Below are 144,179 nucleotides of genomic sequence, written 5' to 3' on the forward strand. Positions count from 1 at the left end.
CATACATCCACCCTAACTAGACAAGTATTAATTGCCGTCAGTAATATATGAAGAAATAGTGTGACATGGGAAATGAAGAAGGAAGATATTTCCGAAATAACTTTCTTAACTAGTTTGCTATATGTAAAACCAGTTTAGAATAGATTTCCGAAGGGCCCAACTCCGTAACTTTGGAGTTGTACAGCAAGCAGTATACCAGTGTTACAGCTTGACATTTTACCTGTTTGAAAATTTGGTGGTCAGTGTATACAGTGCACTATATCTTCTGGTATGGGCTAGAACATATATTTTTTTTTATTTTTTACTTTCGTTGATCTGTCTCAGTCTCACTCTTGGCTTTGACAACATGAAAGTGACTGAGGTATGAACGGTGCTAATAATGGCACTCCTTCTGCAGCCAGTCCCAGCTATGAATGATGTGAAAAAATGTCGTTCATAGGGCCGGATGGTGCATGCATTTCAGTGAGCTTGACAGATTGATATGTAATAGCAACTTCTGGCTCGGTGAGGAAAGCAATGGGAAACTACCTCATTCCCTTAGTACGCCACTTCAGAGATGCCTAGGCCATCTATGGCAGCATGGTGGAGCTGTTGAGGATCCAGCCAGCCTTCGGGCTAAGGATTGAACATACATTCATTATCTGAAAAACAACGGTTCCTGTAAGAAATAAGTGAGCTATCGGTTTAATTGTCTATTGTAAGACTGACACTGCTGTATGGAAATCAAAGGTGAGTGGACTCTGCGTATCTCGTTCGTAAGTTGGAAGTAGTGGGTATAAAAGTAGCGAGAATGATTAAGGGTACAAATAAGTGGAAAAATGATGGTGCGATAAGAAGACTTAGTTATAAATGAACTCATTATGAATGTCTGAGCATGAACCGGCTTACATGGTAAAGTCAGGTGAGGCAAATGAAGGAGAATAGGTTACTTAAGCATGAAAGGTAAGAGCAGCAGAAGGAGATACAGGCAATGGTAGTTACACTCAGTTCTTAACGATAAGTGGTACTAAACGAGACGTCAAACCTACTTGTAAATAGAGGATTGTGGAGGCGTATAGTTACTATAAAGAGCACTTGCAGACTGAACGCCGAAAGTTATATTAGTCTTTAATGGAAATATTTATTTAAATAAATCTAAAACAACTGACACATGACAATATAAAGGTAACATCTAGTAATATATTGGTTAAGAAACATTAAATATCTATAAGGCAAGTTCTTTATCAATTTGACTCCTGAATGAATAGAATGTAGACACTTTTTAGTCTTTAGGCTTGTAAGAAAATGAGATAGTCATTGAATATTATAATATAAAATCAATTTGTTCAAGGAACAGACACTCCTTTAGATCTTGAAGAGAGTGAATCCCTTTTTCAAGCAAAGAGGCGTTTCAGACCAATCCTGATAGGACATCAGTTTACACCGAGTAACTTCTATTTTCAAGAAGTTTGGTGTAGCATTTACATGGTTATATTGGAAGATATTACTGACATTTCCCTGCCCAGCTCGTTGGCTGAATGGTCACGGTGCTAGTCTCACGTCACCTGGAAATGTAGCATTCTCCCAGGCATGCGTAATCATGCTATTAAATATGGGGATACAGAACTGATTATGGGTAAGCGCTCGAATGAGATATTCCGGACGCTCATTTCACTCTGACAATCGTGTCCCTTTGACCGATACTGGACAATGTCCGTTTTGTGTGAATTTCATAATTAAATTCAGATTCATCATTATTCACAATTTCAGCTGATGAATAATCAAGAATGATCTTATCAGTGAATACCAAATGTTTGTAAGTTACAAAGTGCATAACTCTGCGATTAACAACCTTGTGAAACACTTTTAAATTCCAAACCAAGTTCGATTCAGCATTGAAATCAGCAGTCCAATCGCTCTAGCTTTCGTGCACGCCTACCGCCTTATATTAATATCCTCACAGCCGTTAAATTAACCTTTGCCTTCTGAAAATTATATTACATGCACTCCGCTATGTCCTTGAATTTCTCCCGTTTTGTTCTTTATTGTTCATAATAATATCTGATAACAAGATAACTGCTGTCCATGACCCTCCTGTAGTGATGTATGGTTGTTTTCAACGATGATCCTTTGCTTCTAACTTCAGTTACCTTCTACGTGCATATCCCGGCTCCTTTGATGAACTCCACTCCAGGATCTCCAGAAGGAATTACATGGATTGCAGACCTTTCTATCCATATTTGAAAAGTGGTCGCAATGTTGTAAATTGCATGTATGTAACAGTATAATTTAATGTAATTCTTATTGTCTTGTAAGCATCATTCGCTAAATAAATAAATAAATAAATAAATCGATCAATTAATAATAATAATAACAAGAAGAAGAAGAAGAAGAAGAAGTTACCTCCTTGATATAATCGACAGGAGCATAGTCTTAGCTACATCATTATTCAAGGGCGCATTAAGTGGCTGGATATCAGTAGTTTCCTCGGAAGGCATTTGTACCAGTTCTTCATCCTTCACTATTTCAGTGATAGCAGAGTCTTCATGTTCCTTAATCAAATGGAAAATAGTGTTGGTAACTTCTCATTCCTCCTCGTGTAGCTAACGTGATGGAAATGATAATTCCACCTGTGTAAAACCTCTAATACCTTATTTGCGTCAGTTCTCATTGTGCAAGATACAACCACAAATACACAGTCTCAAGAAGTAATTTACTAATTACAGATCACAGTTTACTCACAAACGTAAACAACTACTTTAGGTCAGAATAGCGTTCTAATACACTGCAAAAACAGTAGTCTGCTGCTCGCACGGATTACCTGTAACTACTGATCACTGATCTGTAGCAGCTAAAATTTGTATTACTGCCATCTAGTAGACCATCTATGCCTATTTAGGTCAGGCACTGCCCGAATTATCCTTGTTAGTCAACTTACATATATTCTCCATGCTTCTCTATACCCAAGTTTTACCCACTAAGTGGCAAATTTCTCCTGCCGTCTTTAATCATATTATCTACTTCATTTTTTCAATAGTTACTTTTAGTGTTAATTGTTTTATGTTCTTTTTAACTTACGTGTCCAGTCTCTTACATTACCAGTTAAATACTCCTCTGAATCCCCAAAAGATGGGAATGAAATTACCATGTCATTGGCAGATCTTAAAATGGCACATCTCAACTAAACATATTATCAGATGATGAAGAGGAAATGGAAGTCTTGTTATTTCGTTAATGTGAAATACTTTAAATTCCTACTGATCAGGTAATGAAGTTGGTAAAATTTCAGATGATCCTGTTCAACAAAAATTCCTCGTTATGGACGGTAAAATTTATTTTTAAAGTTTACATCAAGATATTTATTCATTGATGTAAAGGATGTACAATATATATATCACATTGCGAGGCTTACAGAGAGAATCAAGCATCTTAACTAAAACATTCACATCAAGAAGAACTTAATTTCTTCTTTACACCACAGTTTAGCTATAGTTAGTATCCCTGTTCATTAAACTATTCTCAATGTGAAATTATTCTTTAAATTTCAAAATTATTTATATACGTTTGCATACAATACTTAGTTATGAATAAAAAATTAAATTGAAATTTGATAGATTTTTTCTGATACGATTTTCATTTAACTCTTGATGCAGATGTATCTCATTAACAACGAGAATAGTAGAAAACATTTGTAGCATAATAATTGTTGTTTTAACGGTAAGACAGCTCATACAAAACTATTATGAATAATATAACTCATACTAAAATGACATTACATATTTCATTTTAAGCTACACAACCATCATTTGTGAGGTTTAAAGAAATAATAACTTATTGTAACAATCGTTCACAAATAAATAGTTACGTGTCAGTTTGTGTTAGTGACAAACAATGATAGGAAGCATTAAGTGCAAAAGAACCTGAATCTCTCTTTCAGCATACAGAAATTTTTACTCAGCATCCTGAGTATTAATACAATAATTCCGTTCACAAAAGTTAAATAACTATCTTTAAACTTACTGGAAAAATAGATTAATACGTGGTTACAGATGATCAATTATATGATTCAAACAGACACTGAAACGACACAGTTGAACTGACTAAGACTAGGCTTATGTGGATATATTGACATGATTCAGAGATATTACTTGCTCACGGTTATCAATAATAATAATAATAATAATAATAATAATAATAATAATAATAATAATAATAATAATAATGCTATTGATTTCACATTCTACTATCTACTATAACTGTTATATGACATGCCGAGGTGCCGGAGGAGTTATTTTAAGTACAATTTAATCTATCGACACTATTTGTGCACCTTCAAATAACGCCGTACTGAGCCGGGATCGATCCCGCTACCTCGGGCTCAGAAGGCCAGCACTCCTGCCATCTGAGATACTCAGCCTGGCTGTTATTATTATTTATTATTATTATTCATACTAGATTTTAAAGAATCTCTAACTAGTGAAATACTATAAAGTTTGTAAAAAGAGGGCCACTTCCCATGCGACTTCTCAAATAACTAAATCCTGTGCATAGAATATTAGTCGCTTATTATAACTATGAACAAATGTAGAGACTGCATTCATAATAGTTTCTTCCGCATCTGATGGGTTTGTAAGATGTCTAAGCAACAGGTATCAACAGGTTTAAGTTTCTGAGCCTTTATTGCAGCCTAAAACCCCTGTCATTTCTGTGTCGGTTACTTTCCTCATAGATTTCATAAAATGTGAATTCATTAGCAGTATAACGCATTTTTTACCATACTTGACTCTAATTCATGCTCTTTGAAGAATGTAAACTATTTCTTCTAGGAAAGGAATAGCTTAGGCGTTAGAAGTGACTTTTTGCATATATTACATCTTGTCTTGACTACATGAAGTTTATATAGACAATACTATACACTAGAATGGTTGGCTTTAAGGCCTTCTAAAGATACATGAATCATCTAAACAGTCCGCAATACCAGGTGCACCTAGGTTCCTATTATCTGCAGTACATTTGTAAGAGATCACAATTCCCAATTGAGGTTAGTTTTTTAAATAATATAGCAAGCCGTTGACGAGCCCTGAGTGTTCAGTGCCAGGTGATGGCCTGAGTGGATATCCTAGTAGTAGTACTGTGGGTAGAGCAGCACAGTGTTGGCTGGGAGCACGGAGTACTTGCTTCCTGTCTGTCGGCTCGGTCCCACTGCTACAGCCATAGGACTGGAGTGCTGCTGCTGCTGTTGTCCGCCACCTGGCCCTATGGACAGTTCACCAACAGGCACGCCCGCTATTGCTGTTGCCACAGGTCGTGCGATGGCGAGTCCTGCTGGTCCAACTACAGCTGTCGCTTGAGGCTTCGACGCAGCCACTCCGCCGACCCCAGCAATGGATAGTCCCACAGGTCGTGCCTCAGCCACACTTGCTCCTGAAAATAAAGAACAATTATCACCAATATTGTCGGCGAATACAGACATACATACAGGTATACATGTACATATATTCACTATAGACTTACGGGACATTCCATGAGAAATATGACAGCAAAAGAGATTAATACGAAAATAAAATAAAGTAAGTTTTTAGTAAAGTAAGTTTTTAGTAACGGATATTGATCAAATAGAAAATGTAAAGAAATTCAAATATTTGGGTGAGACAACTCAAGAAAATGGTTTAGAAAAATCTGCTATAGAGGAGAGGATACAAAAGATGTAAAGAGCGTACGGTATAACTAAGAATACTTACAACAAAAAGTGCTTATCAAGAAAACTTAAAATAAAGCACTGCAACACAGCAGTGAAACCAGAATGCCTTTATGCCAGCGAATGTCTAGCACTGAACTACAAGCTTGATAAATTAGAAATATTAGAAAGAAGAATTATAAGGAAAATATTAGGTCCTCTAAGAATTGCAGAGTTTTGGAAATCAAGAAGTAACAATGAAATTTACCAGAATGTAGTAAACATATCAGAAACAATAAGAAAAAGGAGATTGCTATTTCTTGGACACATTTACAGAATGGATGACAATAGACTAACTAAACGAATCTTCAAGTACCTTTGGGAAAAGAAATCAACTACCACCTGGACTCAAGAAGTCAAGAAAGACCTGGAAAGGAACAACATGCGAGAAGAAGAATTATTGGAAAGAAAGATTTTTAGGAAGAAAGTCTTACAAATGGAAGGATTCCAAGGGAGGAAGGAAAAGAAAACAGGCACAAAATGGACTGAAGACAGGAAAAAGAAACACAGTGAAACAATGAAAGAATACTGGAAGAAAAGGAAAGAACAACAGACTAAGGAGGAACAATTGAAATTGTAACGTGGTCCTTAGAAGGCCGGAACGCAAGAATAAGAAAGTAAGTTTTTTTGACAAATACCCATATAAGTTTAGAAACAAGAAAGGCTTTTGTAAAATTCGTGGTCCTTATCTGAGTTACCCTCAGAGATAGAAAACAGAATGAGGTTTTATTTTCATACACTTATAATAGGCTGTTTAATATGCAAGTCAAGTGAAATGTTTACGATGTTCTTGAGATAATCATTAATATGCTAATTTTATCTTTATTCCAACATGTTTAAAACGTATCTGAATACATCAGTGCATTTAGTTTCCTCAGTTGAATAACTGTCCGACTCGTTGGCTGAATGGTCAGCGTACTGGCCTTCTGTTCACAGAGTCCCGGGTTCGATTCCCGGCCGGGTCGGGGATTATAACCTTCATTGGTTAATTCCAATGGCCCGGGGGCTGGGTGTTTGTGCTGTCCCCAACATCCCTGCAACTCACACACAACACATAACACTATCCTCCATCACAATAACACGCAGTTACCTACACATGGCAGACGCCGCCCACCCTCATCGGAGGGTCTGCCTTACAAGGGCTGCACTCGGCTAAAATAGCCACACGAAATTAAAAAATTAAGTTGAATAACTCGGCGTTTTCAAATGACTCGAAGGACCGTTTATAACAGTTGTTTTTATTTACTTGTTTCGATTTCTCTCGGAAGCCACAGTGTTTATTATATTACAATATTTCTATGGTGAGACTGAACTCCCACAAGAAGCACGTAGCTACTAAACAAACGAGTAGTAGCGTGCACGTGTTCTATTAAAGTACGCGGAGATTCCAGTCTCCTGTCGTTTGTAGTAGGGGTAGGGTTGCATAAAGTTAAGACGTGAGTTTCAGAAATAGAAGAAATACACTATCTTCCATACAGTACTATTACAGCAGGACTCACGAAGTTTTCTATACGCAATCCGTCTCCTCTTTGAAGAGGAAACCGTAAGGACCTTCAAAATAGATTTTAATATGGCGAAGCAGGTCAAATTAATATGTTTATGGTTGCGAGAGCTGGACTATCGTAAGAAAGGAAAGGGATTCATTTGAAGCAACTGAAATGTGGGTACGGAGGAAAGTGACAAGGCCATACTGGACAAAAAAAGAAAAAAAAGAAAAAAAGGGACGAATCAATATGTTCTAAAGGAGGTCAATGAGCAACGAGACTGATTAAGCATATGGAAAGAAGGAAGTTAAAACTTATTTTTGCTAGTTTGCTTTTACGTCGCCTGATGTGAAAATGGGAAACCACGGAAAACCATCTTCAGAGCTGCCGACAGTGGAATTCGAACCCACTATGTCCCCGATGCAAGCTCACAACTGCGCATTCCTAATCGCACGGCCAACTCGCCCGGTATTAAAACTTGTAGGTCATATCCTGAGACATAATAAATTCCTAGTAAGCGTCTTTGAAGGAAAAGTACTAGGAAAGAAAGGAAGAGGAAGGCAAAGGAGACATACTTGATGGGATGTAAAGACTAGAAGGAAGTGCAGAGAACAGCAGGGCTGAGAGGAGAAAGGTTGCAGCGACAAGGCTTATTACTCACTTCTTCTCAATATAAGTTTTCTCTGTTCAACGGTCTTCATTATATACTATTTTTCAAATTTTTATAGAAATTTTATTAAATGAAAAGACTCAGCTTGTTTCCAGTAACTCCACCAGGTCAGGAATGTAATGAATGAAACCTCCATCCAGCGGCGAGGAGAAATGTTATGAGCAAACTATTAAAGAGCGAACCTTCATTTCTTTACAGTGATAAAAAGGAATAACATATAGAAAACAATAAGAAGTGTCATAAGAATTCCGTTATTTATTAAAATATTCTGGAAACATATTAATTTGACCTGTTTCCCCATATTCATCATCATCATCATCTGTTTACCCTCCAGGTTCGGCTTTTCCCTCGGACTCAGCGAGGGATCCCACCTCTACCGCCACAAGGGCAGTGTCCTGGAGCTTCAGACACTTGGTCGGGGGATACAACTGGGGAGTATGACCAGTACCTCGCCCAGGCGGCCTCACCTGCTATGGTGAATAGGGGCCTTGTAGGGGGATGGGAAGATTGGAAGGGATAGGCAAGGATGAGGGAAGGAAGCGGCCGTGGCCTTAAGTTAGGTACCATCCCGGCATTCGCCTGGAGGTGAAGTGGGAAACCACGGAAAACCACTTCGAGGATGGCTGAGGTGGGAATCGAACCCATCTCTACTCAGTTGACCTCCCGAGGCTGAGTGGACCCCGTTCCAGCCCTCGTACCACTTTTCAAATTTCGTGGCAGAGCCGGGAATCGAACCCGGACCTCCGGGGGTGGCAGCTAATCACGCTAACCACTACACCACAGAGGCGGCTTCCCCATATTAAAATCTAGTTTGAAGGTCACTACGGTTTCCTTTTCAAAGACGGACTGCGTACAAAACTTCGTGAGTCCTGCTGTAATAGTATGGAAGATAGTGTATTTGTTCTATTTCTGAAACTTACGTCTTAACTTTATGCAACCCTACGACAGGAGACTGGAATATCCGCGTACTTTAATAGAACACGCGCAGAGTTACTACTCGCTTGTTCAGTAGCTACATGCTCAGTCTCACCATAGAAATCTTGTAATATAATAAACACTGTTGCTTCCGAAAGGAGGCGAATCAAGTAAATAAAAGCAACCGATAAAAAAGTTTCCTCAATCAATTCCAGTTTTAAAAAATCATTCCTGGCTCCAGTCATTTGAAAACGCCGAGTTATTCAACTGACGAAACTAAATTGACTGATATATTCAGATACTTTTTAAACATGTTGGAATAAAAGTAAAATTAGCACGTTCAGCATAGCAGGTGAGGCCGCCTGGGCGAGGTACTGGTCATCCTCGCCAGTTGTATCCGCCGACCCAGAGTCTCAAGCTCCAGGGCACTGCCCTTGAGACTGTAGAGGTGGGATCCCTCGCTGAGTCCGAGAGAAAAACCGACCCTGGAGGGTAAACAGATATAAAAGAAGATATTACTAGAAGAAGCATGTCCTTAGCTGACAACCATTTTAAGACACCACATTTCTAAGGCTTGTCACGAGACAACTGCGACCTGATAATACTGCTAAAACCTGCTATAGCTATACAAGTGTGTTAATAGTAATGAATGTCATTAGCATTCTGCAAGTTACGAATATACTTATCGATACTCCTTTCCCCTCTTAAAATACGATATGTGTTTTTAACTTCCGGATATTTATAAATATTTTTTGAAGTTTCGAGTCAGTTTCATATTAAAAAATGTTAATTTTTGTCTTCTAATCTAATAAGTTAATTTATAGTAGCACAATTCAGTCACATAAAAAGACAAAGAAACCTCCGTACAGGCCATGAAGGCCCTTGGAGGAGTAGAAGGTAAACCCTTCCGGCACGTGATGGGGTAGAGTGGTTAGCTTTACGCCCGGCCGCCTTTGCCCCCAGGAATTAACCTGGTACTCATTTTTGGTGTAGGCTGAGTGAACCTCAGGGCCATATGTACCTCCGGAAGTGGAAATCTCGTTTCTTAAATTTTACGACTTCCTGGTGGGGATTCGAACCCACGTCCTTCCGGGCGAACCGAGCGCGCCTTTACCGCCTCGGCCAGGCAGCTCCTAATTCAATCACATAGGCCTATCCAAAGTTTTTTCATCATGTCCTGACCAACTGAAAACAAAGTAATATTTTAATTAGACAACTCTGAAATGTAGGGCTTCTAAGTATACATTGAATACTATCTATCTGTAAATTGAATAGGCTTACCAGCAGGTGGCAGCTGGATGGATACTCCATCATTCTGTCCACCACCGCCACCATCTCCTCCTTCCTGTCCTCCTTCTTCCTCTTCGTCTGGTTTCTCGTCTTTGCGCACGGTTCCCCACTTGGGCACATAACCGACTCCTGGCTCATAGTTTAGTACACTACCCTTAGCTCCACCGTAGTACTTCAGGGACTCGGGATCTGAGCGGTGTTCTGCTCTGCAACACAAAGAAGCAACTGTAAAATGCTGTGGAACAATTAAAACTGTAGCTGTTAGATCAAGGGACCTGTTTATTCAATCACTTTAGCTCAGATTAATTGGTATTAAAACACTCAAAACCCAAAGGCAAAGAAGATGCACAAACATAGTCAAGTACTACAATGTATACCAATCTCGTCTGTGTTCTTATCAAGAAGGAAGGGGTGAGCTATAAAGGCTCATGCCCTCAACTGTGTACATTAGCCTGTTAGTTCAGAACACCCTATTTTTGTGATGATAACGAAGAAAGACGGAATGTTTTACAATGATCAGGGCACGTTTAAAAATATCATAAGGTAAAAGTAACATAGAATGAACCTCACATTACTTCATTTTACTTAATCGACCCTCTCGTACCGGTTTGTGTCGAGGTTTGAAAGACAGATGATGTTTTCTTGCCTTCTATCCTTGATCGGGGCATTGTCAAACTCACTCCTCCAGATTTCAAAAAAGACGCTATGTTGTTTACTCATTTCATCCGTTGTCTGCCTCTCGTTAACTTCGTAGCAAATAGGAATGCATATTTTGCTGCACCGACTTTCAACAGTGTAGTGATGCGTGCGCGCATGTGCGAGTGAATGAATCGGAAGTCGCAACACAGTTGTAAGGAGACAAGATTGAAGCCATGACCAGGCTGTGACCAATAAAAGGTGAGTAAAGTTTGACGTAATTTTTAACTGTTACTTTTCACAGTTACTTTATTGTAGCAGTTACACAAAAATAACCGTTTGTCACACCTCTATACTACACCACACAGGCGGGCTTTATTACTATTATTATTATTATTATTATTATTATTATTATTATTATTATTATTATTATTATTATTATTATTATTATTATCTATATATACAAAGTAACTTGTCCTGACTGACTGACTGGTTCATCATTGCCGAGCCAAAACTACTGGACATAAAGAAATTAAAGTTTGAGGATACATTTATATTACAATATAGGTGCTCGATAAGGGAAGATTTTTTGATATTCCGTCACCAAGGGGGTGAAAATGGGGGGTGAATTTTTGAAATGAGTGTATCTATATCTCAAAACTTTAAAACTTTACAGATCTAAAAGTTGGTATTTTGAATCTCTTCTAAAAATTAAGGAACACGTACTTTATTGTTTTCGGAAAACCAATAGGAGGGGTGGAAATGGTGAAAAAGGGGTTGAATGCCTTTAATGAGGATACTTATATCTCAGAAACTGAAGATATTACACACCTGAAAATGGGTATTTGGGATCTCATTTAAAAACAAAGAAACAAGTATTTTTTTGTTTTTGGAAAATCCAATTAATGGGGGTTAAACGGGAGTGACAAATTGGGGTGAATTTTTAGAAAGATAATAACTTCAGTGTATCTCAGAAACGTAAAATGTTACAGACGTAAAAATGGGTATTTGGAATCTCTTGTAAAAGTAAAGAAACATAGGTAGTTTTTTGGAAACTCCACTTAAGGAGAACTAAAAAGGGGTGAAAATTTAAAATGAGCATTTCTACATTATATATCTCAAAAACTTACATGTTATGGAGGTGAAAAATAGTATCTTTGTTCTCTACTACAAATAAAGAAATACCTTATGTATTTTTGTTTTCGGAAATCCAATTAAATGGGGGGGGGGGGGAGGGAATTGAAAAATTAGTTGAAATATTTGAATGAAGATATTATTATCTAAAAACGAAAGATTTTGCAGACGTGAACATTGGTATTTGGAATCTTTTTTAAAAAGTAAAGAAACACGTATTCTCGGAAAATCCAATGAAGGCGGGCGGAGGTGAAAGGATTGAAAAATGAATTGTATGTGGATACGTACATCTAATAAAAACTAAAGTTGTTACATACGTGAAAATTGGTATTTGTATCTCCTTTAAAAAGAAGAAAAAAGCGTTTTTGGGGGAAATCATGTTGGGTGGCGGGGGTGAAAAGGAGTTGAATTCCTTTATGAGGACACATATCTCAAATCCGAAGATGTTGGAGTCGTGATAATTGGTATTAAGAATATCCTTCATTATTAAAGAAACAAGTATTTTTGCCGGAAAATTCACTTCGGGGGGTAGTGTGAAAGGAAGTGAGAAAAGTGAATTATTTTGATGGGGATACTCATATCTCAAAAATGAAGGTAACAGGCGTGATTATTGGTATTTGGAATCTTCTTTAAACATAAAGAAACACGTCTTCTTTATTCTTGGGGTGGGGGGTGGGGTGTAAATCAACTTAACGTCGGTGTCGGTGGGGTGAAAATGTAGTTGAGACCAATTGATTTTACTGTTCATAATGTACTCATTCTGATCATAAACCGATCATTTTTAATCTTTCCTGGGTTCGTTTCCAAGAGCCAACCTTTCCTTTGGAGAACTTAAAGTTAGATTACAGTAGATTCTCCTAGCATATAAATAAAAATTTAAACACATTTGAAGTAAAGGATGGGAATTACATTGACCGTGCAATTGTTCACATCTATAATAAGGTCAATAATGCACGGAAGTATATCATTCGCATCGCTAGAAATCCCGCGTGCTTGCCTACGCGCGACAATGGTGCTGGCCACATTGTCAGTAATGACAATGGCAGCAGATGTAATTTACTGCCAAGTAGCGGTCTTGCATCTTGCTGTGGGGTCCAGAACATCAATAATAATAATAATAATAATAATAATAATAATAATAATAATAATAATAATAATAATAATAATAATAATAATAATAATAATAATAATAATAATAATAATAATAATAATAATAATAATTGTACCGGGCGGTACACCTCCACTCCGCTAATTTAAAATGTGCGCCAGTTGAAACTCCTCTGCTGGAGGAAGTCTGAACTTTATCTACGCTATTAATTCTCTACTTTCTCAGAAGATGTCACCATGTGGAAAAATTTGAGTTTTTGAACTGTGTCATTTTTGATGTGTTTTTGTTTCGCCTGAAGTAAGAAGTGTGAACTTTCTCTCCTAGAGGACACTACGGAAGATCAACAATAGTGCACCCTAGCGCGGAGTCAAAGAACTATTTTGTTGGAGAAATTTTTATTTCAAATGTTTGTTTCTTGTTAAATTTCTTTCTGTTATTGTTTAAGTTGGCTGTATACCCCTCCTTTTCCCCTTGTTTTAGATTTATCCAATCCCGAATTTCTTTTAGTAATTTCTGACCAATCTGGTGTATCTTCCCCCAACTTGTATCGGTTGCGGGGTCCTAGCCAATAAAATAATTGTGGGCGGGTGTTTTCATTCCCCTAACGCCTAGAACCTTCCACGAGAGGTTATAAACTGCTGATTTTTGGGTCTCCGGGCCACTTCTGTTCCATCTTTCAGTGTGTTAAGTACATAGCAGGGGGCGGGAAGCGCCTCTTCCTTCGGCAGCGGTCAACAACAAGGTAATGGCCGATTAATAACTTCTTTCCTTGCTAGCTCAGCAGTTTAACTTTCGGGGCGGGTTCTAAGCGTTCAACCATGTAACCTTTTCCTAAAATGTAAAAACAACTGGTATCTATTCTATTTTCAAACGACATATCGGGATAGAGAGTGCTTAACCCTCTCGAGCTCCCACTCACATCGTCTTGAGGTGAACTTATTTTTCTCAACCAATTCTTCCGTAATGTAATGTAAATTGCTATTAAGTCACCTCTGTAGTATGGGATTAGCCCTTGTATTAACGGCCTAGTGCCAAGTAGGTCTTAAGCAAAGTGTATTGGGAGTGCAAGTTCGCCTCCTCTCAAATTGTATTTTAGAGGTCACGCATTAACCTTCTTGTCATTTAACAGACCTCAGTAGGTTGGGTATTTTGCCCCTGTGTATATGTCCTTTGAGGACAGCTTAAAGGTGGAGTTCGGAGTGGCCTATGATAGGCTTGTATTTTAGGGGGAAGTTACCCTTTCTTGAAAATTGTGTTTCTGCCTCAAGGAGGCTTTTGGGTGTAATTGGAAGCAAATATTTCTGGCATGTTTGGGGGTTTTCGGCCCCTTTGTTGTATGGTGTTCATTGTAAGGTTGGGCTCATTGCTCAAGAATTATGTTTCTGACTTTTGAAGCCCCAAATGGGGTACCTATGTAAATGTATTTTTCAATCGTGTTTCGGCTACTAAGTACCTGTTCTACTTGTTGTTACCTAATTTTGAAAAGAAAATATAACCTTGTTAAATTTTAAAATTAATTTCACTTTAGTAGCTTGAGACCTATTCACCACCCAGCACCTTCTTTCATGCATAACTACCACAAAAACACGGTAACAATAATAATAACCTAAATTCAACTAATATCACCCACCCTAATAATAATCATAATGTTCTGGACCATCGTGAAACTGTGCGGACCGCGCTGGAAAACTGTCCTGGCCGGGTAATGACTATGAATGCAGTCCGGCCGCGGGTTCATTACCACCAAGGCACCCAAGACGACACCACTCCGGATCTCCTCAAGGATTTGATCTATATTAAAAACGCTTGCAGGAAAATATGGCAAAGATTTAGGGACCCATCTGACCGGTTGGAATACATGGACCTAGCGCGGGAAGTACGAAATCGATTCCTGGAAAGAAAGATTGAAAAATGGGAGGAACTTTGCCGTACTCTCTAAGAAAACGAGTCAGATCGCGAATTTCGGCGGATTATATATAAAACGTTAAGCATTTAATTATAAATTTCAGTATAATACCGTAGTGAAGCACGGGTATCTTGCTAGTTATATTATATAATCATAAGAAGGTTCTACCATACAGTAGGCCTATATTCAAAATTATAACACGACTCAAGCTCAAATCTCTAGCATGTTGAACATTTTCTTCTCTGAACTCTTAGGAACTTAGTTGGGGTGAGAAGTATGATAAGGAAATTTGCGAAGCTGCTGGCTTTCCACCCAGGCTGAAATCCTGGTGGCTCGTAGGGTGTAATTTTAACTTGAAATATCACGTGGGACCAAGTTGTATATCCAGGATTAAATTTTCGATTAAAATACAAAAGGTGCCAAGGTAGCTTCAGCGACCCCAGAGATACCTAGGAGAAGATGAAGAAAGTTTTACTTAACAGGAACATAATTGTTATTCCTACTACGATGCCGATGTGAAGTTCATGCAATTACATATGAGCAACCCTCTTCGTGGAAGAAAGTGATGGGAAGATGATAGTGACATTGAAGGGATGATTGTAGGGAAGACAAGTGATGAAATGACAGACACTACAGAAGACTCTGTAGGTAAATTATTTGTTTTGGTACTTGAACACCCTAAAAACGGCTCGAAAGACACGTGAAGAGTAAGTGTGGCGCAAGGTGACACGCACACATAGAGACATGAATTTTGTTACCAGAAAACAAGATTAACCAAAACCATGTTACTGTATATCCTGCTTACAATGGTCACGTCTCTGTATAAATGGTATTACTATGCTGTACTATACCACAATGGCTCTCTCAATGTTTAGTAAGTAACTCAAAGGAACTGTAGAAGTCTGGCCAATTATTTTTAATATAACCAAAACCATACCAAACCCCACGGCACTTAACGCTCTTGAAAGGGCTTTGGCCTGCCCAGCGACCGCTGCTCAGCCCTAAGGCTTGCAGATTACGAGGTGTCGTGTGGTCAGCACGACGAATCCTCTCGGCCGTTATTCTGGGCTTTCGAGACCGGAGCCGCCATTTCACCGTCAAATAGTTCCTCAATTCTAATCGCGTAGGCTGAGTGGACCTCGAACCAGCCTTCAGGTCGAGAGAAAAATCCCTGACCGAGCCGGGAATCGAACCCGGGGCCTCCGGGCGAGAGACACGCACGCTACCCCTACATCACGGGGCCGGCTTTAGTTAATGTGCCGTATCAATATTTAATTGGACTGATATATAGTCTTACTTCCATACCTTTATTGTTTATAGTACTCCGCAATATAATAAGCACAGAGACCTGGAGACATCAGTAATAAATAAATACGAGAGAATGGAAGAAAATTGAATAATGTGGAATGTAGGCTACAGCTCATTCGCCATCTGTAATCGTATAATATTTCCCGCTTGCGATCTACGATAACCTTAACAGTTAATGAATATGGTTTTGAAGACAGTGTGAAGAATGTTCACCAAACAAGTCTAAGCTAATTACAGCTCTAGTCTTATCCGCTGATCGTTCATTGTCACAAATCAAATTACATAAACATTCTGACAAATGGCACATGAGGTGAATATCTAGATTCATTTTTAGATAGTTGAAACGTTTAAGCACACCGGTTGCGTAGCACACCGCCTTCTATGACGAAGGTTTGTGGGATCGAAACCCGTAACAGTCGGTGATATTATAGAAAGCTTAAATGTGAGAGGACCGGGCGAGTTGGCCGTGCGGTTCGGAGCGCGCAGCTGTCAGCTTGCGTCCGGGAGATAGTGGGTTGGGTTCGAACCCCCTGTCGGTAGCCCTGAAGATGGTTTTCCGTGGTTTCCCATTTTCACACCAGGCAAATGCTGGGGCTGTGCCTTAATTAAAGCCACGCGCGCATCCTTCCCACTCTTAGCCCTTTCCTATCCCATCGTCGCCATAAGATCTACTTGTGTCGGTGCGACGTAAAGCAACTAACAAAAAAATGTGAGAGGCTACTTTAATGAACTCCTTTTAGCAGAACAAGTCCTAACAGCCAGTGTTCGTAAAATCTATAGTAACTGAAGAAATAGCTGAGTCATTTCGTTAACGACCTCTCAACAAAATGACGGTGGTTTGAATCCCGACCAATACAGTTTCACGTGCAGGTGATTTGGATTCTTCACAGAGCCGGAAATCAAAACCAGAAAGTTAAGGACTGGAGACTCAATAGTCGCAGTTTCTGACACAAAAATGAGTGCCCTCTTGTACAAAAGAACCAGCATCATACATTGTATACATCGTCCCGTGTTAATGCCCTACGCAATAAAAAAGGACTGTCTTATTATTTAGCATATATTTTTTTAATGTTGTGGTTTTACGTCCCACTAACAACCTTCACGGTTTTCGAAGACGCTGAGGTGCCGAAATTTAGTCCTGCGGGAGTTCTTTTACGTGCCAGCAAATCTACCAACACGGGGCTGACGTATTTGAGCACCTTCAAATACCACCGGACTGCGCCAGGATCGAACCTGCCAAGTTGGGATCAGAAGGCCAGCGCCTCAACCATCTGAGCCACTCAGCCCGGCTAGTATAACTTACAATTCTCTAATTCAAACTCGGCCAATAGAGGTGCTTGTTGGAATGGAAGGTAAAGGCGCGCACTATCCATAACATTGGCACTGAGTAGGATAGAGTGGTTACATCTATGCCCAGCCACCTTTGCCGCAGGAATCGAACCGATGGTCTTCCGAGTCAACCGAGAAGATGATTTCCACCTCGGCTGAGCACCTCCCAGAATAAATTTGCGTATTTCCATTGTGTTAGGAAAGTGACAATCAGCGTTTAGGGTAAATTTTAGTGAACGTTATAATTTAAACTCGTCCTAAAGTATATAAGTACACCGTTTAATTAGCAATGTGTTGATAAACCTCTGCAGTATTAAATAGCCAGGAAATTCCTGTTACTGTTCTTCTTCTTTTTCTGTTTACCCTCCAGGGTCGGTTTTCCCCTCGGACTCAGCGAGGGATCCCACCTCTACCCCCTTAAGGGCAGTGTCCTGGAGCTTTAGACTCTGGGTCGGGGGATACAACTGGGGAGGATGACCAGTATCTCGTTCAGGCAGTCTCACCTGCTATGCTGAACAGGGGCCTTGCGGGGGGATGGGAAGACAAGGAAGAGGGAAGGAAGCGGCCATGGCCTTAAGTTAGGTACCATCCCGGGATTTGCCTGGAGGAGAAGTGGGAAACCACGGATAATCACTTCCAGGATGGCTGAGGTGGGAATCGAACCCACCTCTACTCAGTTGACCTCCCGAGGCTGAGTGGACCCCGTTCCAGCCCTCGTGCCACTTTTCAAATTTCATGGCAGAGCCGGGAATCGAACCCGGGCTTCCGGGAGTGGCAACTAATCACACTAACCACTACACCACAGAGGCGGACTCTGTTACTGTTCAACTCATGAAATTTCAATCAATCGCATCTGCCTATTACCGCAGTATTATATTCGTTTATCACATTCATTTTATCGCATCTATGTGCCCTTGTAGAGCTTCCGTGGGTCAGGTGGCAGCGCGTCGGGCTCTCACCACTAGGTTCCGTGGTTCAAATCCCCACCAATCCATGTGAGATTTGTGCTGGACAAAGCGCAGGCGGACCGGGTTTTTCTCCAAGTACTACGGTTTTACCTGTCAAATTCCAGCAACACTCTCGAGTACCATTTCATTGCCCCAGAGGAGTGCGACAGGCTTCAGCAGCCGGCGCAATTCCTCTCCTCGCCGCTAAATGGGGGCTTCATTCATTCCATTCTTGACCCGGTCGAATGACTGAAAACAGACTGTGGATTGATTTTCTTTGTGCCCTTGTGATTACGTACATTAATCAGAACAGCCAATTAAAACATATACATAGCCTCGTTAGATGTCTAACATAATAGCGTTGACTGCAATCAACTGGACCTAACACTGTTACTCTGATAAATCCGACAGCCGGCATAGCCACGCTGGGACTCAAAGAGTTTAAACAGGACATTTCCCTATTGATAGCGTTGTTCTCTGATTAGGTTACAATCAGACCATGATATCTACCTCCTGCTCTTCTCCGATTTTATTGGCATCGGCACGTGTAGATTTGGCCCAATTTTACAGCTGTTGGCCCTTCTTGACGCCAGCCCTTTGTGGAGAAAGGTATTGAATATTGCGTGATTCTGTGGTGGTTGGCAGTGAGGTGCATTGTATGCAGATGAAGAGATTCGTATTAAGACGAACAAGAATACACAGTCCCCGAGCCAGAGGTATTATAAGCAGTTAAAATTCCAGCCCAGCTGGGATTAAACCCGGGGTCCTCTGAAACGAAGGCTGGTAGACTGGCCATTCAGGTAAGAAGACGGACAGTCAGACCACGATATAACCAAATCAAATAATTATTTATTATTTATTATTTATTATTTATTATTTATTATTTATTATTTATTCCACTAAATATTCAAAGCTAACAAAACTTATGCACTAGATCATTTTCGGAGTTCTAGACATATTACTGCTGATAATGTACTCATTCTTGTCGATGGTGCTCGTTCTCGGGAACTTAAACATGTTTAGCCAATCACTTTTTGTACCGGGGGGAGTACATACCTACTCCGAGACAACGCTTTGATGATGATGATGCTTGTTCTTTTAAGGAGCCTAACATCGAAGGTCATCGGCCCCCGAGACAACGAAGGCGGTGATTGTGCTTAAATAACATTTTACATAAGAAACCTCGGTTACTGAAAAAACAATGATTTCTATTAGCATTATAAACTGATTTTATGGCAATAGGGCCATCTCTCACGTGGGCACTGAAATAGATAAATACTAATGTAATCATAGCAGGGAGGACATTCCCACAATATGATCGAAGGGATCGTGACTGGTATGTGGAAATGTAAGATAAGTCTCTATGTCGTGACGTGCTTTAATACAATTGAGAGTGCAATTAAGCACAGCACACGGTGGCGACTGTGCGGGCTGTCAATGCCACGGTCAGGGCCGAAGTTCAGTCGTGAAGGCCATCACAGGACAACGGCACCGCTCTGCGTGTAAACACTGAACGGGACACGCCCATTAAAGGCGACCTTCAAAGAACTGCAATGTAACTGCAATATTATTCTTTCCTCTCATAAAAAATAATAGTACAAGTTTCCTTCCTCCTCCGTTTATCCAAGAGGTAATCCCTAAATAACTCTCGACGTGTTAGGTCCGGATTTGTATATGCTATATATTTGATGCATGTCCGCCTCTGTGGTGTAGTGGTTAGTGTGATTAGCTGCCACCCCCAGAGGCCCGGGTTCAATTCCCGGCTCTGACACAAAATTTTAAAGTGGTACGAAGGCTGGAACGGAGTACACTCTGCCTCAGTAGGTCAACTGAGTAGAGGGCGTTCATTTCCCACCTCAGCCATCCTTGAACTGGTTTTCCGTAGTTTCTCACTTCTCCCCCCAAGCAAACGCCGGGATGGTACCTTACTTAAGGCCACGGCCGCTTCCTTCAATCTTCCTTGTCTGTCTCCTCCAATCTTCCAATCCCCTCACAAGGCCCCTGTTCAGCATAGCAGGTGAGGCCGCCTGGGCGAGGTACTGGTCCACCTCCTCAGTTGTATCCGCCGACCCAAAGTCTCACGCTCCAGTCACTGCCCTTGAGGCGGTAGAGGTGGGATCCCTCGCTGAGTCCGAAGGAAAAACAACCCCTGAGTGTAAACAGATTAAGAAAGTAATATATTTGCTATGTGTCTTTAACGTCGCACTTATATAATCTCCTGAGAAACGCGACAGTCATTTTGGGTCAAATCCTGTAAAAGTGAACATTTTGGACCAATACGGCGCTGTTCTTTACTACAAATGAATAGAAAGAAAATTAAATTGGTCTTTACCACACAGAAAACCGATGTCATTTTAAAATACACTCAATGCTTATTTACTACCAACGCATTGTCCGACTCGTTGGCTGAACGGTCAGCGTACTGGCCTTCGGTTCAGAGGGTCCCAGGTTCGATTCCCGGCCAGGTCGGGGATTTTAACCTTAATTGGTTAATTCGTATGTGTTGTCTTCATCATCATTTCATCCTCATCATGACGCGCAGGTCGCCTCCGGGGGTCAAATAGAAAGACCTGCACCTGGCGAGCCGAACACGTCCTGGGATATCCCGGCACTAAAAGCCATACGACATTTCATTTCATCAATGCATTTATGTTTCCAGAACTGGCATTGCACACACAAAATATAGTCATTAACTCAACAATAATTTAATGGCGTGTGGCCTCCAGATCAATCAATCAATCACCGAGGTCGATAGCTGCAGTCGCTGAAGTGCGGGCAGGATCGAGTAATCGGGAGATAGTGGGTTCGATCCCCACTGTCGGCAGCCCTGAAGATGGTTTTCCATTTTCACACCAGGCAAATGCTGGGGCTGTACCTTAATTAAGGCCACGGTCGCTTCCTTCCATTCCTAGGCCTTTCCTATCCCATCGTCGCCGTAAGACCTATCTGTATCGGTGCAACGTAAAGCAAATCGCAAAAAAATCAATCAATCAATCAACACATATTTGCATTCAGTTGCTGTCGTCCAGGTGGCAGATTCCCTGTCATTTGTTTACCTAGTCATTTGTTAAATGATTTCAATGAACTTGAAAATGATCAAACATCTCTCCTGATAAATTATTCAATTCCTAAATTCCTCTTGCTACAAATTAATATTTGCCCTAATTTATCCTCTTGAATTCCAACTTTATGATCTGTCCTACTTTCAAAAGCGTCAATCAAGCCTATACTTTTATGAATGTCCTTCCACACCATTTCTCCTCTGAGAGCTCGGAACATACCGTTTAGTCGAGCAGCTCGTCTCTTTACTCCCACTCGATTCCCGACCAGGGCAGCGAATTTTACCTGGATCTGAGGGCTGGTTGGAGGTCCACTCAGCCTCCGTGATTACAATTGAGGATCCATCTGACGGTGAGATGGCGGCCCCGGTTTAAGAAGCCAAGAATAACGGCCGAGATGATTCGTCGTGCTGACCACACGACACCTCATAATCTGAGCAGTGGTCGCTTGGCAGGCTGTGGCCCTTCGGGACTGGTGCGCCATGGGGTTTGATTAGGTTTTAGACAGTGGTATATAATGATGTGTGGCTTCTAGGCTGAATGGTTACCATAGTTGCGTTCGGTTCGTAGGGCCTCAGGTTCAGTTCCTCACCGTATCGGGAATTTGAACTTCGTATGGTTAATTCCTTCGGGAACTGAGTGTTTGTGTTCATCTTAATAATCACATTTATTTACACACAACATATAACGCTCTCAACCACCACAGAACACACAATAGTGAATACATCTCCCCACGTAGGTTTAGTGTCAGGAGGTGAATCCCGTCCGCCTCTGTGGTATAGTGGTTAGTGTGATTAACAGCCACCCCCGGAGGCCTGGGTTCGACTCCCGGCTCTGCCACGAAATTTGAAAAGTTGTACGAGGGCTGGAACTGGGTCCACCCAGCCTCAGGAGGTCAACTGAGTAGGGGTAGGTTTGATTTCCACCTCAGCCTTCCTGGAAGTGGTTTTCCGTGGTTTCCCACTTCTCCTCCAGGCAAATGCCGGCATGGTACCTAACTTAAGGCCACGGCCGCTTCCTTCCCTTTTCCTTGTCTATCCCTTCCAATCTTCCCATCCCCCATCAGCGTAGCAGGTGGGGCCGCCTGGGCGAGGTACTGGTCATCCTCCACAGTTGTATCCCCCGACCAAAGTCTGAAGCTCCGGGACACTGCCCTTGAGGCGGTAGAGGTGGGATCCCTCGCTGAGTCCGAGGGAAAATCCAACCCTGGAGGGTAAGAAAGAAAATGAATCCCGCCGTAGAAATGGGCCAAGTCCACATCAAATGCCGACCCCAATAAATGAGGGAAAATGTCAATATTTAGAATATTCGTTATAATAACAACAATAATAAACTAAAGCAAAGTCACCTCTGTAGGTATCATGAAGTCTTTAAGAGGGGTAGAAGGTAAAGGCTTCCACTAAGCGTCACCTCGGCTGTTGTTGGTGTAGAGTGCTTAGTTCTAAGCACCTACGGTAGATAAAATCTCGTTTTTTCTTCTTCCTGGTGGGGAATCGAACCCACATCCTTCGGGGTGAACTGAGCATGTCTTTACTGCCCTGACCAGGTAGTCCCTAATAATAATAATAATAATAATAATAATAATAATAATAATAATAATAATAATAATAATAATTGTTAGGGAGTATAGTGGATGTGCAGAGGTGAAAGAAGGTGCGGGGGTGAACAGGTCTCAAAATACGAAATTAAAGTTAAGATAAAATTTAACAAGGTTATATTTTCTTTTCAAGATTAAGAAGTAACAAATAGAACAGGTACTCAGTAGCCGAAACACAATTCGAAAATGTACAATTACAGTGATTACAGGATTCGGGCTCCGAGAGCCAGACACACAATTCTTGAGCTATAAGCCCAACCTTACGATATACAGAATTCAACAAAGGGGCAGAAGACCCCAATCATGCCTAGGAGCACTTGCTCCTCTTTACACGGTAAAGCCTCCTCGAGGCATACAACAACTCAATTTTCAAGAAAGAGCAACTCGCTCTCAAAATTTAAGCCTATCAAAGGCCACACCAAACTCCACATTCAAGTTGTCCTCCAAGGACATGAAAACAGGGGTAAAAATACCCAACCTACTGAGGCCTATTAAGTAAAGAAACAGGTAAATTACATGGCCTCTAAAATACCAACTTGAGAGGAGGCGTCTTGCACTCCTAATACACTTTATATAAAACCTACTTGGCACTAGGCCGTTACTGCAAGGGCTAATCCCATACTAAAGAGGTGACTTTTAGAAGGAAACAATTTACATTACGTTAAGGAAGAAACGGTTGTGAAAATAAGTTCACCTCAATGCAATATGTGTGGGAGCTCGAGAGGGTTAAGCACTCTCTATCCCAATATGTAGTTTAAAAGATAGAATTGATACTAAGTGTCTTTACATTTTAGGGGAAAAGTTACATGGTGGAAAGGCTTCGGACCTACCCCGAGAGTTAAACTGCTGAGCTGACAAGAAAAGAATTTATTAAACGGCCATTACCTGGTGGCTGAACTGCTGCCCGAAGAAAGAGGCGCTTCCCGCCCCCTGCTACGTACTTTACGCACTGATAGATGTTACTGAAGCGGCGCGGAGACCCGAAAATCAGCAGTTTATATACCCTCGTGGAAAGTTCGAGGCGTTTCAGGAATGAGAACACCCTCCCACAAAAATTTTATTGCTTAACGACGAAAACCCCTACACTAGATGAGGAAGAAACGCCTTATTGGTGGAAAATTAATTACTGAAAATTATGATTGGTCAGTTTCAAAACTGGCAGAAAGAAAGGGTTAATATTGCCAACTTAAACAATAACTGAAAGAAATTTAACAAAGAACAAACTTATGAATTCAAAATTTCTCCAAAAACATAGTTCTTTCACTTCGCACTAGGGTGCACAATTGTAGTTCTTCAGTAGTGCCATCTGGAAGAGAATGTCCACACTTCTTACTACAGGCAAAACAAAAATACATCGAAAACGACCCAGTTCAGAAACTTCAAAATTTCCAAGTAGTGACATCTTCTGAGAAACTTGAAAATTAACACAGTAGATAAAGTTCAGACTTCCTCCAGTAGAGGAGTTTCAACTGGCGCAAAGTTTGAATTAGCGGCGTGGGGGTGTACCACCCGGTAAAATAATAATAATAATAATAATAATAATAATAATAATAATAATAATAATAATAATAATAATAATAATAATAAAAATGTATCTTTCTTTCTTTCTTGCCGAGCTGAGTGGCTCAGACGGTTAAGGCGCTGCCCTTCTGACCCCAACTTGGCAGGTTCGATCCTGGCTCAGTCCGGTGGTATTTGAAGGTGCTCAAATACGTCAGCCTCGTGTCGGTAGATTTATTGGCACGTAAAAGAACTCCTGCGGGACTAATTTCCGGCATCTCGGCGTCTCCGAAAACCGTTTCGGTTGGTTGGTTTTTCCCTCGGACTCAGTGAGAGATCCCACCTCTACCACCTCAAGGGCAGTATCGTTGAGAGCGTGACTTTGGGTCGGTGTTAGAACTGGGGAGGAGGACCAGTACCAGTACCTCGCCCAGGCGGTCTCACTTGTGCTGAATCGGGGATGGGAAGGTGGGAAGGGATAGAGAAAAAAAGAGGGAAGGAAGTGGCCGTGCCTCTAAGTTAGGTATCATCCCGGTGTTTGTCTGGAGGTGAAGTGGGACGCTATGGAAAACCAGCTCGAGGATGGCTGAGGTGGTAATCGAATCCCCTTCTACTCAGTTGACCTCCCGAGGCTGAGTGAATCCCCTTCCAGTCCTCGTACCACGTTTCACATTTCGTGGCAGATCCGGGAATCAAACCCGCGCCTCCGGGGATGGCAGGTAATCATACTAACCATACACCATAGAGGTGGACAATAATATACTATATTTATATATATAAATTACACTATATGTGTAGAATTTGGTCCGGAGTGCTGTACCTGGATATTTTCCTGTGACACATAGTCTATTGCCCATTTCTGCGATAAGCTAGTTTGTCTGCTGGTATTAGAGTGCAAGCTGATCACCGAAGTGACACCAAGTGTATCGCTTGGCTATTTTAAAACACATTCACCGCTTCTCATTTTATACAGCAGTCCAGCTATGTTACAGCCCTCAGTCCAGGGTTAAAATGCTTGAGCCAGTGGGCTGAGTGGCGCACACGGCAGATTGCTAGCCTTCGGAGCCCAAGTTTGCGGGATTGATCCCGACTCAGTCCGATGGTATTTGGAGTTAATCAGTTACGTTGGTCTTGTGTCGGTTTATTTACCGGCACGTGAAAGAACTCCTACGGGACAAAATTCCGACATTTTGGTGTCTCTGAAAATGGTTTAAGTAGTCAGTAGGACGTAAAACCAATATAATAATAATAATAATAATAATAATAATAATAATAATAATAATAATAATCGTTTTACGGCCCAGTGCCTACCATTACAGTTTTCGGAGAGTCTGGAGTGCTGGAATTTTTTTTTCGCGTAGGAGTTATTTGTGTACCGGTAAGTCTTCCGACACGATCATCTTCAAGTACCACATGACTGATCTGGGATCGAACCCATTAACGTGGACTCTATCGTCAGTAAAAAACTGTGGAGATGTGTACATTTAGTGTCTGTTTTAAACAATTTAATATCCCAGCCATGAGTCACCGGACAGATTTTCGGCGTCTCTGCCATCTGGTAGAGAAAAACGGAACGTCGAATTTGACACACAGGCAGCAAATTATAATTTCCGCACACGGTAACTGAGGTCATACGATTATTATCATTATACACTGACTGACAGAGCAAATGCAACACCAAGAAAGAGTGGTCAGAACTTTATGCCAATTGCAGGGTAGACTGACGTCACTGAGGTATGCTCATGATGTGAAATGCGCCGCTGTGCTGCGCACGTAGAGAACGATAAATGCGACACGGCGTTGGCGAATGGCCCACTTCGTACCGTGATTTCTCAGCCGACAGTCATTGTAGAACGTGTTGTCGTGTGCCACAGGACACGTGTATAGCTAAGAATGCCAGGCCGCCGTCAACGGAGGCATTTCCAGCAGACAGACGACTTTACGAGGGGTATGGTGATCGGACTGAGAAGGGCAGGTTGGTCGCTTCGTCAAATCGCAGCCGATACCCATAGGGATGTGTCCACGGTGCAGCGCCTGTGGCGAAGATGGTTGGCGCAGGGACATGTGGCACGTGCGAGGGGTCCAGGCGCAGCCCGAGTGCCGTCAGCACGCGAGGATCGGCGCATCCGCCGCCAAGCGGTGGCAGCCCCGCACGCCACGTCAACCGCCATTCTTCAGCATGTGCAAGACACCCTGGCTGTTCCAATATCATATCGACCAGAACAATTTCCCGTCGATTGGTTGAAGGAGGCCTGCACTCCCGGCGTCCGCTCATCCGCTCAGAAGACTACCATTGACTCCACAGCATAGACGTGCACGCCTGGCATGGTGCCGGGCTAGAGCGACTTGGATGAGGGAATAGCGGAACGTCGTGTTCTCCGATGAGTCACGCTTCTGTTCTGTCAGTGATAGTCACCGCAGACGAGTGTGGCGTCGGCGTGGAGAAAGGTCAAATCCGGCAGTAACTGTGGAGCGCCCTACCGCTGGACAACGCGGCATCATGGTTTGGGGCGCTATTGCGTATGATTCCACGTCACCTCTAGCGCGTATTCAAGGCACGTTAAATGCCCACCGCTACGTGCAGCATGTGCTGCGGCCGGTGGCACTCCCGTACCTTCAGGGGCTGCCCAATGCTCTGTTTCAGCAGGATAATGCCCGCCCACACACTGCTCGCATCTCCCAACAGGCTCTACGAGGTGTACAGATGCTTCCGTGGCCAGCGTACTCTCCGGATCTCTCACCAATCGAACACGTGTGGGATCTCATTGGACGCCGTTTGCAAACTCTGCCCCAGCCTCGTACGGACGACCAACTGTGGCAAATGGTTGACAGAGAATGGAGAACCATCCTTCAGGACACCATCCGCACTCTTATTGACTCTGTACCTCGACGTATTTCTGCGTGCATCGCCGCTCGCGGTGGTCCTACATCCTACTGAGTCGATGCCGTGCGCATTGTGTAACCTGCATATCGGTTTGAAATAAACATCAATTATTCGTCCGTGCTGTCTCTGTTTCTTCCCCAACTTTCATCCCTTTCGAACCACTCCTTCTTGGTGTTGCATTTGCTCTGTCAGTCAGTGTATTTAAAACTTTCGTCAGCTTATCACAGGTATTTCTGGAGTCGCTGGAGCCACCCTGGCTCATTTTGGTTTTGTCCAGGGGTTTCCTGACGCCGCGTGATCTTTCAGATGAAAATTCCGATCCGAAACTGACCGGATTCGAACCTCAGCCGTCCGGGTAGAAATCCAGGAGCAAACCCACTACGCTAACCACAACCCCGTTTTTCTTCTTCAAGTGCCATATCCGGTCCCCCAGACGTTGCCGATCTCCCTCAAGAAAGTACGCCTTTCTGTGGCTAATCTGAAGAGATTCTCAGTGTTGTTGACGACAGTCCAGTGTTTGATGTTTTGGAGTCATTGTATTGGTGGTCTACCAGCTCTTCAATATTATTATTATTATTATTATTATTATTATTATTATTATTATTATTATTATTATGTGCGTATGGACCCAATGGATCACGCAAAGCTCTAACGATTCTGTTTTCTGAGTTGCCAAACAGCTCTCATCCTTTCTCCGTGGATCCTTTTTCGTTCTTCTGTCCACTTTGCTCCAGTCTTCTTTTTCACTTCGTTCTCTGGTTGCACTTTCCATCCATTAATTTTTTTCCTATAAAGGTTTCTGTCCGCGGTGTCATTTGGGTTTATCTGGGCTTTTTCCAGATCCTTCTTCACTTCTAGTACCCATGGAATATTTTTTAGATGTTCTATGTAGGTGAGAATCTTGTGTGTCAGTCTACTTGCCGGCAATCTGTGGACGTGCCCATAGAATTTCAGACGTCTTTTGCGGATGTCTGCTGCAATGTTGGAATGCTCTTCTGTCTCTCTGCGTAACCCCAGTCTATATCCATCTTCTGTTTTTCGGGGACCGAGAATTTTCCTCAGGATTCTCCTTTCTTCTTTTAAAATATTTTCTAGGTCACCTTTCCCGTTTAGTGTAAGGGTCTCACTGGCATATAATACTTCGGGCTTTATTACTGTATTATAGTGTCTGATCTTTGCAAGGCGGGACAAGCACTTTTTATTGTATATGTTGTGAACCCTACCGTAGGCTTTCCGAAATTTTTGTAGGCGAATTTTCTGGGCAACCTTCTCGCCTCCCGTTGGTTCAAGTATTTCTCCCAAGTACTTGAAGTGTGGTACTCGGTTGATTTGCCCATGTGTCGTGTTCAAAGTTTGGATGTCAAGTTTTGAGCAGAAGAACTTGGTCTTTTCAAAGGAAATTTGTAGGCCAACCTTTCCAGCACATTCGCTAAGGGTTTCAATTTGTTTAACGGCTGTGAATACATCATCTGTAAGTATGGCCAGGTCATCTGCAAAAGCGAGGCATGATATCTCAATACCGTCTTTGGGTCGTCCTAGTCGTATGGGGCGCCAGTATCCCATGTCTTTCAATACCTTTTCCCACTCGCGGATGACTTTGTCTAGGACGAGGTTGAAAAGAAGCGGAGATAAGCCGTCACCTTGTCGGACGCCAGTTTTAATCGGGAATGGTTCAGAGATCTCCCCCATGAATTTAACTTTGGAGATAGTGTCAGTGAGTGTTGCCTTGATGAGGTTGAGGGTCTTGGAATCAAGCCCCAGTTCCTCAAGAATAACGAAGAGAGACTGTCGATCAACCGAGTCATACGCTTTCCTGAAGTCAACAAAAATGCAGATGACCGGTTTGTTCCTCAGTGCTTTGTATTTAAGTGTTGCCTTCAAGTTGAATATTTGTTCTGCACACGAGCGACCAGGGCGGAAGCCTGCTTGATATTCGCCAATACTTTGTTCAAGTTGTTCTTGCGTTCTCTTCAAAAGGCAAGCTGAAAGAATTTTGTAAGTCACTTGGAGAAGAGAAATGCCCCTGTAATTGTTTACGTCGGTCTTATCTCCCTTTTTGTGTAATGGGTGGATGAGGGCGCATTTCCAGTCCTGAGGTAATTCTTCCGATTGCCAGATATCTGTGATGATTTGAGTGAGCTCCTTGAGGGAGTTAGGTCCAAGATTTTTCAGAAGTTCCGCAATGATGCCATCTTCTCCGGAGGTCCTATTGTTTTTAAGTTTGAGGATGTGGCCGCGGATTTCTTCCTCTGTCGGTGGTGGAGATTCTGGGAAAGTGTGACTTGGGGGTTCTTGAGGGAATCTTGTGAGGGGCTCTGGACAGTTGAGGAGATCAGCGAAGTAAAGTGCTAATTCCTGACAATTATCTTGATTACTGAATGCAAGTTTTCCATCTGATCTTTTGAAAGCCAGGTTTTGAGGAGCATACCCACGGACTTGTCCTCCGAATTCCCTGTAGAAATCTCGTACATTGTAGTTACGAAAGTTGTCTTCAATCGAGTCCAGTTGTTGCTTCAAGTGTTTTCTCTTGACCTGCCTGATGATTTTGGCTACTCGTTTTCTAGTTTCATTGAAATATGTTTGGTTTTCTGGTGATTTCTTGCTGTTGTATTTCTGGAATGCTTCTTTTCGTTCCTTCAAGGCACGTTCACATTCAGAATTCCACCAAGGGTGTTTAGTATTCTTTTTCAGGGGAATTTGCTCTCGAGCTTTCTGGATGATTTTGTTGCGGAATTTCTCCCAGGTGCCTGCATGTTCCCTTTCCCACACTTCTTGCAGATTAGTATTTCCAATCTGTGTCGTATCAAACTTCGGTATTTGTGACCTCTTATGATGAATTTTCTTCGGGGTGAATTTTACTTTTATTCTCACTAGGTAGTGATCGGAATCGACGTTTGCTCCTCGGCGTACCTGTACATCGTGTACCTCTCTCTGCATGGAATGAGAGATGGCAATGTGATCGATTTGAAATTCACCGATCCCTGGAACGGGAGACCTCCAGGTCTTCTGTTTCCGTGGAGATTTTCTCAGAGAAGTTGACATGATTTTAAGATTGTTTTGTTGACACAGTTCAACGAGTCTCAACCCGTTTTTGTTAGTGAATTTGTGAGCAGGGAATTTGCCAACAGTTTTCTGATGTTCTTTTTCTTTACCAATTTGTGCGTTAAAGTCGCCCAGCAAAATTTTTGTATCCTCTTTTGGAATCTTCGCCATGATTTTCTCAAGTTTAGCCCAGAATGCATCAGTTTTTTGCGGTTCTTTTTTATTGTCCGCGTTAGTGGGTGCATGTACATTCACTATTGTATATTTCTTGTTAGCACATTGGATTCGCATTGTCATGAGCCGGTTACCTATGGGAGTAACTTCTTTTATTGAGTCTACAATACTTTTATGTACCATGAAGGCCATTCCTAGTAAGGGAGTTCCCTTACCAACTCTCCGCTCCGTTTTACTCTTGAAGATACGGTAGTTTCCATAATCAGCTGTGTCCTCATCAGTGAATCTCGTTTCCTGCAGGGCAAGTATCTGAATTTTCTGTTGATCTAGTTCTGTTGCAAGATTGTGCAATTTACCAGGTTGGATTAAGGTATTTACATTGAACATGCCAATGTATGTGAAGGTTTTGGATGTTAGTTTGCCAGAGAACTCCGACTTTCTCTGCGTTCGTGATTGCCTGGGTTCCCCAGAATCCGAATACCCAGTAGCCGTCTCATGACGGGTGGATTGGTTACCACCTGGGGTAATGCTGATTTTACTCTCACGAATCATCATAGCTTGTAATCAAAGATTGATCCAGTGTTTCCACTGGGAAATTAGGACCAGGGATTGCTAGTTCCTGGAACGTAACTATACAGCCGTACCTACTAGGTAAACAGACGCTGACCACTTCACCGCTCGATCCGAGTCAGACGCGAGGTGGATTTTATTTTTGGTTCTTCCGCCCTCTCAGCCATTGAGACATATGTCCTCTTCTGCCATCGAAGCCGTTGACCACAGTTCTAGTTTCCTCAGTTGATCCGCGAGTGCTTATTTGACTACGTCTTATTCACACTTGTCCTGTATATCTACAGGAGACTTCCCCTATTAGCCATTGGGACGCGCCGTGTCGGGGTTGAGGGCCCCATCCCAGTGTCTCACGCAGGGTTATGCTTAGTTCGTACTCAGTTCGGAACTAAACCCCCACGTGAGCTGACCAGGTAATAATGCATTATGCTGTCCATTACATATGCGTCACATTGCCAGGCTTAAAAATGGCTGACAATATAGTGGCCGGCAGTGTGGCCTTGGCAACGCTGATAGTAAAAGGAATATTGCATATCTTATTCGTGGTTTCTATGGAATTGATGACAAAGGAAACAAAATGAGTGCAGTTATATAAAAAATGTTCACTAGATATATGAAGTGACCTCTAGATCGTGTTATCTATGGAATAATTGTCGTATTTACCAATATGGCGGACATTTACGGCATGAAATTCATTTTAAATATTAACCAAAAACCCTGTTATATAACAACAGAATCACAAGATAATACTAACTCATTTGTAACACCACAAGTAGAACCACTATTATTCCTCGGAAGCCATAAAAGAAGTACAGTTCTTCTGTATAAGCCGACAAATGACGCAGCACCATTACACATGATCTTACCCACTGGGCACGGATTATTATTATTATTATTATTATTATTATTATTATTATTATTATTACAATTTTAAGAGGTCCTAACAATCACGTTTTGGCCTCCAAAACAACATCTATTACATCACGCATTCTATGCTTAAAATACTCTTAACGAGTTGAAAGATGTAACTGGTCAGACAGTATATTTTGTTTCCTGTATGATATTTAAGATGCTACGTTGTACTCAGAGCTACCTTGAGCGGGGCATTGTTAACAGATCCAGCGTTACTGAACCGCAGCTAATGTAACTGGCCATGAACAATGTTTATAGTACATCTCTGTTGAACTAGTGAGAAGAATATTGAATTAGTCAACAGGAAACAGCAGTCTTTTAAAGAATAGTTTGTAAGATGATTCAGTTATGTTTGTCGCTCACCGTGAATAGTAAAATACGAAATTTGTAAAAAAGCAAAACAAAGTCATCTTCGTAAAGGCCATGAAGACCATGGGTGGGGTGGATGGTATAGGATTTCACTATCCGTAACCCCTGCACTTGGTAGGGTAGAGTGGTTAGCTCTACTCCCGTCCGCCTTTGCCCCCAGCAATTAACCAGGTACTCATTTTTGGTGTAGGCTGAGTGAACCTCAAGGCCATGTGCACCACCGGAAGTGGAAAATTCGTTTCTTAATTTTTGACTACCTGACGGGGAATCGAACCCACGTCTTTTCGGGTGGACCGTGCATGCCTTTACCGCCTCGACCAGGCAGCCCCTACGAAATGTGTACCCTTGTAAAAACAGAGCTGAGCTCACATAGTGGACGGTGTTCATATGTTTCCTTCTTCAGTCTCTTACCCATGCTGATGCAGTTTATTATAGACAATGAAATCCATTAATGTTGACAATCGGACCATGGTCAAAAATGCTAAAATGACTTGTTGCTTCCAAGCAGCTACAGTGTTTAAACAAGGCTCAAATATTTCACCCTTATTTTTCAAAGTTTATGGATGTTTTACTGAAAGGTATGAAGTAGGACGGAGGGATTCAGTTGAGTGGAAACGTAGTAAGCAGTTTGGCCTATGCTGATATATTGATCTTAGTGGCAAACAGTACTGGAAGCCTACAATTTTATACATATCTTTGAGCGTAAAAAATTAGTACAATAAAGTAAAATCGTGTCCACATTCCGAAGTGGTGCAGCTCTTTTTAGGCACACCCACAATAGATGTGAGCTGCATGTACCATTTCAACCACATACCAGCCCTTCTGTCATTCTTAAATATCGGGCAGTACTGGGAATCGAACCCGGGTCTCCGAGGACGGCAGTTAATAATGCTAACCGTTGCGCTACGGAGGCGGACAGAAATTCACTGACCAAAGTGAAGAAATGAAGAAGAAATCGAAGGGGACTGAATGTCAGATAAGGGATACAAAACTGAAACAGGTGGATAATTTCAGGTATTTCTTCTTTTTCTACTTCTTCCTCTTCTTTATCTGTTTTCGCTCCAGGTTCGTTTTTTCCTTCGGACTCAGCGAGGAATCCCACCACTACCGCCTCAAGGGCAGTGTCCTGGAGCTTCAGACTCTGGGTCCGGTGATACAACGGGGGGATGACCAGTACCTCGCCCAGGCGGCCTCACCTGCTATGCTGAACAGGGGCCTTACGGGGGATGGGAATAATGGAAGGGATAGGCAAGGAAGAGAGAGGAAAGCGGCCGTGGCCTTAAGTTAGGTACCATCCCGGCATTTGTCTGGAGGAGAAGTGGGAAAACACAGAAAACCACTTCCAGGATGGCTGAGGTGGGAATCAACCCACCTCTACTCAGTTGACCTCCCGAGGCTGAGTGGACTCCGTTCCAGCCCTCGTACCACTTTTCAAATTTCGTGGCAGAGCCGGAAATAGAACCCGGGCCTCCGGGGATGGCAGCTAATCACACTAACCACTACATTATACAGGCGGACATTTCAGGCATTTACTATGTTTATTTTACATTCAGGAGATTGTGGCTTCGAGACCCACTGTCAGCAGTCCTTAAGATAGTTTTCTGTGTGGTTTCCCATTTCTCCACCAGGCAAATAACTTAAGGCCACGGTCGACTGCTTCCCGCTCCTAGCCCTTTTCTATCCCATCGTTGCCATAAGACTTATAGGTGTCAGTAGGAAAATGCATGATGTTATGTATGTGTGACGCATACTTATTTTCATATTTGTTATATTTATGTTGAACATAATATGAAATGCCCTCACGCTCAAGACGGACATACAAGCAAACGGATGTCATAGCAGCGTATTTCCCGGCTGAGGTTGGTGACAGTTGAGAATGCAAAAATGTGATCGCTCCCCGCCCTGTAGCGTGTTAAAGAACTACTATTGGATAATATTGCGATACCCTGACATCTGTTAATATCGTTAACAGTTAGAATTTTATTTAAGGGGACGGGTATATAATTATTTTACAATCTTCAAAAAATAAATTTCCAACGTTATTTTTATAATCCACCTATAGCAGTATATTCAGGGGAAAGAATTGTGTAAATATATGTAATAGTTTTGATGTTATAAAACCAAAGCTTGTGTAACGGTCCGACTCTGTGGTGACTAGCTGCCACCCCCGGAGGCCGGGGTCCGATTCCCGGCTCTGCCACGAAATTTGAAAAGTGGTACGAGGGCTGGAACGGGGTCCACTCAGCCTCGGGAGGTCAACTGAGTAGAGGTGGGTTCGATTTCCACCTCAGCCATCCTAGAAGTGGTTTCCCGTGGTTTCCCACTTCTCCTCCAGACTATTGCCGGGATGGTACCTAACTTAAGGGCACGGCCGCTTCCTTCCCTCTTCCTTGTCTATCCCTTCCAATCCTCCCATCCCCCACCAAGGCCCCTGTTCAGCATAGCAGGTGAGACCCAATGTCTCACGCTCCAGGACACTGCCCTTGAGATGGTAGAAGTAGGATCCCTCGCTGAGTCCGAGGGTAAAACCGATCCTGGAGGGTAAACAGATAAATAATAATAAGAAGAAGACAAAATTACTCATTTTGAAGACATATTTCTGGAAGTGGTCAGTTTTTAGGTGTTGTTTCTAACAGCACAGTTAAAAAGAAGAATACTGCCATTATGAACACGAAAAGTGAATTAATAAAAAAACAAACCCCATGGAACTACAGCCCTTGAAGGGCCTTGGCCTACCAAGCGACCGCTGCTCAGCCCGAAGTTCTGCAGATTACGAGGTGTCGTGTGGTCAGCACGACGAATCCTCCCGGCCGTTATTCTTGGCTTTCTAGACCGGGGCCGCTATTTCACCGCCATATAGCTCCTCAATTCTAATCACGTAAGATGAGTGGACCTCGAACCAGCCCTCAGGTCCAGGTAAAAATCCCTGACCTGGCCGGGAATCGAAGCCGGGGCCTCCGGGTAAGAGGCAGGCACACTACCCCTACACCACAGGGCCAGCATAATGAATAAATGGGTGTGATAATTCTTATGTCACTCCTAAAATATGTAATCTGATTGCAAATATATATTTTCATTCAGAAAGTTTAATTTCTGTACATGTAGTTAAGTAGGGGCTGAGTACTCTTCCCTCTATTAACCCATTATTAACGTTATTGTTGTTACGACCCACTAACTAATTATGACAGTTTTCGGATACGCCTAGGTGCCGGAATTTTGTCCCGCGGGAATTCTTTTATGTGCAGTAAATCTACCGACACGAGGCTAACGTATTCGAGCACCTTCATACACCACCGGACTGAGCCACGATCGAACTTGCCAGTTGGGGTCAGAAAGCCAGCGCCTCAACAATCTGAGCCACTCAGCCCAGCAGTAGCATCATTCTTTTACCAACTGTCTTACGTTGAGTGAGCACAGGTTTGCTAGGCCGAATGGCTCGGTTAGTAGAAGCGCTGGACTTCTGAGTGGAAGCTAGTGAGTTCGATCTCGGCTCAGTCCTATGGTATTTGAAAGTGCTCAAATATACCTGCTTTGTGTCTATAGATTTAGTGGCATTTAAAAGAACTCCTGCGGGATTAAGTTCCTGCAGATCGGCGTCTTTCAAAACCAGATAAGTAACTCATGGAACGTAAAAATAATAACATTCTTACTAACAACAGGATTTTTAACGTTATTAGTATTATTGTCATATTACTATTTTTATACTAAAATTATCTGCGTTCCTTGTAAAATATTTTCTTTTGTCGAGATACTGTAGTGAAAGTGTTATCAGAGATGGCGTGTGGTGCGTGATTGACGTAACAATTTGTCTCTTGGCAACGCTGACACCCACGAGACAACGTGCATCCACAAGTAGATCTCCAAACAACGACCAGTTGAGTTTCTCGTCACGTCTCCGGGTGTGCTTTATGACTTCGTGCTCATGCAACATCCACCTGCCGGAATCCTTTTCTTAGAATGTTTGCTAAATAGAAACATTTAAAATGCATGGCCTATCATACAATTAAGAATGCAATACGAAAATTTGCGTGTAAATCTCTCATCTCCGCGTTCTAAGAAAATGTTATAATACTGGTTAATAGGAACATATAGAATATGCTAATTATGCACATAAATAAATATTTTTTTCAGTACATTCTTAGCTTTGAGGACCTAGACTACTTTGTTTCTATGTTTCTATCTTGGTCTAAATCACTGAAAACTTCATAACAACTTGACACAAGTTACTTTTACATGGCACCGAGCTCGATAGCTGCAGTTGCTTAAGTGCGGTCAGTATCCAGTATTCGGGAGATAGTAGGTTCGAAGCCCACTGTCGGCAGCCCTGAAAATGGTTTTCCGTGGTTTCCCATTTTCACACCAGGCAAATGCTGGGGCTGTACCTTAATTAAGGCCACGGCCGCTTCCTTCCCACTCCTAGCCCTTCCCTGTCCCATCGTCGCCATAAGACCTATCTGTGTCGGTGCGACGTAAAGCAACTAGCAGCAGCAGCAGCAGCAACTTTTACATGGCATAAATTAATTTCATAATTAACCTCAAATATCCGTACTACATTGTTCAAACTGTCTGTTGGAATTATAATCGTGTCTGATCATGAGAAACCTCCCAGACCTATACAAGCTCTTTAGTGTGGGAATTAAAAGCGATATTTTGCAAATATCTTCATATTATTCTATAAAGAATGTACTAAATAATAATAATAATAATAATAATAATAATAATAATAATAATAATAATAATAATAATATAATAATAATAATAATAATAATAATAATAATAATAATAATAATAATAATAATAATAATAGGAATAGGCAGTTGTGTTTATGTTTCGTAGATCTAGAGAAAGCATATGACAGGGTACCGAGGGAAAAGATGTTCGCCATACTGGGGGACTATGGAATTAAAGGTAGATTGTTAAAATCAATCAAAGGCATTTATGTTGACAATTGGGCTTCAGTGAGAATTGATGGTAGAATGAGTTCTTGGTTCAGGGTACTTACAGGGGTTAGACAAGGCTGTAATATTGCTGTTCGTAGTTTACATGGTTCATCTGCTGAAAGGTATAAAGTGGCAGGGAGGGATTCGGTTAGGTGGAAATGTAGTAAGCAGTTTGGCCTATGCTGACGACTTGGTCTTAATGGCAGACTGTGCCGAAAGCCTTCAGTCTAATATCTTGGAACTTGAAAATAGGTGCAATGAGTATGGTATGAAAATTAGACTCTCGAAGACTAAATTGATGTCAGTAGGTAAGAAATTCAACAGAATTGAATGTCAGATTGGTGATACAAAGCTGGACAGGTAGATAATTTCAAGTATTTAGGTTGTGTGTTCTCCCAGGATGGCAATATAGTAAGTTATATTGAATCAAGGTGTCGTAAAGCTAACGCAGTGAGCTCGCAGTTGCGATCAACAGTATTCTGTAAGAAGGAAGTCAGCTCGCAGACGAAACTATCTTTACATCGGTCTGTTTTCAGACCAACTTTGCTTTACGGGAGCGAAAGCTGGGTGGACTCAGGATATCTTATTCATAAGTTAGAAGTAACAGACATTAAAGTAGCAAGAATGATTACTGGTACAAACAGGTGGGAACAATGGCAGGAGGGTACTCGGAATGAGGAGATAAAGGCTAATTTAGGAATGAACTCGATGGATGAAACTGTACGCATAAACCGGCTTCGGTGGTGGGGTCATGCGAGGCGAATGGAGGAGGATAGGTTACCTAGGAGAATAATGGACTCTGCTATGGAGGGTAAGAGAAGTAGAGGGAGACCAAGACGACGATGGTTAGACTCGGTTTCTAACGATTTAAAGATAAGAGATATGAACTAAATGAAGCCACAACACTAGTTGCAAATCGAGGATTGTGGTGACGTTTAGTAAATTCTCAGAGGCTTGCAGACTGAACGCTGAAAGGCATAACAGTCTACAATGATAATGCATGTATGTAATAATAATAATAATAATATTTATCAGTCGAAATTTCCCACTTATGAAAAGAACAACTGATATTTTTTAAAAAATGATTTCTACCCTCAACTCCGTTTTCTCTATGTAGTAGATGTCATTGTATGGTGAGCCACGTTTCATATTTTCCAGTAACATTTTAAAGAATGGAATTTATTTTCTTTCCGTCAAACTTGATCGCGTTGTTACCTAATTATATCTGCGCAACCATTGACTAATCGTGATGTAAGTCGTCCGACAGGGAGCCAGATGGATTTCGTGAACTGAGAGGAACATGCAGCGTGTGGTTATGCATCATTTGTGCCCTTGACGGTCCTATTTCTCAACACCAGTCTGAATTACTTCCGTCATTCGTGTAGCCTCCAACACTTCGGTCACCTCCAAATTTGCGCTATACGTGGTCACTACTTTACATACTGTATATCGTTGAATTATGTACACTTCGTACAGACAGAAGTTGCTTACTGAAGTTTAAAACTAGCCGTTACTAGTTACTAAAGGGGAAGGTCACGAATTTAAAACCAGCTTTACCATCTGCAAAGAGATTCACTCGTCCTCCTCAGGATATTCGAGCAATCTAATCCGAAATGGTAACAGCCTCCATTTTCTCTGTAGTAGGGAGAGTAGAATGCTTGGACGATATCCCTTCACTGTCCTAAGGTGTGTCTGAACGGAGTGACTCCCCCGGGGGCTCGCTGCTGGGAGCGTACGTTGGTGGCCACAGGGCTTTGCCTTTGCTTTTCCCTTCAGAACCATTCCTGTTCTCTCCCAGTCCCAACGGAGATCGATTTAAGAGACCTAGAAATCATTCATTCTTCACGCTCTTCGTGAACTTCCCGTTTCTCCCGCCCATATTATCATTTTCTGCACGGTCGAATCTCTGTCTCTCAAGAATAGAAGGTGTAATATTTGTATTGTAATATTGCATGCTATTTACTAGCGAGATTCCACCCGTAAAACTTGAGTGGTGAATTGAAATACTAGTGGAAATATTTAGTTTAGGATTGGATTCTATAAAATAAACTCCAACTTCTTTCATTATAAAAATGTTATATAGTCTAGTGATTCTGATTTGGCCAATTCAGAAGTTTCATAATACGTAGAAGGAAGATATATACTGAACGCTGGTGACGAAGGAGAAAATCCATCATTCGAGAACGCAGAGAAGCGGTTGCAGTCTTTTGAGATGTTTTAGAAACTAACTGAAATTGAAGTAGTTCCTTTAAACAGCAATACTACAGTATTCTTTGATGTGGTTGACATAGTTACTGAGCTTGCAGGTTATGTGAATTTTATAAATAATGTCAGGCGGACAAAATCGCTTCTACAAAAGGAATAATAAATTATATACTTCTTTATCTGTTATCCTCCAGGGTCGGTTTTTTCCTCAGACTCAGTGAGGGATCCCACCTCTACCACCTCAAGGGCAGTGTCCTGGACCTCCAGACTCTGGGTCGGGGGATAAAACTGGGAAGGATGACCAGTACCTCGCCCAGGCGACCTCACCTGCTATGCTGAACAGGGCCCTTGCGGGGGGATGGGAAGATGGGAAGGGTTAGACAAGGAAGAGGGAAAGAAGCGGCCGTGGCCTTAAGTTAGGTACCAGGCATTTGCCTGGAGGAGAAATGGGAAACCACAGAAAAAAACTTCCAGGATGGCTGAGGTGGGAATCGAACCCACGTCTACTCAGTTGACCTCATGAGGCTGAGTCCGTTCCAGCCCTCGTACCACTTTTAAAATTTCGTGGCAGAGCCGGGAATCGAACCAGGGCCTCAGGGGTGACAGATAATCACATCAACCACTACACCACAGAGGCAGGCATAATAAATTACTTTGAAACAAATTTCTTGATGCTTCGCTACAGTTGTTACACTATCAATTTTGACAAACATCTAGCAACAAAACTTAAGCGATTTTACCAGTGTGGAATAAATGACAGTGAAACAGACTTTATTAGAATGTATGATTAGTATCTAGTAAATAAAAAATTAGCAGGCTAGCTATTTCGAGAAATATATAATAATACTATAGATAATATAATAGATTGATGTTCAGTTTACTAAACTCAGTAATACCAAATTCAGGAAATAGCCTCCTTATATTCTTAATCATTTTCAGTAGATGGACATGGATTCACTGCATAATATAACGATGAGCCAGGATAATACATCAAATGGACATGGCCTATTTGTTTTGTGAAAATAAAGTCAATGAGCTACTTGTTTATGGATTTGGCTTAAAATCGGACTTGATCTACTTGTATTTCAGCGCTTGATATATGATATTAGAACATTCTGAAATAATCATATACTAAAGAAAATTGCCATTCTTTGGAGAAAGCAATATCTACATTTTATCTTAGATATCCTGTAAATTCATTAAATAAAGCATTGCTTTATGTTACTAATTTTATACTGTGTTTGTGAACTAAGAACGTTTCAATACAAATTATATCGTGATTACTAGATTGAGTGCTATAGTTCCTTACAGCACTTGAGTTGGCCATTGAAACCTGGAACCAATAGTATGCAACTGATGACACTGAGAGGTAGAATAGCTTAATACAGTTTAGTAGAAATCAGTTTTCTGGGTTCGATTTTAACTGCGCACGGTAATTTTATTTGATTCGAGGACCGGATGTTTGAATTAATGCGCTTCTCTTAATTTATAGACAACTCACCACACTACCAACCACCACAGAAACAATGAATAGGGCGTGTATCCCTCCATACAGCTTTGGCGTCGAAAAGTCATCGAAAAATCAGATAAGCATGGGCACGTTTGAAAGTGCAAACCTTCATTTCGAGATTTACTGCTCCTAAACGGTACATCATACCAACAAACGGTTTGCACCTTCAGACGTCCCTTTTATCGCTCTACCTGTTTGATGTTAAAACATTTTCTCGTATCTCACATATTTATGGGTTCGATTGAGTTACGATATTTTAATGGGGTGAAATTTGGCTACATTTTCATCATTTTACATTATTTTTCACATACTTATGTGGAAGGTAGAATCATGAAATTGGGTTCGCATATAACCATTGGTCGTATCAATGTGCGTGCCAAATTCGATGACTCTACCTTTCCTATAAGTGGGTCAAACTAAGTATTACACGTGTAAAAAGCACAAAATTTACGAACCATCGAAATATACAGCCAAATCTACCCTATAGGGGAGAGAGAGAGAGACGACAAAATATCACAGGACCAAAGTTGTAGATCACTCGAAATTGAACGGAGATTATGCCATCCGTTTTGTGATAGGACTTGCCGTTTAGGCGCGAAATACCTCGAAACGAAGGTCTGCACCGTCATTAAATTGCCTATATTTCGATATTATTCGGCATAAAAAGTGAAATATTTAAAGATCTTGGAAGTTTTCCGTAGGTTACCGGCTAAAACGTATAAATTTGCTTAATTTCAATATTTCAGCTCGTGTGGCAGATTGTGAGGCAATCTTGATTTTGGGCGAGGGGGGGGGGGGTAAAATTTAGGACTTCCAGGAAACTATAGCTAAAAAATATTCAGGTGATCATTATTACCCCTTAAACGGAAAGCTGTACGAAAATTTCACCAAAATAGTCAATGCACAGACACACGGTCGTTACGATATGATTTATCTAGATAGATAAGGAATCTGCTCCACGTATAACACCTTTTGGGCTATGTCCGCTAGACTTAGCCTGAAAACCGACCTTTCATGTTATCTCCCTTATTAATCCTCCCGTTGAAAAATGCACATGTGAAAAATAAATTAGAATTGGATTTCCGAACAGTTTGATCGATTTCCAGTCAGGTTGGTCTTGTACTTTATATATTGTGGGAGAGTAAAAATCACAATTTCGGTCCCCTATAAAACTCCAGTCCATTCCGGGAATTTGAAATGGTATAAACCTTAAAACCTACCCTTGGAGGAGTGAATGCTAAATATAAAGTTTGGTTCAAATATCTCAGTAGTTTTCAAGTTGTAAGAAATACGCTTTACGCGCACCCGCTCTTGCGTTAAGTCCGGTGGGACTTGTACGGAAAAACGGTCCGTTAATGATACCTCTGTTATTAATCCTGGTATCGAAATGATACACATGAGCACAAAAGATTTAGAAATTAATTTTCATTAAGGCAGGTAGATTTCCATTAAATTTGGTTGTGTATACTTTGAGGCGGTGCAAAATCACGGTTTCGGTTTCGTAAAAATTCCCACTCAGTTCAGGGATTTAGAAACGATATTTGAGCTAAAACGTGCCCAAGGACAGGTGGATTCTAAATATGAAGTTTGGTGGAAATATATCCAGTAGTTTTCAAGTTATAGAAGGACAGACAAACAGACAAACAAACAGACAGACACCAAAGCTAAAAATTATGAAGATGGTCATTATTACACCTGAAACGGATAACTGTACGGAAATTTCGCCAAAATAATCAATGTACAGACACACGGTCGTTACGATTTTATTTATATAGATTCTTGAACTGACTGGGAGTTTATACGAAACCGAAACCGTGATTTTCGCACTCCCTTAAAATATACACAACCAAAGTTAATGGAAATCTACCTGCCTTAATGGAAATCAATTTCTAAACCTTTATTTCTCATGTGCAACACTTCTATACGAGGATTAATATGGAAAATATCATTAACGGACCGTTTTTCAGTCTAATTTCGAGCAGACATTTTTAAGCTTTTTTGTCGATTTCTCTGTTCGTCCGTTTGTTGAGTTCTTATAACTGGGATACTATTCTACCAAATGTTATATCTGTCCTTGGGTAGGTATTAGGGTCAATATTATTTATAAATCCCGGATTGGTCTGGGGGTTTGTAGGAAGTCGAAACAGTGAATTTACCCTCCCATAAAATATACATGACCAACCTTAAATGGAAAACTACCAGCCTTAATGGAAATCATTTTCTAAACAGTTTTTTTCTCATGTGCACCTTTTCGAGGGGATGATAACAAGGGAGTTATCATTAATGGATTGCTTTACAGGCTGTCGTGTCGTTTCAAGTTGGGTTAAATGGTTTAACTAAAGAACCATTTTACTCTGCGATAGAACAGATAATAATAAGAGAGGTTATCGTCAACGATTGGTTCCATCAGCCACAGCGCCACTCCCAGTTTCAAACGAAGAACAATATGCAACCGAGAAATAGGGAGAAATACGCACAACTTCTGACCAGGAACTGTATCGTTCAATAAACTCTGTGATCTGTCTCCCCCTTGTTCAGCTTTATCGTACTTCACGTTACTGCCACGTGCTTTTGTAGTTTAACATGCCATATCAAACGTTTGAATACAGACATGTAACTTCGCATGAACTCATTAAGATATCGTGAAATCGATTACCAATTCCCTTGCGAAGAACGGGTATATATGCTAGTCTTCAATAACGCAGCGAAATGTCACATCATGACAGCTCACTAGTCAAAACGATTACTGGAACTGATGATTGCATACGTTCGATTCTTAGATATGTGGTGTAATTTTAAATGCGTCTCAGCATATGAATAATATATAGGCCTTCTTAACTTGAAGTCTGTTACTGAGAAGATTGCTACTGCGTGGTAAAGTGGAGAGCAGGATTACGGGTCTTCCTCCCGCATCCTTACACTCAAAATTGCTGTCGTTGCCATAACAAACTCTACACTACTAGCTTGCCCAAAAGTATTGTCTGCCCAATCCGCACAATAATTACTGTCAGACTGTCTCATATAGTGTATATCTGCTTGCTTCTACGACGTTACTTTCTCTTTCATTAAAACTGAAACCAATAAAGAACTATTTAAATACGAGTAGCTTGTGCTGACTTTCTAGGAAGAATTACCGGAATATGACGCCGTGTTCTAGGTGGGCTCAACCCGTGCTATACAAACTGGCCGCTTGTGACGTTCCCCTGTGGGTGGGAGTGATAGAGACCAAATTTGACAGAGGATTGAAGGACCTAATTAAGAACAAGACACCCGAAATTGATGATAAACGCTCAAAATTGTTGGCTTCCTTGGAAGAAGCTTTCTGTATGTAAGATGCCAGAGGCATGCGGGTTTAGAAAAGAATGTTTTTATCCCTGTACCTAAAAAATAAGGAGCTGTCTGGCAGGAATTTGCCGCACCATGATATTATTTTATCTTAATCTGGGGAGGATATTCAGAAATTGCTGAATAGTTTGGCCACAATTTTGGGGAAATAATACAACATTAAATTAATATAAATCAAAAGTAATTAATTGTAGTCGAAATTAGTCAAGGGATACAGGGAATATGTTGAATAAAGTAGATGAATATTGTTACTTAGTCTGAATAATAATCAGTAATGAAGGAAGCAAGGAGAGTGTAAAGTCTAGACTAAAAGAAGTATTTCTTTAATCAGAGAAATTTGTTGATGTCAAACCTGGATATGCATACTAGAAATGTATTTCTGTGGAGCGTCGCACTTTTGGTAGAGCGCATGGGCAAGAAACGTGGTACCTATAGAAAGAAAATAAAAGCGTCTGAAAGGTGGTGATGCAGATGGATACTGAAGATGAAGTAGATGCAATACTGAATACATATGATGAGAGAGGAACAATTTGACGAAATTTAATCAGAAAAAGGGATATATTGATAGGACATATCGTCGTTGCCGGGACAAAACCTCCTATGTGATAATATTTTTGGAGATATACTGACCCGCAGCACATACATTATGAAGAGCGAGAATGCCTTGACAATATTCACACAATATTGCACCTTAGTTGACAGAACCTTACAGGCCAAAGTTCAAAGCTAAAATATTTCACATGGGAGGTTTTGTCCCGGTAGCGACGATATCTTGACATACCCAGAAATTGTTCAGTTGGTTCTTGAAGGAAGAATAGTGGTAAAGAACGAAGGGGCAGATCAAAACATCAAAACGATTAGATGTAGGAAACAAACGTTACGTAGAGTTCATGATAAGGAGCATTTTATAGAATGATGGCTCAAACAACAAAACGGCGGTTCTTCAAAGTAATGTAGATTGTGTCTACCTTTGCACACCATGGCAGTAGGAATTTACAGGAATCAGGGAAAAATAATGCTAACAATGAGTTCTATAAAAGTAATCTTAAATTTATTTAGCAAAATTCTTATAATACAAAAATATTCATAAAATATTTCATTTGAAATACAAATTACATTCGTATTCAGAAATCAGTTACGTAACTATACATATTTCTAAATGAATGCAATCTGAAAAATCGTTCTTAGAAATATAAAGTTCTACACTTAACCTATACTATTTTATAGAATTTGTCAATTCTTGGAGAATTGGACGTAATACTGATAATTTTCAGATGTGAAATGCATTAGAAATTGCCTTTGTTGTCAATCTATGTAAAGGGATCAAATTAAGAATGGTGTCATGTACACCATGGGCAAGATAGTAATTATTGGCCAAGAATCGTAAACCGTATCCATACTCACAAGGAAACTATGTATAAATTAACCTCGATATTGACGAAAGTGTTGAGGAACAGACGAGAATGCTTACGCTATACTGTGTTTTATTATTATACATGAAGAATCAATAACCAATAACTGAGTGGTAGGATGCAACAGGCAACAATTTAACATGAGTGTTGTGTAATGAAAAATGGGGAAATTACCTTTCATATTTATTTTTATTAGAGAACTCGATCTGTTGATATGGAGCTCATAAAGTTTGTACCTGACACTGAACTTCTTGTAGTGCATTCATCACGTTTCATATGACTTACAAAATGTCTGGAAACTGGAGCGTATACAATATTGCACGCGGGTAGAAGTATGTTTCTTATGAAATTGCTCCTGGACTGTGAGCTATCAACCAGGAGATGAGATGGTATAGATACTTCATTATTAGTCCAATTTTAAATGTTTACGAAATATAATACAACTTAGGTTGGTTTACGCAGCAGTAAATAAACGGTGTTTGGACCCAGTTATTAGTAAGTATCGCTTCTGTGAGTGTTTTAGGTATTATGACTTATAGCAAATCCGCCAAGTGTTCGACATTATTGTTCCCCCTCTACTTGACAATTAGCTTTCCGGGAGATAATTACGATCCTTTTCATTATCTCACGTTGAGAAGAGTTCCAGTATTGTACTGGGTACAAACTCTAATGAGATTTACTCAAACGGAGACCTTTCTCTCTGATAGAAAAAACTATGTATTTGTGTATACCTATCTATGCTTCATGCTTTACTTGTCTGCAATTCTGTTTAGGTCCCAAAATTGTCTGTTCAGAGTGGACAGAGATAGTCGATTCTTTGAATGGCAGAAAAATATCCATTTGACACTCCATGTCGTATGTCAGCTTGTTAAAGAACTTTTATGGCACAATCAGTGTTCACTCGATAATATTTGTTAGTGTTAGGACGCCAAATACAGTTCTGGTTTGCCAAATGTTAGAATAGAACGGGAAATCGAAATAGACATTGAATCATATCAAAATGTATGCACTACCATAGTGGCTGAAGCTGAGGCTGTAAGAACTCAGTTTTATTTATTTATTTATTTATTTATTTATTTATTTATTTATTTATTTATTTATTTATTTATTTATTTATTTATTTGGATATAAATTACAAAGAAAAGCCTCCAATGTTTTCGGTCACTGAGAGATCTTAAATTTTATATGTTGTCAATGTATTTAATTAGAAAATAGCGGAAATGAAATTCACGAGACCCTGTTCATCAACAACATAAGAAGATCAGAGAGGAACTGTGTGAAATAAGTCTTCTTATTTAAAAGAACAAGAAGATCCTTACGACTGGACATACATTGATAAAACCATGAAATTTATTAGCTGTAAATACATTATTGTTCTTAGAAATGGAAGGTGACAGAGGATATCTAATAAATCTCTCTCCAGTAATAACGCACAGTGAAGCATAGCATAGGTTGGTATAAAAACACAAGTAATGTAGAAGACATAAGCAATGTTCCTGTCTGTGAATGATTGTATTATGTTGATTAGAAATAAAATCTGCAATAGATATTATGTGCCTTTTTATACGTAAAAGTGCGTGCCTAACCAAACATACTGTGGTTGGCAGATTTGTGCTTCTGATGATCATCGCTGAAAAATGATGTTATGTAAGGGATAGGGACATTTAGTTGATCTCAGATTAGGATGTTAGTAAGGACATGTTGGGAAACACTGCTCTTGATCAATATGAAACACTCACAAACATTACCTTAACCCTCTACTGCATGAATTATTTTTCATTTTCGTTTGGTGAAGAAAATTTCAAGCTTCAATGTTCAACATACGTCCACTGTTTTAAATGTACGGTACCAGCAATTCTTAACTGGGGCTAATAGCTTAACACTCGTATGTGATTACTACCTACTGGCCATGGGTACGTACTGCGGTACAACTTGCACGACCGTAGGTCGGTAATGTCTTTGAGGTTGAGCCAGAGGTACTCCTGAAGCCTGTGGTAATATGATGGGGTAAACGGTGGTTGGTACGCGTGGATGTTGACGGGGTGGAAGGAGTACCTTTGGTTGTAGGGCTGTTTTGTCTTATGTTATGTAAAAGAAAACGCAAGGCATCACTGGGATATATGTTTAATTGATTGTACAGTTGAAAGTGTGCCGTAAAACTACCTCTGTCTACAATATTTATCCATGTATACAGGTGAAAAGTTATTTGTTGCCTAATGGCAACAGTATGCAGTAGAGGGTTAAGCAGCAAGTTGCTCAATTAATAGCCCTAATTAGTGTCTTTTACGTTATAGTATATCATTCTACAAAACTGGATTCCTATTTTCAGTGCTGGTAATGACCATGGGACATCAGATGATCTAGAAAAGTGCTTATCATAGGTATTTTCATAGTAAATATTGCTCCAATGTGATAAATTCTATCACATGTGAGCTTCATGTACTTTAGTTAATTGGTTTGCTAACTTAATAATTTATTTAGGTATCACTTACTTCAGTCATTTGCCAGGTTAAAATTTCACCAATTTCACCAAAAAGAGTAAATAGTTTGAATTAAGCTGTGTATGCAAACAAGACGTAATTATCAAATAAGAAAATGGTTAATTGAACTAACAATTTTGTATAAATGTGTGTCAAAGATTTTAGAGAAGCAGTAAATAAAAAGGGAGTGTTCATGTCTGTAATATGTTATGCTAATTACCTTTGTTATCGCGAAGTAAACGCGTGTTGTTTTTAAGATAAGGGATCGTATGGTAAAGGATATCAAGGAAGTGATGATGTATTCATTGCTGGACACAATGTATCATGAATTTCTGATAACATCTCATTCCACCGTCATGACGCGTGCTGCTTGGTATCCCTGAGTCACGTATGACATATAAGTTTCCTTGAAAGCAGTACCTGGACGATTGAAATTCAAATTATTTTTCAAGGAATATATCTAAGAGAATGGATGTTGAATTCTTATTTTTGTTATGGACACTAATGGGTTTTAAGTATCCTAATTTCATTTTTCTTCTATTTAAGGGAATATGGATGATTTATTATTATTATTATTATTATTATTATTATTATTATTATTATTATTATTATTATTATTATTATTATTCAGAGTTGAGAAGTAATTGAGTGAACGTAATCGGATTACTTGCAATTTTAACTTGTAATTATACTTTTCAAAAAAAAAAATTAGTCGTAATTTACTCCTTGAAATTAAATTGTGATCGATCGTTATATTCTAGTAATCGATATAAATCGTTATATTCTTGTAATCCATATACGTCGCATCAAAAATTTGGTAACTTTGGAGTCCTAGCACTCGCAAGGCGTCGCGCCAAGGGTTTACGTCGCACGCTCGTCCATTTACTGGTTGAGATTTACATAATCGTGTACTACCTGGTCGAGAATGGAACCGAAAAGCACTTGTGATGGCGAAGGCATTTAAGAATTTCCATTTACCTGCTTGAATAAATATTTTGAATTAGTTGACCCTGAAAATAATTAAAACAGGAATGTGATACGTAAACTTTGCTTGGGACCAATCTTGAAAGTGTGGTTAGTCTCACTTAATAATGATAGCCACTTAATATCTCTACGCTAAAGGAAAGGAGTAATGCCTTTTCCTTGTAAACTTTAGTATCATTCCAGTCCCATGTGAAAAAAGTCAATGATTTCCTAAGGACTCGCGTTCTTTGAAGTAATTGTGATTTTTATTGATTATTTGTTAAAACTATATTTAGTAAATGTAAGTGAGTACAATATTTGTCAGGTGACTGTATAATTCGGTCCAATTAATTTTAATTATTTTGTACTTTTTCGTCACTGTTATTATTATTACCATCATTATTAGTATCATCGTTATTATTATCATTATTATTTGGCAGGTTTATCAGCATGTAATTCTCAGCAATATTGTTGTGTGTTTTATTTACATTTCTTTCTGCCACTGCAGATTCTCATAAGACAAATAATGCTGTTTGTAGATAAAATATCCGCAGCACGCAGAATACCTTCCTTTCAACGCCTGAGTTAACGTTCTTCTGAGGGTAAATCAGTCAATCCTTACACTTTATCCCTATCATCTTATTCATTGCATGTACATATTCCTGTCATTGAAGATAGCAAATTTGCGTCTTACAGGAGATCTTGTTGACAGAATGCGTGGGATTAAGGTTCTTTCCAACAAAACATCTCTGTGATCAGTGGCAAGGATGGGCAGTTTATAATTGTTACATTTGTGGACCGACAATATTTGTGCATTTACATCCACTTCCCTGTGATTTTCGACACCAATATTTACTTTCATTGTCCAAATAATACATGAACAAATACATAAATTCATTTAAACTCATCACACGTTTTGAAAACTCAAATTTTCCTCTGATATGTCCTGAATTATGGTAACATAACTATTGATAATAACAGAACATGTTAGAGGAGAGTGGTGTGAGCTGAATGAATCCTAGCATGTTATTTCGTACAAATTTCATCTAACTAATATCTGAGAAAGTCAGTGCAAATGTTCTCACGAAGAAGAAACTCCAAGGTGTCACAGATGAAAAGGAATATCTAATCCTTATCCACACATGATGTAAAGTGAGTCAATATAATTTCTCCTCGAATTTTTCGAGTTAAAGACCAGTCACTGAAAATCCTTCAAATTCATTAACTACGATCTTATAACACTTATTAACACATGGTAAAACTAGAGACGATCTCTCTCATTTTTAATTAACTGTTATATATGAGCATAACCTGTATTAGAGTACGCTACAGTCTGATTGATAGTCATGGCGATTCTATCTCACTGTTCAGAATATTGTGTAGAAACGACCGATTCTACAGTCTGGCCACTTCAGAATCCACGTGTCTATTTTTCCTGTCAAGCACTTTTAACAACTTTATGTTGAGCTGGGTGTTTCTTCATCGTCTATGAACGTGACAAGGAGGTCTGAATGCGCCTGCGCCCTACCACCAGGTCCAGCTATTGCCACTGCTCGGGGATCAAAGTGAATGTCCACAGGCTGCCCCTTCCTGTACACAGCATGAGATACCGGGGTGGCTATAGCGGTGCCGTTACATCCAGCCACAGCCTTTGCTTGAGGCTTTAGGATCAGTGTCGTACGAAGAGCAGGGACCACTTCCGGCTTCTTTTCCTCTTCTTGGTACAGAACTGGAGGATGGTTGAACGGATATTTAGGACCATCTGGTTTCTGTGATGACGTAGCTTTGTTCACATTTAGTTGTACCGAATTTTGTCCTGGGGTGAAACTACGGAATACAGGGTTCAAATGACTTGCCTGTTGATTTTCTACTGTATCTGAAGATTTTGAGTTGACAGTGCTATGTATGTTTGAAGGTACCTTCACATCGAATGGAAGCGACTTGAAGCTGCTGTCGTAGAAATACGGGTTGAACTGAGTTGCTTTCTGAATGAAGCTGGCAATTCTTTGTGATGCATCTGGAGGAAGATTCACGTTGCTTGTGATGTGATGGGCTTCCGATCTCAGTGGATCTTCGAGGAGGAAGGACTTTCCTGTCTTGCTGGTACCAACGTTGGGTGATCCCATTGCGTCTGCACTGTGAAACGAATGAGATATCAGTGGAGTCTGATAGAGATAACTATTACTTAGTGTCCTGGGTTCAACAAGCTGGCCGTTAATGATGGTGTAGAGATTGGTGTAAGCTGTTGGTGTTGGGTGTTGAAAGCGGTACCGGCCCTCGCCAGCGAGGGGCTGCGCAGGGAAGTAGTGATTCCAGCCGGGAGAAAACCTAGGACAAGGAGAAGGGTGTATAAGCTTTGGTGAATAAGCTCGTCATGCAGACGTAAAAAGAAAATAGACGGGACTGGAAGATTTTACAGTGTATTTCTTACATGTACGGCCATTCAAAAGCGTTAATAAAATATTAGCAGGATCTAGAATGCAATAATGTAATTCAATTTTCTTGAACTTATTTATGTAATATTGTTAAGAGGGATTATCGCGCAAAGGCAACTTTTTAAGATTGAAAGGTAGATTGAAAATTCGCTGGCTCAAAAAACCAAAAGGACTGGATGTAGCTTTGAAGTTCCCATTATAGATAACTAAAACAATCACGCATTTCAATAACAAAATTTCCACTCAATCGGACCTAAACAAAGGAATTTAGGCTGAAAAAATCAATTTTACTTTCATATGCTTTTTTTACAATTGGCTTTACGTCGCACCAACACAGATAGGTCTTATGGCGACGAATTTTCATGTGTATTACCCCCAAACCTTCTACATTACATCCTCTAAACCTTGCCTTCTAGATCGTTACCTTAATTCCTTTCGTCATGGTAAGGTTGTTAATCCTTATGCATACACACTTTACATACCTTCATCTTCATAATAGACTCTTATGCCTTTCAGTATGCAGTCTGCAAACTTCTGTGAACTAACTATGTGCCTCTGCAATTCTCTATTGGCAACTATCTCCGTGGTATCGCTTAGTTCTACACTTCCTATCTTAATTAAAAACAGAGTCTAACCGTCGTTATCAAGGTCTACCTCTTCTTCTTCCTTTGTCCTCTATGATCGAGTCCATTATTCTCCTAGGTAACCTATTATCCTTCGTTTGTATGCCCATACACCCAGCTTCATCCACCGACTATATAGGCCTGTTTTCATTCCAAATACTCTTCTGTTTGTATAAGCAATCATTCCTGCTGCCTGTCCGGTTAAAACTGGTGTAGTTTGAGAGATCAGCCTAAATGCACATGTCTTCGTGTATGTTCTATTATTGTATGTAGGCTATATTCCTTATTTCATAGTCTAAAGTCGGTCACTGGGTTCGATTACCGTAATCTCACTGACTACTTTGCAATGACACCTGTTATTTCTCCCATGAAGTCTCATTTTCTGCCATTTTCATGCATAGCTGAAGCGGAGTATTTATGGTGTGCGTAATCTGATCCAAGTATCTTGGAGTAATTCTACTCCAGTTATTTTGGCCTTCAACTATAATTGTTTATTAACCTTCTAAAACGCAAGAAGTTTGCTATATATTTAATAGAAAAGTATATTATAATGGCTGTAAAAGACAACATATAAACACATTTATAAAATAATATCCTTAGTTCAGGTTTTATGAGCCATTCTCAAAATAGGACGCTACATTACGGGTAGTGACATGGGGGAACTTTTATTTACATTAATATCTAAATTTAGGAATTTATTATTCATGCTTTCAGATCTGGTGGTGTAGGAGCAGTGTGCTTTCCTCTTATCCGGAAGCTCCGTATTCATTCCCGGCCAGTACAGAGATTCAAATTCTGGAGTCAAGGCTGGAATGGGATTCACTTAACATCGTGAGAACAACTGTGGACTCTGTCAAGAAAGCCGATGCCGTTACGCTGACCACGTGACACACCAATATCTGCAGGTAATATGACTGGCCCTTACAGTTTGCTGCACACAGGTTTTTTAAATTTTAAATTTTTATTTATTTCATCATCATTATCTGTTTACCCTCCAGGGTCGGCTTTTCCCTCGGACACAGCGAGGGATCCCACCTCTACCGCCTCAAGGGCAGTGTCCTGGAGCTTCAGACTCTTGGTCGGGGATACAACTGGGGAGAATGACCAGTAACTCGCCCAGGCGGCCTCACCTGCTATGCTCAACAGGGGCCTTGTGGAGGGATGGGAAGATTGGAAGGGATAGGCAAGGAAGAGGGAAGGAAGCGGCCGTGGCTTTAAGTTAGGTACCATCCCGGCATTCGCCTGGAGGAGAAGTGGGAAACCACGGAAAACCACTTCCAAGATGGCTGAGGTGGGAATCGAACCCACCTCTACTCAGTTGACCTCCCGAGGCTGAGTGGACCCCGTTCCAGCCCTCGTACCACTTTTCAAATTTTGTGGCAGAGCCGGGAATCGAACCCGGGCCTCCGGGGGTGGCAGCTAATCACGCTAACCACTACACCACAGAGGCGGACAATTTACTTATTTATTTATTTATTTATTTATTTATTTATTTATTTATTTATTTATTTATTTATTTATTTATTTATTTATTTATTACTCCTGTTAGAAGGCACAGCTCGCTTTTATTTATGAAAAGATCCTTGAAAACTTGAAGAGAAAAACCTATAAAAGATACGTGACTACAACTGAATTTGTATTATTGGGAATGTGGAGTATAGAGTACGTCGTAGTATGAAAGCATCGACCTGTTGAGTTGAAAAATAAATTGTGAATACCGTGCTTATTATCGGTAAACGAATTCATTTCTTGCCACAAATAGCACTAAATCATCTCATTTTGTACGATACAGTAATAAAAAAACCAAACCCCATGGCACTACAACCCTACATCAGGCGATCGCTGCTCAGCCCGAAGGCCTGCAGATTACGAGGTGTCGTGTGGTTAGCACGACGAATCCTCTCGGGTGTTATTCTTGGCTTTTTAGACCGGGGCCGCTATCTCACCGTCAGATAGCTCCTCCATTCTAATCACGTAGGCTGAGTGGACCTCGAACCAGCCCTCAGGTCCAGGTAAAAATCCCTGACCTGGCCGGGAATTGAACCCGGGGCCTCCGGGTGAGAGGCAAGTACGCTACCCCTACACCACGGGGCCGGCACGATACTGTAATGCATTTGATAATTAAGGTTCTCAGATTTGATTTAAAAGGTGGTGCTAAAGCATTGTGTTCGCCCTAGAACACTTCGCTTTAATGGGTTAAACACTGTGCCCATTGTTATCGACGTCCAATCGACAATTACTTTGTTAGAGATAAAATAAAGTGTATTTACGTGTTATTGAAATAATTGCCTAGGGTGGGCTACACTGAATTAAGGTTCCATGTCATGTTGCGAAAAACTATTTATTGACATTCTTACAAGTCAAGAGCTTTCGTATTATAAAATTAAGTTTCTAATTTGATAACGTCCACTTTTCTCACAAATGTCTCAATTATTTGTTAGCAATAATGAAATTACGGTGCGTCTTTTTGTCACGATACCCACTGTAAGCTTGTATTCTGCAAACTGCGATAGTTCTGAGATAAAAATTCACTTCAGATCCTTTATTGCACAAATTTATTACAGAAACTTATAAAAAATGAGTAGCATATTCGAATAGTAGGCTACAGTAAAATATTTTAATTCTGTTTATTCCGCCAAAATGAATATATCTCGGAATATTCTCTTTATAGCTAGAAACACAGCTTTGGAAAATACATGAACGACTGTAGGTGGAGCTGTGTAGAATATTGAGGATGAAGTCAAGAAGGAGAGTGGGTAAGAGTTAATAATGAAACCAACACCGGATAAATTTGGTAAACATAAATATTTTCGAATATGATTTTTGCAATAGTTAAAACCTTATTAGTATAATGGTTAGCACTATTAACTGCCCTCCTCGGAGACCTTGGTTCGTTTCTCGGTACTACTAGGAATGTGAGATTGGCAGGAGGGCTGGTATGTAGTTAAAATGGTACATGCAGTTCATGGTTAATAGCTTGCTGCACACGGGTTGTTTAATTTATTAGTTCATGATGATCAATCATCACCACCTTAACTGGGGGGCGGGAGGTAGTCTGAAAAAAAAAAGTTGCGCCACCTCCGGGCGAGGACACTAATTTATATGTACATGAAGACAACCACCGAATGTTCTCTAACTTTTTGAGATGATTTAAATCTGATCAAGTAATGTTTTGTGTGTGGTGTCAGTGAGGGATGGATAATTTTATGAAAAATAATGGACACAGAGTAGCCTGCTAACCAGGATATATGTATTTAAATACAGTATGTGTGTGTGTTCACTCTTGAGCCTGAAAGCTGGTTGGATCCTCAACAGCTTCACCATCAGCTGTCATAGATGGTCTAGGTATCACTGATGAGGCGTACTAGGGAAATGGGGAGTGAGGTAGTTTCCCGTTGCTTTCCCCACCGAGCCAGAAGTTGCTATTACATATCAGTCTGCCAAGCCCACTGAAATGCCTGCACCAACCGACCCTATGAGCAACATTTTTACACCATTCATAGCAGGGACTGGCTGCATAAGGATTGGCATTACTAGCATCGCTCATACCTCAGTCACTTTCATTTTGTCAAAGCCAAGGATATAGCTGAGACTGACCAATGATGTAACAAATAATATTTAAAATTAGGATCAAAATGATCATGAAAGTGTTTAAATTGAATAGTTTACTAAGATAGCCTGAGTAGTTACAGGTCCAAGTAACCTAAAGAACAATTGTAAGTAAGGAATTTGTCTCATGTGAAAGAGGGAAACCACGCAAAATCATCAATGAGACTCGAACGCACCATCTCTTGATTGTAAGCCTACAGCTAGATACCCCTACCGCCTAGCAAACTCACTCAGTTAATTTTTTAAGAGTTGAAAGTCTAATTCCTTGCATATTGCCGTATATTCTCCAAAAAAGTCAAACTTTACACGTATAGGGATGGCAACTTCCTTTCTATTTTACCTTCTCACTAAAGGATAGCATTCATTCGTTCTTCTGTAATCCCCCGCTAAAAGCCAATGTACTTCAATAATTGAAATCGTGTAAAATCATGTGTTAAGATATTACAACACCGAGGTCGTCAATGACTTCTTGAAAACACAAAGCAATTATCGAAGAATCAAATAAAAACCGTCTTCTAAATCTTCATCAGTTTAAAAAATACTCTTCATTTGTTAGCTCGTTATTTTGTCTTCTCATGGTCCCATTTTCGACTGTGTGCAAATAAAGATCCTTTCAGTACTTTTTTTTTTCGTTTTCATTCCCCCACCCTGAGGGGGTGAGGCGGGCCACCAAGAGGGTTGCGCCCTCGCTCTGGCCGAGAGTTGCGGACGTGCAGTACCTTTAAGTTTAATCAAGGTTACCTGCCACTAAACTTCTACTCGTAGCTTGGGCGCAAACGCGCGGACACTGACGTGGGAGTGACTTCTGCGATTTCATTACGAATGGGACAATTGAGTTACGCTGTTTCAAGTACTGTCCGCATGGTAGCAGTAAAGTGTGGACATTCATCGTAGTTGTTTAACATGAATCCGATAGAGCGCGCAACAGGTCGGATTCGGGAGCTTGCATTTACTTTTCTACTCGACACCATACCATACGGAATATCTGTGTTTATGGAAAATTTGAATGCCCTAAACACTGCCAAATATATGCATCTGCATCTCAGAAAACTTCTTAACTAGGAAAGCAAAATATTTATGACTGTTTTTGGCATCCATCTGAACTAAAATTATTTTACCGTGCGAGTTGGCCGTGCGGTTAGGGGCGCGCGGCTGTGAGCTTGCATCCGGGAGATAGTGGGTTCGAATTCCACTGTCGGCAGCCCTGAAGATGTGTTTCCGTGTTTTTCTATTTTCACACCAGGCAAATGCTGGGGCTGTATCTCAATTAAGGCCACGGCCGCTTCCTTCCAACTCCTATGCCTTTCCCGTCCCATCGTCGCCTTAAGACCTAACTGTGTCGGTGTGACATAAAGCCACCAGCCAAACTTATTGTAGAGAGAGAGACGCTTCGGTAGGAACACATATTAGGCTAAACAAAATGACAGTTCACTGTGCGAAGATGGAGGAACAGAAAAAGAAAATTTCATGCACTTCCCTCTTCACATAGATAGGTTCTCTCCTAATTAGTTCTAATGAAGTGATCTTTGACGGTTAAATAAAATTATGAACTTTTATTTAGAGTACACTTCCAGCAGAACAAAAGTAATATGTGTCCCACTAATTCGAAACAAAAAAGCACCCAAAAACTCGTATATGATAACGAAATAAAATAAAGTTCCTCGTTAGCGAAGAGACCAAACCCCCTCCTATCTCCTTCTTCTTCACATCCTTTACCCACCTCCTGCCTCCATCACACCTCCCCAACCCGCCCGCATCTCTTGGCCAGAGAGAGGGCGTTACCCTCTAGGTGGCCCGCCCCACCCTGAAGGGGTGGGGAATGAAAGCATTTGATGAATGATGACTAATTCAAAGTCGGCAGATGCAGAGTGGGTCTCTGCCCTTAAGTGGCCACGTCTCGTCCCTGGTCTAACAGCTCTGCACTATGACCGGCCGACCGAGCAGAGGAGGGGTGGCTCTAGCGTGGCTCTACGCCTCTGCATTCGGGAGATGGGACAGGGCTGGACCTCATGGCTGGCCCCAACCGTCGGCTGTCCTGAGAATGGTTTTTCCGTAGTTTTCCATTTTCCTGCACTAAGGTGAATGCCGGGACAGTTCCTAGTATAGGCCACGGCCGCCAACCCCCTCACCTTCTCCGAGCAACTCCTTCACCATAACAAATCTCCCTGCCTGAGAGACGGCGTCACCGTCTAAGAGGCCCGCCTCCCCCCTTCAGGCAAGGAATGAAAACATTTTAATAGTAGTACTAATTCAATGAATTTAATTGCGTGGTTTTATTTTATTTTAAGAGCTATTTCCTTATAAAATGTATTTTCTACAGAAAAATCAAGCACTTCATAAATTAATGATAGTTAAAACGCCCTAGTTTGGAGAATCCATTAAATAATACTGACATGAGTAATGAAACGTTTACACTTCGTTGATCATTACGAAGGCCATCATTCTTTTTCTATATGTTTCATAATTAAGGGATTTATTTATGGAGGGAAATAACTCAAATGATCACACTCCCTTAATTTATTCTCGAGTTTATGAGATTAAATGAACGCATGCTATAAGACAAAAGTGAAATTAAGTATACGCCTTTTCACTAAAATTATGCAAATTAAAGATAATGAAACTTAAATCAAAGCTTGACATTATTATTATTATTATTATTATTATTATTATTATTATTATTATTAACAATTCACGACTCACCAATTAGTCAATTAAGAATCGTTTGTTGACAGTTATATCAAATTAAGTTCAGGCAGTCACGAGGTAAATAGCGTATTAAAGAAGTCACATATAATATTACCATCATAAACAAATGCTGTAATATATTTGAAACGTCAGGAACCTGTACATAATGTACATAAAACAATAACATGGTCCGAGCTAGACGAAAAATGAGAAAGTATGAAGTTTTTTTTTTTTGCTAGATGCTTTACGTCGCACCGACACAGTTAGGTCTTATGGCGACGATGGGACAGGAAAGGGCTAGGAGTGGAAAGGAAGCGGCCGTGGCCTTAATTAAGGTACAGCCCCAGTATTTGCCTGGTGTGAAAATGGGAAACCACGGAAAACCATTTTCAGGGCTGCCGACAGTGGGGTTTGAACCTACTATCTCCCGAATACTGGATACTGGCCGCACTTCAGCGACTGCAGCTATCGAGCTCGGTAGTATGAAGGTTTTGAATTACTCTTGTTAGTGAACGGCGTAGATATATCGTACTCAACTATTGTTCCCTTTATATCCATATTCCTCATTTCTCTGCAACTAATGTATAATTATGTACACAGCACGAACTAGAAACTTGCAATTTGTATATAGACCTAGTCAATTATTTTTGCAAGCCTGATGTTTCACCTTCCTCTAATCCGTTGAATACCAGGTAATGAAAGTTGGTGATATTTGACCAAAATAATTTACGCCACCATGATACCATTTCTCGTAAGTCCATGGTCTGAAGGATAATAAAGTTCTACAATCTGCAACCTTGGAACGAAGCGTGATAGAATAGTTAGTTCTACGTATGGCCACTTACGCCTCAAGAAATTAAACTTGATACAATTTATGTTCTATGTTATGTGAAGCTATGGCTATTTACCTCTGAAATGTCTGTCTCTGTGGCTTATTGCTCAGTGCCTTGACGTTCAAACCTCGGGATCTGGGTTTCGGTTCCCAGACGTGTCACGCGATTTTGATCGAAATCGATTAAACCCATTTGCTCCGGAAAAGAATCTTTTTGATGTTCCCAATATTTCACCAATTTACGCACCACACACTGCACTAACACGCCAGTTTCCTAAACACAGCAGATGCCGCCCATTTCGTTGGAGGGTCTCACTTGCAAGGGGAGCACCAGACTAACAATAGCCACACGATATTATTATTGTTACCTCTGGAATGGTGTTATTCACGTTTCCATAATCCTCAATTTTGTAACAACGAATTAGGCCCGGAATTCCGGTGAATTTCTTAACGCCTCAGATTGCCAACTCTCAATTCTGTATGCGAAATGACCGAAAGAGGATTCATTTTTGTGCTGTAAGAAATCATATACTCCAACTCACAAAATATAATGCTAATTCAAATTTTAGTCTATCAGAGATCTCATACAAGAATACAGAATACGCTGCTGTAAGACAGGTAAATATTAATCCGTTCTCTCTCTAAATTTATTCATATTAATGCCCGTCCCGATCCAGGATTGTCTGGACTTTTTGACGAATATTAAAGTAAACTAATAATCCGAAAATCCCACTGCAACAATGCAACGAAACACTGATTGTTTTAACGTTGATATACTTCACCGCTATCAATTTTCGTCGAACCGATAATCTCAGTCGGTGAAATAAGGTTGTGGTTCCTTACTGGGAACTTAATTTTGATTCTAACAGTCAAAGCAGGCATATACAGCAAGTAGAGATAATTATATCCCATAGTTCATTGTCGCTACATCGTGCTAATTGTATAACTTCTAAGGAAGCTTGTAGTGCTGCCTCAGTAGTGCACTTGCCAGCGTCTTGTAGAGGTGTGGCATTCTAACTGATGAGCCTGGATCGAAAAGTTGATTGCTTTAAAAATGAGAAGCCTAAGTATTGGTAAATTTTGTTGAAACTAATAAATTGTTTATATCTAAAAATATTTGTACATTTGTTAGAAAATCATGGAAAGAAAACAATAATTGTATTAACCAGAACTTATCAATTTTCTGATAAATTTCCAAAACATCATTCACTCTAAACTCATCACCACGATCCTAAATAATAATCCTAACGTCATCTTTCATGATGGAAGCCGGAAGACACTGTCGAAGGAAAATACAAGGTAAAGAATTACAGTAAAAATATGGTAGCTCGACATTCATTGAATCGATTGTCTCCTGGACAGGACACTATCAGATGATGCCACGTTTTTCGAACAATAGTAGTGCAAATTTAGACTAAACTGAGGAGTAGCGGAGAAGACATCATTTATAGACGCGTGGATGGAAAAGGTTAAACAATTATACACACTAATATTTATGTGGTGAAAATGACAAGTAAATAAATAAAGCTCTTAAATATAATTACAAAAGATTTATTATAGTATAAAATAATGTACAAAATATTACTCATATAAAAATATTCACAAACAAATAAATAATTCTATCTACAAAGCTAAACTAATACTATACAGTATATCCAACTACAACCATTGGGTAGAGAGTACGAAATGCGACTGAAACAAGGTCGTTCCGATGTTGTGAGTTACCTGATCAACCTGATACCCTCTACTGATATAACTACCACCACTAGATATCTTCGCAACATCCACCCTTCTTTACTAAGTCACATCTCAAATTGTCTAAGATACTTTTTATGTCAGTATTTCTACAGAATTGCCAGTTCTTATGTCACATATGTTAATGACAAATCATGTATTCCTTCACTCTACGTTACGTTTATTTAAATTTACAATAAGAATTAGATGCCCACTTTAGTTGCACTCCCTTTTTTAATGTAATGTCGAAAGGATATCAGTTATAAGGGCGCATCCAGAAAGAGCTTTCCTTAGAGAAAGTACTAAAATTAGAATTATTTTAATGAAATACCAAAAAAAAAAAAATGTAATATTAAGAAATCTTGACCTTAGATGCCATTAGATTAAAAATCCAGTACCAGCATTTGGTATACAATCAGTCTTCCCGAATATACTTTGTTAACTACTGTGTAATTTTCGTGTAACAATTAGTAAACATAATAACTGAATAAAGTGACAGTTATTAGATAATCCCAGTTTAAATTTCATAAAAGAACCAAAAAGGTACCTAAAATTAAGATAAATTGGGATGAAATCCTTTTACGATGCAAAGTACAGTAGATGAGCTTTGGTTATGAATTCTGGATGCACCTTTATTAGCGAATAGTTCTAGTGCAACGATGGCTCTATTTTTATGAATATCTCTTATTACTTTGATACATCATTCCCCAGAATTCAGTCGGGGAAATAAGTGTTTCGATATGAAAGTTTCCGAAGAACTGAAATAACAAGAAAGTCTGCACTTCATCAGGAATGTTCATAAAAGTCTGAGATCAGAATTTAAGCAGTAAAGTTGAAGAATTAATTACTTTTCTCCTGAATTGTAAATAGAGAACTATTATAAGTTGCTAAACAATAACAGTTGTGAAATTTGTGACCACTAATTTACTCGAAAATAGCCTACGTGTTTTGAAAACTTATTGGTAAAATTTGCCGCCTCCAACAACGCGTATAAAATGTTCATTAGTGCAAACTATTTGCATGGTTCCCAAATCCAATGTTCTTCTCTCACCACAAAGGAACTGTTCCAGAGGAAGTAAACTAATATTATTCACGTAAATCTGTAACTGGCGAATCAACCTGTCCGTCATAGAGAGCTACTCCGGAGGGTGGTAGTATACAGTAGGACCGACTGCTAGCACTCTGGCTCCAGGTGGTAACTCCTCCCCACTGCGAGGTTCTGTTAGACCGGCTGGTAAACTAACCACTTTACCTCCAGGTCCCACAATGGACAAACCATTAGGCTTCGCGTATGCTACGCCTCCTGGTCCCACAATAGCTGTGCCCCCAGAGCCAGCAGTAGCAATACCCCCAGGCCCGGCAATAGCCACCCCGCCTTTGCGCACTAATAGCCGGGTGATGAAAGGACCCCTGCTCTCTCCTTTCAGTCCAGTCTCCATCACCACCTCCGTGGGCATATCCTTATCATCATCCTTGTCTTCTTCTCCCTTGGTCTTCATATCACCCTCTCGACCTTCAATAGGCTCATTGATCAGCTCCACTCTGGTGTCTCCGGTCATCTTCAGACCACCTCCTTTTCCGTCATCACTCAGGAAGAGTGTTTTTGCCATTCTCGACTTTCCAATGTAGGTTCCTTCCATAGGTTCTACCTTGTTTGTTTCGAATACTTCAGACCGCGGGCCATACTCCACAAGTTGTGATCTGGTGTCTACGAGATATGGCATGGGGTTGTGCACTAGTGTAGGGAAGTAGTAAGGCAGTGTCCAACCTAAACTTCCATGGGTAGTAGGTGGTGTGATTAGATGTTGAGAATTGGAGTATGGGTCCTTCACCAGGAGGTCATTGCTGGGGCTGTAATATGGAGGTCTGTACTGGTACTGTGTCGGATAATATAACTGGAAATATCCCTGTGTAGAAGGAGCCGTCTGACCCAGAAGTCCTGGAGCTATGAGAGCTTGACGAAAGGCTGGTGTGGTTCCCTCCATCCTAGGTTTTTGTAATAATTCCTGTGAGGTATCACCGACAGATTTTTCTTTCTTAACATATTCCATGGCAGAATTACGTTCGTTGACAACCTCAGTAATTGTAGGTGAGTTCATACTTCGACCAAGAGGAATTTCCATCTTGTCAGGAGATGCAGACAGCGATGTTACATCGTTACTTGGCGCCGCTTTATCACTTTCCGGAGATACACTCTGGGGTGTACTATGTTCAGACTCCACTGGCATCACTGCAGGAGATTCCTTCTCAAGCAGCGAAGGAACCTCTTGAGCTTTATCACCGTCGGACTGTTTCATAGCAGAGTCTTCTGATCTGCCTTCGAAACTTGGTACTACTACCTCCTTTCCACCGTTCAGTTCTGTTACTACGGCATCTTGGATCTCGTAGTCGAACACAGGAGGTTTGTACCTGGAAACAAAACCAAATATTTAAGTTATTGTAGTAGCGTGGTATAAACAGTAGTTTTGAAAGGATACCTAAGTGTGCCCCGTTTAATAATAACTCAACAATGGTACTAACTTCCAATTAGTTACTGTATTACGTTTTTACAATACATGATAGATGTACTCAGTAAAAAAAACAATAGTTCCAGTCTACAAAGGAAGATCAAATACATATGGGTCGTAATTGTATATTGAAATATTTTAATGTTACTGCAACATCTAGCTCTTTGCACAATGATATGTACGGTACTACCTTGTTATTAAACTCACTTCTTCATACATTAATTGAGGATCATGTATGAAAATATCGTAATTATATAAAACTCAAGGGATTTAGCGTCACCATTGGGCAAAATACCATAGCATTTACAGTATAAAACTACGTGCTATAGGTATATTATTGGAAGCGTTTATTTTTGTAATCGAATTGTAGTTTTATTTAGTACCTGCACGCACAATGTACGTTAGTGTTTATTTATACCCATAGGCGGTCCCGTTATCAAATCACATAATGAACAGATGCAACACTTGAGGATCATCAAAAGAGAAGCCTCTGAATACAAGCACACCTCCTCACGTTAAGCACATATTGTAAGCCTGTGCAGAATATACTTCTTTTTGAAAATATTCTGGTCAAAAAAGAAAGTGCCCCATTGGTGTGTACGAGCAGGCAGTCAGTAATAATTAATGCAACACGATCACCTGGTTAAGCCTTTCTAAGATAATTAAAATTAGATTAATTTATTGTAGTGAGAGAATATTATGGAGTACAGCGCAGCATTATGAAGGGTTGGTTACGCTAATCATATTCAAAAACACCAGAGAAGGTTAGCGTTGGTCCTGTTGTGAAATATTCTTGAAATGGATTTACCTGTTTTCTTCGGTTTATATTCAAGTAAATTTTGTGATGACATTCAAATATATTGTACAGCCACTTCTTATTTTCTGTGTAACAAACAAGGCTGTACTTTAGCGATGCTTGTGTAAAATAAATAATGTTCTATACAAATATTATTCATTCAAGGAATTTTCTGGAAAAACACGTTTTACAATCAAATAACTTATACTTAGGCTACCTAACTAATTGCGATTTCAAGCCTTTCTAAATTTTACCGAGGTAAATAAGTATAAAGATCACGTGGTCAATTGCACCCATAATTGGTATTTACCGTTGCACATGGTGAGCATTTGTTTGAAACTTAAAATATTTGTATTTGAGAAAAATTAATAAATAATAAATATGAGATAACTTGGTAGGGAATATATTACAATTTAGGTAAAAAACTGTCTGCACTAAGTTGATTTCAATGTGACTAAAGCAGTGAGCATATCCAGAAGAGCAAAATCGTCCATACTTGCTTGAGTGGACTACCTTATTTCTGTGTTTACAATCTTCCTCAGAACTATCGAGTTGATTACAGGCTGGGGATAATGGAAGAACACTGTTTTAAAATAAAAAGATAAAACTCGTTGAACAGCACCAGATAATATTAATGATGGATGTAACCGAGCGAGACGTGAACAGGTTAGAGATAAGAAAGCATGAGTTAACTAGCTGTCGTACCCATCGTTGATGGGTTTCTTTTCTTTTTTATATAATTACAGCAATAACACCACCTAGCGGAGATGACGAGCAGTAGAAGAGACGGACCATCTCAACTAACAAGAGAAGTCAGTCATAATATAATTTTTGATAAGTTTTAGGGACTCAGGAGATTGTAGTCCATCACGTGTTAGAAAACTCGAGGTTTAGGCTTCCGACCCCAACTTTCATGATTCCGATTAACCTCATTCGTCGACTGATCGTTCCTTGCTTCTCATTTCGATAGTCATCTTTATTATCTGCCCAATCAATGGGGGATGATGACCATGCAGCTGTTCTGCTTGTAAGAATTACAATCGCTACCATTATTATCAGCAGGTTTGTTACCATGGCGACTAAACAAATGAATGATGCTCGCCTTTGGTGGACTTAGTAATAAAAACTTAAATTCGTGATTCACTCCATTGCTGTAGCTCATGCGGTAAAATTGTATCAGACAGGAAAGATTGAAAAATAGATTTTCTATAAATTGTTGTTTGTGAAAAACAGAGCGGACTGGCCGCGCGTGTTAAAGCGCTATGGCTATGGAGCCAAGTTCTACATTCGGGAAGCGAGTGGGTGCGAAACCCACCGTCGGCGGTCCTGAGAATGGTTTTCTATGGTTTTTCCCATTTTCACTTTCAGGTAACTGCCACGACAGTTCCTATCCATAGATCACAGACCATTCCTTCCACCTCATTACCCAATTACATCCTCCATCATTCATCTTCATTAGCTCCTCAACTAAAATTTACTCAGGAAGGGCATCCGGCCGTAAAACAATACCATAATTTCACTTCACTTCATCACCGATCCGGTGTCAGTAAACTGGATTAAGGGATAGACATACACTTCGAAGTTTGTGAAAACTGTAATAATCGCGTAAATTTCGGTTATTACTCCTCGTGCGATAAGAAGGCGTGAAAAATTAAATATCCGGAACTTTTATTATGGAACATTTTTCTACACACCTACAGGAAGTATTATAAATGGAGAAATTTTGACATTTTCTGTTTTGATCCCTTTAATATGCCATGCTACTCAACACTAAACAAATAGCCTATTGCACATCCTGGCTATCCCCGAACTTGCATACCGCGTTTTGCAGCGATGGTGCCATCTTACGGAAATGAGTGGCAGCTGAAGAGAGAGAGAGGGAGAGAACACAGATTAACAAGTAAAAATAATTTTATTATTCATAAATTTTATGTGCGTACGGCTTTGTAGGCCAGGTGTGTTCAGATTGATGGACTTCCACGCTAAAAATCTAAATTTGTGAAAACTATCATGTCCCGCATAGTAAAACTATACAAGATATAAATGATCGGAAATTCAATGTCTACAAATTTTGTCATATACAGGTTTTAGATAGAACAAATGTTTCCGGAGATATTCAGAAGTTCGCAAAAAATGTAAGATCGGAAACAATATTTTAATAATGCTATTGGCTTTACGACCCACTAACTACTTTTACGGTCTTCGGAGACGCCGAGGTGCCGGAATTTAGTCCCGTAGGAGTTCTTTTACGTGCCCGTAAATCTACCGACACGAGGCTGACGTATTTGAGCACCTTCAAATACCACCGGACGGAGCCAGGATCGAACCTGCCATGTTGGGGTCAGATGGCCAGCGCCTCAACCGTCTGAGCCATTCAGCCCGGCAAACAATATTTTACGCAACTTTTATTGTGTATAGTTTTCGATTCATCCAATATTGACGGAGAAATTGGACATTACCTGTTTCGGTCCCTTTAATATAGCTACGTCACTATCAAATAATATATAGCTTAGAGCAGTGTCCGGATAGCCTGGCTCCATGGCTTAATGGTTAGCGTGCTGCCCTTTGGTCACAGGGGTCCCGCGTTCGATTAACGGCATGGTTAATTTCACTGGCACGGGGCCTGGGTGTATGTGTCGTCTTCATCATCATTTCACCCTCATCACGACGTGCATGTCGCCTACGGGAGTCAAATCAAAAGACCTGCATCTGGCGAGCCGAACTTGTCCTTGGACACTCCCGGCACTAAAAGCATTACGACATTCCATTTCTGAACTTAAAAAGACAGACAGACAAAAATTGAATTGAACAAATTTTCGACTTTATATATAAATCCGAGATAAAAACGAAATATGAGGCAAAATAGAGTGTATAGAAAAAATTGTAATTTTATGTATATAGATATGTTACTATTTGTAAGCTGGGAGGTAATTCTGACACGTTGCCAAAATTTATATCATATAAACTTTTTTTTTAAATGGTCATCTTTAACAAATTTTAATTAAAACTGCAAATGTAATTCCAATTAAAGAATTCTAAACTTTTCGTACGAACCTCACTTTCTTAGAATATTAAAAGATTCTACTGACACCAATACCATGAGTTTTAAATAACTTAATATTTTTATTTATTAAATTTTTAATTAGCTCACCAGTCTGCTTATTACAAACATTTCTCATTTTTCGCCTCCGATGAGATCAGGTGCAGCTATTTCGAGTTAACGCCCTGTGGGCGACCAGCTCATCTGTGAGGATGGGGCCCTACCTAAGACGAATTGCAATGTTGCAGATGCCAAAAATATCCAGCTCCCGAGTCAGAGGAATTCGCCAAATTCCTGGGCCGGCCTGGAACCTAATCCTAATAATAATAATAATAATAATAATAATAATAATAATAATAATAATAATAATAATAATAATAATAATAATAATAATAATAATAACGTATGATTTATTACTGAAGCAAATAGGTATTTTACTATATAATTTACTAATTTATATAGCTTAATATTGTATTTTGTTAATTTTTAAGACCCTCGCCAAAAAGTCTGTGGAAGGGAAACACGGAAGTATATTCACGAATATCTTCAAAAATAAAAAAGATTTTAGGTGTCCATGAAGTAAATTGAATTTAGTCGTATTAAAATTACATTATGAAGACAAGGATGTTCTATTCTACGACAGTAGTTTGTGCAATATAAGCCTATCATAGAACACTTGTGATTACTTAAATTAAATTGGCACTTACTATACATTCTCAATAATTAATTTCATTTATAAATATGTTGAGTATTTTTGCTGCACTTGATCTTTCTTTGCATATTGAAGGATGTTAGTATTCTATTAGTGTGTTAATGGATTACATCCCACTAAGGCACTCACCTGTTACGTGTGTTAAGATCCTGTTCTTCTGATCGAGATCTCCAGACAAAGTCACTTCAGACAACGTTGTTTGGAACTTCTAACAACAACGTAGAACTCTTCGTGTTTGGATGAAATAAACCGTCGGGATGTTTGCTGACAAATAACGTGGAACGTCAGCCTGAGACTAACTACGGTCCTCAAAACGGAAAGAAAGTCTTGGAATTCTTTGGTAGATATCTGTACTTAACATTGTGTAACTGGAAAACTGAGAATAAAACTTGCCATATACATAAACATAAAATATTGTAAATGCTATGTTAGTAAAGTTATATAGTATCTGACACATGGAATAGGAATACCAGTGTGAGGTTAATTGGTGCTTTATTTGTGAATAAGGAAAATGTTCAGTTGTCAAAATGACACAGCGATACGGAAGTGAATGCTTAACTCATAACGGGAAAACGTTTTGCAACTGAAAGTAACAGTAACTCGAACAATTTCAATTAAAGATCAGAAGGAGGATACCTGCATGGAAATATAAGGTCAATTAGCAAATGAACCTGTCAGATGATACAGATGATCCCATATGAAAAGTAAGATAAGCAGAAATATGTCGAGAATATGACTATCAGACGAAATATTAACTTATGAATACAGAAAGTATAGAATCAGAAAAGGTCATAATTCCAGCTGAAAAATATAAATTCTTGTAAGTACTCAGTTTACCCAAAGAAAGCTGAAAACTAAACTCTGCAAAGCATTATACTTCATGTCTTCATGAGTGTTATGAAAGTGCATATATTTATTATAAAAAAAAGTCTGGGTAAGCCCTACTCAGAGAAACACTGAACTTGTAATTCAAATATGGATAGAGTTTGAACAAGTAAATGAAAAGCTCAATAATGAAATACATTACACTTAAGATGTACATTCTTATAGCTCCAGTGGTCACTCAATTTTGTTTTAACATTTTTTTCTTACATTCAGATCATGGAGGAAGACAGACTACTAATTCTAATAATTTTCTCCATACACCAGTAATCCAACTACTGATCATGTCAAATGTTGCTTAACTTCTAAGGTGAACATAGCTTCCTTTGGAATTTCCCTTGCATTAAGTTTGCAGTATATGAAGCAATAGCATACAAGAATGAATTTAATGTAACATAATTTCTCATAGGGAAATAATTTTGAAAGGGATACAGAAATATGATAGTGAATGTTACTTTAATTCGTTGAGGGAAAGAAGAATACAGAAATATTATTGCAGCATGTCTAAATATAATCCTTCATACAGGAAAATAAGTGTTATGCCGAAGATGATAAGCATAGAAATACAACGAATACTACAAGGATGCGTGTCGTAGTCAACTGGGCGAAGATGAATTTAGTAGCCCAGAGGTAGTTAGCTTGATGCCATGTCCATCACCTTCTAGTTGTTAGTAGTGTTAGTAACGAATATCTAGTCAAGATAACTCTCAGACACTTACTGATAACCGCCGTTTTGTGCTCTGCGTGTACGACTTGAGTCATCCTCCGACGGTCTTCCGCTTACTGCACTCGCCGCCAGCAGCGCCACCAGCACCCATGTCTAAACAAAAGGAGAAGATAACAGGTATTTAGATATAAATCAATACTACAGATATCCCTCATTATACACGATATCACTTTAAGCATTACCGTTATAAAGGGATTTAAGGAAGTTAATTTAAAAGTCGTAACCAGTAGAAATTTTGTAGTCACGTTCTGAGTGTAAAGGAATATGCCAGACCAAAATATTGAACATGAAAATCAACGTGGTGTTCCATTACCAACCTTTATTACCCAGTACAAAGGAAATAAAAATCGGGAAACCTTCAATATCTGAGATAATGGTAAGAAAATGTGTAAAAATTACACCCTAACCTCAATGATTAACTGTGCTTGGAACTATTAAAGTACCGTACACAACTCAAGAGTGGCAGATCTTGTATATAAGGGAACTGGTCTTCCTCTTTTTCAAACTTGATATAAATCTCATATCTTTGCACAGTATTTCATGATATAATGCACTTCCACTATTCATCCATAAAAACTGGTGCGTTTTGTATATAAATTTAAATATTTCATTCAAGCTCATAGCTGCATAGTATGAATTGACTTTTAAAACCTTTTATCCTTTTAAAGGAAGCGTATCCACATCTCACCTATGCTGAATGCAACCCACTTTATGCGATTTAATGTTACGCGATTATTTCATAGAACGAATTATTTACCGCATACACCGAGGAGCACCTGCCCCTTAGAGCTCAACTTGAAGGCTGGTTGAATCTGCAATAGATCCGCTTTCACCTATCATAGTTATCCTAGAGGGTCATTAAAGAGGAATAGCAAGGAAATGAGAGGAGAAGCAGTTTCTCATTGCTCGCTTTTCTAATAGAAGCTGCTGTTTCATACCAATCTTCCAAGTCCACTGTAGTGCATACACCAACCGATGATATGAACGAGATATTCATAGCATTCATCACATGGACTATCTGTATACAGTAGATGACTTTACTAGTATCTATTTAGTAGTATCAATATTGTCAGCTGGGCTGAGTGGCTCAGACGGTTAAGGCGCTGGCCTTCTGACCCCAACTTGGCAGGTTCGATCCTGGCTCAGTCCGATGGTATTTGAAGGTGCTCAAATACGACAGCCTCCTGTCGGTAGATTTACTGGCACGTAAAAGAACTCCTGCGGGACTAAATTCCGGCACCTCGGCGTCTCCGAAGACCGTAAAAGTAGTTAGCGGGACGTAAAGCAAATAACATTATTATTATTATTATTACAATATTGTCATATACGTACAGTAATAGTTTGTAAAACTGAAAGTATTCAGGACTAAGATAATGTGTAACAATGTAATATCTTGTTCTCCTTCTACCACGCTTTCCACATTCTGGTGTGGTTCTAGTTGCGAAATGTGTCTTATCTTTGAGTTTGGCCCTCTTATAATTTGCTTTACGTCGTACCGATACAGATACAGTAAGTCGTATGACGACGACGGGATAGGAAAAAGTTAGGAGTGGGAAGCAGCCGTGGCTTTAGATAAGGTACAGCCCCAGCATTTGCCTGGCGTGAAAATGGGAAACCACGGAAAACCATCTTCAGGGCTGCCGACGGTAGGGTTCGAACCCACTATCTCCCGAATGCAAGCTCATAGCTGCGCAATCCTAACTACACGACAAACTTGCTCGGTATTTTGAAACTCTTTTACAGCCGTATACCATTGCTACTGACAGCCCTATGTGATGAAATGTATTCACAATTGTGCATTTCTGACCAGCCTAATTAAAGGGATCTCTTTAACCTCCGATAACAAATCTGAAACGGTGGTAGTAAAATTCCACTCTAGACTATCCTAGAAGGTTTTTTTTTTTTTAGTTTACAGTCCTTGTATCGAAATAAACGCTTTGCTGGTACCTAATATTGTGTATTTCAAACTAGTTACAAATCACACCTGTACTGACACCTCGATAACATAGGCAATAATGTAATCACACATCACACTCAGTAAGTAGACAGAGTTCTTGACCAGCGTGTCTGAAGGCCATTATAAAAGAAATGATATCTAAAAGGAAGGGGAAACAATAATCAGAAGAACTGACTATAGATGTTAACCTGATCGTTGCTGATGATGATGATGATGATTGTTGTTTTAAGGGGCCTAACATCTAGGTCATCGGCCCCTGATGGTACGAAATGAGACGAAATGCAATGACAAAATAAAAATCCAAAATACTCCACTGACGAGAATTCAAAGCGTGACGACGAAAAATGAACGGATGGATATGAAGTTAAAGCAATCAGTGGAGACGACCCACAATGCCTCAGTCACAGAAACCGACGGAAAACAATAGTAATACTGACCAAGGGACTGCTTCTATAGCTCAATACTGTATCGATGATGCTTGGAAGCTAAAGGGGTCCAAAATATAGGTCATCGGCCTCTCATAATGGTACTTACCGCTTCAAAAGTGGAACCGTGGTATTTGACATGGTGCGGTACTAATCAAAAGTATCGCAGACTCGCGGTATTCCACACATTATGGTACTACTCACAGGTAGTGAAATTCGCACATGTAATACAGACTGTTTCACACATAGCGGCGCCATTTACAGGCAACGCAAACCTATGTTTTCATCACATAAGTGTACTAACCACAGGGACTCGTACTATCCCGTGGTGTTCCGTATATAGTGGGTACTAATCATAGGCAAGCCAGAACCCTGGTGTCGCTCATATAGTGCTACTAAACACAGGTACCGTAAAAGCCTGACCGCACGGTGCTCCTGATTGCTACTAATCACAAACCTATTTGGTACCTGTACCGGGCGGTACACCTCCGCTCCGCTAATTCAAACATTGCGCCAGTTGAAACTCCTCTACTGGAGGAAGCCTGAACTTTAACTACAGTGTTAATTCTCAAGTTTCTCAGAAGATGTCCCTACTTGTAAATTTTGAAGTGTTCTGAACCGTGTCGTTTTCGATGTATTTTTGTTTTGCCTGTAGTAAGAAGTGTGAACATTCTCTTCTAGATGGCACTACTGAAGGACTACAATTATGCACCCTAGTGAGAAGTGAAAGAACTGTGTTTTTGGAGAAATTTAGTATTTATAAGTTTGTTCCTTATTAAATTTCTTTCAGCTTGTGTTTAAGTTGGTAACGTTAACCCTTTCTTTCTGCCAGTTTTGAAATTGGCCAATCATAAATTTCTGTAATTAATTTTCCATCAATCCTGACATGTAATCTTTTGGTCGTCCAATAAAAAGCTTGTGGGCGGGTGTTCTCATTCATGAAAGGTCTCGAATGTTCCGCGAGGGTATATAAATTGCTGATTTTAGGGTATCTGCGCCACTTCAGTAACACCTATCATTGTGTAAATTACGTAGCAGGGGGCGGGAAGCGCCTCTTTCTTCGGGCAGCAGTTCAACCACCAGGTACTGGCCGTTTTATAACTTATTTTCTTGCCAGCTCAGCAGTTTAACCCTCGGGGCGGGTTCGAAACCTTTTACCATGTAATTTTCCTCTAAAATGTAATAGGTTCTTGGCAAAAATTCTATCTCTTTAAACTACATATTGGGATAGAGTGTGCTTAACCCTCTCGAGCCCCCACTCATATTGCTTTGAGGTGAACTTATTTTCACAACCGTTTCTTCCCTTCTAATGTAATGTAAATCGTTTTCTTATATAAGTCACCTCTTTAGGATGGGATTAGCCCTTGCATTAACGGCCTAGTGCCAAGTAGGTTTTAAATAAAGTGTATTAGGAGTGCAAGGACGCCTCCTCTCAAGTTGGTATTTTGGAGGCCATGTAATTTTCCTGTTTCTTTAATGAATAGGCCTCAGTAGGTTGGGTATTTTTACCCCTGTTTTCATGTGCTTGGAGGTCGGCTTGAAAGTTGAGTTTGGTGTGGCCTTTGATAGGCTGGAACTTTGAGAGCGGGTTGCTCTTCCCCCAAAAAATATTTCGTTTCTGTGTGCCTCGAGGAGGCTTTTACTATGTAATTGGGAGCAAGTGCTCTTGAGCATGATTGGGGTCTTCTGCCCCTTGGTTGAATCTTGCATTCGGGTAAAGTGGGCTTACTGTTCAAGAATAATTGTGTGTCTGGCTCTCGGAGCCCAAATCCTGTAACTCTGTAATTGTACATTCTCGATTTGTTGTTAGGCTACTGAGTACCTGTTATATTTGTTATTTCTTGATCTTGAAAAGAAAATATAACCTTGTAAAATTTTAAATTAACTTTAATTTCGTAGATTGAGACCTATTCATCCCAGCACCTTCCTTCACCTCTAACTACCACTAACTCCGTAACAGTACCTAACATAGTGGTACTACGCGCAAGTAATAGCTACCAATGGCGTTCCCCGCGTGGTGGTACTAATCACAAGTAGTTTCATGGTTCTAATCCAATCATCCCTTGGTCGCCCCTTTTAGTCGCCTCTTATGACAGGCAGGGGATAACGTGGGTGTATTCTTCGTCTGCGTCCCCCACCCACAAGGGATTGTGTGTTTGGTCCGCGAGAGGTATTTTATTTCCCTCAAGTCCGCCGGCAAGCCGGTTAGGACTCCCCTATCAGCCACCTGGGACGCGCCACGTGGGAGTATCACCTCTCCCCCTGCTACGCCAGCGTAGGAGGTTCGTGGAACCTGATCGTTAATCAGTTCATTTTAACTGAAGAGTTCTATCATTTGCATATACTGTACAATGTAAATTAGTGAATGTGTAATTCATACTATGCCAGCAACTTATCTGTCGCTTTTTAACGTGGTTCTTCTGTAAATACTTAAGGTTATGGATCGGTAACCAAGATCCCTAATTGTAAAGAAATGTTGCAGAGAATGTACTCACAGAGGAGCCGTTGGGTTGAACCAGACATATTTCAATGATAAATTAATGTGTCCTAAATGTAATAGCACCGAGATCGATAGCTGCAGTCGCTTAAGTGCAGCCAGTATCCAGTATTTGGGAGATAGTGAGTTCGAACCCCACTGTCGGCAGCTCTGAAGATGATTTTCCGTGTTCTCCCATTTTCACACCAGACAAATGCTGGGGCTGTACCTTATTTAAGGCCACGGTTGCTTCCTTCCCACTCCTAGCGAACCTTACTTGACCTTCGTTTACCCCATACTGTAGTTGCACATTCCCAGTAAAACCGAACGAGACAACGTGCCAATTAACTGAGGTGTGGTTAGGAATATTCATGGACATAAGGTGCGACACAATAAGTGGGATGACACATTCGTTCCAAGACTCGTGATGGTTCACTGACCTTCTCCCAATAGCAAATTGTGTGATTGTCTGCAAGCGTAGGTAGACCTTAGTTTTACGTGCGATATTGTTATTTTATATAGACTGTGTTGGAAGAGCTTATTGTGGCTAGCTGAATTGAAGAAAGCTTAATCGATTGCTGTGCTAAGAAATGAAATTTGATCAAGAAAGGAAGATGGAAGTGGCCTAAATGAGATTGCTAAGATAGATGTGTGGTATGACAAGGAAAGGCAAAATAAGAAGCGAATAAAGATAAAGGTGGAACCCATGAGCAAGAAGATTCAGAAACATAAGCCGAGAGAGTTTGGCCGCGTAGAAAGAAGGGAAAAACAGTATGATAGCGAAGGCGGTAACAGCTGTTGCTAGGAAAATCCAAATTTAGGTGGAAGAACTAAGTAGTTGAGGATTTGAGAGTGAAAGGATTGACAAAGAAGGAAGCCTGCGAAATTACTTTTTTACCTCATAATAAATTCATTTAATTCAGTCAGTGACACGCACTGATCGCTCACAACTTCGAAGATTAGCTATGTGTACAGGAGAACTACGTAGGGGTGTGGTAGCCGAGTGAGTTATCACTGGTTTCTTACCCAGGTAGACGCAGCTCGAATCCCGGCCAATGCACGTGGGTTTTTTAAAGTCACGTCCCCATGATAGGCACTTCCTAATTGTTATCACGATATCAAGTTTCACGTAACACTATACTTTTTGCTTACTTGATTAGAGAAATTGGATATAAGTCACTTGACCATGGTCAGGAAGAAACTTTCAGCTTATCCCAGCTTGCTCGAAGGTTAAAAGAGACACCCTAGAATCCTAGATTACTTCGCATTTTGGGTGGAATTTCTAACGCAAAATGCCCTTCCATACTCCACAAGATTATTCAAGTGAACTTTCCCGGTATCCATCGGAAATCGAACCTCGGCCATCCCGAGTTGAAAGCCAGCAGTTACACCAATACGCTAATCACGTTTACTGAGGAAGAAATACCGAGCTCGATAGCTGCAGTCGCTTAAGTGCGGCCAGTATCCAGTATTCGGGAGATAGTAGGTTCGAACCCCACTGTCAGCAGCCCTGAAAATTGTTTTCCGTGGTTTCCCATTTTCACACCAGGCAAATGCTGGGGCTGTACCTTAATTAAGGCCACGGCCGCTTCCTTCCCACTCCTAGCGCTTTCCTGTCCCATCGTCGCCGTAAGACCTATCTGTGTCGGTGCGACGTAAAACAACTACCAAAAAAAAAAAAAAAAAAAAGAAGGAAAAGAAGGAAGAAATACTGCCGTACTACCAACAGACTTGGTTGCATAGTACGAGCCACAAAGAGATGGTCGGTTCGAACCTCACCATCGACGGCCTAGCAGATGATTTTTCATGGTTTCTTTTTTTCACACTTGGCAAATGAGGGATTGTACATTGTCACAACCGCTTCCTCCCTAGCCCTTTCCTTTCTTATCGGCACAGAAAGTGTTACTGTGTCAGAGTCACGTTAAGTCACTAACAAAGAAAAAGGAAATTATATTATATAAAAATATGTCTTGGATGGGAAGTAAAATGATTACGCCCAACTCGGTTAACACACACTACTTAACAGGGTACTCCTCATAAACTACGTTCCAAACCTCTCACAATGCAAATTTTGAAACAGAGTCATCATGGTAAGACGAAATAATAATAACAACAATAATAATAATAAATAATAGCCTATAGAGTACTTCTTATTTTGCTACCACCGTTTCTCACAACTGTGGGGTCGCGAGTGCGAACTGCGTCGCACACACACACACACACACACACACACACACACACACACACACACACGCACACACACGGTCGGATGCCCTTCCTGACGCCAAACCGACATGGGGTATTTTATCACTATTGCGTGTTGCTGTGTTGGGTGATAGTGTGGTATGTTGTCTGAATATGACGAGGAGAGAGTTGGGACGGATATATACACCCAGTCCCCGAGCCAGATGAAGTAATCGGAAAACCGGTTAAAATCCCCGACCCGGCAGGGAATCGAACCCGGGACCCTCTGAACCGAAGGCCAGTACGTTGACCATTTAGCCAACGAGTCGGACAATAGCCTCTAGAGTACTATGGAGAGATAATGCCTTTAAAACCTACCGGTTTTACGGAACAAACAAATACCGGAATTTTGCCGTGGTAAACTTTAACATCTTGTTAGAAGTAGTGACACGGGCTCATCGTATTTAAGAACCAACTCTGCTGAGTTTCGAACCTTGAGTGTTAGGTACGAGAGCTCAACCAACGGCGCTACTCATCCAACTGACATCTATATTATTATTATTATTAATAATAATAATAATAATAATAATAATAATAATAATAATAATAATAATAATGCGCCATGATAGTCGAGTGGCATTGTCACCGGCGTCCAACCTAGGTCGCCTCGGTTCGAATCGCTGTCATTACACGAGGGTCTTTTGAAATAAAATGTCGCTTCCTCGTGGTTAAGATTCCCCGTAAAACTGGAGGTCCCTTGGCTATGATGTCTTTATCAGCTGCCAAGCAGAACTATAAGCTTGCTTTAAGGTTGTATCACAGATGAGTGGTATAGTCAGTAGCTTCTGGCTTCTAACAGAGGTGACCACGTTTCGAATCCCGGAAAATGGATAAATTTGGAGGTCCTGTAGCTATGACCATGATATAAACTGTCACGTGAAGCTACAAGCTTGCTTGCCTGCCTGATTTTTAATAATAATAAGAAGAAGAAGAAGAAAAGGAGAAGAATAAGAAGAGAACAAGAATACCCAGCAAGGTTCCGAAAACAGCTCGTTCAACTCAAATGCAAAGAGAGTTGTGAACCGGAGGCACAATAATTTTCAGCCGCTTTACCGGGAGAACTAAATATTCTGGTTCTGGTTATACTCGCCGCAGGCTGATAACATATGAAACCACCCGCCGAGCTTTAAGGAATATGATAGACATGTGGGAGCGATGTGAGTGACCGCGGATGACCGGCTGCTCACCTCGCAATGCCACGTCCTTGGCAGCAGAGCACACTTCACCTTTAATAGATACCTGGTGACCTTCTGTCTTTGACAGGAAATAGCTGTTACCTGCACTGGGACACTAAACCCTGACCTTCACTTCTCTCAACAATATTAATGATCCTTTGCCTGGTCCAAGAGGAACGTAAGTTTCGGTATGTAATTAAACTATGCTGTCTAGAGACGTTTGGATACGAGGAGTATATCCTTGATATACAACCACATAACACCGCAAAACATATGCCGATAGTCTTATTTCCACAATGTTTAATATTTATCCTATTCCAGGAAGTGTAGTAATCAATAACGCAACACGTAAGTTAAATATAATTAAATAAAATGTTAAATAATTAAAGTAATAAATTAAATATAATCAAAGGACGCACTTACTGAATTTTTAAAGGGAGCACGCTACTACGATTCTGAACCAAACTTTGTCGGGTTTCTTGGCTGAATGGTTAGCGTGGTGGCTTTCGATTCAGAAGGCCCTAAATTCGATTTCCGGCCAGACCAGGGATTTTAACCACGTCCGGTTAATTCCTCTCTATAGGGTATTGGTGTTTGTGTTGGTGTTACCATACGTAGCCTATACATACAACATATCAAACTATCAACCATCACAAACATACGAAACAAAAAAGGCATCTGGCCATAAAACTGGGCGAACTCTAAATAATCAAGTGCTGACCCCAATAAATGGGAAAAGGCCTGGAAGATAAGATATACTCCAGACTTTGGGGCACATGATTGTACTGCTTTTGTTTCTGTTTTCTTGGTTCATGTATGACCATTTTTAAAGGTCATGTGGAGACAGTTAAAACAAAGTTCTTTCTAGAATTCAAAATTATCCAGACAAACCAGTTTTAATTGCCTAGCTTCAAGCTTTGCACAAATGCGCAATTTCTGAAACGGTTGCAAACTTTTAGAAATACCGGCCGAGTTGGCCGTGCGCTTAGAGGCGCGCGGCTGTGAGCTTGCATTCGGGAGATAGTGGGTTCGAATTCCACTGTCGGCAGCCCCGAAGATGGTTTTCCGTTGTTTCCTATTTTCACACCAGGCAAATGCTGGGGCTGTACCGTAATTAAGGCCACGGTCGCTTCCTTCCAACTCCTAGGCCTTTCCTATCCTATCGTCGCCATGATAACTAACTGTGTCGGTGCGACTACAAAAGAAGACTTTTAGAAATATCTTGACTCAACGCATCGAAGCTGCTTTTTAAGATGTGATGCCACTAGTAGACAAAAATGTTGTAAAAATAGACACTTTTAATTAATAACAACATAAAACTACAGATTGCTCTTTGCCTTTATGTACTTGACGTCCAAGACAAAAACTAGATGCGCTTGGAACCTTATGAAAGAGATCGCTTTCTTCGAAAAGAAAAAGAGAGAAAATTTAATTGCTGAATTTTAAACTTTTAAAAAAAATTTGGCTGTACTAACTGTTTCACCGAAGTGGGTGTAAAAGGGGCCAAAATTAACCAAGACAAAATTTACTGCAGTCCTCCTTTGAAAATGATTTACTCTGGCATATTTAGTTAATTATAAATCAGCACATTCTGCTTGCATACATGCATACATACACACATACAATGTGTGCAATTAACTCAGGGTCTGGTTAGGCAATCCCAAGAATTTTGATGACTAAATAATTGTGTTATAATGTTTTAGAAGATATAATTATCTTGGTTATAATCGCCTTTTTCCTATTTAATATGACGTTAATGGCAATAAAAATTGTTTTAAAAGGTTATGCTTGTTTTTCTTATTTGTTCGGAACTCAAACTTCATAAGAAGTAGCCATTCTATCAACGGTAATACTTAATGGTGTAAGACTTGCAGTCAGAGGATCTCAAGAATAAGATGCGTGGGCTGTTTTCGAGGTAGTGACTATCTGACTTTTCTTCTTATTCCTGGGCTTTCCTTCAGTTTATTGGGTCGGGAATTTGACGTGGATTAGGCTTGGTTTTACTACCGGATACCCTTTCTGACACCAACATTATGTGGGAGAATGTATTCACTATTGCTCGTTTCTGTGGTGGTTGGTAGTGTGTGAATGAAGGGCTGTGTATTAAGACAAACACACAGTGTCCCAGCCAGAGGAAGTAAGCAAATGTAGTTAAAATCCCCAACCTGACCGTGAAATGAACGCGGAGCCGTCTCAACGGAAGGCCACTACGCTGACCAATAATGAAAAGAGCCGGAAAATACCTCCACATACACTCCAGTGAACGTTCGGAAAGTATTTTTTTTAAGTGTGAAGATATTTGGAAGCAATCTGAAATACATTCATAACGCAGAGAATAAGAAATGCAGTATGCATATTATGTGGAATGTTTATTTAGTTATGACGAAACGTGGACAAGATTTATTTTCGATCCAGCGTCGTTGTTAAAACAAGTTCTAGAGTGTAACATTCTGCAGTATTTTGAAGGTCAATGGTGTTTGTTGACTTGGTATTTTGAACTTGACCTTTTCTTCGGCGTAAACTAGTCGTGATGTTATATATTAATAACTTCGTGACTTCCCTTCTCCTAGCAGGACAGGTTGTTAGCCGAAATGCTGACCTTTAAACGAGGTCCGCATGTTCGACTCCAGTCGCCAGGAACAGGTTTCTAAAGGTCTAGGGTGAACTTGAATTGATGTTTCTTCAGACCAGGCATTTTGCTACGTTCATAAGAGAAATTTATTTTAAATTTTATGTGTAATATAAAATCTATTTCGACACCTACTCATGCTGATTGAACATGCTCTGCTTCAGAATATAGATGTAGAATTATTGGAAGACCAACTTGTTCTCACGTCAGTAAAACTAGGTTGTAACAGTAGGTGTTTAGTAGTTCCTATCTGAAGCTAAATTGAAGTGCATGCTTGCTTCTTGTTCACACCTAATATTGTAACTGACCTACGCTGAATGATTTAGTCTATATTCTAGGACAGAATTAGAAACGCGCAATGTTTAGAGATCCAAAATGGAACACAGTGCACACGCGGCTGTCTTGAATGTGCTTTTACGTCAAAATTTAACACAAATCTTGCCTGAAACATTCCAAGTTGTGAGAAGCAAGCCTCTATTTTTACTTGCCATGATATTAAGCCACAAGTCACCAGACATACAGTTTTACATGCACTCTTAACCATGGTATGTTAACATACCATTTCTAAATTGTCGCTATTCACTGACCAAGTATTTTGTAGAATCGGCTATTTTAAATGTGGTTTCTTACCCGGAATTTTCCTGCGCCTTCCGAGCATTCGTGCATCTCTTACCCAGAGTTCGATTCCCGAATCGTCCAGGGTTTTAAATTGTAGACTCAGAGGTGGAGCCAGACTCTTTCTCTCTCCTGAGACCAACTTAGAAGCTACCTGAAATGGGCGACAGTGGACCCGTACAAGAAAATGAATACGGCTGAGAGTACCGTCACGTTGATCACGTAACACTCCGATATCTGCAGGCCACCTGGTTGGGCGTGCTTTTCGCCAATATTTTACGCAAAATTCCTTATCAAATGCTGGTATGAAACCTTAATTTAAGCTGCAGAAAAGTAATATTGTAATTTTAAAGACTACTGGATGTACAGTTTTACGTGGAATCTTAGCTCATTATTACTAAATCATTTTCATTGACTGGGATTTGAAATACGGCCAGCTTGTTGAGCCAGATCCTAAGTAGTTTTAAGCCTGGGTCGAACAACAACACAAACTTCTGGATGTTTCATTAAAACATACAAAAATACAAACGTGATAAACCAAGGTACACCACGTTTATACCGTAGTGTGAAAACAGAGCAACAATAACAATGTATCGAAATAAATCGAAAATAGCTTTCATATTTGATATATTGATACCTAGTACCTTAGAGATAGTTATTATTATTATTATTATTATTATTATTATTATTATTATTTCTTATCTTTTTTTTTACAAATTGCTTTACATCGCACAACACAGATAAGTCTTGTGGTGACGATGGGACAGGAAAGAGTTATAAATGGGAAGGAAGCGGGCGTGTACTTAATTAGGGTAGAGATTGTGTGAAAATGGAAACCGCGGGAAAACCATCATCACGGCTGCCGACAGTGGGGTTCAAACCCACTACTTCCCGAATGCAAGCTCACAGCTGAGCGCTCATAACCTCACAACCAACTCGCTCGGATTTATCCTTATTATTATTATTATTATTATTATTATTATTATTATTATTATTATTATTATTATTATTATTATTATTATTATTATTATTATTATTATTTCATTCGCCACCTGTTGCCATTTCTTGCTGGATGCAGTACATTTTCATCTGTCTCTTGGCACAGAACATAGACATATGTAGCTTCCACCGAAGTCTCAATAATCTCATTTATGGCTGTAATATTATGGAAGCTACTGAGGCACGGATGGTGTTGGGTAGTGACATTCGGAGCACCACTAGCACGCCTAGATGTTATGAATGGTCCTATTCATAAGGTTGTTCGTACTGCAAGAGCACTTTCTGGTCTAGTTAGGAGAGTAATGGCAAACTACCTTACTCTTCATCTTACCGGGCGAGTTGGCCATGCGGTTAGGGGCGCGCAGGTGTGAGCTTGCATCCGGAAGATAGTGGGTTCGAGCCCCACTGTTGACAACGCTGAAGATAGTTTTCCGCGGTTTCCCATTTTCACACCAGGCAAATGTAGGAGCTGTACCTTAATTAAGGCCACGGACTATTCCTTCCCACTCCTAAGCCTTTTCTATCTCATCGTCGCCATAAGGCCTATCTGTGTCGCTGTGTCGTAAAGAAAGTTGTAAAAACACAAAAAACTCTTCATCTTGCTTGGTACGCCTCACCACCTCCTGTGTCGCTATCTGAAGATCCAACCAGCCTCTCGGCTGATGACCCAATAGACAGACAGATAGACAGACGGACAGACAGACAGACAGGCAGACAGACAGACAGACAGACAGACAGACAGACATAATTCCATCACAGGAGAGGTATCATGTGTATGGATGATAGGTTTGAGTTTTTACCGTCTTTTATACTGAACAGTGCTCAGGGCAGGTGAGCGTGGAATAGCTACTATGGCATCACGACTGACTATCACGTTGTTTCCCATTACGTGTGTCAGGCTTACAGTATACAGTACTTCTCACTGTATTCGACTTCAGTGGGCACCATCCTTGACAAATATAATGGATAGACAAAATCCATATTTCAGCTTCCCATGCCAGACTGAGTGGGTCAGATGGTAGAGCGCAGTTTTCTGAGCCCAAGTCGGTGAGTTCGATCCCGGCTGACTCCGGTGGTAGTTGAAGGTGTTCAAGTACGTCAGCCTCATGTAGGTAGTTTTAGCAGCACGTTAGAGAGCTCCTGCGGAACAAAACTTGAGCACCTCGGCGTCTTTGAAAACCAGGATAGTTGTTAGTGGGCAGTAAAACCAATAAAATTTGTAATAATTCGAATTTCCATGCATGTTGAGTTCAACAAATCGTTCCACTACACAGAATTATGGCATTTTAATACTTTTCGTCTTCACGGATTAAAGAATTCTGCTATAACCACGTCTCACAGAATTACATAAGAACCATTTTTCTGGTCAAATAAGTACATCATTAATTGTGTGTTTTTTTCAAGCCTCTATGTGACTATTATGTTTCACTAGAACATCAAGTTTTCAAAAATCCTAGTAGTTCCTTTCACGTTATTCAGTAGTTCAGAAAACAAAGTACCTCCTCCACCATCATCAATATGGTCTATAATTTATTACAAACAAGCTTTACTCTTCTTTTTTTTTACAATTTGTTTTACATCTTACCGACATAGATAGGTCCTATGACGACGATGGAATAGGAAAGGGTTAGGAGTGGGGAGGAAGCGAATGTGGCCTTAATCAAGGTACAGCCCCAGCATTTACCTAATATGAAGGTAGGAAACCACGGGAAACCATCTTCAGGGCTGCCGATAGTGGGGTTCGAACCCACTCTCACCCGGATGCAAGCTCACAGCCAACTTGTTCGGTTGAGATAAACCGGCTGTAGATTATTTTATATGTAATTTACATATGTTACATACCTTTGATCAGCTGTTTGTATTCAGATTTCTCATGGATAATTAAATATGTTCTTGTATTAAGTGAGTGCGCCTACCTCTGTATTTAGTCTAAGTTCCTCTTTGGGAAGCGTGATCAGTTTAATGGCTCAGCTGCTGGCTTCTGAGTCGCAAGGTAAAAGTTCAAATTCTGGTCGATCCTGGGTTGAGATTTTATCTAAAAAATCATGTGATGTCAGGAAGGACATCCGGCCGAAACCAAAATGGGCCTGGGCGACTCCAGCGATGCCAGATATAAGTGGGATAAGCTGAACAAATCTCTTTCACTTCACTTTGAAGTCGTTTCAGTATATATTGTATTCAATGCACACTCTACGCAAAGAAGTTCATTAGCTCCAGTGGCAAATTGTAACCAATAAATTCAAATTCATTTACTGAATTTCGCTCTCCTCTGATTCCGATGATATTAAGCTTCCAAAGTTTATAGATATGTCCTTTTCCCTAACTTCGATGACCTTATCTAATGTCAAAATGATTCGCTTGTGTTAGTGTTAAAAGGGACCTCTAGTCTCTTTGTCTTATCTTTAAGACCAAAATTGCTCCTACCATTAGGTTTCACGAGAACACCGATGTCGGACACCGGAGTGTTCTGCTATCTGCTCATTAAATTTACAACCTTCTAGCTGGCAGAATACAGCTAATAGTGTTTAAGCGCCTCGTTGAGCCTCTTAAGCAAATCTGTTAGCATATCATTAAGATTAGCTGAATGGTTAATGAAGATTGCCAAGGTGCCCAACACCATGAAATTTCCAATTTTCTCCTTTAATTCACAAGTTACGTATCAAGGAGAGAGACAGAGTAAAACGTTGATTAAGACTACGCGATTATTTTTGTTTTACTTGTGTTTTAACAGGGTCTGCCTGGCCGGGACGGTTCACCCGGAAAGACGTGGGTTCGATTCCGCGTCAGGAAGTCGAACAATTTAAGAAAGGAGATTTCCACTTCCGGAGGTGCACATGGCCCTGAGGTTCACTCAGCCTACACCAAAAATGAGTACCAGGTTAATTCCTGGGACAAAGGCGGCCGAGCGTACAGCTAACCACCCTACCCCATCAAGTGCCGAGGTTACGGGTAGTGGAAGCCTTTACCTTCCACCCCTCCAAGGGCCTTCATGGCCTGTACGGAGATGACTTTGCTTTGCTTTAGTGTTCTAAGGTCACAGTAGAACATAGAATGACCGAGCGATTTGGCACACAGCTGTGAGCTTGCACACGGGAGATTGAGGATTCGACAGCCCTAAAGATGGCTTTCCATGGTTTCCCGTTTTTACATCAGGCAGACGATGGGCCCGTACCTTAATTAAGGCCACGGCCGCTTCCTTCCCACTCCTAGTCCTTTCCTATCCCATAGTCACAGTCTACACCAGGCATTTTCTGGGGCTGTATCTTAATTAAAGCCATGGCAGCTACAGCCCCATTCCTAAAACATAGACGTGAAGTTATTGACCTGAAAATATAATATTTGTCGAATTATTATAAAGAAATCGCGTAATAGTTTTAAATGAGATGGCGTCTCTCCATTTATTGACCAATCACACCTAAACTACTGTATCAATTGAGCTGAAATTTGGTATAGATATACCTCAAATATTCAGTTCAAATAGAAGGCTATTCTATTTTTAAATTTTTCATTAAATAGCCTATTTTAAATGGCGGTAATTAATATTTAGTTATTTACTGAGGTTGTGCAAGTTTCATTCACTGAAAACAAAATAATGGGCAAGTAGTTAGTCCTGTCACCAAATAAAGTCCAGAAGGTGTACTCAAAATTCAATGTTCTTCAAAAAGGGCCATAGGTATTTTCTTTGCAACTCTGATGGTTCTTCGGGATATTTGGCTTTTATATGGTAATTCATGCTTTCCAGGAGCTTTCTGGCTTATCGGCTGGTTATTTGGCCATTTCTTGCTGGGTCTTGCTATAATAAGAAGTTGTTACAATAATAAAAACCACCTTTCCAATATGTTGTATGGTATTGGAAAAGTTGGTTTTTATTATTGTAACGACTTATTCTGAATTCCAATACGGCTTTATAATGAGATTTACAACTTGCAAGGTCTTGCTATTTCAAACTGCACACTAGGGTGTGCCAAGGTTGCTGTTTTAAAAATAACATGCCAACGAAGGGTACAAGCAGAAGTCACTGACTTTTAGGGATGATTAACATATGCATTATATCAGAATTCTAGAAATAGGCCTAGACACTTTAATATCCTCGAGTTGCGTTTTCAGCCATGAAACAGCTGTGGGCGCTGTGATTCATTGTAAAAGATAGGAAAACATTCCCCACTCCTAAAGCATCATAAATATGCATGATATGCTGTTAGATGGGAGAGCTCCCTTTTGTTTTAAACGAAAATACCCTCTTGAAAATCCGGTTTTGTTCTACAACATTCCATAGTTGGATACAGTAGTATTTGCAGAGGTTGTTTAAGCAGGAAGTGTTGTCCATTGTCATATTTCTACTTCTGGAGTGGATGCTTATACCTGTTAAGATGAACCTAAACATACCTCAACAGTCTCTTAATATATTATGAAAGACGTGAATTTTCCAATCCTGTTCATGTGTGAGGTTATTTTAAATCATTATAATGGTGGTTGTTGTTGTTTTTAAAGGGCTTAACATCTAGTGCACCGAGCTCGATAGCTGCAGTCGCTTAAGTGCGGCCAGTATCCAGTATTCGGAAGATAGTAGGTTCGAACCCCACTGTCGGCAGCCCTGAAAATGGTTTTCCGTGGTTTCCCATTTCCACACCAGGCAAATGCTGAGGCTGTACCTTAATTAAGGCAACGGCCGCTTCCTTCCCACTCCTAGCCCTTTCCCGTCCCATCGTCGCCATAAGACCTATCTGTGTCGGTGCGACGTAAAGCAACTAGCAAAAGAAACATCTAGTGCATCGGCCCCGAGGTTCTTGTTCTTTAATTTTAACATTCTGATTCGATAACGTAGTTGGATATACTGTATACTCCCCTCTTATGCTCAAATTTGTGGGGTCAAAATCACAGCTCAGTTGATTGTCACTGAAGGGAACGATATGGCAACGTTTTGGATATCTCAACATCTGTTTAAGACAGGTAGAACATGAAACAACCTAATCATGTTATTATTGTTCTTTAGTTCCACCTCATATTCTCCGTCAGCAGTCCTCTAATGATGAATTCGTGTTTTTTTCTCGGAGAATGGTGCCTGATACCATGTGCAGTCTGTTACGTTGGTCTTTCAGGAGTCTTAAGTCCTATGCAGAAACAGGTTAGATTGCAAAGTAATTTGGTTGGTAGGCCGTGTCGGCCACCCTCTCTTCCATGTTGTAGCAAGAGTAATATAAATTCTAGGGGTTCTGATGGGGCCGTACAACTACTGTTTATGTTAACCTCATAGCATAATCATTGTGGAGGTAGACTATACTTGTTACAGGTTTCAGTACGTTTGCATTCTAACCTTTTACTGCATACAAATCTGGGCTCTGATTTCATGACTCATCCAATATTAAAATAGTGGTAACTGTATGTGAAATCAATGCCTTGTAAAGTGGAAGAGGAATAAGATTTCTCCAGGTTTGTCTATTGATGTAAATCTTTTGTGGAAGCTTATGAAGTCTTACAGCAAGTTACTGCAATTAGAGGGGCGCGCAGCTGTGAGCTTGTATCTAGGAGATAGTGGGTTCGAGCCCCACTGTCGGCAACCCTGAACATGGTTTTCCGTGGTTTCCCATTTCCATACGAGGCTTCCTTCTCACTCCTAGACCTTTCCTATCTCATCGTTGCCATACGAACTATCTGTACCGGTGCAACCTAAAACAAACTGTAAAAACAAGAAAAACCCTGTACTTTAGGGCAATCTAGACACTCATTGACACTTGGATGAGATCATGTGAGGTTGGTATCTATGATAATTTCTCTTGATATTCAGACGCGCAATGCTATTCGAGTGTTACATAGTCATTTAGGTGAAATAACATTGACTTTGAATGAACAGATCGTCTCTGATTAGTTGAACTCCTCTTCAGAGTAACAAAAACACAGATAGTCAGACAGATCATAAATCAAGGAACGCCAAACTTAACTTTGTTGAATTATTTCTCCAATTGATTGCAGCACCGTGGTTCCATACCTATCTATACAAAAACTGGCGTCTCTGCATCCCCAGCTCAAGTAATTAGCTGCCGTCACAGTACTGACTGATGTATAGGTTAATCCATTTTCAACAGATAATTATCGCATAGTATATCATTATTACAGGACCAGAGGACCACGTTTATAACTCTGGTTGCTTAGTGAAGTGGTCGCTGCTTCAAATATATTTTTTAAATGTTGTATTGCAACCTAACCTTATGGACGCACCTCTTATATTTTTCATAGCACGGCATGAACAACACAACAAGAAAAGGTCAATGCATGGATCAAATATGGACGATTTGAGTCGTGACGAATCAAAATTATCTATAATTAAATATATTTAATTTAAAATAAGTAAATTCACCATGAGTCCGCCTCTGTGGTGTAATGGTTAGTGTGATTACCTGCCACCCCCCGAGGCCCGGGTTCGATTCCCGGTTCTGCTACGAAATTTGAAAAGTCGTACAAGGGCTGGAACGAGGTCTACTCAGCCTCGGGAGGTCAACTGAGTAGAGGGGGGTTCGATTCCCACCTCAGCCATCCTCGAAGTGGTTTTCCGTGGTTTCCCACTTATCCTGTAGGCAAATGTCAGGATGGTACCTATTTTAAGACCACGGCCGCTTCCTTCCCTCGTCCTTGTCTATCCCTTCCAATCTTCCCACCCCTCCACAAGGCCCGTGTTCAGCATAGCAGGCGAGGTACTGGTCATCCTCCCCAGTTGTATCCCCTGACCCAATGTCTCAACTCCAGGACACTGCCTGTGAGGCGGTACATGTGGGAACCCTCGCTGAGTCCTAGGAATCAAACAACCCTGGAGGGTAAACGGATTAAGAAAGAAAGAAATTCACCGTGGTATGAAATAAACTATTGTACGCCACTGCCCTAAAGTAATAAGTCTCCAGAATTCCGAGCTGCTCGTATCGTAAAAGATCATATTCCGTGGCAGTTACGTAAATAACTATACCATTGTCTCACAACACAGATCTCTCTCCAAATTCACATTTGTCTCTTCCAGTCTCTGAAAGGCGAGATTGGAATAATTACAAGCTCAATGATAACTTGAAAACTATATACAACTGTTGTGATGTTTGTTTGGTGGTGGTGGCGATTATTTTAAGATGAAGTAGGCTACATCTCGGCAAACATCCTCTCTTAACACTAATCCCCAGAGGAAGAGGAATTGCATTTCGAATAAAGGGAGTGTCGGCTTAAGAAACGGAAGGAGCTCGAGGCGTGGAAATTAAATACTTCCTATGCCTCATAAACCTACTACTGTCCGACCCGTTGGCTGAATGGTCAGCGTACTGGCCTTCCGTTCAGAGGGTCCCGGGTTCGATTCCCGGCCGGGTCGGGGATTTTAACCTTCATTGGTTAATTCCAGTCGCTCGGGGGCTGGGTGTTTGTCCTGTCCCCAACATCCCTGCAACTAATACCACACATAACAGTATCCTCCACCACAATAACACGCAGTTACCCACAAATGGCAGATGCCGCCCACCCTCATCGGAGGGTCTGCCTTACAAGGGCTGCACTCGGCTAGAAATAGCCACACGAAATTATTATTATTATAACCTAATACTGTCTTGTTGGAAGAGAACAAGGCTTGATCAAGGGAGGTTGGACAGGAGTGATGATACTGAGGAGCCCGGTACATATAACAAAAGCCAATGCCAGACTCAGTATGGTGCCACCTGCTCGCCAACCCATGCTAGGGGTTACCTCTTTTTCTTTCCTCTTACGAAGATCGGCAGGCTGTACAGTATATGTATTTTGTTTAAGAGAACAAGGCTGACATTCCTAGCATCTACAGGATATGTTTACTTCTAGCGGGGTAGTAGCCGGGCTTCATGGCTCAGACGGTAGAACCGCTGGCCTTCTGAGCCGAGGTATTATCAGTCTAGTGGTACATGGTTTATGGGCACGTAATAGAGCTCCTTCGAGACATTTTACGGCCGCGGCGTCTCCAGAAACCATAAAAGTAGTTAGTGGGACGTTGAAAACATTTACATTATTCTTATTCTGTAATTATTATCATCAATTAATTCTTTTATTGTTATTGCTTGTAGAGCGTCGATTTAGGAACATTTTTTCTCACGGCGTCCCTTCGCTGTTTTTGTGGAGGGAGACCTCGCTAGTGAGGTTCTTGTAGTCGAAAAACTTGTACTAAATGAAAACTCCGCATTTCTGAGCCAGTACGTGTTCCATAAAATTGAGAGATTTAGTATATTTTTGTTTACTATACGGGTAATTTAGATTTTCATGCTAGTCCTTTTCTGTTAGTAACGTTCGACACCCTGCGTTCCTGCATGAAATCGACTGCGTTATTATTTATTGTGGTAACTGTGTTTTCTTTGGGGTTAGGTATTGAGAAAAGCATTTGTGGACTTTGAGGTATCCGAAATTCCCGTTATTTGCTCGGAGGTACAGTAAGAGTAGGAGATTTCACGATGTTCGCCAGAGATAGGAAGCTCGTTCAGCAGAATTGGTTTCCTGAGCGGAATATATGAGGAATTTTATTCACATAAATAAAGGTCTGATCAAATTGATTAACTTAATGTTACACTTGAGAAAATATCACTGTGATCTGAAAAAGAGTGATTCATGGTCGATTTGTGTCTGAGAATAGTTGCGATGATTGCGGTAAGATAGAGTTGTGGTGCGACTTGCGAGTAAATTATACCCTGACTGATGTTGGCAGAGAGCCCGTGTTGTTTTATGGGTGGTATTTAAGTACGAGCTACCAGATGCTGTCACCTGAGGCCACTTGGCTGTCGTCTCCGTCATGCTCCGCTGAGGTATCGGAGACAGCAACACGCTTCACTGGACAGCTGTCTCGCAAACGAGTCTGGATGCTTGAACACCGGCCATTATTTACATCTAAAGATACCGCACATTATTGAGGGAACGTGAGAATGGTCTGTACTGCTCGGGTTACTATGCGCAACTGTGGCATTTTTTTATTTAAAAAATAACCAGTAAATCTCTGGGGCCCGGTTGTATAAAACATTTGATCTGAGTTTAACGAGGAAAAATGGCTGCCAGTCAAGTTGAACTTCGATTTACCGTTGTATAAACGCTAATCTAAGATCATCTCGTCTCGATCTAAGTTCAGATTTGACTGGCGAATATTCGTCGGTTAGTCTCCTTGAACCTAGATCATTATCATTCATATTAAACATTGAACTAGCCCTGAAGACTTGAGAAGTGTTTCCTTCTATCGTATCTGCGTAAGAATACCGTACCTTAATAATATCGAAATGAGTCATAAATATCTTGAATGCTAGTAGTTAAATAATATTGCTAAAGATCGCTCGATTTTTCAGAAGTGAGTTTATGTGAATATCATATAAACAATAGCCTACTGCCATACCAACACGTTGTTGTTACTTAGTTTTATAATACTGCTTCAATAATGAATTATTTTAAATTATGTTTCAAGTTTACAAATCAAAGCAACTGTGTAATATATATATATATATTTTCTTTAGCAGGGATGTCAGATTATTCCGACTTTTCGTCTGATGAAGAAGAGTTGATTTTACGATGAGCTCCTCGCGTCTTTCGGTCCAGACGGAATCCGATGATTGAAATGAGTGATCAAATGTTCAAAATGAGATTTCGTTTCTCGAAAGATGTTGAGGACTGGAACTGGAGTTAAGGGACACAATACAAAAACCTACTCAAAGAAATTATCCCCTGTCACCCATATGTATGTTTTATGCTACAAGAAGTTTTCAAATGGTTGTTGGAGATCTCTTCAAATTGACAAGTCAACGGCTTTCTCTTTCAACTTTGATGTCACCATATCGGTTCTTTTATTTTCTATTATATGTTTGTGCCTTGATAGTACAATATCCACCAGATCGTCCTTTTATTTCGGTGTGAAATTCGCAGAACGCTCCTTTGAATTTCCTTCCATGTTTACTTCGCGAGATTTCAATATTATCTTCTTCTCCTCCTTCGACAGTCACGGCAGTTTCGTATTTCATTTGTTTACAGTCACGGCCAAGTCAATCACGCCATTTATGTATTATCCAAAGGGCCGCGCTATTTCGTATTTCATTTGTTTTGCGGTGTTGCCACGTCCACTTTTTTGAACTCCGATTACATTTGAACTACACATGTGTAAACTGAATTCAGTTTTATACAACGCGATTAAGTCGTAATCTCAGTTCATTTTCAGAACTAAGTTCTTAATTGATCTCCAGTCAGATGTCTTTATACAACCGGGCCTGAATGGCACACTAAAAAAGTTCCAATTTCTGTTCTTTTCTTCATATCCCGACCTCCAGTAGATTAATTAAACCGCTACTCATTTTTAATGTAGGGTGAGTGAACCTCTGGGACATATGACCTTCCTGAAGCATAGTTATCTTTTCTAAATTTAGACTTCCTAAAGAGGAATACAAATCACGTGCTTTCGGACGAACTCAGGACTTTACGCTCTCGGGTAGGCAGCCTTCATACTACTACTACTACTACTACTATTCAGTGGCTCAGACGGTTGAGGCACTGCGTTCTGGCCCCAAATTGACAGGTTCGATCCTGGCTCAGTCCGGCGGAATTTGAAGGTGCTCAAACACGTCAGCCTCGTGTCGGTAGATTTACTGGCACGTAAAAGAACTCCTGAGGGACTATATTCCGGCACCTCGGCGTCTCTGTAAACCATCAAAGTATTTAGTGGGACGTAAAGCCAATAATAATACTAATAATAATATTAATAATAATAATGTAACGTGACCTATCTATAGGTGCGATCGTCGTCGGGACTGCAGCTTGAATAATACGCTTCCCGGATGGGTACGTGTTAAAAATTTCCGCTGGTATAATAATTTCTGACAGTTCCTATCTTGCCGGAAATCCTGAAATTCATCACCGTGTAGGTTAATTTAACCCATAACCAGCCCATGTCTATTGACATTTACGGTATTCTATTTAAAAGAGGTGGATATGATTCCCTCGTGTATCAACTATTCTGTTGGAAACAGATTACGCACCGTCCAGAGAGTGAGAAATTTGGGTTTCATTTCCAAGAATGTTCACATTTTCAACTCCTTCACCATAGAAGAAACATTCTTTTAAACCTACTTACAAATAATAATAATAATAATAATAATAATAATAATAATAATAATAATAATAATAATAATAATAATAATAATAATAATAATAATAATAATAATAATAATAATGTCCGCCTCTGTGGTGTAGTGGTTAGTGTGATTAGCTGCCACCCCCGGAGGCCCGGGTTCGATTCCCGGCTCTGCCACGAAATTTGAAAAGTGGTACGAGGGCTGGAACGGATTCCACTCGGCCTCTGGAGGGCAACTGAGTAGAGGTGGGTTGGATTCCCACCTCAGCCATCCTGGAAGTGGTTTTCCGTGGTTTCCCACTTCTCCTCCAGGCAAATGCCGGGATGGTACCTAACTTAAGGCCACGGCCGCTTCCTTCCCTCTTCCTTGTCTATCCCTTCCAATCTTCCCATCCCCCACCAAGGTCCCTGTTCAGTATAGCAGGTGAGGCCTCCTGGGCGAGGTACTGATCATTCTCCCCAGTTGTATCCCCCGATCCGATGTCTGAAGCTCCAGGACACTGCCCTTGAAGCGGTAGAGGTGGGATCCCTCGCTAAGTCCGAGGGAAAAGCCAACCCTGGACAATAAACAGATTAAGAAAGAAATAATAATAATAATAATAATAATAATAATAATAATAATAATAATAATAATAATAATAATAATAATAATAATAATAATAATAATAATAATAATTTGTAAAAGCTAACAGGACCAATGGGAAAGTGTGGACAGATGATCGCAAAAAACAACACAGCGAGTTCATGAAGTTATCTTGGGAGGAGGATAAGAAGAAGAAGAAGCCGACAGACCAAGCTGAAAAAAATGAAATGGCGTATGGCTTTTAGTGCCGGGAGTGTCCAAAGAAAAGTCCGGCTCGCCAGATGCAGGTCTTTCGATTTCACGCCCGTAGGCGATCTGCGCGTCGTGATGAGGATGAAATGATGATGAAGACGACACATACACCCAGCCCCCAAGCCAGCGGAATTAACCAACTATGGTTAAAATTTCCAACCCTGCCGGGAATCGAACCCGAGACTCCTGTGACGAAAGGCCAACTCGCTAACCATTTAGCCATGGAGCGGGACAGACCAAGCTACTAACTTCAAACGCATTATTTAACTGCGCATTGCGAAGAAATAATAATAATAATAATAATAATAATAATAATAATAATAATAATAATAATAATAATAATAATAATAATAATAATAATAATAATAGTCCGCCTCTGTGGTGTAGTGGTTAGCGTGATTAGCTGCCACCCCCGGAGGCCCGGGTTCGATTCCCGGCTCTGCCACGAAATTTGAAAAGTGGTATGAGGGCTGGAACGGGGTCCACTCAGCCTCGGGAGGTCAACTGAGTAGAGGTGGGTTCGATTCCCACCTCAGCCATCCTGGAAGTGGTTTTCCGTGGTTTCCCACTTCTCCTCCAGGCGAATGCCGGGATGGTACCTAACATAAGGCCACGGCCGCTTCCTTCCCTCTCCTTGCCTATCCCTTCCAATCTTCCCATCCCTCCACCAGGCCCCTGTTGAGCATAGCAGGTGAGGCCGCCTGGGCGAGGTACTGGTCATTCTCCCCAGTTGTATCCCCGACCAAGAGTATGAAGCTCCAGGACACTGCCCTTGAGGCGGTAGAGGTGGGATCCCTCGCTGTGTCCGAGGGAAAAGCCGACCCTGGAGGGTAAACAGATGATGATGATGATGATAATAATAATAATAATAATAATTGTCTTCTCATACTTCATTTTTAAATTTCCAAATAATTTATCGTATACGTGAACTTTAACTTGTATACTCTCTATAATGTAAGCTGGTGATAATATTAGCCTTTTGATCTGAGTGTGGTGTTCTAATGCAGCCTGTAACTCTGAATTACTTCTGGGAGTGAATAATACAGTTCTCGGGAACGTGTAATATTTTGAACTTGAAATTGATATCGGTTGAGAAGAAACTTAGAGAAATTCCAGAAAAAGGAAAAAAAGAAATGTGCTGGAATAGATGGATCATGTCAAGTAGCAAGGGCAAGGCTAGAATAGAGAGTTCACAAAGAGATCATCGGTGTTAATGTTTTAACTGAATGGAGTTCACAGTGGAAGCTAACCTTACATCGCTCTGTTTCTAGATGTAATGTGCTGTACGGAATGAAAGATGGGTGGACTCGCGACAAATTATTCATATGATGGAGATAACAGATAGAAAGAAATGATCGAAAGTTAGAACTGAAAGTGGCAGGGGGGGGGGGGGGGAGGCTAGGGGGTAAGGAGCGCAACAGCAACAGTACATTCACAGTAAAGAGGTAATGAGTACATTAGGAATGAACTCGGTAGATAAAGCTTTACGTATGTGTGATGAATGGAGGAAGAAAGGTTACCTATAAGAGTGAAAGGCATGGATGGTGAGAGAAGCAGACTATTCTTGTCGTAAATAGAGGGTTGTAAGTAGAGGTAGTACATTTTATATTCGGTATTCAGAATTTTTGGTGGAGATTTTTGTGATCAATCCCGTAAATGGATATATTTATGTGGCGCATCAGCTTTGAATCCCAGCTAATACTAATTGTCGGACCGAGCTCGATAGCTGCAGTCGCTTAAGTGCGGCCAGCGTCCAGTATTCGGGAGATAGTGGGTTCGAACTCCAATGTCGGCAGCCCTGAAGATGGTTTTCCGTGGTTTTCACACCAGGAAAATGCTGGGGCTGTACCTTAATTAAGGCCACGGCCGCTTCCCTCCCACTCCTAGCCCCCTCCTGTCTCATCGTCGCCATAAGACTTATCTGTGTCGGTGGGACGTAAAGCAACTTGCAAAAACAAAAAAACAAAAAAAAAACCTAATTGTGGATATCCTATAATTGTTATTATTAATATTCAAGGCCACCAGAACGGCAAAGGTGGGTTTCCGTTCACCATGATGGAAAAGGGTTCGTTTCGTCGCCGAGAAATCGACAAATGTAGAACGGAGACACTTCATGAGATTCACATCGCCCAAGTTTCGCTCAGTTTATACCAGAATTAATTACTGATTACCAGTTTGGTTCCTGGGGCAAAGGCGGCCTGACATAGAACTGGTTAAGTCTAAACATTTAGTGCCGAGGTGAAACGGTGGATGAATTTACCTTCTACTCTTCCTCATGGCCTGAACTGGGACAGCTTTATTTTAAATTCTTGCGAGTAAAAGGCAGTTGTGCATAGAGATGAACACTTTTTCCCAAACTTATGCAAAGTGGAATATTTTTCCCACCCCTTCTCTTGTGGTCTTCATTACCTCTATGGAGATCGTTTTCCTTCTGGTTATTATTATTATTATTATTACCGAGACATGTGCCCCAAGTAGCAATACAGATGTATTATTGGAAATAGCTCGTTTTACAACATACCGCAATTAGAGAAACACATTACCTCAGTCTAGGAATCCAGCTGGAGTGGACAAACTGGTTTTAAATTCTTGAGGCTGACAGTAAGACACAGACGTTTCCAACATTCCTCAGTCTTCTCAGTGGTATTGAACTTGATCATTAAATTTCGTGAGATTTGTTGTAGCCGCCTCTGTGGTGTAGTGGTTAGCGTTATTAGCTGCCACCCCCGGAGGTCCGGGTTCGATTCCCGGCTCTGCCACGAAATTTGAAAAGTGGTACGAGGGCTGGAACGGGGTCCACTCAGCCTCGGGAGGTCAACTGAGTAGAGGTGGGTTCGATTCCCAACCTCAGCCATCCTGGAAGTGGTTTTCCGTGGTTTCCCACTTCTCCTCCAGGCGAATGCCGGGATGGTACCTAACTTAAGGCCACGGCCGCTTCCTTCCCTCTTCCTTGCCTATCCCTTCCACTCTTCCCATCCCTCCACAAGGCCCCTGTTCAGCATAGCAGGTGAGGCAGGTATCCCCCGACCAAGAGTCTGAAGCTCCAGGACACTGCCCTTGAGGCGGTAGAGGTGGGATCCCTCGCTAAGTCCGAGGGAAAAACCGAACCTGGAGGGTAAACAGATGATGATGATGATGATGATGAGATTTGTTGTGATACACAGATTCCTTTTATTTTGTCTCCCTTTATATCCCCACCATACAGCATTCTTTCAAGTTTCCGGAGTTGTCTTGCGTACTATCTTTGAAGGAAATTTAAAATATACCCCATTGTACTTTATTCATGAGCCCATGGCATAATGACCGATGGCTACCTTTCTAACTGGACGGACCGGATCAATACGATAGATTACATTCCCGTTAATGCAGTCTGTCATCTAGTAGACACTTCAGATTGATCCTCAAAAACGAGCTGAGCGAACTCCTATGACAGCACCGGAAAGTGGTTTTAAAAGGTTATTATTATTATTATGATTATTATTATTATTATTATTATTATTATTATTATTATTATTATTATTATAGATTCCTCTATGGACCAGTGTTAGAGCGTCGGTCTTCGGATCCTCTTAATGATAGATCACCAACTGAGGTCCGTTTCTCTGTCAGTTCATTTTCATAGCAGCAAAGCCACAAATGAAACAAACGAAATCGATTAAAGCAGCACACTTTCTACCATGTATCAGTAGATATATTCAGTGTATTAATAATAATAATAACAATAATAATAATAATAATAATAATAATAATAAGAATAATAATAATAATATGTGCGTTAAGTCATCAGCCAGAAGGCTGATTGGATCCTCAAATGGTACCACCAAATATGTGGTTAGAGTGGAACTACAATAACCGATGTTGGCGTCAAAATGAGGCATACTGAGTAGGATGAGGGGCGAGGTAGTGTGCCATTGCATTCCTCATTGGACCAGAAACTGTTATTCCAGCACGTCCAGCCCTAAGAGTAGCACTTTTATAACGTTCAGACACAGTAGTCGTGATTCAAATGTCATTACTCAGCACTACCCCTACCTCACCAGCTTCCATACTGTCACAGCGATGGCCCACTGGATTTCTTTTACATGACCGTAAATATACAGACACGAGGCTGAGGTAATTGAGCACCTTTTAATACCCCCAGACTGAGCCTGGTTCAAACCTACCAGTTTGGATTCAGAAAACCAACGCTCTAACCGTCTGATCCACTCAGCTTACTTCAATCAATCAATCAATCAATCAATCAATCAATCAATCAATCAATCAATCAATCAATCAATCAATCAATCAATCAATCAATCAATCAATCAATCAATCAATCAATCAATCAATCAATCAATCAATCAATCAATCAATCAATCAATCAATCAATCAATCAATCAATCAATCAATCAATCAATCAATCAATCAATCAATCAATCAATCAATCAAATCAATTTTTCTTGGGCCAATGACCTCATATTAGGGTCCTTTGCTGTCTCGGGAGTGCAATTTAAGAGCTTCATGTTACTGGGGACAGTAATTCAAGTTACAAAATCCTATTTTCCGAGGAAGTAGAGCAAGCTTTCGCGAAATACAAAGTTTCCGTTGAGTTTGTCTCCTTCACACGGCATAAACCTAAAAGTCAGTTCTAATATTATTATTAATTAAAGCCACCATTTCACATTAAAATAGCTGCTTTTATACGTGCAATACAAAATGGCCAAATATACACTTATAGGCCTATATCAAAAAACTGTATAGAACAGATGGAAGACTAAACACTAGCAGTGTATTGTGAACTATTCAAATTCAAATAAATACAATATTTCCTAGACCCACAAACATCTATTCTGTCTCACAATTCAGCCAAGACTGATATTGTATAGTCTGATATACTATATTTTTTCCTCCATATTTTCTTGTTCCAGCTGTTTCCCTCTGCCCGTAAAAAGATAGCTGTGAACAGAAACTATTCTTCCAACATCATAATTAAGTGAGGAGACAAAACTTCGGACAATAAACTGACCTTAATGTCTACTTCGTCATAAGAACCTTGAAGTACTTCGCTAATTCCCCTTAGCGTCAACAGTCCATTTTTCTTTGCTTCCCATCAACGCTATGTTTTCGGCTAACTGCGTCCTCGCTTTTGATGGCAGCATGAAGTACAGTCAAACGTATGGAAAGCTGCAAGCTCTGTGTTTTCTATCACTTGATGCTATTGCACACGCTATGAAGATTGGGTTTCATGTAGGTACACTAGACATTACGCATTATTGTTAAGATTACCATGACACTAGCGCCTTGCATGATGATGTGTCCAGGAAACTCGAAAATGGTATTCGCCACAATAAATTATAAGAATGGACTAGATATTCTCTTAACGAGCAAGTTACTGCGTGGGTTTGGTCACGTAGCTATTAGCTTGTTTTCAAAAGGCAGTAGGTTCGAAACCCACTGCGGTAGCCTTGAAGAGGGTTTTGCCATTTACACACCGGGTAAATTCCGGGGCTATACCTTAATTAAGGCCATTGTCGCTTTCTTCCAACTCCTAGGCTTTTCCTATCCCATCGTCGCCATAAGACCTATCTGTGTCGGTGCGACGTAAAGCCCCTAGCGAAAGAAAATATATGCTATTAAAGACAAATATGCACAAACAGACATCAGATCTGTTGTTTTCCTTGCCTTTTCTTAAATTGTTGCCAAAAAATTAGAAATTTATTGAACACCTCCCTTGGTTCAAAATATGTTCAAAACACGTTCAAAATATGAATATATATGGACGAATATGGTTCAATTGTCTTAATTTAACACGGAACATGTATCAATAATTAAGTTACTAGAAGGAAAGTTGTATTAAGATATGCGGCCGCATAAAAAAGTAAGCATTTGCATATATTTATCAGCCCTACTCGTTAGTACCAGCCCTCTCCGTTGCAGACAATCATAATAATTTCGTGTGGCTATTTCTAGCCGAGTGCAGCCCTTGTAAGGCAGACCCTCCGATGAGGGTGGGCGGCATCTGCCATTTGTAGGTAACTGCGTGTTATTGTGGTGGAGGATAGTGTTATGTGTGGTGTGTGGGTTGCAGGGATGTTGGGGACATCACAGCACCCAGCCCCGGGCCACTGGAATTAACCAATGAAGGTTAAAATCCCCGACCCGGCCGGAATCGAACCGGGACCCTCTGAACCGAAGGCCAGTACGCTGACGATTCAGCCAACGAGTCGGACGCAGACAATCATGATTAGAGGTTTCGTAAAGAGGATTTAGAATTTGATGTAAACAACAGCATTACGATAGAGTCCGCCTGCATGATTGAGTGATCAATGTCTTGGTTTGCAGTCCTTTCAACCCGGGTTCGATTGCAGACGAGGTCGAGGGATTTTAATCTACATTTCTTAATTCATTTGGCCTGATGACAGCGCATTTGCACTGTATCCAATATTCTTAGAAGTCACACCCCACAAATATCAATATCAGTATCAGTATCAGGTTATTAACAACCTCACGAAGTTATTATTATTATTATTATTATTATTATTATTATTATTATTATTATTATTATTATTATTATTATTATTATTATTATTATTAATGTCTTCCAGATTACATCTCAGGTTGGAAAACGAATTTTTGATCATTTGTGGCTCCTTAGAGTGTTATTTCCTTTCAAAGTCTAAAGCTAGACGAGAACCTTCGTACATTCGTGTGCTCTGAGGGTGAAATTTGAGTGGAATTCGGTTTTAGACATGTGGTGGGTGGTTCACTAAACTGCAGTCAGTCAGTGAGTGACCTTGTTTCGAAATCTAAGTTGACTGAAGACTGGCACCTGATCTACATACGTGTTACATAAGTAAGAGCACAGCTGGCACCGCCAAATGTTCTCTTCCTCTACATGCCCTCTCTCCTGCCTGCGGTGCATGCTGATACTTGACATAATATATTGTGCAAGTTCAAGGAATGCTTTCCTTACGTAACATTAGAGATTCTTAAAGGCATCGATAATCGTCCCCTAGAATTACAAATTAAAACAAACACTTCCGTAAAGAACTAAATACGATTTTCATTTCCTTTCGGATCTACAGTAGTGATATTATGTCTATAATCTTCGTGAACCTAAATCATGTGCGGATTCTGCCTGAGTCGTGGAGTCTGTATTGGGTGCTTTATTTGTAATCATTCTGAATAGAATGACAATGATTAAACAGGATCCGAAATAACATACTACTCCAGAATTTTTATGGAGTGTTATTTTGTGTCAAAGACTAGCTACAAACATTTGACCTTACCAGGGATCGGTCGTAGAAGACAATGATTCCTGGTACACTGTGATACAGGCCAATTTCGAGATAGGTTTTATTGCTCATGCGTTATCAGATGAATTACTCCATGAAAATTGTTATGTTGTGCAAGATAATAACATGGAAATAGTAAGGTCTGTTACAAAAATACAAATCTGATTAAAGTGGGTAAACCAATTTGGTTTGAAGAAGGGGATGTGGATCTGTAGAACATACATCGACACAAACTATACATTCCTTTCGATTATATCTTATGGTACTTCTGTTTTAGTAGTAAATCGTGGACGATGGGTTAAGAAATTATAATGTAAATTCATGAAAGTTACAAATTCTATTATTAGTAACCACCATGAATTTGAACAAACTGATCATCCATCTTCCAACGAAGTTGGGACGAACTGAGTTTCAAGCCCCATATAACACGGTAACGCTCGCAAAATGCATCCAAGTAGTCGATAAAATCGAACTAAAGTAATGTGTGTAGAATTCAAATGTTCAAAGCTAAAGTAAGTACCGGACTAAGGGAAAGAATGTTACACAAATAAGAATTTAAGATTAACTTCATGTAATAGTCGTTGATATCAGAAAAATATGAACTGCAATGTTATGATATGTAATGAATACCAAGAATTTAAATACGAACGTCCCACAGATCCAGAATTCCATATTATTAGTTCATTAGTATAATTTCAAAGACTTTTCGCTGTATTCCAAACAATTCCTAGCTGCACTTCAGGGCGATGAAGTTATTGAAGTAGGGCATGCAATCGTCAATATTATTTCGTTTCTGTTTTACCTTCACATAGCTTAAAATGTATTTAAATAGTTTATAATATATAGTTTAAAATGTATTTAAACTAGTAGATTGGATGAAACTTTCTACTTTTCCTTTACTATCTTTTAATTTGCTATCGCTTTTCTTAACACCACCTTACTACCGAGCAAGTGGATGTGCGCTTTGGGCCACGTATCAGCTTGCATTCGGGAGACAGTGTGTTCGACGCCACTATCAGCAGCCCTGAAGATGGTTTCCGTGGTTTCCCATTTTCACACCAGGCAAATACTGGGGCTGTATATTAATTAAGTCCACAGTCATTTCGTTCCCTCTCCTAGCCCATCGTCTCCTTAAGACCTATCAGTGTCGGTGCGACGTAAAGCCAAATGAAAGACAAAAACACACCTTACTAGAGGCCAGCTATTGTAAGTGTCTAATTCCAAAATTCTTCTGGATCTCTAATATCTTTTAAGATACATCTCGATATTTGTACATCTTTGTGAGTGACAGACTGTATATCTTAGTGTTGTAACTCACTCGGAGTCCATATGCCAAACATGTGTAGTTCAGCTTTCTCTGAACGTGATGGACCATTTCAGTGCAGTAACATTGCCAATTAAATTCACGGCTCTTCGGTTGAGTGGTTACTGTTGTGATAACGTAATCCACAGGCTGATACGCGTCCAAATGTCTGGATTACATCTGGATTACATCTGGATTACATCTGCTCTCTTACGATGAACGTGATGAAATGCTTGAGATCCTTTCTCCTAGACACAGTTAAACTTCTGAAATGATTTCAACCGGCAATGAAACATTCTCATAAACAAAATGTACATTTTATTGTCATTGTAACGTTTTATCTAATCATCGCGCCTTTAAATGTATTAAGAATTGTTATATAAGCTATTGGGAGCCTCCGTGGCTCAGACGGTAGCGCGTCGGCCTCTCACCGCAGGATACCGCGGTTCAAAATCCCGGTCACTCCATGTGAGACTTGTGCTGGACAAAGCGGAGGCGGGACAGGATTTTCTCCGGATACTCCGGTTTTCCCTGTCAGCTTTCATTCCAGCAACACTCTCCATTATCATTTCATAGCATTTATCAGTCATTAATAAATCACTTTGGGAGTGGCGACCCCATCGTAATAATAGTAATAATAATATGGTTATTCATTACATCCCTGACCCGGTCAGAGACTGGAAAACAGGTTCTAGGTTTTCATATAAGCTATTGAAACTTCAGTTTATTTTTACGAACATTGTGCTATCGGATTATCCTTTCAAAGTTCTATTGTGTATAATTTGGCTTTGCATTCCCCCACAAGCAAACCACATTTGAACTCTATGGTGGGTTACGGAAGAGGCACAGATCTATGTTACAATTGCCGGCAACTATATGCTCCTGGCTTCTCTTACCTGTTTGGATATAGTTTTCTTGTGAATTCTCAACCTCCCTTGCTTTTCTGATTTTATTATGTAATTTTCACCCGCCATACGGTCCGGCTCCATGGCTAAATGGTTAGCGTGCTGGCCTCTGGTCACAGGGGTCCCGGGTTCGATTCCCGGCAGGGTCGGGAATTTTAACAATCATTGGTTAATTTCGCTGGCATGGGGGATGGGTGTATGCGTTGTCTTCATCATCATTTCATCCTAATCACGACGCGCAGGTCGCCTACGGGAGTCAAATTGAAAGACCTGCACCTGGCGAGCCGAACATGTCCTCGGACACTCCCGGCACTAAAAGCCATACGCCATTTCATTACCCTCCATACCCTTTTACTTGTAATTTTTTACATTTGTGCTACCGGTCGTGTGACTTGTGTGTCTAGTCGGTATATTCCTTACTCCACGGTGAATTGGTTTTTTATTTTCATATATGGAAAATATTTTTCAAATTTAAGAAACACAGTGACACCGAGTAAAGTAGGCTTCGGTTTAACAGTGGCTAGGTTTTTCTAGCCTTGCAGTTCTACATTCGTGAGGCGATGGGGGGTGGGTGGGTGAGGGTCTGGTCCCCACCATCGGCTGTCCTGAGAATGGTGATCAGTGGTTTCCCATTCTCCTGCACTAAGGCGAATGCTGGGACAGACACTTCGTAGGCCACGCCCTCCACATCCCTCACCTTCTCTGCACCACAAATCAGCAGTACAAATCTCCCTGGCGAGAGATAGGGTGTTACCCTACAAGAAGCTCACCGTACCCTTTCACGGTACGAATTGAAAACTTTTTTAGTTAACTGAATGTAGTGAATGATTTCAAATATATTGTAACTGAAGCAATTTATGCAAAGTATTTTTTCCTTCTCCCTTTTTCATTTTCCACCTTTATTCGTTTAACTGATTTCCCAATCTTCATTGGTACATATATTTCTTTTTTACATCATCTCAAAATAATAGTATGTATTATCATCATCGATCCACGCCCTTTTTTGAGTCCACCTCTTCCTGTGCTTGCTTTCTTGCGCGCTCTGAAAACTCTGTTTGTAATTACTTTGTAGTCTGAAATTTATGAAATAATAATTATTACAAGAAATAGAAAGGGGTGATAGTATGATATTAGACACATCGGGTCATTACAAATGCTAACATTCCAATAAAGTGTTGTTATAAACTGTAATTCTTAGTTTCTCTTTATTTACTAAACTTATGACGACCTACTTTACTTCATTTGTGTTTCTCTGTACAAATTCGTTTGACTTATTTCAAATGGTGAGAACAATTTATTAAAAGAAGAAAGAAGAAAACTTTCCTGTTGGAAGAACGTGAGTTGCAATATAAACAAAAAGTTAAGATACAGTATATAATCTGAAATAACAGACGTTAAGTGTCTTAAAATTACGTTCGACCAATCAGAAAGCTCTTTTTCACTGTGAACAAGACTGCACTGGAAAACAAGATCTTTGCCAAATAAAATTATTTTGAGCAGTTGGATAGATACAGTGACTAACTGTTCAGCAAATAGTCCCAGTTATTGAATGTAATTTTCCAAAATGATACGTGATGTATTTTACTTTTTATCTGAACGTAAATTTATAGGTTTAGTGGGTTTAGCGTACGAAGTACAACGTCGCATAGAACTGTAAACTTGTTTTTCCAGATTGCATTGCAATATATAAAATGCATGCATTATATCGCAGGGTCAGAATGACTCCAAATGAATTCCTAAATTATGACTTTTCAAAAAATTATGAATGTATTCAGCACTAATTCAGTACTACACTACTATACAATAAGCTAATCACAACGTAAATCATTCTGGCTCAAAACAGACACCGAGGTGTGAAAATTAAGCAGTCAGCTCGGATGGCAGGTAGTCCATGAGGATGTTGGTATAAATGGCACGATTTAATAAGATTCAACTCCACCGTCAAGCTGATGATTTAAAACATATATTATATATTTCACGATGTCCGACTCATTACCTGAATGGTCAGCGTTGAGGCTTTCAGTTCAGAGGGTCCCGGGTTCGATTCCCGGCCAGGTTGGAGATTTTAATCGCCTTCGATTAATTCTTCTGGCCCGGGACTGGGTGGTTGTGTTTGTCCCAACTCTTTCCTCTTCATATTCAGACAACACACTACACTACCAACCACCACAGAAACACGCAATAGTGTTTACATCCCTCCGTATAGGGTTGGTGTCAGGAAGGGCATCCAGCCTTAAAACAGGGCCAAATCCACATGTGCGACACAGTTCGTACCCGCGACCCCACAGGTGTGGGAAAGGCGGTATAAAATAATAATAAAAAGAAGATTATACTTTTCACGAATCACTAATCTTCAGCGTTTCTAGTATTATCTGTTGTAACTAATGGTATTAGTATACAAAGTAATAAGAAATATTTGTGTTACAGTTAGACAAAAATAACTTCCATTTGTGATAATGTGGTGTGACATTTGCTTATAATCACAACTTTTCCGTACTTTTGTTATTGGAATAGGTTGAAATTATATTTTAGTCATTCAGAATATATGCTACACAGTATCTCTGTTCAAGTTCAACGAACGACTGGATGTTCTCTTCGTCAATCATGTTTGTAGAAAGATAAAATGTTGTGAATTAATTATAGCTTGCACTTTGTTTTATGTATGGAAAAGCTGGACATTTCGGAAAAGTTAAACATCAGAATTGACTGCAGAAAGTTAATTATCGAGATTCATTAAAGGATGAACTAAAGATATAAGAATAAGGACTAAATTCATGCACGAGGAAAAACGTGTCCATTTGGTCTGACTCCAACTTGGCAGGTTCGATCCTAGCTCAGTCAGGTGGTATTTGAAGGTGCTCTAATACGTCACCCTCGCGTTGATAGATTTACTGGCACGTAAAAGAACTCCTGCGGGACTAAATTCCGGCACCTCGGTGTCCCCGTAAACCGTAAAAGTAGTTAGTGGAAGGTAAAGCAAATAATAATAATAATAATAATAATAATAATAATAATAATAATAATAATAATAATAATAATAATAATAATAATAATAATAATAGAAGGGCTGAGTGGCTCAGATATTAGAAGCGTTGGCCTTCTGAGTCCAAGTTGACTCAGTCCGGTCGTGTATGAAGGTGCTCAAATGCACCAGTCTCGATTCGGTAAATTTGCCAACACATAAAATAACTCCTGCGGGTCAAAATACTTGGCGTCTACTAAAACCATTAACAGAGTTAATGGGAGGTGAAATCAATGATATTGTTATTTATTATATCAATATTCATTTTTGAAGGAAGTTGAATATTTTACAGCTGTTAGCCATTTGAGTGTACCATCAATAGATTCCTTCTTTAACTTCTTTTAACTTCCTGCTGCACACGTGGACTGTAGGACTTCCGTTCATGGAAGGAACTTGTTGCGAAAGAAAGCACCCTATTGTTATGTCTGGCTAGAAACCCTGTTGAGAATAATAATCATTGAAATGCGTTCCACTGTGCTCGCAATCAAAATGACGAGCACGTGTTCCTCTAACCTATGGTATGCTTAGTTCCATTCTTATCGAGAAAAAGCATTAGTTGGGTTTTTATCTGATTGCTAGGCTGGGAGTTCCAGTAGTACTAACTGATGTTCGTCGTGGCCGCTTCTCAATTACCTGGGGTCGACAATTTTAATACAGTTTTGAGACCGGATGCCTTTTCTGACGTCGACCCTATGTGAAGGAATGTACTCACTATTGCGTTTATCTGAGGTGGTTTAGAGCGTCTTGTGTTGTATGTAAATACAGATGTGTATTAAGACGAACAGGAACACCCAGCCCCGGAGCTAGAGGAATTAAGCACATCAGGTTAAAATCCCCGAACCAGCCGGGAATCGAACCCGGGGCTCTCTGAAATGAGGGCTACTACGTTGACCATTCATCTGAGGGATCGAACTTCCGGCAGTACTAACAAACAATTAGTCTTATTTTTGTCATATTCTCTCCCTATTGTCGATTCATTCTCATCATCTTCTGAAAGAACGTGGTTTTATTTAGCGAAATCACCCATTGTATTATAAATACTTTTTGAGCTCCACCTTAGCATTTTCTGTTTATTACCTAATTTTTTACTCCAAAAATACACCTGCAGTTCTATTATACAGCATATGTGTTAAATTGCAATTATTCTCCAGTTAACACGTTTCTTTACCGTTTATTTCCTTGGAACATTCTTTTATTAATGTTCGATTTGTAAAGTGACAGTGGTAAGGTTAATGGAAAAATATATAGTAACATACTTTGGGAATACAAAACCGGAACAAGTGGGGCATTTTAACGCAACATCGAACCAAGGTGAAGCAGAGCTAAGGTAGTAGTTCGAAGTAGCGATCAACAGTATACGAAAGAAGTTAATTCGTAGACAAAACTATCCTCACAGAGATCTCTTTCTAGGCTGACTGTGCTGCACGGGAATGACAAGTTTCGACGATACGACACATATTAGTCACAATATGCTACAGGTAAGGAACAAGACGGTAGCGAGATTTGTTCAACTTAGAAACACGCTGGAACAATGGAAAGAGGATACAGACAATGAAGTGATAAAGGCTAAGGCAGAAATTTACTCACTTGAGGTGAAGTCATGTGATGAGAATGAAGAGGAATAGGTTGCCGAGAAGATTCGCGGACTCGACGGTGGTGAGTAAAGAGAGCAAATAGGGACACAGGGGGTGGTGGCTAGATTCAGTTTTTACTGATTTCAGTGTGAGAAGTGATGATGTAGAAGAAATCAGATCTATTTGCAAATAAAGAATCGTGGATGCATCTACAGTAGTTCATTCACAAGCACTAGTGGGTTGCATATTGGAAGGCAAGAGAGTTAATAAAGATATATGTATGTTTGATAAGCTTCGATATTGAAATCATAGTCTGTGCCGGAGGCTTATTTATTTCAAGTTTTAAATAGGAACATTTTTGGAACATGTTTTAATTTTATAATTATGTAATCAAAAACATTTAGTATTTATGAAATATCATAACTATCTTGGAGTAGACGGGAGTGTATGTAAGGCAGACCAGTACGAGAGATTATCCTGAGAAGTTCGGTCATTAATTAAAGTTAATAATTAGTTCCATAGTCTACATCAATTTCTGGCTGGGTATAGTTTCTATGACTAGAACAGAGGTGCTCAGCTGTACGCCCGTTGAGTCTAGCCCAGTGCGGCCGAGCTGGGGTGACGTAAATGCCAGTTTACGTAGCAGGCATACGTCACAGTGAACGGGAAAGAGCACGTACCTTGCAGGGAAGGCAGCAGTGACTTCGATTGTGATTACGAAGCTCTCCTTCACTACTCAGCGACATGCTGACGGGGAAGAGTATTTAAAAACGCTATAATCGCAAGAAAACCTACCTTTCCAAGATATTCCGGTTTGATTTATACTGCTCTCGATGTAAACAGTCAGTTTTATTTTCTTATATTTGTACATTCAGAGAAAACTAACACGTTATAATTTTTGTGTTACAATTTACAAAGGCACAGAGTTCAAGCGTACAAGTTACACAATTATAATTCCTTGGATGGGAATGAGAGTATTTCCATTTCTTAAAAAGTAAAATTCCTTATATTCATTCCGTAAAAAATTATATATTTACATAATTCGACAAGTTTATTGTAGTGTTGTTTTAATTTCCATTTTCATTGAATTTAAAAATAGTATTTAAAACTTATCAGGTGTCCGACGATAATAGCTAGCCTCTAAATGGTGAAGGTGTTTCATCACGAATTGGGACATATATATTTACTATACAAGATTAAAGTAAAACAACAATGTGCTGTAAATGTATCTACCAAGTAGATGTTCGGTATGCCTTCAAATAAATAACCTAAATGATGTTATTCCCGGTAAGCATGATTGGATTGTTGGCGAGTTTATCAGATAATTTAACCCCAAGCAATCACAAGCCACAACTTATCTGTATTACATTAAAAATGTTTCTAAAGCACCTCTTAAAATGTAATTGTGAAAACTGAAATTCATTACGTACATTAAACAAATATTTGAGGCTGTAGACCTCTTCATTATATCCGGTCAAAAGGCATAAACTGCAATGAACATAAATAACTTATTCCTTACAACGTAAATTGAAAATGACGTGGATTTCTGCCCTCTTTTTTTTTCTGCCTCCATTTCAAACTCGTGTAACGCCGTAGTGATCGAGAGTGACCGGGAGAACTTCGCCTAACCTTCACGGCCTGTGACGTAACCACAACGTCACTGGTTGAATAGCATACGCTCATCGCCTGCCTGCCTGCCCGCTTACACTGCTGGGCACCCGCGGGCCGAAATACCCTGCGTGACCACCTCTGAACTAGAACTTTGCTATTTGCTTAACGTCACGCCGACATAGATATGTCTTATGGTGACGATGGGACAGGAAAGACCTAGGAGTGGGAAGGAAGTCGCCGTGGCCTTAATTAAGGTACAACCCCAGGATTTGTCTGGTGTGAAAATGGGAAACCACGGGAAACCATCTTCAGGGCTGCCGACAGTGGGGTTCGAACCCACTATCTCCCGAATGCAAGCTCACAGCTGCGTGACCCTAACCGCACGGCCGACTCGCCCGGTGTGGACTAGAAAAAGTTTGTTGCTTTCACAGACCTCAGTCTGATCTTCGGTTTTGACAATATGAAATTGCTGGGGTATCAGTGATACTAGCAATACCAATCCTCATGCTGCCGGTTCATGTGATTAGTGTGAAAATATACGTGGTGCCGGTCGATGTATACGTCTAAATGGACTTGAAAGCTTGATACATAATAATGAATGAATGAATGAATGAGTGAGTGAGTTGATTAATTAATTAATAGACTAGAATACACTTCTCTCCCAATCACGGGTGGCCACCATCTGTAGTTTTAACTAATACTAGCAGTTAGTTATTTATAATGCAAAATATTAAAGATAACGTTACAAAATCGTCGAAGTATAATTTATTCATATACTCTGTACCTCGTAAATATTTTTAGACGTGTATTTAATGTTAAATTAAATTAGCATTTAAGGTATTTCCTAGACTTTAACTGTCATAGAGTCTAGGATATCTTCTCAAGCATATCCTTACTACCAGTTACGTGCATCTTCCCTGTTTCCGCCTTCCTTAGGTATCATTTCCCACATTCCTCCTGTAATTTTACAGAGTTTTTCTCTTCTCCCTTATGTTTTTCATTATATGTTTAATAACTTAGCAAGAGTTTAGATTCATTTTCAGTTTTACCTCTCCTTTTTACCTATATATTTTTTCTCTGTTCTTTCTTGTTTCGTAAGTATTTTAGGGGAGTAGATGTGCCACTTCGATATCTTTATTGTGTAAAATACAACGATTTACCTCATTTTTGTTATATGTTTTTTATTTTACAAACTCCCATCGGCCACCAAATTATCCCTCTCACATCTCTTTTGTTAACGTATCCGTTACGTAATAATAATAATAATAATAATAATAATAATAATAATAATAATAATAATAATAATAATAATAATAATAATAATAATAACATCGCCTGGTGTGGTTAGGAAAACAACACGAAGATGCATCATCTTTTATTTCCTGAATGCACGCTTTCGACGACACCTGAAACTAGAGATGTTGTGGATTCAACCAGCTTCTTCACTAAGGACTCAAAATAAATATGCATAATAATATTCAAAATTACTGTCCCGGAATTGGAAGGGTTTTCTATACAGGTATCGTAAATATTCTTCAGAAAATGTTGACTTCATTTTCCTTCCTTATTTATGATTAGAGCAATGCCATGAGACCCGAAACGATCCGATATTAATTAACCTTCTAGGCAGACATACATATCGTCGTTGCCGGGACAAAACCTCCTATGTGATAATATTTCTGGAGATATATTGACCCGCAGCACATACACTATGAAGAGCGAGAATGCCTTGACCATATTCACACAATATTGCACCTTAGATGACAGAACCTTACCGACCATAGGAGGTTTTCTTCCGGCAGCGACGATAAGCAATCTTTTCATTAAGAACACTGGAATTCCGGTATCTCACCTGAATGATCACCGGAGTAGTCTTCGGATCAGAGGGTCACTGAGATTTTAGCTGCATGTAATTAATTCTTCTAACTCTGGCATTGGGCATTTGGGTTTTTCTAAATACACTTCTCTTCTCATAAGATAAAATTACACTTGTTGTATGGTTGAGACGAAATGCAATGTAATTTCGGCTGATAAAACTCAAACCCCACGGCACTTAAGCCCTTGAAAGGGCTTTGGCCTGCCCAGCGACCGCTGCTCAGCCCGAAGGCCTGCAGATTACGAGGGGTCGTGTGGTCAGCACGACGCATCCTCTCGGTCGTTATTCTGGGATTTAGAGACCGGGGCCGCCATCTCACCGTCAGATAGCTCCTCAATTCTAATCATGTAGTCTGAGCGGACCTCGAACCAGCCCTCAGGTCGAGAGAAAAATCCCTGACCTGGCCGGGAATCGAACTCGGGGCCTCCGGGCGAGAGGCAGGCACGCTACCCCTACACCACGGGGCCGGCAATTTCAGATGATACTTCGGTCAATATCCCTATCAAACCTGAACCCATTAATTTTGTAAAAAGGGAAGGAAAGGAGGAAGATACGAGTAGAATACGCAGGATAGAACGGTAATGACGATAATAATAAGGAGCGTTTAACAGTTGTGGTCGTTTTAGGTTTTGCTTCGTTTTACGTCTTGGGACATACCAATAAACACCTTGGAGCAATAAACGACTGTGGAGTTCTTGTGCTAAGTGTGTTAGCTGAGTAAAATGTGAATTTTTTATGAACCCGGTCTAGATCATTATTTAACACGTGAAGACGGTAACCATTCGTCGTTACATTATCAGCCTCGTGGCGTAAGTTATCCTCTCTGCCCTCTGCCGGCTCCTGCAAGGTCTTCTGAAGAACTGTATGGTATGAGAGGCAACTAACTTGGTCATGAAAACCAAGCCATACAGCATACCACGGGATACTCCAATTTCGGGAAGGAATGAAACTTGGACAGCAGTCGCCTTGGTTGGCCGTAGTCCATTTATTGACTGTAATGACTGCGGGTTTATATATTACTTCGTGGGGTTACCGTTTTCAATGTGAAAATGATACTTACGGGGGAAAAGGAAGTTTTGACCATCTTTAATTACCAATATCTGCTCTCAGAATAATAATAATAATTATATTTTTAAAATTACGGTTTTGGATTTGTTAGCTGAAGTTGTATTGATGCATTTTACCTGAATGTAGTTCCTCTCTTGAGATTTTTTAATTTTAATTTTTATTTTATTTTTTATTTTTGCTTTTTATTTTTACATTTTTATTTTTCATTTTTTTGTTTTTATTTTTATTTTTCCTTTTATTTTTCTTTTTATATTTTTTATTTTTGTTTTAATTTTTTATATTTTTACATTTTTTAAATATTTTTTATTAGACCTAGCAAGAAAATGCAAATTGCTACTTGCTAGTATTGCTAGTATCGAAAGTTTTTGGCGACGGAAGGATGCGAAAGGGCTGGGATTAGAAAGATAGTGGCCGTGGTCTTAATTGAGGTACAGCCCCAGAATTTGCCTGGCATGAAAATGGGAAACCACAGAAAACCATCTTTGTTGCTGTGAATGGTAGGATTCGAACCCACTATCTCCAGAATGCTAGCTTACAGCTCCGCTACCCAAACTGCACGGCCAACTCGCTTGGTGCTAGTATTTTGACGTCGCACCGACCCAGCTAGGTCTTTCGGCGACGATTGGATAGACAATGGCTGGAACTAGGAAAGATATCCGCATGGCTTTAACTGAGATCCACCCCAAGCTTTTGCCAGATGTGAAAAGGAAAACTACGGAAAACCATCTTCAGGGATGCCGACGTGGTTTCGAACTTGCTATCTCCTGAATGCAAGCTTATAGATACGTGACTGAAACGCGTAGCCAACTCGCTCGGTCTAACTGCAAATTATAATATTCGATATCCAAAATTACTTCGTTCGAACTAATGGGTACTACCAGTGAATAGAGCGTAAAATATCACATAGGGCAGTATGAAACGACCAACTACTGAAAGTACAGAATTGAAATGGTTTGCTTGTAAACTTACGACATGTTGGTGTAGTACTTCAGAAAAGTGAGTTATCATAATCTCAAAAATTATTATCGTATATTATGATATCGTATTTCTGTAGTCCAGTTGATGGGTTTATCTTGCTATAGTAATAAAAAGAAGAGCGATAGAGTACTGAGAGACTGTGGATAGCAGTGACTGTTCGAGTGTTTTGGCAAAGATGTAACAATGCTTGCCCCGTTACCAACAGAGGAATACCGGTACTCAAAAGAAATGTAGTGACTGCAACCAACGGTATCCACATGCTCGACTTGGGTGGGACTTCACACTGACATAGATCCGGTTTCAAACCTCTTGCTGTTATTAGTACTGGATCTTCTGAACATCTAACTTTGATCTTTGATCTTTGACAACAATGAAATGAAATGTCGTATGGCTTTTAGTGCCGGGATATCCCAGGACGGGTTCGGCTCGCCAGATGCAGTTCTTTCTATTTGACTCCCGTAGGCGACCTGCGCGTCGTGATGAGGATGAAATGATGATGAAGACAACACATACATCCAGCCCCCGTACCATTGGAATTAACCAATTAAGGTTAAAATCCCCGACCCGGCCGGGAATCTGTCAATAAGGGGATATGATTTATTTAGTGTAGAGCTCAAGTGAACTCAAGGAGGGTGTAAAGCACTACCTATGTTGGAAAATTTAAAAAAAGGAAAAAGAGCAAAGTTTTCTCCTTATAGGCCATGAGGGCCCGTGGAGGAGTGGAAGGTAAAGGCTTCCACTATCTCACACTAAGTGGTATAGTTTGACTAGGTCTATGCTATGCCGCCAGGAGTTAACTTGGTACTCATTTTTGGTGCAGGTTGAGAGAACCTCAGGGTCATGCATATCTCTCCAGGAGATAAAATCTCATTTCTAAAGGATGCTGTAATTTCCGCTCTTTTATTAATTATGGTTAGAATCAGTAAAAGTGATGGGGGGATGGTAGATGGTAAACATTCTTATAAATATATAAATAGGGGATGGGGAGGTATTGAGATGATGATCTGGAGTGAATATAGAGAAAAACTGAAACACATTTTTACAAATATAAAAATTAGAATTATTCATAATATTTGTACTCTACAGTATTAGTCCCGCTTCATTATACAGGATGGGAGATGAGATGAGATGGAAGTATATAGCATGCCATTACGGCCTGATGCACTTCCTGACGTCAACCTCAGTTGTAGAGCTAATGAGAATGAAACAAATGATGGTGAATGAAATCGGGAAAGGAGGTGAAAGGAATCGACTGTGGCCTATAAACGCCGGCTCCGCGGTGTAGGGGTAGTGTGCCTTCCTCTTACCCGGAGGCCCTGGGTTGGATTCCCGGACAGGTCAGGGATTTTACCTGCATCTGAAGGCTGCTTCGAGGTCCACTCAGTCTACTTGATTAAAATAGAGGAGCTATCTGACGGTGAGTTAGCGGTCCCGGTATAGAAAGATAAGAATAACGGCCGAGAGGATCCGTCGTGCTGACCACATGACACCTCGTAATCTGTAGGCCTTCGAGCTGAGCGGCGGTCGCTTGGTAGGCCATGGTCCTTCTGGGCTGTTGAGCCATGGGGTTTGGTTTGTGGCCTATAAACAGGAGCTGTTCCGACATTTCACTGAAACCGAAAGTGGGAAACCACTGAAAACCACCGACAGGCGATGGTAAGGGAAGAGGGTGTTTTAACCCAATTGTCTCCCAAATACAGAGCTTGACTCCTTCATCACTCCGTTCTGTACTTGTATTATAAAGTATTCATAATACTCAGCGTAAGGTGATAGCTGAAGCTCTGTCTTTAAACCACCCACTAAGTGGCAAACATAATAAAGTAAATTTCTACGGTAGAATGTAAGATAACCTTAGATGAGAATTAAAACGTTTCTATATATAAAGTTGCAAGAGAAGTATAGTATTAATATTTTAAATTATGCTTATCTTGAATTTTTATGTACTTATTTTTTATTAATTTATTCGAAAATGAGTCATTAAAATACATTTGCAAATTCTCTAACTATCACAATTTCCCACACTGAAAAGTTTATCTCATGAACAGGAATCTGGTTAGCAGTCACCCACATGTTTCCAGATTCCATTTACAGATGTAAACCTTTTGAGCTAACGTGACATATTTGTCATGCTAAACAATCCTTCTAAATTCTAAAATTCTAAAATAAATAAATAAATAAATAAATAAATAAATAAATAAATAAATAAATAAATAAATAAATAAATAAATAAATAAATAAATAAATAAATATTAATATGAAACTCAAGGTATTATGAATCCAGGCTGTATTTGTATCTAAGAATAAGAATTGTATACGAAAATATATGAGTTGTGTACCACAGGCAGTTCCTGACACACTGAAAACAACAGCTAATTAAATAGTATACAAGATTTATGCAAATTTACTTGTAAATATGTTTATGCATGTAAATATGATAAAAACAATAATGAATAACAACTATAAATATATAGAGGGAATAGGTTGCTGCTTGTAGTACTGTATATTGCTTTCCGGGATGAATTCTATGCGGATAATACAGCATTCTATGTGAAGCGTAAGGATGAAATAGCATGGTATGAAGAGAAATTAAAAGATTTTGTTTAAACAGTAACAAATGTTGACATGAAATAGAAAATGGGGCCGATGACCTCGATGTTTGGCCACTTGAAAAAGCAGTCATCATCAGATTTGACAATGTAGGTCTATCTCCCATCTTCCTGGTTCAACTCCAGTCTCTGCTGTGAGTTAAATACTTATTTGAAAGGCTAGAATGGGGAGCACGCAGTATCGAAACCAAAAGGAGAGGAGGATTAAAATCCCTCTCTTTTGGCCATAGACCCTATAGAAGGGAATTTTCTCAATTTCCTCCCTCATTTCCCAGCAAATATCTGTATGGTACCTAACATAATTAGATTCGGCTGCTTATTTTTCAATTCTAGCCTCGATGACCTAGATGTTAGGGCCCATTAAACAACGAGCAACAAGAAACTCAGTTTACCTTATTACAAATATACACTTCAGTACAGATACGACAATCAAACAAGCTACGAGACAGACTTCTCACACCGTAAGCACGCGCTAGACGATAAATGATCGCCAAGTTCCAATTTTTTTTAAATGAATCAACAACAACAAACAAATACAAGTAATTGTTGATCTATGGGAACAGCCATGAACATTTCAACTATTTCAAGTTGTACAAACTGAATTTCATCTGCATAACTTTGTTAAGGAAAGTCGTACCGTACATAATTCCAGTTTATGCGGAGTTCGATTGTAGGAATATTAGAAATAGGGATTATTCCAAACCTCTAAATGTAATATAGTAAGCCGGTCTGTGTGGCTAAAGCGGTAGAGCTGAAGTTGACAAGCTCGATCCCGACCCACTGTGGTGTATTCAAATATTCCAACTTCCTGTCGGTAGATTTACTTGCACGTAAAGTCTCCAGCGGTACAAAATTCTGGCACCTTTGCGTCTCCGAAAACAGCGAAAGTAGTTAGTGGTACGTTTTTATTATTATTACTATTATTATTCCAATGAAAAAGTAATAAAAAACTTTTGTAGTTACTACTGGTAAATTAATCAAGCTATAGCAAAATAGTGCAAGTAACTTATTCCAAACAAACAAATACATAGTAATATTTTTCTTCACTTTCAAACGTGGGGTTGTGGAATCAATTCTGTACATAAATATTCGTATTTTAAATCAATGACATCTTATACTATTAATAATATTTCCAAGCTATACTAAGATGTGAATTGTAGTTCTGTAGCAAAGTGCCCTTCACTCTGTTTACTCACCCTCGTGTTCATGGTATCTTCTTGCCTCGAGATGTGTCAGGGGCAGAGAACGTGGAGTTTATGCCTAGCACTTGCCCGCACTCAATGCTTTTAAAACCTGTTCCCATTCGCATTTCAACAGAGTAGAAGAAGAGGAAGGAGAAAAAAAAGACATACAACCACCGCACCGTGAGTGAGGTCTCTTCGCACGCTTCCAGCGAGAAAGAAAGAGACAGAAAATGGCATTCATTCCCTCCCCTCCTCATCGCCATCCTCCATCTCTTTCACTCGTTATACTTCAATGACTTTCTGTCCTCGTCTCTCGAAGCACTCCCCGTCACACTGAATCTAATGACGTAAAAGCGAACGTTTGTCCGTCTCTGTTACTCCTTAAGGACGGGGCGTTCCCATCTCCGTCCCACTCGCAGCAACGAACTTGACACTGCCAATAAGCTGTTAGGTTATTCACCTCAAGTACTCTTCAGCTGTTCTCTGCACTGTCTATTCATGTTTTTTTCCTGATGTTACTTCAGATTGAGCGAGACAAACTTTATCACGGCTATCGAAATTGAATTATGAGTCACATGGTCTACACCACGTAGAGGTTTCTTTTGCTAGTCCTTGGTATACGATTCGCCATGAGAAGTAAGCACTTTGTGTCGTGCATGAGACACCTCTCAATTTTTTCCCCTTCATGAGCTTTTTCCCAATTATTTTGTGTTGGCACCAACGTGGATATGACCCTGGTTTACTGCCAAATAGCCTTCCTGACGCAAACCCTGTATGCAGGGATGTATTCGCTATTGCGTTTTGCTGTGGTGGGTGAAGAGTAGTGTGTTAAGACGGACATCAACGGAGTCACACGAATTTGGCCCTCAGTGCTCTTATCATACATGAATTCGAACCCAACGATCACATGAATTCGCCCCTGTGATTTCCATCTCATTCATATTTTAACACATGAATTCGCCCCAAGCTGTCCAGATAAATATTTTCTTTCTTATTTCAAATAGACTTAGAAGTGTCAGAGGTGATATTGCTGCTATGGTTAAAATTGTTCGGTACGATGACGAACCAGTCCTCAGATGATTGTTAAAAGGAATGGAAAGTAATTTGTAAAATGCAATTTGTTCTATGGGATAATCTGGTATGCAAATTTTGATTCATAAAAAATTGAAATGCATTAAGTATGACATTAAAAGGAGTATCTAAAATAGAAATTCTTTAAGGATTATCTGAGAAAGTTGCAGCAGTTCATCTTCATTTCGGGAGAAGTTTAAAAGACACGCTTCTTACGAAATCATATACAGTACTGTTATCAAACGTCCATCAAATTTCATAATTTTATTAAAAAATGAATGTTTTTTGCATGGGGTTTCTTGCTTTAATCCTCACTTTGAACCCAATAGAATAATAATGTGTCGTACGTTTTTTTAACTTCAATTAGATGAATGATGTCTGGGTGGAATAAACAATCCATAATCTTTAGAATGAAACTCCTTGCAGTTATTTGTAATCCAGTCGGAGCTTTCTGTATAATTTTTCCACATTTCAGGAGGAAAAGTGTAATTTTCTTCTATGTAATACTGTAGTATATAATATTCTTGTGTTTATACCATGCGCTCACTCTTGCATACCTGCTGTATATTGTACTGAGGCGTTACTCTAGCAAGTCTACTACTTTCGGGGGGGAGTGAGTTCGTATATCTTCAAACAGGTAAGTTCCTCACCATGGTGAATTCATACAATTTTACTCCCTTATCAGCCCTCAGTGGGACCTTATTTAGGAAAGCACACAAAAATACAGTGCCTGAGTCACGTTTTACTTCAATTATTTCAGTACACAGTTTAAATTCCTGGCCCAGGCAGAACTTGTACTCAGGGACATCTGAACTGATGGCAAGTATGCTGGTGGTATAGTCAAGGAGCCCTACGGTCGTAAAAATTAAATATTCACTTCAATAGTATAAAGCCTGTAAATAAAACGTATAAATTTAAGTCAAGTAGGTACAAGTATAATTTGAATGCAATCAACATCTGGTAATATATACAAAGGACTAACTGTTATATTACGCAACTAATTAGTGGATTTTATTTAAAATATATGCTTGAGGGATTAAAATAAAGTAAAAACGATGTTTCTGTGCTTCTTATATTTAAAAAACTGGACCGTGCGGCGTGCTTTCTGGGATGCAAACATTATTTCAATGACATCGAAGGATGTCACATTCGATGCCAAGGAGGCTGAGTTCACTGAGTCTGTCTTTGATCATACCATTTCGAGGATAGATCTTTATGAGTTCCAGGTTCGGAAATGCTCTATTCTGTGGAAGAGACAGTAACAGGAACAATTCGGCCTGAAATATTATGTTTTGGTAGAAATTTTCATTTTTGTCAATTTTTCAATTATAACTAGGCGCAGCTTTTTCAGAGAAAGCGTGCCGCTCGTGCTATGATAGAATTTTGGAAAGGATGCAGTTCTAACGACTAATTATTTCATATTTACAAGGTTAGATCAAATTAACTTTAACACCAAGAATGCACATTATGTGTTGTATTGTTTCTTCGTAGTACTCCCTTCTCAGAGACTATATCTGTTAGTATGATATAACGAATACAAAATGGGGGGAAAAACATTGAAATGATTAAAATATTTAGTAGTCTACTTAATAGGAAACTAGTAATAAAGAACACACAAGAATACTACTACGCTACTGGTATTTTTCAGCTTCCATTTAAAATATAATAATCATAAAAATGTCTCAATTGCCAGAGGTAGTTTTAAAATCATTGAAATATAGAAAAAAGTGTGCCTGAGAAATCGTACATTGTTCTCTTGTCTCATATTTACTTCAGTTTATTATTCTCTGTAACGCCTATCTCCATGACAGAGTTGTCAATGTCTTAGCCATCAGGCCTCGGGGTCTCAGCTATGTCATGGGTTAACTAATCGTAAACGGAGAGTTCACTTGGCTCGGAGACTGGCTTATTGTGCTGTCCTCTAAATTCCTGACACACACATGCAATTCTAACTTTTCATATTTAAAGCCACCTCTTTTCAGTTTTGATTCAGTTAATTTATAAATTTCAGGTTCTTTAATCTGCTAAACTAAATTTTAATACATAAATTTATAGAATACCAGCAAAACAAAACATATGGATAAAGAATTATACCTGAAAAAGAAACAATTTTAATTCTACGTAAGGAGTAAATACAGCATCTTTAAATGTCTGAAACCTGTATTGTAACAACCGTGCAATGAAACAAGAACCTATGTAAATGTTATGGTGGTTAAAAGCAATATAGTGAGTGACTTCAATACTAGGTTGTTTGAGGAACTTGAGGAGACTTCAACGTTGGATCCTAACAGAAACCCTAAAAGACAAATTGTTAAACTAATATGGTTCATCTCTGGAATCTTTAACTGTGTTTATGTAGTGTCCTTACGAATAATAATAATAATAATAATAATAATAATAATAATAATAATAATATACGCAAGTGAGTATCTAGTTTAGAACTATTGTTTAGATGAACTGGAAGTTCGAGAAAGAAGAATCAGAAGGAAATTTTTCGTTCCAATGAAACCGTGAAAGCAATGTAAATTAAGAAATAGTGAAAGAAACCACAACATAGAAAATATAACAGAAACAATAAGAAAAACGAGATTGCTATTTTTTGGACATAACTTTCTATACAATAGGTGACAGCAGATTGATAACACAGATATTCAAGTTGCTTTGGGAGAAATAAAAAAACGAGATGGATACAAGAGTTCAAGAAAGACTAAGAAATAAATAAAATAAGCGAAGGGGAAACTATAGAAATAATTTTAAAAGCAGTGTCTTGAAAATGGAAGGATTCCGAGGTAACCCGGTCCAAAGTAATAGATGGTATTAGTGATCATGAAGCTGTTTTTGTGGTAGTTAAAAATAAATGCGATAGAAAGGAAGGTCTTAAAAGTAGGACTGTTAGGCAATCTGGGATGGGTTTAAAGAAATTGTTGAGGAATGCGAAAACAGGTTTGTACCTTTAAGGGTGGTAAGAAATGGTAAAGACCCACCTTATTATAATAGTGAAATGAAGAGACTAAGGAGGTGCAGACTGGAAAGAAATAGAGTTAGAAATGGCTGTGGAAGTAAGGAGAAATTGAAGGAACTTACTAGAAAATTGAATCTAGCAAAGAAGGCAGCTAAGGATAACATGATGGCAAGCATAATTGGCAGTCATACAAATTTTAGTGAAAAATGGAAGGGTATGTATAGGTACTTTAAGGCAGAAACAGGTTCCAAGAAGGACATTCCAGGAATAATTAATGAACAAGGGGAGTGTGTATGTGAGGATCTTCAAAAGGCAGAAGTATTCAGTCAGCAGTATGTAAAGATTGTTGCTTACAAGGATAATGTCGAGATAGACTAAGGCCAAAGAAGTAATAAAATTTACATATGATAACAATGACATTTACAATAAGATACAAAAGTTGAAAACTAGAAAAGCGGCTGGAATTGATCAGATTTCTGGGGATATACTAAAGACAATGGGTTGGAATGTAGTACCATATCTGAAGTACTTATTTGATTATTGTTTGGTCGAAGGAGCTATACCTGATGAATGGAGAGTTGCTATAGTAGCCCTTATGTATAAAGGAAAGGGTGATAGACATAAAGCTGAAAATTACAGGCCAGTAAGTTTGACATGCATTGTATGTAAGCTTTGGGAAGGCATTCTTTCTGATTATATTAGACATGTTTGTGAAATTAATAACTGGTTCGATAGCAGGCAATTCGGTTTTAGGAAAGGTTATTCCACTGAAGCTCAACTTGTAGGATTCCAGCAAGATATAACAGATATCTTGGATTCTGGAGGTCAAATGGACTGTATCGCGATTGACATGTCTAAAGCATTTGATAGGGTGGATCATGGGAGACTACTGGCAAAAATGAGTGCAATTGGACTAGACAAAAGAGTGACTGAATGGGTTGCTATATTTCTAGAAAATAGATCACAGAGAATTAGAGTAGGTGAAGCTTTATCTGACCCTGTAATAGTTGAGAGGGGAGTTCCTCAGGGCAGTGTTATCGGACCTTTATGTTTTCTTATATATATAAATGATATGAGTAAAGGAGTGGAATCAGAGGTAAGGCTTTTTGCGGATGATGTTATTCTCTATAGAGTGATAAATAAGTTACAATATTGTGAGCAACTGCAACGTGACCTCGAAAATGTTGTGAGATGGACAGCAGGCAATGGTATGTTGATAAACGGGGCTTAAAGTCAGGTTGTGAGTTTCACAAATAGGAAAAGTCCTCTCAGTTTTAATTACTGCATTGATGGGGTGAAAGTTCGTTTTGGGGATCATTGTAAGTATCTAGGTGTTAATATAAGGAAAGATCTTCACTGGGGCAATCACATAAATGGATTGTAAATAAAGGGTACCGATCTCTGCACATGGTTATGAGGATGTTTAGGGGTTGTAGTAAGGATGTAAAGGAAAGTGCATATAAGTCTCTGGTAAGACCCCAACTAGAGTATGGTTCCAGTGTATGGGACCCTCACCAGGATTACCTGATTCAAGAACTGGAAAAAATCCAAAGAAAAGCAGCTCGATTTGTTCTGGGTGATTTCCGACAAAAGAGTAGCGTTACAAAAATATTGCAATGTTTGGGTTGGGAAGAATTGAGAGAAAGAAGAAGAGCTGCTCGACTAAGTGGTATGTTCCGAGCTGTCAGCGGAGAGATGGCGTGGAATGACATTAGTAGACGAATAGGTTTGAATGGCGTTTATAAAAGTAGGAAAGATCACAATATGAAGATAAAGTTGGAATTCAAGAGGACAAACTGGGGCAAATATTCATTTATAGGAAGGGGAGTTAGGGATTGGAATAACTTACCAAGGGAGATGTTCAATAAATTTCCAATTTCTTTGAAATCATTTCGGAAAACGGTAGGAAAGCAACATATAGGGAATCTGCCACCTGGGCGACTGCCCTAAATGCAGATCAGTATTGATTGGATTGGAAGTTGTCTGAGGAGAAAATAAAGCATAGTGCAATGATAAAGGAATACTTGAAAGAACAAACGAGGAAACAACAAGAAGGGATGAATTGAAATTGACATGTAGTCTCTGGCAGGGTTAATTGTAAATAATATAAATCATAATAAACTGAACGGGGCTGCGTCGGGGTCACCGCCGGAAGATTTAACGTAGAATACACACCAGGTGGTAGTTATTATAGAAATAAAGTGTCTAGTCTTTATGAGTTTGAACTTCTTTTACAATTACAATTTGTTTTACTGTACGTCGCACCGACACAGATAGGTCTTATGGTGACGATAGGATAGGAAAGGCTTAGGAGTGGGAAGGAAGTTACCATGGCCTTAATTAAAGTACAGCCGCAGAATTTGCCTGGTGTGAAAATGGAAAACCATCTTCAGGGCTGTCGACAGTGGGGCTCGAACCCACTATCTCCCGGATGCAAGCTCACAGCTGCGCACCCCTCACCGCACTTCCAACTCGCCCAGTAGTTTGAACTTTTATAGTTGACATTTTATTCATTGATTGTAAACAAATATACGCGTCTTCAAGACAAATTCGATCAGACCAGGGTAATTAGTATCCACATCCATGAGTTTCAAATCGTATTTCACCCTTAGGGCAGAAGATAATCTCCATTGAGGGTTCAGCAGAGCGGAACTCGCCTCACAATGTTTGGTCGCCTCATCTTTGAAATGCTGCTGATAAGCATTCTGACGCTTAGCATTTGTGATTCGTGATCTGTTAACTGAATTATGATAAGCTGCTCTATCCTCTCGAATGCATTTTTAGTAATGCTGATCATTCATTATCTATGCGTTGTGACATTTTTCGAAAGAAAAGAATTGTTCACACTTCTTCGTACCACGATTTTTTCAAACATTCACCATTTGAATAATCTTCACAGCATATTTATATAACACTGAGACGAATCAAATGAAACCTCTCACGACGCACTTCACACCGGAATCCAGTCATACAGTACATTGTTAGCCACGAGGCACGGTGATTTTGGTACCTCAAGATGATGGCCTTTTTGTAACCTGATAACATCATAATGATTTCAGACCCTTGTTCATAAGTACAATGGTCCATCCTCTTTTCACTGAGATACTGAACATCGTCGTCGTCGTTGGTTTTGTCTATAAATGGTTTTGACTTTAAAACTTCCATGATTTTGTAACACTCACTGGCCCAGGTACGGATCCGAAACTACGGTCGTGTTCTAAGTCGACGAAAATAAACATTAATAATAATAATAATAATAATAATAATAATAATAATAATAATAATAATAATAATAATACCTTCAATATCAAAATGTGCCTTTTTGGTGTGATCATAAGAAATAGATCTGATGATACATGCTTAAAAATATATTTTTTCTTAATGCTGGAGAGAAAGTGTAACTACAGTGATATCCTAGTTACTAAGCTAACAAAAATCAAAAGCGATACAAAAAGATGAAAACATACCAATTAACGCTCTTAGTTTTTACTGCGGTTGCCTGAAAGCTGTATTTGAATAATGAACTTAGCGTTTACACACTGACGTGTTATTTCAGTGTTATCACAGTGTGGTATTTCTATCACAGTTACCAAGCGAACAACTTACTTTTGTAGGTTAAATCACTAAGTGACATTCATTTAAAAAGAGTAAATTAATTTTAACCAGAACCCATAGCTATGTAGTATATCACCATAACTACAGCGATTATAATAATTTCATAATTACTGTACTTACATTAAAAATATATTACTTTTAAGAGTACTGATGCACTCACCAGTATTTATTTCAACAAAATTAGTGACTGTCCTGAGAACAACTGATGCTAATTATGTCGGTATGTTTGCAGAATTATTCTCAATGTTTGAGTGGTCCTATCTTTTACGGGGCAATCCACGCATTATCTGGTCAGTAGACGGGGATCGTGATGAAGTATACTATTTTTTACGTGTTAATTCACATAATGGATTTATGCTGTTACATTTCCCCTAATTCATTACTACGACCACCTAGAAGTACAGATGTTGAAATGTGAAACAGAGCTATCGACTTTGTAAATCATATATACTTGTACTTGTACATGTACTTCTATACACTTGTATGTTTCTGATTATGATAGCAACAATAACAAAGATAAAGCAGAAATTTTCCTTCTCAGTGTTTGATACAAATTGCTAGAAAGTCTACTTCATAACGGAACAAACAAGGAAATTATCAGAGTTCTACCCAGTCGGGAAAGTTTATGTCAAAACCACTGCTACTGCGAAAAAGCCTTGCATCAGTACCTTACATTTAAACAGGCACTATGAAAGGGAAAAAATTATCAGTAGATAGTATCTACCTGACACGTGTTTATAAAACAGTGTGGTCGGAGGTGCTTATGCCTAAAATGCCTTGTTTAGAAGTAACTGCTTGATGTACAACATGCTAAGGAATTTATATTTCTGAGTACATGGTGCTGACAGGATTGACAAGTTAAACACATTAAAAATGTTTACTTGACGTTGTTATTATTCAATATCTACGCCAGTGACATGCCAAAAATAAGATATCAAAAGCTATTACTGATGAGACTACTGCAGCATTTCGGAGCATGTTCTTTGAAATGGGAGAAGAGGATATGACTCGTTACTTCCAAAAACTTGGTCACTATTGTAGACGATGAAGATTACCCCACGTCCAACAAACATTGAAATTTCAGCTTTTAATCTCAACAACCACTAGAAAACTGGATATTAAGAGTTATTTTCTGCAGTGTAATAGTGAAGAACAGTCCGTACCCAAAGTGATCTGAAAGAACACTGTATCGTTCACTCACAGATTGGATCCCTCTGAGGATGGCCTGAAGTGAAAACCAGGAATAACTTTATCTGAAAACTGATAATTATGTGTGTTGGGCGCTCATCCCAAAGGCTGGTTTGATCCTCTACAGCTCCACCAACAGCTGTCATAGATAGCCTAGGTGTCACTGAAGAGGCATACTAGGGAAATGAGGAGTGATAATTAAAACTTAAGTAAAACTTATGTACTACACCCCTGATGGAGGAGTACTTAATCTCCGATTATTTTGCGCAGTGTTCATGTACTCGTAAAGAACGTGGATATCCAATTTAGAGATTACATGAGAATAATATGAAGTGACTGGAAATGTGATCCAGTTTCTTGACCGATTCATCTTCCTGCTGAACGTTCTCCAAAAGTAAGACGAAGAACAGCAGGATTCCGCGAGTTTACGAAATACAGTTCCTAAAGATCTCACAACACTTACCAGTTCAGTAAGAATTCTTTGAACCAACCGCCTAGTCCTTTTCAGTTAACAAATTGCAGGGAGGTGAAATGTCAGCATAGAAGAGATGTTCGTGGAGAAGTGGATTTTGAACCCTATGTTTATAACCACTATAAGGCATTTGGAGTGAGATCCTGAAGGACTTCTTGACAACAGTGGAATAAATGAAATTTAAAGATAATTATCTCTAGTTTATGTTCAAACTGAAGCATTTCCACGAATCCTGTTGATTAAGAGGGAGCATGTCCATTAGATCAGATAAATAATTCAAGCTGCTAAGGATCTCGATCCACTTCATAGTGTAGGTGTAAGGTGTTTACTCTTTGCCCAGAGGCTCTTAGTTGAACTGCATTCTCGTGCTAGAATCACAGAAGGCCGGACAGGGATGTGAATTTTCCTGCGCTCATTTTTCCTTCCTACCTTCACGAAAATGCCGAGGAATACCTTACTTCAAGAGTAGAAGCTTAGAAGCTTACTATTAATTGATATTAAGCCCACACTTATTACTAGGGACAAAACTACCACCCTCCACCCCACCGCCACCACACAAGTTATCCACCAATCAGCACAGACACATGTATCCAGTGCTAATGACCGGAGATGCCCCATGTCCATAATCTAAATCAGCAAAAATAATATCTTGTTGATAAAAGAAATTCCGTTCTTATCTTAAGTGTTGACACTCCATACCACACTCTATTGTATCCCTCTTAGTGAAATACAAGTTTTCTTCATATATATAACTTGTATGATGATGATTACGCGTACATTAATTGTTTCTGTTCTGCTTTTTGAATATCTTTTCTTAATGGATTGCTATATTCTGGCTGTTGAATATTAATATTAATATAACTAACACCAATCAATTTGAAATGTGGAAGAAGTCGATCCCAATATATGTCCAGTTCCGTTCCAACACGACGGTTTTGGCCCCTCCAACGTCATTAGGAAGTGTCACAGTGAGTTGTATTGCATAAATTCGTAGTGACAGCGAAGCGTGACTAAAGGTTTAGAGCGTTAATTAACCTTATTGTTCTTTATAATAAGGTGTAAGCAATTGTTGCTGGAGTTGGCCATTCTCTTTAATTGCCACGAATTTGCTATGCATGTAGGTAAATAATGTAGGTTTCAGCAAGAGCAGTATATTTCAAAACAAAATAACAATTTACGGTTGTATTTACCAACTTGTGTCCAATACAGCCGACCTAATCTTTTGAGATATTTCCTCATATCGTAGCGCCTGCGAAAACCGCTATGTGAAATATTTCAGCTTAGAACTTTGGTGGAAACGTTCTCTCATCTATGGTTCAATATTGTGCAAGTTATGTCACAGAATTCTCGCTCTTCAAAACATATGTGCTGCGGGTCAGTATTTCTCCCTCAATACATCATATCGTTGTTGCCGGGACAAAACCTCCTATGTGATAATATTTTAGGAGATATACTGACCTGCAGCGCAAACAGTATGAAGAGCGAGAATGCCTTGACAATATTCACGCAATATTGCTCCTTAGATGACAGAACCTTACTGGCCAAAGTTCTAAGCTAAAATATTTCACATAGAAGGCTTTGTCCCGGCAGCGACGATATAGTGCTTTCTCCAAGCGCAATGACATTATATATTTTTTCTGTTTTCGACAGAGGGCCAAGACATAAACGTTTACTACACGTAACATTTTTAAATACGGTATTCGATAAGAAACTTAATTGAGAATCATTTCCGTACAATTATATTTGAGAATATTACAATTCTTAGTATCGTAACTTTTACAAACATATTTGGGTTTCCTTTTCTAAAACGTCACATTAAGAGAAATATTTGGAAGTTAAAATACTCAACTTAGAATTTAAACACAGTTTTTTAGCTCTCTACATCAACGATATTGCGTTGGTATTAATTGAGAGATACTTAGGCCTGCTCCGCGTCACGTACTTGTTGACAAAACTGATTTATTACATAATTTTTAGTACCTTATACTTTTCAGAATTCTGTAACGATACATGAAAATATCCCTGGCCTAGGGACTCGGTGTTTGTGACGTCCTTAATCTTCCTTTCCTCACACACAACATTCCATACTACCACCATTCCAATTACATGCAGGTTCTACAATATGGTCCCAGTAGGGGCAAAAGATTCACATGGGTCGACGCCCCGAACAAATGGCATTTTTTAATAATAAAAAATAATAAATAACGACACATGAAGATTATAAGGATATTTTACCTTTGGAAATGTTGAAGTGCTGGTAATCTGATCTAGCGTTCTGCCACTACGCTCTGTAATAAAATATACTTACCGCTCGGAGACTCTCATGTACTTGGGACGTGATCAGTTCGGGATTCTTCTTCATTGGTACATAAGATAATTAAATACTACGGATACTATCGCTACTAAATAATAATGGGCCGGATTAAATTTCAACTAACTAATTTTATTATAATCGTGAAATTAATTAACTTCAAAAAGTTTAAGTGGGCAACAAAATCAGTAAATTTACTCAAATTTTAGAACAGCAATCGACAGTTAAATTACGCCATAATCAACACTTCTCCATAAACTCTTAACTAAATACTCTTACCAGATAACCATCAATTAAAATGATTAACTACTGAAATTGATAGCTGACATCGAACAGTGTGCAACATAGGTTAAATGATTGACATAATTACTTAACAAACCCTCAACCAAGCGTGTTCCAAGTCTGCTATGTTGGATTAAAACTTCTACGCCGGTGGGCTGTAAAACGTTCTGCAGTACTTGTTAAAACTGTCGAATGCTCCTCCGTTTCTAATAAAAAATTAATGAATTAAATATTCCAGCATATCACTTAAGGCAATTTGGGTGCAATATTGTATAATTTAATGAAACCAAAAACTGTGAATCATAGCTCTTGAAATGATAAATATCTAGCAAAGAAGTTCTGTTAAAATAACATTTTGTAATTCTGAGAAAAATGTGATATTCATCAAAAGATACACGTTAATTTCTCTTCTCCAATATTTTAAACATAATAATGAGTGGCTTTACTTTACTATGTTTTACTATTTAAAACCTATGCTATGCCTTTTCTGGCGAGATATAGTATTTACAGTGCACTACGTCTTTCGGTATGGTCCAGAATAACTGTAATACTTTCATTGACCTCAGTCTTATCCTTGGCTTTGACGATATGGAAGTGATCGAGGTATGAGCGATGCTAGTAATACCATTCCTTATGCAGCCAGTCCCTCTTATGAATGGTGTGAAAATATCGCTAATACGGTCGGTTATTGCATGCATTTCAGTGGGCTTGGCAGACTGATATGCAATAGCAACTTCTGGCTCGGTGAGGAAAGCAACGGGAAACTACCTCACTCCTCATTTACCTACTATGGCTCTTCAGTAACACCTAGGCTTCTATGACAGCTGTTAGCGTAGCTGTGGAGGATCAAACCAGCCTTCGGGATGAATACCCTACATGCAAACCCTATGTCTGTCACTTGAGATAGAGAATTTCTGGAAATATTCAGTGAATAGTCACGAAATATTTCTATTGTCTTTTCTCAAAATGAAAGATGCCTTTATGAACGAATAAGATAACAAAATTGACATGAAATAAACATTTCATCCAAGTTCAGCAATGAAATGAAATGGCGTATGGCTTTCAGTGCCGGGAGTGCCCAAGGACAAGTTCGGCTCGCCAGATGCAGGTCTTTTGATTTGTCACCCGTAGGCGACCTGCGCGTCGTGATGAGGATGAAATGATGATAAAGACGACACATACACCCAGCCCCAGTGCCTGCGAAATTAACCAATTAAGGTTAAAATTCCCGACCCTGCCTGGAATCGAACCCATGACCCCTGTGACCAAAGGCCAGCTCGCCAACCATTTAGCCATGGAGCTGGACAGTTCAGCAATAAAAAGCTGAGAGCAAAGTACGTTTCACGAAACAATCACGTCTCTTGCATTAATTCGATATACTGGTCCCACATTCATCTTCAAATGCTACCTTCTGCTGAACACTTCATATCACAGGACAGTTGTAACGTATGTGTTCCCAGTTCTCGATCCGGTAACTGAACGAATTGCGTTTCACTTGACAAAAGGTTGCAAGAAATTTTAATTGTCGTTCTCATGAGAACCAGCAAACCTTGCAGAGGTATGCTGAAGGTAGTGATCGTTAGTAGAATCACCACCTAGTAGAAAACAATTTCAGAGATGTACAGTCACTAAAAAAAAGTGAACACATGGTATTGTATATGTTCATCGCAGGTACCCATAGCTAAATGGTTAGCGTGCTGGCCTTTGATTACAGAGGCCCCGGGTTCGATTCCAGGCAGGGTCGGGAATTTTAACCATCAATGGTTAATTTCGCTGGCACGGGGGCTGGGTGTACGTGTCGTCTTCATCATCATTTCATCCCCATCACGACGCGCAGGTCGCCTACGGGTGTCAAATCAAAAGACCTGCACCTGGCGAGCCGAACTTGTCCTTGGACACTCCCGGCACTAAAAGCCTTTTATCGCAGGTACGTTTCTCAGGAACAACTACATGGGAGTTGAATTATATTTTGTTAATAATTTAAATTACAGCCCCGTGCTGTAGAGGTAGCATGCCTCCCTCTTACCCGGAGGTCTTGGGTTCGATTGCCGGCCAGGTGGGGATTTTTACCTGGACCTGAGGGCTGGTTCGAGGTCCACTCAGCCTACGTGATTAGAATTGAGTAGCTATCTGACGGTGAGATAGCGGCCCCGGTCTAGAAAGCCAAGAATAACGGCCGAGAGGATTCGTCCTGCTGACCACACGTTACCTCGTAATCTGCTGGCCTTCGGACTGAACAGCGATCGCTTGGTAGGCCAAGGCACTTCAAGGACTGTAGTGTCATCGGGTTTGGCAATAACTTAAATTAAATCTGATAAAATATTAAATGCGAAGAACTCTCAACATCATGTGGCCATTATTTCCTTGAGCGGCTGTACATAGTGATTATGAGGTTAACACTGCTATAACTTATTTATAACAAAACCTTTTCCTCATTGTCATCCCTTGTCAATAATTGTTAGCATTCGACTGGTATTGCTTTACAATGGACTGCGAAAAGATTATCAGCCCCTCACTTCTATTCTGACGCCGTTATTTGATATTGTAAGTAAACTGTCTTGATCCAACACCTTGGCTGAAGGTCAGCGTACTGGCATTCAGTTCAGAGCGAGCTTTAATTCCCGGCTGGGTAAGGCATTTTAACTTTGTCTGGTTAATTACTCTAGCTCGGGGGCTGGGCTTTTGTGTTCGTCCTAATGCACTTCTCTAATTACCACGAGAGAAGTATTCAATATCCCTCCACATAGGGTTTGCTTCCGGAAATGCATTCCACCGTAAAACTAGTCTAAATCCATACCCAGGTGATTGGAAAGAGGAGAGGAAGAAGAAGAAGAAGAAGAAGAAGAAGAAGAAGAAGAAGAAGAAGAAGAAGGAAACGTAACTGATAGGTTTTGCTATTAAAACCTGTCGTCAGTGTTGGAGAATTCTTTGTAATTCCTGTGATTTCATCATATCATAGAGTAAATTTGGCTAGGGAATTTCATCTTTTTGCTTTCAATCTCTCATTTCTTCGCTATTCCAATGGACATATCTCCTCTATCTTCTCTGATAGTGTAAGAGACCATGCAAAATGGTTCGTAAATATATCGTGCAATAGAATCAGTACATACATAAATATATCATTATAGACCGTTACGCCTATCAGCGTTCAGTCTGCAACGCTGAATTTACTAAACGTCTCCACAATCCTCTATTTGCAACCAGTGCTGTGGGATCATTTAGGTCTATACCTCTTATCTTTAAATCGTTAGAAACTTAGTCTAACCATCGTCGTCTTGGCCTCCCTCTACTCCTCTTATCTTCCATAACAGAGTCCATTATTCTCCTAGGTAACCTATCCTCCTCCATTCGTCTCACATGACCCCACCACCGAAGCCGGTTTATGCGGCTTCATCCGTCGAGTTCATTTCTAACTTAGCCTGTATCTCCTCGTTCCTAGTACCCTGCTGTCATTGTTCCCACCTGTTTGTACCAGAAATCATTCTCGCTACTTTCATGTCTGTTATTTATGAATAAGGTATCCTCAGTACACCCAGCTTTCGCTCCCGTAAAGCAACATGAAAATAAATTCAGGCTAAACAAAAGTAATGGTGATAAGTAAGCAACGAAGAAAAATAATGATAGCTCTACATGGGAACCAGCTAAGTAGCGTTGAAGAGTTTTCTTACTTAGCAAAATAACAGCTGATAACCGAAGTAAGAGAGATCTGGTCAACAGAATTAACCAGGCAAGGATAGACTTCAATAAAAAGTGAAATCTCTTCACATTAGCTTAAAACTGAGGCAACAATTAGTTAAAACATATGTATGGATCATATTTCTGTACGGAAGTGAGACCTGGATACTAGGGGTGGCAGAGAAGGAGAGGGTAGAAGCCTTTGAACAATGGTGGTATAGACGAATACTGGAAATTTCTTGGACAGATGGAGTTAATAATGAGGAAGTAATGAAAAGAGTTGGAGAAACCCTCACCTTGCCGATAAATATGAAGAAAAGAAGAAATACATGGGTTGGACATGTAATCAGACAGGAGAGTTTACTAGCCTTCAACCTGGAGAGCTCTGTAGAAGGAAGAAATTGTAGGGGAAGGCCTAGACTGGAATATATTTGTCAGGTGGTAGAGGAGCTGATATGCCAATATTATGTAGAACTGAAGAGAATGGCACAAAACTGGAACCTTTTGAGAGCTGATGCCAACCAACCTTAGGGTTCTAAACTTTAGTAGTAGTAATAGAATCAGAACTGCAGATATATAAAATGTTCTCCCTTCAAAGAATTTAACCAAAAGCAGGAATTACGCAACATATTTGTCCAAATAGTATACACCTAAATTAGATGTTCTTTGCAAATTTTAATTATTGTGGAATCTATTTTCGATATAGTAACAAAAGGTAGAACATAGGTTGATAGGAGGCGCACATTTTTACGTAATGTATTTGCAGTTTAAGTATTGGCATTTCTGAGTACTGAATAATACCTCTGGGACAACACTGCCAGTTAAAATATTCTGTTCATTCTTAAAAGCTTCCGTAGTAGTTTCTGTACTCTAAATTCGACAGTTTATGACTACGCTCTGCCTCATTTCTCATTCTCTCTGCGTTGTGAAAACGGATGTTCATATTTGTGACCTTCTGATTATAGAATACTGCTTTAAAAGAAGAAGCTGTTTTGTACGTCTAGCTTTATGGTCTTAGAGAAAGAAAACAACTTGCCGAGTGCCACTCACAATAGCAGTGGCGGTGGATTTGCTTTGTCATCAGTCCATGGTCAAGAACGTTCATGAATTCTCCCATCCATAAAATTAGTTTTCGGTGTTTCCATGCATCCAAAAAATATATCACTGTGGTCTTGGTCAAAGAGTGTCCACCCTGAAGCTCCCATCTATCGCCAATGACGTTTTAGGACGACGACATTTATACCGTTAAGGATATGTTTGAGTGCTTGTTTTGCATTACATTAGTGTAGTACTAAACAAAAATATGGAATCATGCCAATGAATTTAAGAGAGCTTAGTGTAAAGAAATAACAGTGCCCTATACGTTAATTCTAGATTGACTGGAATAAAAGAACCGGCATTCAATTTACAAAACAAACCCCATGACGTTAAAGCCCTGATGAGCCTTTACCAACCAAGTAACAGCTATTCAGCCCGAAGGCCTGCAGATTACGAGTCGAAGCATGGCCAGTGTGACGAATTCTCTCGGCCGTTATTCTTGGCTGTCTAGATCGGGGGCGCCGACTCACTGTCAGATAGCTACTTAACTGTAATCACGGAGGCTGACTGGACCTCTAAACAGCCCTGATATCCAACTAAGAATCCCTCACCTGTCCGGGAATCGAACCTGGGGCCTCCATGTCGAAATGCAGACACGCTACCCCTACACCGCGTGACCGGTCATTCAATGTTGCTGATAATGGTATAGAGGGTAGCTGAGGGTGCAGAAGTACTAACTTGTGAATTAAGTATCTGTGGAGTTGGAAGTCTCTTCATTACCATCCCTATAATCATATACTGTATAATGAATAAGTGACTGTGGAGAAATTATCATTCACTGTTACGTTCTGTTAATAAATTAATGGAGACTGAACATGCGAGTACAACCTCATATCCTCTATTGTTTAAACCAGAGACAACTTTGGTTGTAAATAAGTATTTCTAATCTTCAGATCCGTTAGTAGACCTGGTTGTACCTAACAACACAGGTGATGCGTCTCGAGCAAATACGACTCTTAGAACGATTATTTTATCCGTCCCGTTTGGAATAGATGAAGCGTGGTATTAGGTTAATGCTAACGGAAGAATTTATAATTGCGTTCTTTGGTCTTCTCTTTCCTTAGGACAGTCGTAAAAATATAAAAAAAACTCGGCCAAATCCATTTCCGTATAGACTTCGAAATGCCTTGGAGTAGCGAAAGCAAATGGGTTCCACTATTCGTAATCTCGGCTCACGGAGTTGTTAGCTCTATGCCCAGCCGCGTCTGCTCAGCGAATTAAACTGGTACTATAATTTGGCGTTGGGTGATTGAAGCCCAGGACCATGTGCCTTTCCAGATGTGGAAATCCCATTTCTGTATATTTAGACTTCCTGACAGGAGATCGAATTCTCGTCCTTCAGGATGAACCTCCGCTAGACAAGCCCTGCTCAAAAAAGCAGTCGCGGAGAATTTGACACTGCCCTTTAGATGTCTCATCGTGGCTATCAGTTACTGTTGATGTTGCTGCTTCACATTAAGCGCTTGTAACATCTTGGTCAAGGAATATTACGTGTTTAATGTGTGTTATGACGCAGTAGAGTGCTGGAACTTTGAAGTGAAGTGGTTCCTTTTGCTTTCGAATTCTTCCACTGACGGGTCGTTCGAATTTAAGAACTGCCGACTGCGCTGGTGTTTGATCCCACAATACTGAACAAAAGAAGCAAGCATGTAATGAACAAATAAATGCTGCCAGATTTACTCGACTCGAATCCGTGTACTCCATGTTAGTGAAATTCGGCTAACATCCTTTAAGGTTGAGGTTTCTGTGCTCATGAGTGTATAGGCAATGCGATAATTAATTGGGGCTAGGATTGGAGAAAAGAGGCCACTTAGCCTAAGCGGCAAAGGCATATTCGGTTCACTTGGATGGATATACATTAATTTCTCCGTCAGAAAGTCGAAATATTTACAAACGGCCACTTCTGGAGAGGCACATGGCCCTCGGGTTGACTCAGCCTATACTAAAATTGAGTACCAAGTTAACTCCTAGGGGAACTGACACCCCGTTTACATATTAAAAAGTGCTTATATTTCACTCCTCCAAGGACCTTCATGGCCTGTACGAAGATGACTTTGGTTTGCCTTTATGATTGGGGAGGAAATTAGTATGTGACCTGGATGTTTGGTACCATGCCGCATTTCACTAGTTTTTTAGTAGATGAGAGTAGTGTAACCACGGAAAATCATGTGCATTGTTCCGTGGGTGGGTTTTTAACTCACTTATCTTCTCACTTGTTATCTGAGGCAGAGCGGAACGCATTCCTTTTCCGAAAACCTGTCTGGAATTCGTTACAGAACCGAGAATCGAAATAAGGCCTGAAACTACGAAGCTAACTCCATGATTCATTATATGAGTCTTTTAGAAGACGTAGCATCATGGCATGAGTTAAATGAAGTGGATTGCAATATAAAACATGAAACTAAAGAATATGCATAGAATTTTAAACCATATCCACAATGAGAAATTTATCCTGTTATAGCAATCGCATTTCCGCATATCACAAAGCCAAGAATACCAGATTTGGTAGTCCCTGGGTTGAGTAGCAAAGATATGAGCACTCTTCAATCAAGGAGTGCATTTTTTATTTAAATCAGAAATAATGATTATAGATCCTCCATAAATACAAAATTCTGGTGGCAGAAGAAGCTGATCTATTACTCTGTAAGTTGTGAGTTTTTCTACGAAGTAGAATAAATTGTAGTAGACTATACCATCTAGAAATACATCGTTCTGGTGATAGAAGAATCTGGTTTGTGGTGGTGATTGTTGTTATAACGGGACGTTCAGTTGAGCCACCACCCTCTGTTAATATTACTCAGAGGAAGAATAGAAGATGTCTGATCCTTCGAAGAATGAAAAATAGGAGGGGCCACATAGGGTATGAAAATGAAAGACTCATTAAACCTCTCAATCCCAATATCATGACAATCAGAAGAAAACAAGAGTTCACCGAGGAAGTGTAAATAGGAAAAATGAAAGAGAAAATATGGCACAAGCAGACTCTTCTAGGGACCCCATTGTCTACTAGCTGGCCTGAATACGAAGCTGTAAAGAAGCGTTCTTTTCTGTGAATCAGAATACATGGTCGTAGTCCCTATACACACGACTTTCCAGTGGTGGAGCTAACTTGTCATAAATATGCATGTTTACTTACTGCCTGACGCTCGCGTGATGAAGTCTCTGATCAAGGACGTGTTGTAGGTTAATGTTCGTGCAGGTTATCTTTGTCTACTCATAGACGAATTCTCTTCACGTATCTGCAATTAGTCCCCGTAATCTCACTGTAACGAGTTTATCCTGAACAACTCTCCTCCCTGCAAGAATGAACTCAACAGCGGTTCGCTGAATGTGTTTCTCCTCGTATGATTCTTAAATGAGCTTCCGTGTTATAGAATTGCTCCCTCGCAGACATAACGGGGTTACGGGACAATGGTTTGACAGTTACATATTGCCCTAAGCAGGGAGTGAACTGAGACAAGTCATCCGACTACTTCATGTTGAATAGTCACGTTCGCAAATTACTTTAATATCCATCACTCATACCATGGACAGTTTCTCTTTAAATCTAAGCCAACAAGTCTTGTTTAGAGTCGAGTTTTATCAACTTATTTATTTGTATCTCGACAATTTTTTTCAAACGTTCTTCTCCCACCATCTTGACATTGTTACCCAGTCTGTCAATCTCATGTGACAATCCAACTGACAATCCCACCTCCTCACTGGGGCGAAACGCTGGTAATTTCACTACTGAAAGGGTCAAGAGAGCTTGAATTGTTTAATCCTTAATCTCACCTCTGCTCATTTCTAACATACTTTTGGTAATAATGCGATGTGTTTTTAATTCTCCTTCAGTAGCAATTAGTTTTATTAGATGCTCGAGTTCCGCAACCTTGGTCTGAAAAGGGATGCATATAAATTCACTGATAAGAGTCTGTAGTAAATGCCAACCTACTGCACCAGGACGCAAACTTATACTCTAGGTCACAGATGGCAAACACTTAATATCTCATACTATGGGTAGAGTCTTGCGTGGATATACAAAATATTATCCGCATTCGCCTCGCCTCCACTCCGCATCCGTGAATGGTCATCCGCGGATATTGTAAATATTTAACTGCATTTCCTCCAAGGTATTGGAAAAGGATTGATCTGTTAACATAATACAACAAACCTATTACCTGGCACTAGACCCCCTACAGTCACAGGTTTTTGAGGGGTTTCCTCTTGCGACAACCCACGTTCCTTCCTTCCTTCCTTCCTTCCTTCCTTCCTTCCTTCCTTCCTCCTTCCACTAATTTTGGGCAGGAGCTAGTTAGGCTTAGGTTAGATTTACGGCCTTATAGTCTAAAGGCTCTTTATATATCACCATTCTCCCATACCAATGTCAAGGGTCGCCTTACTACAAGCAAAAGTAAGAGTATACCTGAGTGAAAATCAATATAGTTACATATTTAGAAATTATCAGAAAAATATCCGCACTGCCATAGAGTTTGCATCCGCCAAGACAGTAATTTCCCGGATATCCGGGCCGGTCGGTCGCTTTATGCCATCAGAGTCGTGCGGGATGCCGCGCTCAAGGGGATAAGTAGTGTACAGACAATGGAGAATAGAAAGTGCATAAGTAGCTGTAAATATATTATGGTGATAAGAGTCTTCTTACTAAATTAATATCTCTGTTGAAGTACTACATATCCTCTATAATTCCAATTGAATGTATCCTCTTCAGACTGAATAACCCATAATAATACCAATGAATTACCCTACCAAAATTTAGACTTCGTCCTTGAATACGAATGTAATGTATTAGCTTCAGTCCGATTATCATCAACAGCATCAGATATACATTCCAGAGACTCGTTTTTAATGACGAACTCTGTAATTAACAGTTTGTTTTTCAGAAAGGCTTTTTATATTAAGGCTAGTCTGCAATTTTTGTTCCCCTAATTTTGCCCGACTGCCCAAATATGAACTTTTATATTCCATTTTCTACATCTGGAATTGTCTCCTACACCGATTCCATTCAAATTCATTCCTTTAATTTTATATTTGTTTATATTCACGATTGAACTTCTTGCGTAGTCAGCGTTTGGTCAATTCCTCTGTTCATCTTAATATAAATACTCATTTTCGTACATTACAGCGTACTACAGCCCACCACAGAAACACGTAATGGTAAATACATCTCTCCACGTAGGGTTGACGTCATAAAGGTCATTGGGTCTAAAACCTGGGCTTAAAACATCAGGAAGATTATGAATAATAAACGGATTTAATTATGCTCACAATTGACTTCATTTGCAAATAATTTTATACATCAAGCGAATACCGGGAAGAACCCATCATGCGTTTGGGATTGTGTGATGCTTGTGTTACACAATCAGTATGAATACTAGGGTAGGGAATAAATTACTTTACAGTTAAAATAAACAATATTCAGGATGAATACTCCACATAATTGTGATGATAATACACAGACAGTTTGAAGTCATTCGACCTGGTCAGAAATGGAATGAATTAAACTCCTATCTAGCGGCGATGATACGAATTGTTCCAGCTACTGAAGCCTTTCGCACTCCTCTGGAGGAATGATTATTGACTGACAGATGAAACAAAACGGTGTTGAAGTGTTGCTGGAATGAATTGTGACAGGAAAAGCCGGAGTACCTGGAGAGAAACCTGTCCAGCCCCCGCTTTGTCCAGCACAAATCTCACATGGAGCGACCGGGATTTGAACCACGCAACCCAGCAGTGAGAGGCTCGCGCGCTGCCGCCTAAGCCATGAAGGCTCTAATGGTGATGAATATTGTTAAAAATAATTGTGCGCTTTTGTTGCATTTCAGCTGGGCTTGAAATAGTATTGTTGGAGGAATCATGTTAGTAGTTGCTACTCTGAGTCTTGGCTTCGTTTGGACTGGAGGGAATTTCTGGAAATGACATCAGTGTAACTCCAATTTAATTCATTCCTGGATGAGATCAAGAACATCTTCTGCAGATGTGTTACTGATATCAGAATCCTTGGATTTCTACCAGTTTATCGAAGCTCTTCAGAGCGTTAAAAACACCACTATATGCAGAAGTAATGCAAATAAATGGTTTTATCCCAAGCCTACAAGAAATCCTTGGTTTGAAAACAAACACCCAATAAATAAACATGATTAGCATGAAACGGTGGAAGAAAGGGGCATATATTAGTACCCGCTGTAATTTCAAGGTTACCGGGCGAGTTGGCCATGAGGTTACGTGCGCGCAGCTGTGAGCTTGCATCCGGAAGATAGTGGGTTCAAACCCCACTGTCGGCAGCCCTGAGGATGGTTTTCCGTGGTCTCTCATTTTCACACCAGGCAAATGCTGGGGCTGTATCTTAATTAAGGCCACAGCCGATTCCTTCCCACTCCTAGGTCTTTCCTATCCCATCATCGCCATAAGACTACTCTGTGTCGGTGCGTCGTAAAGCCAATTAAAAAAATCAAATTTAACGCCAACCAGCCAAACTAAGTGGACGCTGAAATGAAATTCATGTACTTGTCGGGTGTATAATACAAATATATTAATGCTAGGCTCAAGTGTTTGAAGTAAGAGGTGTAATTTCACGTACCGTTGAAACATTTTAGTTATTGATCCTCACCTGCAAGACATTTCTGAATTCACTCTACAAGCTTTGATAAACTCAGCGTGTTCCATAATCTGTAAAAAATATAGAATTCCCGTGTTGCTTTCTCTAAGTTTCCATTTATAGCAGACTACTTTAATTTTTTAGTGTGTACTTCCTGTTGTCATATTCCATTTTCAGTTTACTGTCTATTTATGAGACAACCCAGAAACAGGGTAAACTACAGTATAAATATTTATAAATGATCTGAGGAAAAATGAGAGTGAGTACTACAACGTCTTTGGATATGAAAATTGTAACGGGGATACCGTGGTGGACAGTGGTGAAAGAATGTGCCGGGCATGAATGGGTCTATCTAAGACAATCAAAAGATGAATTAAAACGTTTAAAGTTAGAGTTATATTCCTTTTTCCCCTGCTACCTTTTTGTTTCTTTCCAAAAGTTAGACTTTAGAGTTTGAGGCACTAAAATACATAAGATTGGGTAACAAATGTTAGAAAATTGAATAACAGTTGATTAACAACTTTGAGCTTGAAGCTCCCTAATTATACACACTTCAAGAGTGCCGCGGCTCCTCCAAAAAGCCAGTAAAGTAGACGGATCTCCCAATTCCTTTTATAGCAAAATAAGAGCTTCCCTGCTCTACAAGTTTGTGGAGGAAACTACTCTCCACAGCCTTCCAAAGGTACCATTCAACATTAATAAACAGATCGTCTTTGGTCTATCAAATTTACATTTTCAGGAAGGTCCAAGCCTACCTAAAGCACAAAATACAGTTTAAAAAACCAAAAAGTATTGAGTGTCTTAAAGCCCGGCCGACAACTTTCTTTAACATAACAAGACTTAAGTTTAACAGGGGTAACAAGCACCCATTCTACCAGGCCTTTATTGAAAACAATAGGTTTAAGTTACTGGCCCAAAAACCAAAGTAGTGGGGAACCAACACATTCAGATCACCTGTATCATTTGGTTAACCCAAGACCTTGACCTCGAACTGGTGCCATTGGAGCAATAGCAACTACTATAGGAATAACCTCCTAGAAATCTGCAATTAGAAGCTTAAAATCCTATTTGGGCTTATGGTCCGAAGTTGCGGAGGCTAATCCTATGCTACTGACGTGACTAGATGGAGGGAAGTTATGTTACAAAAATATGAAACGGTTACAAAGTTATAGTCTTCTCAAATTCAAGTTGAGAGGGAATACGAGAGGGTATCACACTCTCTATTCCCTAATTTCAGCTAAGTTCTTTTCGGCTTGTTTGAAATTTACATTGCAAGTAGAAATTTACATTTTTGAAAATTTAAGGTTACATTCTTTAAGATTGGAAACCTTTCCCTCGAGCTATCTTTCAGAGGATATCGGTTATATAATAGCTGCCATTACCTTAAGCTGATGGAATACTCGATGATGGGCGAGACGCCCCCACCTCCTCTATTAAAACACACTCAGTAGACTGGGCGATAAATAAGACAACCTGGTCCAAAAATGTGCCTGCTTTTATACCCGAGAGGAAGGTTTTAGAGAGTTCTGGGCTAAAGCCCGACACACCCAAATTTTCATTGGGTAATTAAATAGCTACAAGACAGGTCTTATTGGCTAAAAAATCAATATACAAAATTTTCTGTTGGCCAGCATCCAAAGTTGGAGGGAAGAAATAGACGTGTTACAAACTTTCGCACATCCAAAACAAGGAATAAACAACTCAGTTTAGTAAACTTTAAAATAACAGCTTGCTGTTTTAAGGGGCCTAACATCTAAGGTCATCAGCCCCTTTAAAATAACAAATTACTTTTCAATCTTAATAGTCTCTCTTCACACCAGAAGGGTCCATGACCTACATGTTAGCATCATCAGCATCTTCACACCAGAGGGCATGACGAAAGTTTTCTTAGTAGAAACATCTAGTCCAAACTTCTTGCACTAGTTTCTTTTTATTTTTTGCTAGTTGCTTTACGTCCCACCGACACAGATAGGTCTTATAGCGACGATGGGACAGGAAAGGGCTAGGAGTGGGGAGGAAGCGGCCGTGGCCTTAATTAGGGTACAGCCCCACCATTTGCCTGGGGTGAAAATGGGAAACCGCGGAAAACCATTTTCAGAGCTGCCGACAATGGGGTTCGAACCTACTATCTCCCGAATACTGGATACTGGCCGCACTTAAGCGACTGCAGCTATGCACTAGTTGTTGCAACTTCATATGTCAGATGGCATTCTTCAAGGCGCTTCATTTGAATGAACGGGGCGGGCGTACCTCCCGGTACAAAACGTATTAAGTTTGGAGCGAAGCATCAACAGTCTTCTGTTGAAGGTAGAAACCCTGGATCATCCCACAAGGATGTTTATTGCGAGCTTCGTCAACACTTTCATGGAAGGGACGCTATGGAGCAATGCATAACCGCGCCCTCAAGTTCAACTATTAGAACATCAAGTATTCTACTCAGTGTCAAGCAAGTAAAATACTGATGCATCTGAAATTTATGTGTCCTTGTAAATGCTTGTAATCCTACAAAGTTGTACAAAGCGAAACTAGTTTATTTGTTGCTTCCTTCCCTTTAATAAACTGGAAATGTGTGTAGTGCTCCCCGGTTGTTTCAGTCAATGTGAAGTAAAACAGTACAATGAAACCCATTATTCCTAATGTCTCAGACAAACAAACGTGTTAAACAGTTCAAGTAAGCAGATCGGCGCTGGACACACTAGCAACACATTCTGATAGAAGGGACTCATACATTCGAGTAGATTATCTCTCGATGTTCCGGTCTAGAGAAGATATATTATCTATTGTTCTTTGTACGGCCGTGTGCAAGACAACAACCTGTATTACTATATGGTCGTAAGCAAATATGCGGGAATTGGTCATTCGCAGAATTCATCGTAGTACAGTGACTGTGGGACCGTGTTGATTTCTATTAAATTTAGTACTTTGAAATACATTTTAAGCAACCGACTGTTCTTTATATAATGTTAATAGGAATTTCTTTATAATGAGTTATGTAGAGTAACTTTGCTCTATTCCTACGTTTTCAAAGAATTTTAGAAGAAAAATCTCTGACATAACATTCCGTTAGATATTGATCACTGATCAGTA

At 39.9% G+C, this 144,179-nt stretch overlaps 2 protein-coding genes across 2 annotated transcripts; both read right to left on the bottom strand.

Annotated features, from left to right (window-relative positions):
* Positions 1–3,306: 3,306 nt before the first annotated feature.
* Positions 3,307–117,907, bottom strand: LOC136866458 (uncharacterized). The gene is made up of 4 exons (XM_067143431.2): positions 117,836–117,907; positions 69,977–70,077; positions 10,067–10,281; positions 3,307–5,403 (listed from the first exon to the last, which is right to left on the bottom strand). The coding sequence occupies exons 1-4, from the start codon at positions 117,845–117,847 to the stop codon at positions 5,099–5,101; spliced, it is 633 nt and encodes a 210-aa protein (XP_066999532.2). The 5' UTR covers positions 117,848–117,907; the 3' UTR covers positions 3,307–5,098.
* On the bottom strand, positions 61,177–66,066 carry LOC136857910 (uncharacterized). Its single transcript, XM_068225496.1, has 2 exons — positions 66,050–66,066; positions 61,177–63,729 (listed from the first exon to the last, which is right to left on the bottom strand). The coding sequence occupies exons 1-2, from the start codon at positions 66,064–66,066 to the stop codon at positions 62,457–62,459; spliced, it is 1,290 nt and encodes a 429-aa protein (XP_068081597.1). The 3' UTR covers positions 61,177–62,456.
* Positions 117,908–144,179: the final 26,272 nt, after the last annotated feature.

Source organism: Anabrus simplex, chromosome 1, assembly GCF_040414725.1.
Source record: "Anabrus simplex isolate iqAnaSimp1 chromosome 1, ASM4041472v1, whole genome shotgun sequence".
Lineage (NCBI taxonomy): Eukaryota > Metazoa > Arthropoda > Insecta > Orthoptera > Tettigoniidae > Anabrus > Anabrus simplex.

What these genes read in the sequence shown, in the direction of transcription:
- LOC136866458 (XM_067143431.2), bottom strand. An exon ending in GCACAAAACGGCGGTTATCA is followed by an intron (nt 10,282 to 69,976) that starts GTAAGTGTCTGA and finishes TTTGTGTTGCAG; the next exon opens with AGCAGAACACCGCTCAGATC. An exon ending in CATCCAGCTGCCACCTGCTG is followed by an intron (nt 5,404 to 10,066) that starts GTAAGCCTATTC and finishes CTTTATTTTCAG; the next exon opens with GAGCAAGTGTGGCTGAGGCA.